Source organism: Semicossyphus pulcher, unplaced genomic scaffold (genome assembly GCF_022749685.1).
Source record: "Semicossyphus pulcher isolate SPU_LCO1_2020_fin unplaced genomic scaffold, fSemPul1.0.p SCAF_2, whole genome shotgun sequence".
Classification (NCBI taxonomy): domain Eukaryota; kingdom Metazoa; phylum Chordata; class Actinopteri; order Labriformes; family Labridae; genus Semicossyphus; species Semicossyphus pulcher.
Window position 1 is genome coordinate 25,933,482 of NW_027211693.1, and position 131,776 is coordinate 26,065,257.

General features: G+C 43.0%; 1 protein-coding gene across 3 annotated transcripts; it reads left to right on the top strand.

Moving 5' to 3' along the window:
* Positions 1–4,079: 4,079 nt before the first annotated feature.
* Positions 4,080–90,677, top strand: gria1a (glutamate receptor, ionotropic, AMPA 1a). Of its 3 annotated transcripts, none has more exons than XM_069670304.1 (16): positions 4,080–4,626; positions 4,763–4,897; positions 25,699–25,938; positions 30,561–30,745; positions 35,747–35,800; positions 40,332–40,490; positions 41,081–41,248; positions 42,172–42,276; positions 44,326–44,436; positions 49,020–49,226; positions 49,324–49,769; positions 70,411–70,609; positions 71,670–71,917; positions 76,231–76,345; positions 83,932–84,066; positions 86,022–90,677. In XM_069670304.1, the coding sequence occupies exons 1-16, from the start codon at positions 4,539–4,541 to the stop codon at positions 86,187–86,189; spliced, it is 2,763 nt and encodes a 920-aa protein (XP_069526405.1). In that variant the 5' UTR covers positions 4,080–4,538; the 3' UTR covers positions 86,190–90,677. The 3 variants fall into 3 exon arrangements, with proteins under 3 accessions (XP_069526405.1, XP_069526407.1, XP_069526406.1); XM_069670306.1 differs by lacking the exon at positions 76,231–76,345 and adding an exon at positions 77,086–77,200; XM_069670305.1 differs by having other exon boundaries at positions 83,932–84,221; positions 86,022–86,107.
* The last annotated feature ends 41,099 nt before the right edge of the window (positions 90,678–131,776 follow it).

A 131,776-nucleotide genomic window follows, 5' to 3' on the forward strand; every position in this document is an offset into this window, starting at 1 on the left:
AGGACAGAAAACAATACCACGCTCAATTGATCTACTCTGCCTTTTTTTTTTATACATTTTAACGTTCTTAAAGGCAAATGAACCAGAAAATCTCATATTATTGGTACAATTTCTAATAAAAATCTGAGAGGCTCTCACTTTATCATTCTTTCTGTAGATTAGCTTAGAGAGCAGAGCAGCCGACAGAAGAAACACTCCTGTTTTATTGTTTCCACCAAAAAGAGTATGTAAGATTTAGTATATTTTGTAAACTACTGTCACTACGTATTTGCCAGTCAACTAATTTTAACACAGCAGGAGTGTGTTAGTTGTTGTAAGTGTCTCCAAATAAGGCACATAAGGCTGCTAGCTTATGAGGTTGTTATGGCTAATGTCTTAGCAAACAGTTGCCTACATTCACATCCAGCAGATACAGAGTAAAATTTTCAGTCATGCTAATTACTAAATGACAAATCTATGTCCAATATATTATTAACTATTTAGCTCTGTTTTTGTCTTCTCTAATGCTGAAAAATATCTTTCTCTTAGGTAAATGCTTGACTTCTGCAGCTAACGTTAGCTAGATGCTAACCTCTCCTGCTTGCTGTTTTTAGGTGGGCAGGCAGCTAACGGTTTAGCTAGCTGTTGTAAATAGTGCTACCTTTGGGGGTTGATGAAAGTTTTTATTTTAGAAAATATGGAGAATTTTAAATGACAATAAGTAGCTTTAGGTTGTACTCTTGAAGATCTCAGTTTCTGTTCTCTTTAGCGGCACATAGGGTGATAAACGCTAATTGCAGGAGCACACTTCCCAGATATCCAGACAGTGTTGCATGTGTGACGTCCACGGTTGGCTCCTGTTGTAACTCTTGATTTTCCTTGCTGATGGTCGCTTTTCTTTTTAGACTGTTTGCTTCATCTGAGCGTCAAATTTGTTACTTTTTCTTTGGATTTTCACTTATTTTTGAAGTTGTATCTGTAGTCATCCATCTTATCTTTGTTTGTTCAGTCATAGTAGATTACTGTTTACTCGCACCACTTGCAGAGACCAGAAAAGCAGCCGCTTAGCTCCGCCTACCCTCTCTGGCAGACCAACCACTGCTGGGTGATGGAGAACGCGTCACTAACTGTGCGCCGCTTGTGATTTTTTGTGTCGCCACAGACACCCAGTCTGTAATACCTCAAATGCAAAGGCTTTCCTCAGTGGGCCATAGGCTCAGTCACCATGTGTTACCTCATTCTGTGATAGATAGTGACTTAACAGACATTTACTTAAATGAAAATCTTCAAGATCATTACTTTAAAGGCTAAAAAAACTTTGAAATGCTACAAATCTTTGCTCAGATGCTATGTTTCAGCAATATAAGCAGCCTTGAGTGGTTTTAATAAGGTTGATCATTTGAGTTGATAGTGTTGTCTCACAAATATGACTAAATAGGCCATATCATCCAGCCGCACCATCCCTGCCAGTGTTTTTGTTCTTACTCTGCGGTCCCTGTGGGTACCTGACAGGTTGACGTTTTTTTGCTACTCCACATCGACTCCTCGGCCTGTTTGACATATTTTGTTTCTCTGTCACCTCTGCAGCAACATACTTTTTATAGTTTGCCTCCAGCAGTGTGACGTACGCAAGTACTCGACAACAAGTGCAGTGGCTCAATTATAGCAAAAACATGCTTTTTATTTTTTTCCTCCTTGTTCAAACTGGAGTGGAAGCAGCAGATCTTGACGGATTAGCCTCATTAAACTCTTCACATTGACTTCTATTAAAAACCACCAGACAGACAGTCGCATTATATGATCTATGATGAAGACTCCTTAAGGAACCAAGGTGTAGGCCTATTTCCTTCTTTCTGTTACGCAGTGTCTGCTGTGTGTGATGATATTTTTAACCGAGAACTGATTGTTATTCCACTGCTTAGCACCACAGAATATTTAGCCATCGTTACCAACGTTATTCTAAGATCTATTTGCATTAATCTGGATTCTTAAAAAACGATTGCATGGCACTCATTACACATGGGGCACAGCCAGCAAACATGCACAAAGCACACCCAAACACTGAAATAAACACTATGAAACCGTCTGGAAAATATGCTTTAATGAACACAGAGGAGAAAATGCCCAAAGACGTGAGAAAAAAACTCCAGTGTTGTAATGAAAGCCGCTCCGACCATTTATGTTTGAGCTAAACCCTCATCATTTTGAACAAAGGCGAGGAAAATTGACCATTCTGCCTGCTTTTATAGAACATCCATCATTCATAAATTAGATAACCTTTTACTTCCTGCAAGTGTGTAAAGCGCTGCAGTAAGAGTCATAGTTTCTATCAGAAATGCTTCAGCTAAATTAGAAACAGTGCAAATCTAATTCAGCATAAGCTACTAATCTTGTAAATTTCATTTTCTGGGTGAAATTAGTTAAAGTCGTGCCGTCGTGTTGTGGAAACAATAAGAAGGGAAAGTGATTTTAACTACAAAAAAAAAAAGGACCCTGCCTTGGTCCGATAAGTGAGCTCATCCTTAATCCTAATTGTGTCAAAGGCAGGATTTACCACTTCATTTTCCAAACAAGCACCGGGGCATCGCACCACACTGAGGTCTGCAATCAATCTCATGTGAATATCACCAGTGCCGGTTAATTTAGCAGTGTGTACAAAAGCACAGGGCTTGTACCTTTTCTTCAGGAAATAATTGGCTGTAGCTGTCTGTAAATACACGGTTTAAATCATAACCCTCCTTATCAGCCGCTCGCCAGTCCTGCTCTGTGTGAGGGAGGGGGAGCGTGCAAAGCAAAAGTCCTCTTTCACATTCTGAATTATATTATATTAAACCGAGAAAGTTTAAAGGATAAATCCTGGTATTATAAAGCCCATTTTCCAGAGTGTACTTACCCATTGTTAAACTTCTAAAACTTCTTTAAAATGTCCTTTAATTTCAAATCCAAAACACATTCTCGAGGTGGCAAACAAAGTAAAGTAATCCTTTACTGACTTATCCATTTTGTCTCAAGACCTCTAATCATCCTCTTCACAATGAGCAACCATCCATTCATCCTTTATCGCAGGGGGAGCCTACCCCAGCCGTCATTGGGCGAGAGGCGGGGTACACCCTTGATTGATTGCGAGTCAATCACAGGGAATGACACATAGACTTACATCACTCATACTTACACCTACGGACAAGAGTCACCAATGAACCTAACAAGCATGTCTTTGGACTGTGGGAGGAAGCCGGAGTACCCAGCAGGGAGAACATGCAAACTCCACTTGAACTAGGAACCTTCTAGCTGTGAGGCATTTGCGCTAACCACTGCACCAGCCCACTGATCAACAACATCAAACACAATATATAACCTAGATACACAATTTTATGCAGCCTAACCTGTTCCCACAATCCTCTCTTTGTGATTCTGTGTTGTTCCAATGCTGTCAGAACACATGATGTATTCATGTCACCAAGCACTGTTTTTGGACTGTTTTTATTGACTATAAATAACACATGAAACCATTTACATCAAAGTTTTCCAATTCAACAGCATGAGGATGGTGCCTTCAGAAATTCTACTTGGTTCTCTTTGGAGTGGTGCTGGTGGAGTTTGACCAGTTGCCTTTGAATTGTCCGTGTTTAAATTTGCTTTATTTTATCTTCTAAGACGTAAAAACGTTTATTCTTTAGTCTCATATTTTTTTATTTTAGCGTTAAACTTGTTCCAGCTTTGCTAATGTGGTCACGGTTACTGTTGCAAGAACATCTTTGCAATTGTTTTGAAAACTACAAAAAAAAACTACTCACTACAAAATAAAAGCACGTTATGAATAAGTTGTACGGACACGAGCTACTTTTTGCAGTGCAGGAAAATGAATGGATATTCATGGAATCCTGTGCGTCTCCTGAGGGACCTGTGGGTGCGCTCTGAGGGTGTACACTGCAAAAAATACTCATCCCGCGAGTCATTTGGTGAAGCAGTGCGCGTGAAAATGTTCCATTTCTCAGAGATGAACACTTCCCTCAGTTTAGATTTTAAAATGTCACTTCTTTTCTGTATAAAACAGCTTTTTTTTAAAAAGAAATGTTTGACATTTATCGATAGATCTTTTCTTTTGTGAGCGATCTGCTGTATTCTGCCTTGTTGCGTTTTGGCATTTTTGTAATAACTGAAATTTGCCTGCAAATAGAAAACAAGAGAAATCATCACGCCGCATGGTGGGGGGGAAACAAGGAGAAGGAGAAATGAGAAACAAATAAATAAATTGAGATTGAGAATCAACAGCTTTCCGAGACGGGCATATTTTTTGCAGTGCGGCTAATGCTGAAGTCATTCTCCCTCTCATACAACAGCAGCCAAGGACACGAGAGCATCAGCAGAGAGAGGGGAAAGAGGAGAGAGAAAGGTGCCTCCTCTCGCCATTGCGATCACTGTCTCGCTGCTGAGCCGATGCTGGTGTAAAAGCTGCTCTAACAGGAGGCGAAAGGAGAAGCGGGGAATTTAACTTCACACACGGACAAACCTATGTTTGGATTTCGGCTCTTTTTCCCTTCGCCAATGCAAAAGGAAATATGCAGCGAAGCTTCACCATCCTCTACACCAGTTTACTGGGGATGTGCTTGGGTTCAAGCTCAAGTTTTCCAAGTAACATCAATATAGGTGAGAATTGCGCACACGCACCAGACCCTTTGTTTCTTTTTGCAAGTTGTATCTTTTTTTATTTGAGTGTTTCTCCTGATTTACCCTCGGGTCCGCTGTGTCCAACATTAACTCCTGATTCTTTGCTGCTCAACAGGAGGATTGTTCCCAACAGAATCGCACGAATATGAGGTTTTTCGTTTCGCCCTCTCTCACCACCAGGACATCCCCAAACTGGTGCCGCAGGTGGATATGGTCAAAATGGGGAACAGCTTCTCCATGACATATGCCTGTAAGTAATATCACGATGGAAGCAGATTATAATTGCTGGCATTTCCCGTCTTCTGTCTGTTCAGCCTGTTTTCACTCCCCCTCAATCTGTTTATCCACTTCGCAAAGCGCCAAGAACTCCATGCGTATACCGTTAAAACCTGAGCAGGCTGTAATCGCATTTATGATGAGCCTACTGAAAAGACTCCCGTGTGTTGGTCGGTTATTTTAACTGTTGCGTGGGATCGCGAAAGACTTATTTTCTCTGCTTTCCTCTGCATGATTGCAGCGTGATTTTGCGCTCCGGGGAAGCCACGGGGCTTTTCAAATCAGCCTCTGCAGCGGCAGTGATGATCCCACAGTCATATAACATCAGGTTTACAGCTATATGAATTATAAAACGGATGCACAGATTCTGCTTTTTCATAAGGAGGTGGAAACAAAGAGCCAGAGCGCAGATCAGGGCTCTGAATCGATGGGAACAAAGAGGGGAAAAAAGGCTCTAAATGCATTTTAAATTAGCCACAGATCACAATCCGATTATCATTTCTGGCAGAACACACATTTATAAAACCCTCCCGCCCTGCAAGCTTTGCACACACAATACATATTTCAACTTTTAGATCTGATCTGCAGTAATGTAGCCTTTTCTTATATTAAACAGGCTGCTGAGTGTCTTTAATGAATGTATGTGGAAGTTTTAGATTCAAATGTATTAGTTCACTTCAATATTTATGGTCAACAAGGGCTTTAAAAAAAATCAGCATTTTAAATCCTTGGTCAGAGAAGTTGGATTGCCATCCTCCTGTGGGGGATAATGCGTGCCATTATGCCAGCCAAACAATTACTCCATGATAGCTCTACAAAAGAAATGACACTCTGGATTGTTTCTTCTTTGTTAAGCGATGCACTTATCCCTCCTTTGTATTCTGACAAGATTTTGTGGCCACTGAGACTTTTTAGCTGCATTTTTTCCCCCATTTCATCTCCTCTCCTCTGACAGAGACTGTCGTCCACTCACATTTGCTAAAGTGAAGTCAAACACTTCCAGGAGAAACCCTTTGAAAACTCTGCCTTCCTGTTTGTCTGCCTGTTGGGGGCATTGCCTCACTGGAAGACATTTGATTACGTCTTTCAGACGTCAGTTGTTGTATTTCCGATTTGAAGCATGTCTGGAATTTACAAACTGGTCTTTCTTCCATTTCAACTGCTGGGTGCTGCCACAAACCAGCCGCAGCTCACAGAATAAAGAATGGAGTTGAAAAAACACAATTACAAACATTACGATAGTCTAACTGAAATGGTGTGAGGAGCGGACCCTCCTTCACCGCTGGCGCCTCAGCAGTCCACACAGTCCACTTGTTGATTGCTGTATAGTTCTACCCAAAAGAACAGATACATCTATTATCCCAGCATATTCAGCCTTAAGTACAGATAGTAGTAAGGAAGTATCTACACAGTGGACACATTATAAGTTACAAATAAACTGACAACTTAGCCTTTTAACATTAAAATACTTCATAATCACTCACTACTGGATAATTAGCACTAATGGAACCCGTAAAATATTGTAATGCAATAAATTAAATGCTGCGTTTGTTCAACCACACTTGAGCTAAATAGATAAAGTGAAGTAGTATCAGCATTACTAGCAAGTGATGTGATGTAGTACGTGGTGTTCTTTCTTCCACATCACCATAATCCTCGTGATTTGTCTGATCCTGGAATTCAAGCGACACCTACTGATAGCACGTCTCTGACTAAAAATAAAGTTAAGACAGTAATGAAGTCAAACCACAGCTTAACCTGGCGCATGGGAAGACTAAGCTCTGTCTTCAGTACTGGATTTATTTGATGCCAGATAAAGCGGCACAAAGTTCTAGCTGTGGAAGTGACGGCTGCTTTTTTTGGTGCAACCCTTGATCTTGCTGCGAGAAATGGGATTTTAATCCCTCCTTCGGGGCTCTACGCAACCAGGTGAGCAGCAGAGCGCTCTCTGACATGTTGCAAAAGACATGAATGTCCTGCTTGTTCCAGCTCCTGTCCATGTGTGGGCTTGTATAGCAACGGGAAGGTTGTATAATCTTGAGCTCAGGTAACTCTGCTCTCCAGGAGTCAGGAAGCTCGCCAAAGTCTTGTAGATACTAAGCATGGTGACCACAGTGTCACCAATGTTGCACTGTTTGTAACATATCCATTTGGCATTCCTAATTGAAGTGTGGATACATAGGGGTCTTGATGGTCATGATTGATCCAATTTTCACTGCTGGCTGATCCGTCGAATGCAAGAAGGTGGCCGGGGACAGACAGGTTATTGCTCACCCGCTGTCATGGGTCAAAGCCTCCAGTGACCAGGAGACTGTGAAGATTCCTCACCAAGGCTTCAGCCACCCCCTTCCGCCCCAAAAACTCTGGAGCCCGTTGTTCACATTAAAAGGACTTCCCACCAAATCACAAACGTGCATATGTTGCAGAGCATGGGCTTCTAGTTGTCCCAAATGGAAGAACCTTGCCAGTCGTGCATACTGGGTGGATTTTCCTTCTGGAGACCACTCTAGAAGGTGAGGCTCATCCTTAGGGAGAAGTCTCAACCAGAGAAACACGATTCGTTTGTCACTGGAGAGGGCCACCTTCTGTTAGCAACTAAAGTAAGCAGTTCAGGTTATTTTCCCTGGTACTGTTCAATACTGCTTTTTCTTTTTATTGTGTTGACTGCTCAACCTCTTCAGCCTGCATCTTAAAGATGGAAGACGAGTCTTCTACCGTCCTAATCTCTGCCCCATATGCCTCAACTTGGATGGGGTTTCAGACCAACTTCCCCTCTCATCTCTTGAAACGGGGCAGTTGGGGCCTTGGAAAATAATTAATATCTCAATATTATAAGATGTTCCATCATCTACTCTAACTGTCTGAGCCTCAAGGAGGATGAAAAGATTGTCCTGTCTGGACCTTGCTATAACCTTGGGGTTTTGATAGGGAAGTAAATCACCATAGCTTCTTGATGCAGTAATGCATCTGAGCTGAGGGAAAGGGAAATGTAGTGAAAATACAGGCCTGGACATTGTGACTTAATAGCTCCATATTTTACTGACATGAGTGATACGATCTTGGCAATTTTTAGCTTGCTTAACAAAGAGACCTATGAGCCACGGCCCTATGAACATCTGGAAGACTTCAGCATTATCACTGAAAATGTTCAGTCCATCCATGAGCTACGTGATATGAGTCATGATAAGTTTGTGCAGTGGAGTGCTATCCAAACTGTTTCAACAGAAGCTCTGGTAATCAAGTTCCCTTTAACAGGTTGAGTATTTGATAGGAGCTATTTAGAGAGAAGAAAATAATCTGGTGTCTGAGATGGTCCTATGCTCAAAAGGCTACCTTTTTCCAGGGATGTCACAAGTTGGTCAATCATGGTGCCTATATCCTGAAGTGGGATGGGTCAGGAGGAGGGGGGTGGGTGCAATAATGACTTAGTCCAAGTGTAAACCCAATGGACAAAAATATTACACACAACTTAAAGGGCTAACATTGGAAGGCTTCATTATCACTACTGCAAATTTTAGGTCCATCCATGAAGTCCAGAATTTGTGCCATGGCTTATCGGTTTGGAGGGTGAAACTGTTCAGTGGTCTGGCTGGCTTTTCAGAAGATCGGGTAATTGAGTGCTCCTCAAAATGAAGGGTATTTCATAAGAGCTATTCTGAAAGAGGAAAACCACCTGGTGCCTGGATGAACTATATTTCATGGTATTGTTGAAACTTGAGTCCTGTCTGTGGGAATGGGACTCGTATGCTGACGTGATCATCTCTCCAATGTGATGCTTTAAAGATAGACTGATAACTGGCTCAGACAGGCTGGTCTTAACCACCTTAATGTTATTGCATTGATCTACATGCTCTTCACTCCAAGACATCACCATTAACGACCAACTAAGTGCTCGAACTACAGATTGGATGTGAGTCTGTAGGACCTCATTAGGTTCCAGGTGTTAAATCATGACAGGGCTGATGACGCACCTTGCACTTTGATTGTTGTTCTCTTTGCGTCGTCCTCCCCCCAGCCCTCTGTAGTGTGTGAAGCCCTGGCTTTGAAAGTAAAACCTGGGGTGGCTTTAACTCTGGTTCTATCTCTATTGTTACCCTCAGCAGCTCATCATCTCTGCTTACAACGGTTTGCTCCATTTTCAATCCATTTCTCTGAATGCCAGAAGGACTGTAGGACTGTAGTTGAATCTCTTGTCGCCAGTCGTCAGATTGCATGATGATCTACAGATGTTTCTTCTTGGCTGAAGGCTCTTCTGTAGACTCGTCTTGATTATGCTGGTTACTAGAGATCCTCTTTATGGTGGCAACCCCCAGTGTCTGGGTTAAAGGCCCAGTTGGAAGAAAGTCTTAGGAACGAACTCTCTGATCCTAAAACTTTTCACTATGTTGACTAGCGACAGATGTTTAGTCAGGGATCAGGCATGAGGTTGTTTTCTGGCGTATTTATTAAATACTGTTACTATGCCAGTCAACACACACCTGTCTATTGTTTGTTAATTTATCGTTCTATGAAAAACAACTGACAAGAAAATTAGTTTACCAAGCACATACAGCTTAAAGTAAAGAGACAAATAATGCCAAATAAGCACATCTCCATATCCGCCACCGAGGTTTAATGTAATGTGGTTGTAGCAGCTCTTATGAGATTCAGTTATGAGTTTAAAATTGGATTTGAAATAAAGCATTATGTGCTACAGCACTCACGTAGATTTATAGACGTTCAGTGCTGGCTGCTGCCGCATGTTGAACACACTCACTAAAAGGAAATTTACTGTTGTTTGTCAGAGTAAAGCCCGAATATCCCTGCACTTTCATATGATATTGTATAAATCTCCTACCTGTCCATAAAAACACAGACTTTATGAAGTCATCCTGTGTAGATTTGGCTTTATATGGTGTGTCATTTTGCAGAGAAGTCTTTAAAAACACAATAAGAGCTGCGAAAGACCCCAAGCAGTACCCACCTCCCCCCGCCCGTCCGAGCCATTTGAGCTCGTCAGAGCTGTGTAATGAAATGTAAACACACCCGGGATGCCCTCATTAATGAGATGGTTCTGTGCTCGGAAGGGAATTTTATGTGAATATGAGGGTCAGGCGACCTTTTCCAGGGATGTCGCAAGTGGATCAAACACGGTGCCTGTGTCCCAAAGTAGGATGGGGGAGGAGGGGGTCTGCAATGATGTCTTAATCACAGTGTAAACCCAACAGAGGAAAGCATCACACACATATCGGCTTTCTAAGAACATTTTGGCAAATTGGTCTCAAATGGTACCTGCTTTTATCTCTTTAGATCCTTGGCGAAATAAAGGATTTAAATATCCACAAAGGTAAAATATCCTTTGATGAAATATTTCTGCCTGAAACTGATTACTTGATCAAGGATCACTGCCAACATTCAGAGCTTAAATAGGAACAGTCACTATCAGCAACACAAGAAATCCAGATTTTCCTTCCATCCAGTCGCCCCTTTCAGCCATCAAATGTGACATCTTTTCTTCGTAGTGTCACGCCTATCACTGCAGTCCCTGACTACGATGGTGGGCTGTGGTACAAGCATGTCAGAAAAATTCACAGCAGCAGGAGACGGCAAAAATGAAAGTGACACCTCTTCCTGCTGTGTGTCACTCGTTCTGAAAGAATATTTGGATGTGGAGGCTATAGAGACGTGCTTGTAAGAAAAAGAAGGGCTTCGGGGCCTGTTTATAATGAGTCAGATGAGAAAAGCAGCCTATTCCTGGGCTTGTGCGGAGGAGTGCGAGCGTGTGTACATCTGGGTGCCCGTTCTGGCATCTGTGTAGGATGTCATGAGTGAGTGGCGGTTCACCTCTGTAAGCGCGTGTGAGTGAGGGAGCGTGCCCGGGGGGCTCTTGGGGTCCACGAGTGTGAAAAGCAGCGTGTGAATGGGCCCTTGTGCACAGGGATGAATGGAGCTCCGGATGAGGGTGATACTCATCAGCTGGCTCTTATGACTTGCCACTTCCTTCAGGAGCAAGACCTCCCACTGCAAATACACACACATACAGAAAAACACACACACATACGCAGGCGCATACACACTTGACGCCACCTGCGTAAAGAGCGGTGGAAAAGGGGCGAGAGGTTGGGTTGAGCAGAGCAAAAGTGAAAGAGGAACAAAGAGAGAGGAGAAACATAACGCATAGAAATAATGAACGGCAAAGTGATTCATTTTATGTCCCAGCGTTGGAGTCATCAGGGTAGAAATGACGGCATAATGTGGTTCAGGATACTGGAGCTAATTTGCATTTTTCTGTCTTCCTTACTTTCACATCCAAAAAGCAAGTCATTAAGGGCTGGAACATCTGTATTTTTAGCATGTATTTTACAGACCGTTGCTCTTTCGCTATACAGGCCTTTGTTTTTGTATTCTCAGTCAAAGCACTTCCTCGACCGGCTCATTTTACATGTTTCCAGTGGTTAAAAATAACTGCCGGGGAAGCGGTGTGTACATGGAGAATATTAGTCACTGTTCCCCTCAGTTAGATATCACATTACCATAATCTGCTATTGACTTGGTTTATAATAAGGACGTCACTGAATCGCTAGCTTCATGTCAAATCCCCTGCAGGCTCGCGCCTATATTATCTACTTCTCTCTTTGATATCCTACATGTGTGCGCGGATGTTTAGGCTAAGCTTTGGCTATTTTTGGTTAAAGAAAAACCTGCCTGCAGAAAATCACACCTAGCAACAACATCAAGTTTGAATGACATGTAAGCTTCATGAGTCACATTTGATTCTGTGTCCGCTTCAGCCGTTCTGATAACAAACCTTTCATTAAGGCTAATTAGCGTTCAAGGGAGAGACGATTTGTGTTGTCACTGCGATGCAGGCGGAAGCATTTTCCCAGGTCTCTGAAGGGCGGTTAAGGAGGACTGGAAGAGGATCTTTGAGGCAGCCGTGATCAATGAGCTGAGTACCACACAGAGGCCTTCTGAGGTAATCATTAGACACAGATGAGAGGAGGGGGGCTGCTTCCGTCCGGGCGGGCCTAGAGGATAGATATGAGTAACTGTAACAGCTAGAGGTCAAGCCAAGGGGTGGTTGAATGTTGCAGTTAAATCAGGACTTGGATTGTTGGCAATAGATTATAATATCAGTGATGCCGGTGATACTCACTGTCTATAATTAGTGTAAAGCAGGGGTCTCCAACAGGTAGCTCGCAGCCTGGATTTTAGTAGCTCGCCAAGAGGTTCAAAGACTCAAAAATGCACTTTGAAAGCCTCTTCCCACTTCAATTCCATCAAAGACACAGATGTCCCGCCCCCTGCAATACAAAATAATATGAGAAGCCTATCAGTCAATAAACAACGGGGTTGCTCCTCGCAAGTTTGTCAACATCTGAACCTAACCAATCACAGCAATGCTGCAGCAACCTCCATCAACAGGTCGGGTCAGTTATGCTGTACGCTAGTTGAGCTAAAGTGAGGAGTTCGGTGCTATTAGCCTGTTTAGCCACGTTTATGATGGACGATAAAGGTGGTCACACCAAGATAAAGCAGAAAACATTATATTTCCACGGGGAGTGGGAAAGCAAGTTTTTATTCACAAGTGTGTGTGCGTCATCTGTGGTACCATCGTTTCAGTTGACAAAAGAATCAACATGGAGCGCCACCAGCAATTACAAAAAAGGTTGGAGACCCCTGCTGTAAACATTCAAGTTATAACTGTGTTTTATAGTTATGGATGTATTTATAGTTATACATAAAAAACAGATGGTGAAAAACTGTTTGCTTCAGTTTTTAGTCTTTGAGTGTAATGTTACAAACAGCTATAAACACTGATAGTTTCAATCGCTCCTCAGAAGGAAACATCAGGTCAGACAGCAATGGAAGGGTTTGAAATGGAAGTCATTTTGTATTTGTATTGACTTCTTAGTCATAGTTAACGAAAAACATTGTTGAACTTTTACTGGCGGAGGCTTAAATAGAGGTCAGCGATTGGCAGAGAAAATATATTCAGACTTGTCCAGTTGTGACTCAACATTCAGGCCCGGTAAAAAATAAGAGACCACTGCAGAAATATGTTTTTCTCTGGTTCTTCTATTTATAGGTGTGTTTCTGTTTTATTGGATACAACATTTCTCTTCCAAATAAAATGTTCTCATTCAGGTTTTTATTTGCAGAAAATTTAAATAACAATGGATAGATAACAAAAAGATGCAAAAACAGTTGCAGAGCTGAAATAATGCAAAGAAAACAAGTTCATTTTCATTTTTAACAACAGAATACTCATGTTTTAACTTACTTATCTATATTTGATGGATTAACCTGATTTTTAATTACAGCTTTCATGCATCTTGGAAGACTTTCACGTTGCTGTTGGGTGACGTTGGGCCACTCTTGGCGCAAACGATTCAAGCAGCTCATCTTTGTTTGATGGCCTGTGAGCATCCATCTTCCTCTTGATCACATTCAGCAGGTGTTCAATGGGCTTCAGATCAGGACTGGGCTGACAAGCATGACATGTAGAGAGAGATGCTGACTCAAGCAACATTTGGAGTGGTGTCTTCCTTTTTTTTCCGGAGCTGTATGATCATAATTCCAGGTTATTTCAACACGTTTGTAAAACTGTCCATCGTTCTTATCAGCATCATGCTCACCAAGTTAATTACTGCATCAATGCATCATTTCTAAACAGACATCAGATGTGGAAGAAGTTATTCAGTCATTTAGATCAGTGGTGCCAAAACAATGTGTACTTTTGTAATTAACTGACTAGAGAGATCAGAACATTTTACATTTGGAAAGGGAGGAAAAATTATACTGATGCCAATATTTGATAAAAACTCAGGAGAGTTCACAATTTTTAACAAAATAAAATGGGAAAAAAACATCAATCAAATTATCTTTTGTCCACAGACATTTCAAAATATTCCAAAATAATTCAACACATTCATTCCTCTGATCTTTACAAACAATTATGATTGTCCTTTTAATTCAGTCCAAGAAAAGGAAGAAAAAGTAATTTGTCCTGCCTCACTAGTAAGAGTTTGGTGATTGCTTTCTCTTTCAGTTCCCTTGCAGAGCGGCTCCTGGCTCAACAGTTCAGTTAGCTCGCCATTAATCTCCCATCAAAAGGAGAAAAAAAACAAGGCCAGAACTTGAAGCCACTGCTTCCGTATGTTGTTATCTTATGACCAGGCACTTTTCACCATATACGTGCAAACTACTTATAAGGGGAGGAGCTCTAATTGTCTGTTAATAGTAGCTTTAGATCAAACTGGAGGCGTGTCTGACCTCACCTGAAATCATCCTTACATTCTCATTGCATTGATGTAAATCAGTGACGCTGTGTGCCCCAGTCACAGCAGCTACTTTAATGCATTCACAATAATAAAAAATAAAAGTGTGCAGGACTAAAAAAAAATGTAACTATCCATAAACATGAAAAAACTCTTATGTTACTCCTATGTCATGGCTCCTCGTGTGTCAGTCTATTGCAACATTCACCTGCCTTAAGTTTTCCTCACCAGGGTTTGTTGCTCTGACTACTAAATAGGAATCTGTGGGAGCATGTGAGGCTGCTTTGTGAAGTTCTCTGCTCACACACACACACATCACACACATCACACACAATAGCTGCAAGAGACAGAGCTGGAGCAGATGCATTTAATGTATTATTCAATGCAACACATCCAAAGCTATCACTCCATGGAGTTATAAGCATAAATATGTAATAATAACCCTGCAGAAAAAAAGACAATTGAACTGATTCAACTGTTAACGACTGTAATGCTTGAAACAAAAACACTCCCCTCGCTATAGGAAGACAGTTAAAAAGAAATACCGTCTTCTTTCTTATTCTTACTCTCTCTTTTTGCTCCACTTTTCCAGTGGCAAACACCAGCCCGAAAAGAGTCTCAGCTGGGATGTAAGTGCTAAAAGGAAGGGGGGGTTGTGGGGTGGAGGTTGAGCTGCATTTTCAGACCCGGTGGCTGGTGTCAGCGAGGCTCTTGGGTGTTGTATTTCACTGTGTAGCTACTGTGTCAGTCATTGAGCTACAACTGTGCTGACTGACTTCCACAGTTCATGCATGTTCAGAGGGATTACCGAGCATTCAGTGTGTTGTCGAAAAAAGAGGCGGACGAATAGCAGATCGCCGCTCCCTCCTGACTGTTCGGAACATGACAGTTATTTGTCGAGGAGAAACAAAGAGAATGGGGGAGTCGGAGAGAAAGAAAAGAAACTGACGGTTGTTCTCTTGGGCTAGAGTCTGGCAGGTGCTGGTTTGATGAATGAGAGGGCTTGGATTTTCTTGCTCCGAAGCGCCAGGGATAGAGAATGGCCCATAGCAATCAATGTAGATCAGCCAAAACTGCTCCCAGAGTAGCAGAGTGATAGAGTGTGGAGCAGGAGGGGGGATGGAGTGTTTCACTGTGAGGTGTGAGGAGAAAAGGGAGATGGGATGTATACGGAAGAGAGACTTATGAATGAGAAGCTGTCATTTAATCTCCGTTTCCTCTCCATGACAATTTTCAAAATAAAAGTAACCCCAGTGGCCATTTGAGAATACAACAGTCTTTGTCTCGCATAAACACACACATCACTGATAACTGCGTCCACTCTGTTTCTATTTGCTCCCCTCATTGTCTTTCTAAGCCCTCTCCGAATCCTCCTCTGTATTCATACAGGCTCACCAAGTATTTAAAACAAATCTGCTGTCCCTGGAGGTAATGGCAGCTGGGACGTGGAGGTCTGAGCCTAGACGTGTGGGGCTGGCAATTAGAAAACAATGCGTTCGGGGGGAAGAGGACCAGGATTGGTGCTGCGGGGTGGAGGTGACGAGCGCCGGATGACGGCAGCTGTCACGTTTTGTTTTTTTCCCCAGCAAAGACAGCAGCGGAGTCCCTCTTTTGTCGTACAGCACATCTCAGGAGCTTCTGTGTACTTTAATGAGGAACAAAGTCTACAAGCATATTAACCACTTTGACATAGTGTAACTGTTCTAACAGTGACAGCACAAGACTGCTGCTGTCATCTCCACGGCGCAGATGCTCTCAGTACTAAATATCTGTCTCAACATCAGGCCTGCAACAGTTGCTTAAAGCCAAAGTGATCACAATAACAAACAAAAAAACACAAATAGATAACAAGGGGACATCAATATAATAGATTCTACGAGGCAATATAAATGTGTCTACCACCACAGATTTTGCCATACAGTTTAGCCTCTCACTTTTATCTGTGGGTGTATAAGACTCTTGTGACTAATGTTATAAATCTGTGAGTGGGACTACAACCAGATGATGTTGGATTTATGGTGTGCTGCTAAACCCCGCCCCCCTTATTTACTGCTGCTACGCCTGTCGGGCTTTCTGTTTGTGCACGGCTCAGCAGTTTACAATTATAATGGTGGCAGAGGTGCTGCTTGATATTCTTGTAATTTGTTTTAAACATTAAGCGTAAAAATCCCGCCTTGAACTGGCAGTGTAAAAGGGGCAAATGTGTCCTTCATATTTCGATAGCATATTCTGCTGTCGCTAGCTAACTAGATAATCGCCATTAGCTCTCTGAGAGTTGGTATGTTTCAAGCCCGACATGTTCTGAAATGAGAACCCTGAAACAGATCTCAAACTTAGCTAACGATATGTAATTAGGTTCAAAGAGTAATCCTCTATAGTATTCTTAGCATCTCTGTTAGCATTGCAAATGTTTGCACTTCACCATAGCAGATAAACACACTGTTTAATTCCATCCTTGTACACTTGCTCTCGTGTCTTTAGTTCTGAAAACACAGAAAGAAATGTCAAAATGTTTCAGACATTTTAGTCCCATGCACACACGTTCAACATGTAAAGAGATCCAAGCATGGACAGGCCTGCTGAGCCTTGAGCTGCTAAGCTATGACTGGACATTTGCTGACTGGAGGAGGGGTTTGCAGGAATTTAAAGTTGTAATCTTGAAGATCTCCGTTTGTTCTCTTTGGCGGCACCTATGGTGATTAACGGTAATTGCGGGAGCACACTTCCCAGATGTACAGACAGTGTTGCACGTTTGGCTCCGGTTGTAACTCTTGATTTTCCTCGCTGACGGTCGCTTTCCTTTTTAGACTGTTTGCCTTCATTTGAGCGTCGAATTTGTTTCTTTTTCTTTGGATTTTCACTTATTTTTGAAGTTGTATCTGTAGTCATTGATCTTTTCTTTGTTTGTTCAAACCATAGTAGATTACTGTTTACTCGCAACACTTGCAGACACCAGAAAAGCAGCCGGTTAGCTCCGCCTACCCTCTCTGGCAGACCAACCACTGCTGGCTGATGGAAAACGTGTCACTAACTGGGCGCCGCTTGTAATTGTTTCTGCTAAGGTCGCCACAGACACCCAGTCTGTAATACTACAAATGCAAAGACTTTCATCAGTGGGCCGTAAGCTCAATCACCATTGTGTTACCTCATGCGGCGATACATAGTGACTAAACAGACATTAATTTACATGAAAATCTTCAAGATTATGACTTTAAATAATCAATTTACTCCATTAAGACTTTACTATCACAATATATGTTAAATAATACATAGAGGATTGTATCCATAACGACCGCCTCTCTCTGTTCATAGTACTGTGATTGCGGCTGCTTTTAAGATGCAGTTAATTGATAATATTCGACAGAATTAATTGACAACAATAACTAACTTTTAAGTCAATAATCAAGCAAAACTGACAGATTTAAACTTGAAACATTATAATATGCTGCTTGTATTCATAGACGTCACCTCAAAGGATCATCATGGGAATTATAGTTGGATTTTTTTACTATTCTAATACGATAAAAAATAACAAACAATCATCAGTGACGATCTGTGTTGCTTGCAGCTCTATTGAGTTGTAAGAAAATGGATGCAACATTTTCTGCTACTCAGACATTCAGTTCAGGTCCATTACAAACACTTCATTTCCCAGTGGCTCGACTAGAATTTGCTGAAGACAATTGCTAATTTATACAGCGGCTCCTAATGAATTAGCATGCAGGCTGTGTGTTTACCTCTTCTTGCTCCGCATATCCACCTCCATCACTTCTTCTGTCAGAGAAATGAAAGTGTGAGAGCGGGACCTTCCCTCTGCACCTGTCGACACTGATAAGCAGATGGGGAGATAATTGCGAAGGGATGACGGTTAAGGAGATAATTGGAGTTTCCATACCCCCCGATAGGAGCTGGTCTGGGCTGGGTTTCTGACCCGCTGCCCAGGTAAGCATTTATTCAGCGGGCGGCGGGGCTCCGCTGCAAACCAGATTGGGAATGTGGCGAGAAACAGTGAGGAGGAGAGACAATAGCCTAGCGTGACGGGGTTAGAGAGTGAGACACGGGAAGGGAGAGATATGTTCGGAGCCGAGGGGAGTGCTCTCACACCCTCGATTACCCATTTAATGAGGCGACGCGCTGCCATTGTTTTATTACTTAGAGGAAATAGGAGGAATCTAGATTTCGCCGTGTGGTCCCCGTGTTTCCCACCGCTCGGCTGGCATCTGTTCTCTTTGTTCGCAGCAGTCTCCCTATCATCTCCTCTCAGAGACGCTAATGTTTCTGATTCTTCTCCTCTCAGACAACCGGCTTTGCCTTCTGTCTCACTTTCATTTTTTTCGAGACACGCTTGCTTTTTGGCTTATCCTTATTAACCTTCCATTACCCCCTTTTCAACTAATGTAATCTCCCATGAGTATCCGACGCTGCCTGACATTAATCTAAGATGTGTTTGGCTGGTCAGCTGCTCTGATCGCTGCTATTCCCACCAGCGGAAGCTCCAGAGAATAACGTCTTCCTGTCTGCCGTCTCTCTTTATTTTCTTCATTTTTCTCCAGCTCACCTCCTCATCTGTCTTTTCCTCCTTTCTCTCTTTGGTCTTTCTTTTTTGCCACACACACTGGTAACAGCGGTGACATAAACACAGTTTTATTGCTCCTGCACAGGCGGTAAATCTCCCTTAAGCTTGAGGAGCTAAAGCTGTTTATACCCAGGAACAGCGAGTGCACCTCTCTGGAGCGCAACACTCCATGGGGAATATGGGTACCCAGAGAGGTAAGAAAGCACTGAGGCAAAGCCCACGTCCTCCCAAAAAATGCTCTTGACTCAGTATTACGGCACATGCATGGATGAAATTATCTCTTTTGTCAGTAAATTGAGACGTTATCACTGAATGAATCATCTTCTGCAGAGCAGTCGTTTGCAGGAGATCCCACAGATCCTCCTCTGTCATTTCTGCAGACATTCATGCAGATCCACGGTGGAGCTGCTTTTCAGTCCCCAGGGTCCCTGTCCTCTGAATAGTAGGGGATTGATTGCACTGTGTGAGTCATGCTGTGCTGGAGGCCTCGCGGAGTAGGCCACCCCCGCCCATCACCTGAGGGAATCTTCACAAGCACAAGTTGTGTGTGAGGCGCTCTCATGTCACAACCAGCGAGACTTTTTTCATTGAGGTTGCAGCGAGTGCGTGCCCCCTTATACTCATGTATATGCGTGAATATCGATATCGGCTCTTGAGCCCAGCCTCTCATTAACAGAGCTGATTGGCTTTGCAGAAGATGGATGGGACCAGAGGGACCACAACATGCTCTCTGTTTTTATTACACACATCATCTGACAGTTATTAGCCATGGGTGGCTGAGTGGAGGATGATTGTGTGCGTATTCCAGTGTCTGGTGTCAGATGTGTTTATCTCCCCTCAAAGTGCTCTGCGGTTGATTGAGTGACCCTTCACCCTTGTGGAGATGGTGTATATTACTGCTTAATGGGACAGCAACCTCCCGCTCCTGTCATCGCTCTCATCTTTCAAAAGGAGACCTTAAACTGAATACAGGAAAGATACTATAGCATACCCTGTAGGTGTGAGGAAGTAAAGGAACTGCACTGCAGTCAAAATAAAAACCTGTCTTCATACATACAGTCCTATCTAATATATACCTATATAGTATATACCTATATCGTATATGGTCTATCAACTGGAAGGTTGGCTCGATCCCCAATTGGTGCAGTCTACATGTCGAAGTGTCCTTGGGCAACACCATAGACTGTATAAAAAGATGGACAATATGGCAGCTCCCTAAAAGTGAAGCCAAAATATCTCTATCGCCCCCTGCTGACTGGCTGCAGTAAAGGTCATAATGCCCGCCACCTCCATGTTAACAGATGGGACATGAGTCAAACTATAAAATCAAAATACACGTCAAATACATTTTTTTTTCTTGTTAAATTGTTAGTTCTTATCATGCTTATTTATGTCCAAGTGTTTATGACAAGTTTAGTTTTAAATAGTTATTTGAGGCTATAAAAAGGGGGTGTTACATCATGATTGACAGCTCTGTTGACAAATCCGACTCCTGCAGCCGATCTGTTGCGGATTAGCAGAGAGGAGGAACGGTGAGAGGAGACGTAACTAAAACAATCACTACAGTCATTGAAGTTTCTATAATGTGACATGTAGTGTAAAAAGTGCATTTTTATATATATAATGTATTTATATCAATACATCCATTACAAAGCTGACAGTAAAGAGATCAGAGGAAATGAAGAGAGACTGAGATGGGGACTGAAATGCAACAAAGGTCCCCAAATAGACAGTGCTTAACCCAAAGGCCCACACCTGCAATCTGAGCTGTCAGGTCCTCCACAAATCAAGTTCGACTTCATTTGAGATGAAATTCAAATTATTCTAATGAATTCAAAAGCCCTCCTTTGTAGAGTCCAGCCTGTTCAAGAGTTCAAGACAGGACTGTTGCGCCTGTATTACGCAGGCAGTGGAGGTGGTGACAGAGGCTTTGTCAGTGTGACAGTGCTACCGTTGGCAGCGTAACGGTGGAGCTTTATTATAGCTCTGATGCAGAACCTCTGTGTAAAAAGGGGCTTGGATAGCTGCTTTTTTACAAAGTCCGCCAAATCTTTGTAAGGTACCTTTTTCCATTTGCGGTGAAGAACCCAAAACACTTGCACACGTGGCTTCTCAGATGCTTGATAAAAGACACTTCAGGCTGGCTTTGCTAGCTTGGCTGGACTTTTATCTATAAAGTGACACCCGCTAATCTGCAATTGCTGATAGAAGCATCCATAACCCTTTTTGGCAGCCCAGGGATGAGTGTAAGAGTAATTGATAGAAGATAAATGGGAATCAGCAACTTTTTTTAAAACCTACCACCAGTGCAGTGTAAACATGCTGACAAGGACTAACAATGCCAACATGTTGATGTTAAGCAGGCATAATGTTTACCATGTTTTGCATCTCTGTAAACATCTGCTTACGAGCACATTCAGGGTAATAGATGTGCAGAGGTTAGTTCAGGATAAGTGTACATTGTTGACCCACCATTGGTGCTACAGGAGAAGTCAGATGATCACCAGTCAGCTTCATCATCTGGACACCCTAAAGTGCAAAAGAAATGTAATGGCAGTCTGTGTGACAGTGGAGTTGTTGTAATGGTTCAGTCTGGATCAAAATGTTGGACTAACCGACGGACCCAGCCAATCCAAAGAGGCCCCATACAATCTTCCAGCTTCTCCAATGTGGTTTACAGAATGATTAACCATTACCTTTAAGATTGTGGTCGGAAAAAATGACCCATAGTTATTTTTTATATAGTATAAAAATAAGATTAAGTGTGAGAAATAATGCGTAGTTGCAGCCCTATACTATAGAGTTGCGGTTTTCCTATCTGTGTCCCATTTTACTCCCAGTTCTGATTGCCAAAGAAACAGATTTTACCTCCCTGAGCATCAGTCTGACATCCACTGTGTTGTGGTGTAGAGGTGACATTGGATGGACAACATAAACCAGGGCACAGTAGCAGGATTGAAACTCACTCTATGAAGGTGCTGTGTGACTTTGGGAATCAATCTGGCCGGGTTATTCTGCGGTGGAGAAAAGTGGGGCTTGGTTTTAGCCACTCACTCTTCCATTTCATGGTCTTTGTTCATCGAGGCCTAAAGGAAAAGAAAACATCATTTCATACCTTTGGAAAAAGAAACGATTTCATCTGAGCTGCACAGCAAAAAATACGCAGAATAAAACAGTATAACGTTGATGTTTGAATAAGAATTGCAACTTCATGGGATGGCCTATTTCTGTGGAGTCATGTCACCTGACATGTCAGCCCTCAGTAGTGGGGCTGTATTAAAAAAAGACCTTTATGGATGGCTGAACAAGAACCCTACAATCAGCACGCTCCCTCCAGTTGAACCCGGCTTCCTGCTGCTGTGAAATTCCCTCTGTACTGCTGACCTTAATGTTGCACAGGATAATGGCATGCAAGTCCTAGGGGAAGAACATAGTAGAAACCCTGCGTTCCTCCTCCCGCACTGTGTATTTGTGGAGGCATATAATGTAAATAACATCCATATTAAATTTGCGGTTTGCATGCGGTTGCTGTAAACCCATGAGTCCATGTGTACATGTGTTTACAGAGACAACACTCTCAGAACACCTGCCTCTTATTGATTCCTGCAAACCTGTTTCTGGCTCCCCCAAAAAATACATTTTGGAAATTGTTTTGCGACACCACTCGGTACATTTCAATTCAACAGTATTGATTTCTTTTTTTTTTTGACATATCAAGCAATGTGGAGATATTGAAAAAAGCATCACATACACACACAGGAAGGAGCTGCTCTGTAATACCACGGTCCTACAGTCAGTGTAGTGAGCAGCTCCAGTGGAGCGGCTGGGAGGCAGGTAAATGCACAAGGGCACCTTGAAACCTTTGACAGAGGCAGCGTACCAATATATCTGGTAAAAATTGACATGTATTGACATATTGCTCTGGAAGATTTTAAAGGTATTTTTGAATCCTGTTTCCTTTTAATCTTAACGTCTGTGAAAAAAGGCTAAAAGCAGGCTAAAACCTTACATTAACACATTGCTAATTCAAACACACATCTGTCCTGGTAACTTGTATAGCTTCATTATAAAGACAAACCCAGAATTCATTTCTAAGAGTAAAAAAAACAACGGTCAGGTAGCGTTCTGTGAATTTGTAGTGGGCTTAAAACATTCATGTGCGCTATAAAGGATGCAGCATTGCTTACCAACCCTCAGCAGCCCTCCCATCATCCGCAACTTCACATGCAGGAACAACTGTCACAAACACGCCCTCTTTGTGCAGCCGGCACAGACACGTCTGTCATTTGATATTTGGCTCATGCTAAGCAGAGGAACAGCTGCAGGGCACGGGAAACAGAGAACAGGGAAGACAGAAACTGCATGAGTTGTTCCTGACAGCTCCTCCTGTTGTGCGAGTATCTGTCCCTTCAGGATTGGAGTTTTTCGCTCTTTTTCCTGCAGCCCAAAACTCTTTGGCCACACCGAATGCAAATACGTATGCAAATGGGTTGTTCATTCATCGGGAAAGTTTTTTAGAAAAAAGGTGAAAATTTAAAGTCAGGAGACGTTCCAGTGAAGCTTTCCAGCGTCATCTGTATGCATGCTGAAGACTTCTGCTGGCTTTTGGAAACGATTATGGCTTGTTTGAGTGTAAATAAAAATGTGATGCGGTGGAAATGTGCTGCAAATGCTCCATTATTTCCAGGAACTATCTAAGGATTTCGCAAAGCCAAGGCAGTTTTGCAAATTTGCTAATTCCTTGAGGAGAGACCTAATTATGACAAAATGTCCAAACACTCACAATTCCCTCTTCATCTTCCAAAAGTCCTTTAGAAGCTCTGAGCGACTGTAATCCCTGCCAGAGAAACAGACCGCAGCTGTAACCGCGGTGAGGAGACACGCCGTGCCAGGGTGGACAGGTGTTGCCGGGGTCTTCGAGATCACTTCTAGGTCTCTCGGCTCAGCCTCCGACGTCGTTACACATGTGGAGCGGCGCTAACAAGCCGCTCGCTCACAAACACCCTCGAACGCGCCGCTTCTCTTTGCTGCTATCTGACCAAGACCAGAGTCCGCTGAGTTACACTAACGCTCTGTGTCATGCTCTTGTCGAATTAGGCGAAGGCATGCTTCTCTTGCCAGCTCGGAGCAGGAGGTCCGTGCCACATGGCTGCATGTTTTGTTTTTTTTGTTTGCTTTTTTCGGACAGACATTACTGCAGGTATGAGCAGTGAGTCATATTCAGTGAAACACGGTTACCTGCTGTAGGGTAGAGTAATGGGACACTGCACAAAAAGTCAAACAAGCTCTCATTACCTTTTATCCAGGCAGAACATGGAGGCCACAGCCAAAATTGGTCCTAGAAAATTGTAAGGGGAAATATAATGTGTGCTAGAGGAAAGCAATAGCAGAGCGAGTGTCGATTTAATAGCGAGAGCGTGTGCAGACCATGAAGGAAAGATAGTTCTGTTACTGAGTCGGTGTGGCGAGGCTCAAAATGTCTATTTCAGGGCTTGCTTTAAGTAGGGTGAGTCACCAGGCTTTTGGAGCACTAGAGACTGCATGTGTGTGTGTGCGCTCATGTGTGTGCACACGTATTTATATGTGATACCGCTGAATTCGCCTCTCGCTCCTTTTCTCGCTCTCCCTATATCTCCGTCACACACGCGCGCAAACACACACACGTGCCTGCCCGGAGGGTGCAGGTCTGTGACAGGTTAGGCGTTTTGGGTACCGGCCATCCTCGCTCTGTCTTTCCCTCAGCCCCGCAGCAGCGAGTTGGCCCTCGCGCGGGGACAGGCAGCGACTTCAATCTGTTTGGTAAATACTGCGATAAGTAAGGCCCACCCATCGCCACGGCAGAAAATAGCCCAGGCCAGACCTGCGAGTGCAAAGATAGCACGCCATGCTGAAAAGACAGAGAGGACATACCTTCCAAAGAGGAGATCATAAATGAGCTATTTAAAGACATTAGAGGGAGTGAGGGGAGACTGATTGACATGCAGACAATGGAAGAAAGAGAAATGCAGAGACGGAGGGAGAAAAGAAAATGAGAGATGGAAGCCGCCTCCTGCTGTCAGTAAAATGTCAATGGAACCCCGGGGATGCATTGATTAACCTCTCTACTCCTAATCTGCGTTCACCTCCTCCACCTCTCACTGCAGGCAAACACACACGCTGCTGCTACACAGATGGACAAACAAGTCAGCTCCGCATAAACATGCGACTAAGTAGCTGAATGGACGAGGCCATTTGAGCTAGTTTTAAATTACAATTCCAATGAAGATTTTTCTACTCTCTCTCTGTCTCTCTTCAGATTTTTTTGTATCGGAGTGAATGAATAAATGTAGATGGTAGAAAACAATCTTAAATCCTTTTTTAGTGCCACCCGACTGACTTCAAATCAATGTAATTCAATATAGGGCCTCCACTGATGACTACTTCCACCTTTCATTCAGCTAATGATTATTTTCTCTATTCAATGATTAGTTGTTTCTTCTGTAACGCACAGAAAAATTGTAAAATTGATCTTTTTGGTTTGACAGGAAGTCCAACTCTAAGTAATATTCGATCTACTATAATGGCAGAAATGGAAAGCTTCCCAACTCTTCACATTGCAGAAGCTGGAACTGACCGTCTTGTCAATACTTTGACTAATCATTGCACCATTATTTCAATATGTCTTTGTCTCGTCTGAATAAGGAAATCTATGGGACATCATTTAAAGTTCAATCGCTACAAGCCTACATAAAGTCTAGGTGTCATGTAACAGGCAAACAAATCCTACAGTTTCTTGTACTAGATTTGGTGTGCGCCAAAGTAGCAAGTACTGACTCGATGGGGAGTTTTTATTCCTATAATTTGGCCCACACGTGGAGTTTTTCGTGGTTGAATTAAAAAAATTCACGACTCTATAATTACTCTCGGGACTAACCCGTCTCCTCTTTTCTGTCCCGACAGTTTGCTCCCAGTTCTCCAAAGGTGTGTACGCCATCATCGGCCTCTATGACAGGAAGACGGTCAACATGCTCATGTCCTTCTGCGGGGCGCTGCATGTCTGCTTCGTCACGCCGTCCTTCCCCATCGAGACGGCCAACCAGTTTGTGATCCAGCTGAGGCCCGAGCTGCAGGACGCTCTGGTGGGAGTGATCGACCACTACGGATGGACCAAATTTGTCTACATGTACAGCTCTGACTCCGGTAGGACCCTTATTCACTTTTTATTCAATTTCACATAAAACATATTTTTTACACCTTAATATCTGATAAAGACATGTCTTCTTAGCCTTGCTGCATCATTATAAAAAGATGTGACCGTATACATGTAGGTTATAAACAGATGCGTTGTTGATGTTTTATCATCCCCATTGTCTCGGAATAACCATTAGGAAAAAGCATTTCCACCAAACGACGTGCCCATGAAGACGGTCCGCGTCGTTAAAGAAAACACCATTAGCCGTCTTCATATTGCCATGGCGACAGCAATAGGGTCAATCACAGCCATTGTACAATGAGCAGCATCATTTATTTTAGACCAGCGTCTTTTGTACAGACGGAGAACACAGAAAAGAAACATTGACCTGCGCTGAACAGCAGATAAATCACACAATGGGACAAAAGATTAAGCTTTTCATTGAGCGGTCGTCAGCAGTAACCCGTGTCGCTACAGTGCCTTTGTCAGTATCGTGTCAAAAGAAGAAGGAAACAACAAGGAGAAGTGCTGTAGCGTTCAATTTAAACATCTCAACAACCCTCCTGCAGAGGCAGACAGAAATAAAGCAGCACACACCTGTCAGCCTCCTGCCTCCTCCTCTTCCTCTCCTCGCTAGCCAATCAGGTAAAACCTTCCCATAATGCTGTGCCATCTGTCCCAGGTGTTGGGGGTTTTAGAGCATGAAGGGTGTATTTTGTGTATGTGTGCTTATTTAGCGTATGCTAATTTGCATACAGTATGAGGGCAACTTTTATCTTCTCTTGTTTTTGACTTGTGTGAGACGTAAGCGGGGTTAAGTCAGCTTTAAAAGACAGATGCCGTCATGTCACTCTGCAGAGCACGCTATCGAGCAGTGACAGGGAGATTTCACAGTGGACTCCTGCTGTATTGATGCATGAAGGCCTCGGCTCCACACACGTCCCACAGATTTTTTTTATCTTCTGTGATCCCTTCATTATCCACTCGCAAAACCTATCGGCTAGTGTTTGTGTGTTTGTGTGCAGGGTCACCCCTGTGTGATTGAGTGGTGGGATGGAGCCATTGGAAACCGTATCAGTAGTCCTCTGTTGCCTGGATACAACGCCGTAGTCACCCTTCCTACCGGGTTATTTTAAGCCCTTAAGAAAAATCATATTTATTTGTGAGGCATTTGTCTGGTGTGTGTGTGTATGGTTGTTATCTTATTCCAACTTTTCTTATTTTTTAAGCCCTAAAATTGAAAAGGGAAAAAGTTTTCTTATTTCTCATCATTTATGCTGCATTTGTATCATAAATATTTCACATTTTCCAACTATTTTTATCCATTATCTGATGTGGTCAAGGACAACCATTTGCAGTTTTCACTTTCAGCATTTCAGATTTTTATTTTCCTTTTTCTCTTAACATACAACATGTCTTGCTGTCTTACCACGCAGCTTCAGCAAAAAAAAGTACGTCTCATTTTTATTTTAAAAAGCCGGGAAAGAACGGCAAAACAAATTTGATAGCCCATTAAACCTATCATAAACAATATTCAGGAAATGGTTTCCCCAGAGTGTTATTTCTCATGCTCGATTGCCTGGTGCCCAGGTCCCCGTGTATTGCCTCCGGCCAGGAGGAAGATGCTTATGACAGCCAGATTCCATTATGATATTATTCTCTTCCAAGATGCCTTTGGAGGACCTGTTCTTACCTTGGCCAGTCTCACGCGCCTCCCTGTCAGGCTGGCTCTGATTTATAGGGGTGCATCAGCCACACATCTACATTTAAAGGGAGAGAGGATATTCAATGTAAACACAGTGAGGCAGAAAGTGGAGAAAGCAGGAAGGGAATGATTAATAGATGGAAGATAAATGATGTTTTGCATTACTGATGATACTAAGATCATACAAACTTTCATTAACGTACATAACACTCTGTACATGAAAATGATTTTCAAGCACCAATCTCAGAACCCATCGGCTACAGTCTGAGACGATATAACCTCTGGGGACGTGCTCGAGAACGTTGGGCGTGTCAGGTTTAGCCAGCACTGTGCTGCATTGTTTACAGTCCATGCTCGTTTGTTGAACGGAGGTCGAACATTTCTGATGCATTCGAGGAAGACGGGAAATCTAATCGCTGAGTGGCTTTCATGACACAGTGTCAAAGGAATTTTTCTCAAGTTGAATTTTAGATGTAGAGCGGATTGTTAGCTGAACTTGCTGCAGGTGTCTGTTTATAGAGATTAATAAGAAGCTAAATGTGTCATGAGTTATTGTAGTTTAGTTTTTTTGGTTTGTATTTCGTTATTTAGGTTTTTCCTGTTTTTGTATTGCTTTGACACCTTGTGATGATTCCTGCCTTTGTGTGTTTTCCCGCTTGCTTGATTATGTGCCCTGCCCTCATTGTTCTCACCTGCCTCTTGATTGTCTCACCTGTGTCTTATTAGCGTCACCTCCCAAGTTTATTTCGTCTCTGTGCTCCCCTGTGTCAGTGCCAGTTCATTGTTCGCCGTTTGTCTTTGTCGTGAATAATCGTCGTTCACAGTGAAACCTTTGGATGTCCTGTTTCCTCGTGGCTGTTTGTGTTTCCTCCCTTTGTTGGATTTTCAATCGGAGCTTTTCGTTGGATTTGTTTTACCGAGACTCTTAAACAGTAAGCCTTTGTTTGTTGCCTTTTTTGTTTAAATAAATATCTCCAAGTCTGCACTGCAAACGTGAAAAACTCATTGTCAGACGACCGCTGATGGGAGCTGGGATGTGATTATGGTGGATAATGCGTTCTGCCTGCTTTTGCTCTCCACACAGATTGTTTTTCCTGCATGTGCCGCAGCCTGCTGATACGTGATTGGTCAATATTACTGGGACTACAAGCGTAGTACAGACACAAACCAGAAGACTTGTCATACTTAAAATCCACATCCCTGCCTACAGATTCTACACTTCCATGTAGAATCTGTAAATAGAGGTTTGCACTAGCACTAATGTTTGGCTGTCTTGACTGCTCCCCAGCTGTATGGCAAAGTGCTTGAACATAATGTTAATAATGCAAAGGGAGATAAATATATGAACACAGAATATTTTAAAGGAAAAAAGATAATCAATAATATAAAAAGATTCAAATAATTTAACTGTTTTATTGGGACAGAGCCTCCTTCTCAGTCTGCTTGGTGCTGTCCATGGTGCTGAAACCCTCACTGACTCCAGGGCTGGACTCCATTCAAAGACAGTTGCCCACTTCTTCAGTCAGGACCCACTGGCTTCATTCACAGCCATGATAAAGTGCCTCCTCTGTTCCCATGCCGATCATCAGTAACACTGCTACAAGCTTTAGCACCAAGGACGACAATTATTCACTCATGAACAACAGTGGATGGAAAAAGACACCAGGCCATACATTACCATGTTCCTCTCTGGTGATATTTCACCGTTTTTGAGATGCCTAATTTATTTACATGTACTGTTCTGTGGTCATATGTGGAGGTGAAACACCATCCATCTTTGTGTTTCTTAATGACCTGGTGTCAAACAGGCAGCGTGAATTGCCTGGAGAGCAGCTGGTGTGCATTGTAATAAGGCCAAGCAATCATATTTCAGAGGCAGCGACCGCGTGCATCTCTCATTCTTCTTTTGACAGTCTGTGTTGTTGTTGTTGTTCTTCAGCATAAGCCATTATAAAATTTACTCAATATGCAGAAAGCCTGCATGAACATGAACAAACAAACATGGAGGAGGATATGCAAAACTCATCGCGTATACAGGCCTACGGTGGCTTTAACAGTGTTTGGCAGCTTAGTGGAACAAGCACAGCTACATCATGTATTAGTTTACATTTCTAGATTTTGTAATTGCTATAATTCATTTTGGGTAATGGCTGCCAGTCTGCTGCGGGGGAAATTACTTTATTTACTCGGTGGAACAACTGTGACTGCCAGCTTGAGAGGAATCTGATTGGTCTACTGCCAGCAGCAAAAGAGTACAACAGTGAGTCAGACTGTAAATCAGAGCTCAAGATCAATGTGTTCTCTAATCGCCTTTTATTTCCTGTCTTAGCATGAGCCTTTAGCTCATTGGCTGCTCTGCCCCAGTCCTTATGATGCTAAAGTATCTCAGCAGCATATCAGTGACAGTGTAATTGAGTAACGGATCCTGTAATTGGTGCTTGGAGGACGTAAAGCTGGCTGTGAGCGTGCAGTCTGCAATGATGCACGGGCTGATTATTTGTTAGCGTGAAAGTGGTGATAATTTAGCCCGGCGCTGTACGACTTGGAAAAGCACACCTGTACGTGTCAATGTGCTTAATGGACTGTCCCGCTTGTTGTACTTCATCACCAGAGCTACAGGGGAGATTCTGATGGATAAACTTATCCAGAGCCGTTTGCTTTTCTGCACGGCTGATGTTTTTTTCCCGAGATGTTAATTCATCTTTCAGCTCATGATGCAGCTTCACCCAGTATAAGATTAACATGCACATAATTTATGTCTCAGGCTGCCTAATAAAATATAGACACTTACGTGCTGCTCAAATAGTAATTCATCACTCCATTCATCCTTACTTCTGCTATAAGTGCCCCTGCAGAGACTCAGCTCCCGCAGTTTCTCATTTCTTACTTCCTGAAAGTTTTACCTCCCTCTGCTTTTCCCTCCAGGCCTCTCGGTGCTGCAGAAGGTTCTGGACACAGCAGCGGAGAGGAACTGGCTGGTGACGTCCGTCAATGTGGAGACCATGACGGAGGCCTCTTTCTTGAAAGTGTTCCAGGATTTGGACAAGAGAAAGGAGGGCCAGATTATCATCGATTGTGAGACTGAGAGGCTCACTGGCATCCTCAAAAAGGTAAAAAGCTTCTCTGTGTTTTTGCGATGAAAGAGGATTATGTAATTTTGTTGCAAGATATCATGCAATCTCAGCTGAAAGAATGCAACCTCATAACAAATCAAACTTATAAGCTGCGCCTTTGCTCCAAATTATATCACATTTTCCTTTTGGACTTATAATTAATGAGTAATTAGCTTGCATGTAAAGGTTAAAGGACTTCTTCAGAGACACACATTTAAAAAACACACACTTCAGAACTGGGCTGTGCATAATCAGATGAACAAAGGAGGGAGGCATACAGGGGATAGAGAGATAGCAATGAATAGTGGGGGTTGGTTGGTGGTCTGCTGTGGGGGCTTAGTCTCCTGCAGCATCAAGGACAGAAGAGATAAATAACACAGCATTTGTAATGGAGTCGGCAGTTCTCCTGTGATAGGATCATCGCTTACTCACCTCTGTACTGTGTAAAGGAAAATGTTCCTGGCATTACAGTCGACTGTTAGCTAAACCCCTCACCCAAACACAGATTGCCCAATCACGGCTTAGCAACTGTGCATGACAGGTCTGTCAGGCTTTGGATTTAACTGTGTGTTGAAGTCGTGTACATAGGGCTGCAGTAAGAGTCATCTTCAGCATTCATTTAGTTTGGATGGTGGTGTTTTATTTTCAGTCTTTGAAGAACAAAGAAAAGAAGAGGAAAGGCGTCAGAAATTAAAAGTAGGCTGCAGTCTTTAGCATGCCTGCTAGCTAGCTTCCTGCAGAACCAACAAAGCAATACTTCCAAGTCATAGAAACATCATATAGACTAACTGCATTAGTTTTGGGGGTTAAAGGTAACATTACACAGACTCATTATGGGTTCATCCACTGTGTTTAAGCCACTGCTCGATCCTGTTGGGGTTTAGAACAATGCTAGAAACTCTGTCCGGCTAGCAATCCTAGCCAGACCTGTTACCAAAGAGCTAGCATACAATAATGAATTGTATGACCTCAAACAAAAGACTTTTAAATTGAAAAAAATAAAACCTACTGTACAAAAAAAGCAGTAATAAAAAGTATTAATAAAAGATCTTATATTTCTCCTGTTGATATTTATAATCGTAGGACTAATTAGCACTACACAAGCAATTCACAGCAACTATACAGCAATTCATCAAGCTTACGTATGCCTGGGACGTGAAGCTATAGCCTCCATATGCATGATATTTCACATGGAAATGGCAAATGGAGTGTACTTATATAGCGCTTTCCTAGTCTTCTGACCATTCAAAGAGCTTTTATACTACATGTCATATTAACCCATTCACGCACACATTCACACACTGATGGCAAAGGCCTAAGGCCCTGTGTTGACACAAAATCATTTTCTGGCAGAAAAGCGTGAGCAGGGCGTGAGGATGAAGCACTCTGTTCGGTGAGAGACAGGTTTTGTTTCTATGACAACGATATAAAAGCACAACACATACCAGCAACATTTAGTGTCCGACTGATCTGCTCCCACAAGTTGCTCCTCCATGTTTGGTGATAACCAGGGCGACGAGTTGCGCCCCATCTGATTGGTTGCCTGAAAAAAGCGGCGGTGACGACACCAGCGCCTTTCTGAAAAGTTCAGAGATTTTCAACTTGAAGCACTCGGAGCGAACGCACATAAAAGAGCGCTCTGCTGCACTTTTTCTCTAGGCAGCCGCATGCTGTCCGTCCTCATTGGGAACAATTGAAAGAAGAAGTTGGCGCTCAGAAACACCACACACACACACGCTGTGGACACGGGGCTTAAGTGCCAATCTCCAGTCAGATCTATACATTCATACCTGATGGCTAGACCTTCGGGAGCAATTTGGGGGTCAGTGTCTTGCCAAGGACACTTCGACATGTGACTGTAGCAGTCAGGGATCGAACCTTCCGATTGAAAGACGACCGTCTCTACCACTGAGCCACAGCCGCCCATGTAGCCCGGAGCTGCCTTTTTTCATTATTTAGGAAAAGTCAGATAGAAACAAAACCTGCAAGGAAAAGCTGTGATTTCAGTGGAAATGCAGGAAATGAAAAACCTGTCTATGTGTACCTCAGTTTAAAATAAAAAACCTAATATTTCAAAATATATAAAAGAAGATTAAGTGTTTAATCTGCTTGTGTTGTAGCCTTTGGACATTTTTACTGCGGATATTTTGGTATGTCATGCAAGGAAAGTAGAGGTAAAATGTGTGTCATTCAAAAGCAGAATTCTTAACAGGCATAGCAACAAAAATTAATGTGGGTGTTTATACACCTGAACCCTTTCATCAGTGCAGGTTATGGGGTCCTCGGGAATATCCACACATGTTTTATTTGTATTTTTTCCATGCTGATGTCATCATCAATCATCTGTGTGATTTACGATTCTTCTGTCAGTCTTCTAAACATTTTTTCTTTTTCAGCACATTGTTGTTTGTATGAAAGAAAAGCCCACAGACACATGCACTTTAATGATGTTCATACTACACACAAACAGACAGCCCCCATCTGTAAGCCGTGGCTCCTCTGTGTGAATGTTATTGATGGCCCCGTGTCTACAGTTAAGGTTATTGCATCAGTTCTCACCAGTTTACAGGAGCTGAGCCAGAGAATTTCTCCATTCAGACGGCCACCATCAATCATCTGCATCTGCTCCCTGCCTCCACGCTGCCCCGCATGTGCACCCAAACAAAAGCGACACACACACCTCTGTCTCTTCTGCCCTTTAAACCCAGCCATGTGTTCATCTCATTCATCTCGTACAGTACACAGATTCTACTACGATATATAACGTCACCGACAATATCCCGAGGGTGACTTCTTGTGTAAGCTGAATATTGATGTACACTCTGGGGAACACTCATCGCGGCAGAAGATCTACCTCAAGTGTTTTTTTTTTCTGACAGAGAGACAAAAAGTGACCCGCTCTCTCGGGCCTGAACTCTGAGTGACTCTTCAAATCTGCATGCATTATTAAAAGCCGACTCTCATCCAAAACATTTCCATTTGACGGTCCACTGTGGCAGAACTGTGTGTGTTTCCCCAGCGTGTCGAGTGTATTGGTGTCAGCGCTGGTGTGCGTCTCCCCTCCCTCCCCTCTAGTTTTTTCCTTGCCCGGGGCTTGGCTGCGGGGGCCGCCTTGTGCTGGGGTCACCATTAATAACAAATGCCACCTTCTGTCATGACCTACAGCGTCATTAGACACACACGCGTAACCCACAAACAAATGAGCGCACCCCCACGAAGTCTACGCGAGGGAAAAACGCTCAGAGAGAGGAGGAGGAGTGAAAAATGTGCGAGGTCATGCGTAGTGCCTGAGCGGACCGTTGAATGAGCCTCTTCTCTGCTGTGCCAAAGGCTATTAATTGGACGGAGCATGGCTTTGAATAAGTGCTGCCCACTCTGCCTTATTTTATGTGACTGCTGGGGATGCTGCGATGAAACATACATTTGTTTTACAATGCAGCTCTTGGAAGTGGCGAACTAGACATTCGCCACCATTACGACACCTTTAAAATGTTGGAAAAAGTGGCGTCAACATGCCCATTTCATGTATAAATAAACCCGCTCTGGCACTACACTACACCTCCACCACTGTAATGTTCAAACAGCCCTGACCCTCGCTGCTCAGCCGACCTGTGACGCCTGCAGGTAAAGAATGACAGCAGCACCAGCAGTAGAGAGATGGAGCGTAGGCGTGAAAGAGAGAGAGACGGGGGGGCCTTGTGCACAGTTCAGCACTTACAGACCTCATTATTTGATGGTATTGTTAGACCACGGTGGAGTGGAGCGGTGGAGTTCCAGGAGGCTGGATAAGTTGTTTAAATATTAGATCAAAGATCAAATTACAGCTCTCAGGGGAATAATGTTGAAAATGGACGTAAAGGGAGAAAGAGGAGGAGGAGGAGGGGGAGAGGGAATGTAGTGCAATGTTTCAAATTAATGAGTCACTGCAACTCTGAGTATAAAGTTCAGACTTTGAACAGTTGTTTTTTCATTATAAAGAATCAAAAGTCCAGTTTATTTATATCTACACCTCTTATTAAGCTTTTATTCTCATTTAATCAGCAATCTATCCCTCCATAATCTGGTGAAAAGAGACTGATCGGTCTCTTTTCTGCTGCGTCGCCGCCTGTCGTCACAAACGCACCGGATACCTGTTCTTCTTCCCCTCGGATTCGAAGAAGCTCTCTCACATCGCTGACCTTGCCAGTGTTGCTGCATCTTGCACGAAACAAAGAACAAATTGTTGTTCTTCTGTAATTATGCAACAGCGGCCGGAACTTCAATGTGCGTCATAGCATCGCGCCGGAAAGGGGGCGGAGATTAGCGCGCAACCCGGGTTTGTGTACCCATCGATGCCGATCGGAGCCGAGGCGATTATTACCCGGGTCTACTGCAGAGTCATTTGACCCGGGTCTGAATGCCGATTTTAACATTTCCCTTTAAGCAAAAAAGCCGGGTGTTAGCGGGTTTTTTGACCACACATGCACGTGAAGAACATGCAAACCTTTCTTTCTTTGGTCTTCTCTGTTTTAAGGGAGCTAATCATCTGTAACATGAATGCAATCAATTGTGGGCTTTTATTTTGTCGACAGTATGTTGTTGTTTTTAACGAAAAGGGGCATTTCAACTCATCATTGTGTCTAACTGACTCCACAACTATTATTTTCTTAAAGCTACTGAGTCGTATATTATAGTGTAGCAGTCAGTAATTGATGGCTGGTAATAAAAGTGTTGATATGTCGACTTTTAACACAGCTCCTGCAGCTGGTCTTTGTTCAGGTTCTGGCCTTTTATCACATTTACCGTCAAGTGTTGAGTGCCTTATTTCTTATCGACCTACTTTGTGTCTGTCCTGCACAAGGTCAAGCACTGAACACTTACCAGGCAGGCTGCTGAGAGACTGTCAAAACATCTCTGTCAGATGTGAACACACACACACAAACACACACATAAAGCAACCTTCTGTTTGTGTATCACAGGTGTTTTATTCTCCATCTCCCCTGTGTCCTTGTGTTTCAGATTGTCGAACAAGGCAAGAATGCAAAGAGCTACCACTACATCCTGGCTAACCTGGTAAGGGATCTGTGTAATATCACTGCATTTTCATCCATTTAGATTCTTTTGGATTTTTTTTGCCCGCATACTTTTCACACCTCGATTCAATTTGCATCGCTATTAAATTTGGCTTTTAACAGGATTCCAGACCTTCAGCTCTTTATTGCCGCTTTAATAGACTTGCATGTGCCGAATAATTTAGCCTAAAACTATCTGCTTTTATGTCTTTTATGTTCTCTCATCCCATTCCCCTCTCTAGCGACATCATATATTAGCTCGCTGTACTGTCAAACCTGCAGACATAACAGCAGCACAGCGTCAGACTAGCAGTAAAAAACTGGCATCCTGTGACTCTCTGTCAAATCTCTGCCGACTGACAGTGACAGAAGAAGGTCAAGCGGCCAATGTATGCATGCTTATGTGCATTAGCTCTTTTTGTCTGCTGCCATTTTCTCACTGATAGCGGTTTGTAGCACCTCAGCACTGCTCAGACCCGCTAAATGCGACCAAATGAAGAGAGAATTGACAGGAGCAGAAGCTGTGGTAATAACAGCATTAATATGCAGCTGCTGGCTTGAACAATTTCTCACTGCTGATTGGCTCAATCTCTCTTGTCTCGCCAGTTTGCCAGATTTAATTTGAAATGATAAGGCTCGGACGGTAACAACAGCTGATAGGCAAAGTGGTCATTTATTACGGGCCCATTAAAGGTTTGAACAAAAATTACTTTTTCTGTGTCCTTGTACACTTTTGGAAATTTACTCATTTGCTAAAATGTGTGTACATGTGCAGATGTGTGTGCGTGAAAAACAACAGATAGCGCGATACTGAAAAAGAGGAAGGAATTTCAGTCACTTCTTGTCAGAAATACCCCCTCGTCCTCCATGTCCAGTGTTAGCAAAGGCTGGTTTCTATAGTAACCTCTTCAGCTCACTGCACTGCATTAGCTCATACATGGAGCAGAAAAAAGACATAACTCTGTGTGTTCAGCTGAGAAATATGGACAACTGGTAACACACACACAGATACATTAGGGAGATGGAAAACACTGCTCCTTTTTTTGCCTGCATTTGTCAACTAAAGTTTAAAGATACATCTTGAACTTTTTCATGTAAATAAATGTCTGTATCTATCGCCAAATGATGCAACGCAATGGTGATTGAGCCTGTGGCCCACTGATGAAAGCCTTTGCATTTTATAGTATTATCATGGCGCCCAGTTAGTGACGCGTTCTCCATCACCCAGCAGAGGTTGGTCTGCCAGAGAGGGTAGGCGGAGCTAAGCAGCTGCTTTTCCAACCGTAGGCGTCTGGTTATCTGGGACGAATGCGCCTGCATTTGCCTTTTATCGCCATGAGGTGCCGCCAAACAGGACGAAACTGAGAACTTTGAGATATATCTTTAACCTAGCTTTCATTTTCTACACTCCCGATCCTGCGCAAAATTCATCAACAATCTGATTTCTAAGGTATTTAAAGGTGACACGTTTTAGCTATGTTATCGATCTTCTATTATTCTAATGTGTTTTTGAATCACGTTTCATAAATTGTATACATTCGGAGCCTCTCCTTCCTCCTGAAACGACCGAGCCGTTTTGCCAGTCAAAGGTCAGACCTCAGCCATGATTGGCTGACAGTATTTGAAGTGACCGTGTAGCCCCTCTGTGGCCACACTGCACTGTCACTCCAAAGTTGTAGAAATCATGGCCGCTCTGGGATCGGTTATTTGGCCTTATATGTACGAGCCAGAATCGCCAGGAGGTATCGGAATGGTAAGCTGAATGACGATGTCGATTTCAGCAAAGCAAGGTTCTACGTAGAAACTTGCAGCTGTTCTGAACGGCCCATTTCAGAGGCGACCTTTTTGAAAATGTGATCCTGGAAAAACACTTTTCACTGTGAACAATAAACACCCAAAAATGTGAAACCCGTGCAAAATATGAGACTTTCCATTTAAAAGATATGCCCCCTTTAAAAGCCAGCTACTTGAATTTAAGGTGCTTTGTCTTTACTGTATGGGAATGAGGATCAGAGACAGTAAACAAGTGAGAGTTTGAGATATGGCCAAGAGAGAGCGAAAGCTTCTAACGACATGAAAGGAACATCAGAGCAGAGAAGACAGATGGATACGAAGGTGTGTGTTGCGAGACAAATGCCTGGCGAGCGGGAGACACTCCAGAGAGGCACCTTTTCTCCTCATCAGTCAAAAGTTTGCTCTTAAATCTTTGACAAATCACAGACAAATCTTCTCTGCTGCTCTGTCTCTACTCCCACCCATTCCCACTTGTCTGCCTCTTCTTCTCCCTGTGCTGACAGGCAGCCTGCTGAGAGACTGAATCTGTCTCTCCCACTCGCTGCTGCTCTCCGTCTCTGAAAAACAGCCTTCTCCATATAATAGTCAGGGGGGAAAAAATACAAGTAGTAGATACCATTACAGTAAATCGCTTCTTTCTTCATTCTACTCTGCCTCAGGCATCCCTTGCATTGTTCACAGTGGCCCATGAGGTTTTGATCCTGCCTTTGTTAACAATAGCCTATGAGGGCTCAGTCTATCAGAGATTAGCTTCGGACGGCTCCCGCCATGAAATGAGTTTTTTAGTTTCTTTCTCACTTCTCTGGCCCCTCGGGAGCGACAGGGATGAGATCTGCACAATGGGAAAGCCTCTGTAAGTGAAAAAGAAGGATTTGTCATTTTCATTATGCTATTAACCCTTGCACTTTTGATGGTACAGTTTAAAACAGTGACTTAAAAGTAATGTGTTCTGCACAATTACCCTGTAATGCAGGGCGTCCACCAGATCCAACCTTTTTCAGCTTGTGCCCCCTGGAAACAAACAACTGCCTGCAACCTTGTCACAAGATGCATTTAATGACCAGTTCAACCAAAAGTTGTTTTTTTAACTTGAGTTAAATGTATCAATCAAGTCAAGTCACAAGAAATATTTCAAAGCTATATCTTTCTAAATAAACACAATTTGGCACAGCATGAATGTGTTTTTGTTTTTTTTCTCACTAACAAGGTTTTTTGTGATGGCAGCGCCCATGACCTCTATTTCAGAGCGCTTCTCAATGCCGCTTACTGTTGCTAGGTTACGAAAGTTGTCTGTCGGCACCTTGGTAGTGACGGTTTAGTCTGTTTTAAATTGCTTTGTATGCTTAAAGGGCCAGTTGGCTGATTTTCAACCTCAGTCCTATCATGCCAGGGAGCTTGCTGAACTACACTTCCTCAATCTAGGACGCCCGCCTCTGATGTCATGTCTCTTTCAAAAATCGTCAGGTTTGAAATGTAGACTGCAGACCTGAAGATTTTTTAGACAATCCAACGGTATGTTGTCATATGTCGGATTCTGTACAGCTCTGAGCCATTGGCTGCAACTAAACGGTAGTATTTCACTCCAGCGTCTCTCGCTGGGCCGTTCCTTTCAGAGGGAGGGGCGCAATGCATGCTGGGTGTTGTAGGAATGTAGAATGGGCGAAACCACAAACTGTTTGTACAACTTTCTCCACAGCTATGGCACCAATTTAAAATATTATTGCTTCTATCGATTACAGAGAACACCAGCTTTGACTGGCAGTGGGTTTTTCCGGGGGAGAGTTGCTCCTTTAATAATTGCTTTTATTCAAGTACTGAGCGCTGAAAACACTGAATTTTATTGGTTATGTATAGAAAATAGGCACTGCCGTTAGTAGACACAGGCTCTTGACCTCTAGTGGTTCACAACTTGTTAAAATCTGAGGCGTCACACGATGATGAGATGGATCAGAAAAAAAATTAAACCAATTTCTGTCACACAAAATTATCCTACTTCTTAACTTTTTAAACTTTTTTCTGACTTTTCATGTTTTTTGCTCAAACACCAGATACGCTGACCTCCTCAGGCCTCTGAAAATCCTTCAGATAAAAGAATCTCTGAAGAAATAATCACTCTACGGACTTTTGAACTTCTCACAGCTGAAGTCCACTCTGAGGCCTAACCTGTGATGAGGGGTTAGAAGTAGGTATTGATTTTATTTATGGGCTCAGAAGCCAAAAAAGGTTCTAAACCACTGAAGTCGTGACCCCTCCGGTTTGTCTTGTGACACCTTGTGGAGGTGGTGACCCTCAGGTTGGGATCCCCTGCAGTAGACAGCCGCAGGTCGGCCTGTCACAGATGAGTTTTGGAATCCGCATGCCAACAGGCTCCTTGTGCAGGAACAACCTCCCTTTGCTCCTGACGTCGTCTGAGGTTTCATTGATGCTTTCAAGAACACATTTGAGCAAGTGAAGAAGCAGGATTGATGCTTCGGCTCACATCAAGATACAAATCATTCACACTAAATACGAGACGTCTGCCGCTGAAAAAGCATCTAGAAAGGATGCTTAAAAGGAATTCCTCTCTTTCTTTTGGTACTGTTCCAGGGCTTTCAGTAAACCCGTCTGTACTGCTGTGCAGTCGATGTGTATCCATTTACTGTGCACATAAGAAATCAATTTTTTTTACTTATATATGTGTCTCTTTTTCTACCTGAGTGTCTCAGTTCAGCTTTCTTCCTGTCCGCTTCCTGTCTCAGGGTTTCCTGGACATTGACCTGACAGACCTGAGGAAAGGAGGGGCCAACATCACCGGCTTCCAGCTCGTCAACAACTCCGAGCCCAGCGTCAGCCGCGTCGTTCAGCAGTGGCTCGAGTTTGACAACAAAGACTCCAAAGTGCCCAAGAGTGGACTCAAAGTACGACTACTATTATCCTCTTCTTTTATTTCCCCTCGTCTATCATAAAGCATAAACAGTAAGGATACATTAAGCTTCCTCTGTCGTGTTTAGAGTAAAATAAATAAAACCATGATGGTTATTTTTGTAGGAGTTGTGGTTACAGGTTTAAAGCGAGCGGTTCTGGTTACAACAGCCAGGTTTTTATTTCCCCTGTTATTTTTAGTTTGTTTGTGACTGTCAGCAGAATATTGCAAAAAGTTATGAAGTTTCTTTTCAATCTGGTGGACAGATGAGCCCTGATCCTGCCTGAGATTGGTTATTTAAATCCAGGATTCTGCTTTTAAATGATTATTGATTTTTAGCCCTACAACTGTCAAACCAGCGGAGATACATTATAGATCTGAAAAAGGGACATAAAATTAACATGAAATGTAAGTAATAGAAATGATATCCTTGGGAGGAAAAGCAAAGCTGAAGGATTCTAAGAAGATATCGTTGTTGCATTCTGAAATTCATAGAAATGCTTTCACTGCTGCTCAAGCCAGGACCGTTATCGGTTTCCATTACCGAGTTTGCTTCTGCTTTAATCGTCTGCTCTCTCTCTGTAGTACACGGGCGCTCTAACCTATGACGGGGTGAAAGTCATGTCAACGGCCTTCCAGAATCTGAGGAGACAGAGGATAGACATATCTCGCAGGGGCAACGCCGGGGAATGTCTTGCCAACCCACCAGCTCCCTGGGGACAGGGCATAGACATCCAGAGAGCCTTACAGCAGGTCTGCGCACATACATGCCCACACATGCACGCACACAAACATGCAAGTTCCTGAGTGGCACATTGGCTAAGCGCTCCTGAGCTGGGGCTGGCTGAACAAATTAGGTCTCATTCTGTCGTGTAAAGTTCACATTAAGTCATAGGAGAGCTCTCCAGTATCAAATGTGACATCGTGGCTAGTAAACAAACCTGCGGGCAATAACACTCAGCCGTGATCATCATGGAATATGACATCAGCAATTGAGTTTAGAAATGTAATATTTGGCCTGGAAATGCAAATGTCGCACTGGCTGGCACACAGACACTCACGCACAGAGCACCCTGTATATCGAGGAACAAGGATTTTATTTCATTATATTTAATATACCCCAAAAAAAGGACCTGCAGAAACAATTTTCAATTAAAAACACTAAAAAAGTCAAACATGTTATTTATTTACTCTAAAATACAATTTCCATTAACTATGGAGGTGTAATAAATGTTTGCGAGGGCATATTGATAATTGCATGTAAGAGTGTGCGTGCGTGTGTGTGTGTGTGTGTGTGTGTGTGTGTGTGTGTGTGTGCAGCCCGAGGCTCTGTCTGCAGAGTGGCCTGCTCCGAGTCAATCCAGCCATCTGCCTGCGGATAGACAGGAGATTGAAGCCGCGCTCGCTCAATTAACTCCATCACACGGCCAGGACAAACACGCCGCACTGTACACACACACACACACCGTCTGTCATTCACTCCTGTAGGGACCCGGGTATAAACGAGTGCTATACAAACACAGCTATGCTTTGCATGCATCGCGTGTAAGCAGGACATGCAAATGAAGAAAACGGACAGTATGATTATCATCCTTCACGGCAGCCATTATTTACCCATCTGCCAGGAAGGTCAGACGCTGTGAGTTACTTATTCAGTGTCTGTGATTCTGTTACAGGTCCGTATAGATGGATTGACAGGCCACATTCAGTTCAATGAGAAAGGCCGCAGAACAAACTACACTGTGAGCGTAATGGAACTGGCCCCCTCTGGACCCAAGAAGGTAAGCCTGAGCCTGAGGCTCCAATTTAAGATATTTATTCTTGCTCAAGGACCCTTTTCAAAAAGTGTGCTTGATAGCTTATTTTGTAGTAACCTTGTGGCTCATTTGAGGCCCTGACACAGCGTTCAATGAAAGGTGTGAGCCAGTTTATCCAACTTCTACACTTGAAAATGCCATAAAGAGACTACTTAGGAGTAAAAAAGTTCTTCATTGAGACACATTTATCAAGAAAAGTACTCACGGCATACAGTGAAGTGAACAAGTAACCTTTAAGAGCTGCTCTCAAGTGATCACATGATTCATCACAGGTACGCTTTGAGCAGGAAAAGCCAAATGGAGACAAGCAGTTATCAAACAGCTGCCTCTGTACTCATTTATTAAGACATTTTACTCAGTGATGCTTCATTACAAAAGCATGTGTAATTTTTAATTTCCGAAAAAGATCACTCTCTTTTCTTGAAATCCCAAATATTTCCAGTAGCCATGTGAAAGTAGCAATAGTGTGATATTGTTTTTATACAACAGTTATACAAGCCATGGTAAAAAGAAGTATTACTACTAACAACAGACTACATTTTTCTCCAACAACTCAACTAGACTGTTGTTGCCAAGCAACCCAAACATTCTCCTGCACTCTGTAGCTGTGTCCCAATCAAGGGGCTACCATATTTGAAGGCCGATTGCGTCACAGAAGCGTGTCATCTTTAAAATAACTTACTCGACGTTAGTTATGCTTGCTTGTAAGCCCGCTAGCTTCGGCTAGCGGCATTTGGTGACACAAGGGTAGACCAGACCGTTTGGTGACACAAGGGTAGACCAGACCGCCTCATTTCAATTTGGCTTTAATGGTCTACGCAAGCTATGAATGGAGCATCCTCTTTGGACCGCCTCCTTGGAAGGCTGCAGCCCGTGGATTGGGACACAGCTTGTGTCTCCAGGTTACCACAGATCAGCAGTTTTTTATCACATACATTTATCTGTATGTTTTAATTTATCATCAACCAGTTAAATACGAGTCTGCTGTGTGATTCAGAGGTACCAGCTTGATCAATGTAGACAATGTAGAGGAGGAGTGATACAAGCTGTGTCCCAATCCAGGGGCTACATTCTTCGAAAGGCCGTATTTAAAGGCTGATTACAACCTCTTTTTCCCGGGCCACGAGAGATCCATCGGGTGCATCCTCCATGGCCCAACATATCACGAGATTCATTGTGCGCCAATTCAAATGAGATGGCAGACTCTTGCGCAGCCGAGGAATACACTTTTAGATGTAAAGTTTTTGGTTTCAATTCAATCGAATAGCGAGAGTTACACATGTTTAAAGAAGAACAAAAGGACCGTTGAAACAAATTATCTTTAAAATAAGAGGTTAAGTTATGTGACGTTAGTTATGATAGCTAGTTAGCCCACCAGCTCCCTGTTGCTAGGCGACAGGAGCGGCGTTTGGTGACGCAAGGGTAAGGGCGGGAACAGCTGGTGACGCAAAAAAGAAATCCTCCCTTGACCAGACCGTCTCATTTCAGTTCGACCTTAACGGTCTTAACTCCTCCTCCGGAGACCGTGTCCTTCGAAGGCTGCAGCCCCTGAATTGAGACACAGCTTCAGACTGAAACGTTCCAGTGAAGTTGTTCTCTATATCAGCACTCATGGAATGCCTCTTGTCCAATCAGATTACTGTGTCAGTATTGATGTAAGGCTGAAATATTAAGAAGGAATTATTTAAGCTGTTGGTGAACAGGGTGCATCAGAGAAAATGTGTTTGCAGTCCTCATTAATGAAACAAGACTTCTTTTTCATAATTACCGAGAATATTTTATAAAGTTGCTTCAAAACACGTCTCAGAGCATGTGTGCCCTCCTCTCTCTTTGTACTGTAAACACAATGAATCTACCCTTAAAAAAAGAGTGTATTTTTTAGTCACACAAAGTTTGATGAATAGCTTTTTCTTAAGTATGCAAGTAGGAGTATGAATGAGTCATTTCCATTGTTTACCTCTTTCAGCAGTGTGATAAATACAAGCTCTGGTTTGTAACATCTTCTCGTCTCAGGTCGGCTACTGGAACGAAGACGAGAAGTACGTGACCACGGCCAGCTTCATGAGAAGCAGCAACGAGACTTACGGCCTGCAGAACCGAACGTACATCGTCACCACTATCTTGGTAAGTAAAACAAGTGGTCGAGGGAGGCGGGGGAGGATGGGAGAGAGTGAGATAGAGAAAGGCGAGGTAACACTTTTCATTTTATTTCGTGATAGAGTTCCTAAAAGTTAAGGCCCCTGGAGGAATTCAGCAGATATCTGTGATTGTATCTGCCTTCCTTCCTTCCTTTCTTTCCAGCTGATAACTTCCCTCTGTCTGACCTGTGCCTGCACACAATCACAACCAGTCACTTTATTTGTTTTGTGTTGTATTACCTCTGTTTTGGTCTTTCTCTCATTGTGTTGTTACTTGTCTTTGTTAATTTATTTGTCTTTCTTCTCTGTGTTTGTGGAGGACTCCACTTTAAATATAAATAAAGCTTCCCTTACTTACTTACTCAGTCATTCCACATTATGCAAGTCGGTACACAGTGCCTAATAGCTCCAGACACCGGCGTCCTTCATTTCTCCGTCCCCTATGTTCTCCATTTGGCTCACATGGCACCATCCTGCTGTTCAAAACACCTCACCAGGTTGTGTTAAGTGCCCTGGCCTACATAACAGAGACGGAGCAGCAGCAGTCTGTGAAGGTTTTAAAATAGGGTACCAAAATTCAATCTGTCCAGCTATTGTGTCACCCGGGTTACCATGACATCTCCTGAGGGGGAAAAGAGCACCATAGCTGGAAATGCCTGGCTGATAAACAGGAGAGGCTGATAAGGATGGTCATACTGTATATCTGTGCAGGCACAGGATGTTCCCAGTGTCTGCATCTTGTTGAAATTTTAATATCAAAGAATACTCCACATGTGTGCAGATGCCTGGAGCCCAGCACTGGTTCTTTTTGTACTCCTGGTACAAGTGGGAATGTCTCTTATCTTCTGGGAATCGCTGCTCCCGTGTTATTCTGTTGGACTTTGAGCAAATGTGCAGGAGCTATCCAACATACCCAATAAATAAAATAAAAAGCTCATATTTGAAATCCCGCTTCGGATCGAGCAGGGCAATGTGAGGGCAGATGATCTCCACTGCTATGGGGAAAAGGAAATCAACCACATGTGTACTTTCCTCAAATAAATTCACAGCACACCAGATCACTGCTGGGTGGAGGAGAGAGACAATGTAGAGTAATAGATATGAAGAGCACAGATGCACTCCAATGTTTGCTATCTATTTATAGGGGTGACTTTCCAGTCAGGGACAGCGTAGCCTCAGCAGGAAACAGCTGAACTCAACAATATACGTATAGTGACATTACAAATGTGAATCATCAGGTAACGCTGCATTCATGTCATATCAAACAATCTGTAAGTGCAGGCACACGAGTTGGGAATTCACATCAGTCTCACATTTCTACATATGGTAAATTTCCTAAGCAAATGTTTTTACCTCGCCTGACATCACCAGACGAATCTGCAAATGGAAATTTACCTGTAACCTCTCAGTTACTTCAGGCTTTATCAATGAGTGCTGACCAAATGCCTCTGCATGCTACAACCAATCAGAGCAGGTAGTCTGCTTGGTTAGGTCGCTCGTTCCAACATCTATATAATACGCCTTCTAGTTCAACAATGTAGACATATACATTACATAACATAATTTAGTTGCCAACACTTAACATTTTGTTAATACTGGTGTGATAGTGGCTGAAGAACATCCTACATCAGTGGCAGCCATCTTGGCTCAATGTCGCTCCTCTACAAATTCAAGGAACTAAGCCTGTTCAGTAGTGGATTATCAGTTTGACTTGCTGGATATCTGACTGAGTGGAAAGGGGACCAGACACATCAGCAAGAGTAGGTAGAGTCAACAGGTTGGTCTGGTTCAGTGGCCAGTGGGCCAAAGTATTCCTTAGGAGTCAGCAAATTGGTGCTAAACTAGCTGCAATGGGATTTTTTTCATTAACAATCAACTCAGCTATTTTAAAAGGAGCTACATAGCTTGTACAGTTTATACCTGATATAAATGATTATAAGATAGCAAAGGGGTAGAAATATGTTTGGCAGTTAAACCAGCTAATTTAGGCAACTTTTACATTCTCTTGTGTGAGTACAGGGCTTGCGATGTAGGTTACTTGGTTTGAACAACACTCCAAAAACTTCAAAGTTAAATCCAAAAGGTAACTGGACTTGGTTGAAGTTCTAAAAGACATTTCACCCCTCATCTGAAAGGCTTCTTCAGTTCTGCCATTTGGATTTAGCTTTGAATTACCATGACCTGGATGGCTGAGAACCTTCACAGACAATACCCCCAGACCATTCCAACGTTTGTCCTCCCATTCTGCCAGCATGCATCTCCCTCTAGCAAAAACATTGTAATAGTAGATAAATAGTTGATCAAATCATTTGAAAAGCCAGAACAGAAACACCTGCAACGACTAAATCCAACATGTTTCAATTGTCTACAAAACAAGCAAAAAGCTGAGAGGTCTAAAACAGTCTGCTAAAATGAATAACTAAATGGTTATAATGGATAGTTTCTGCCACTGGAGGTACATTTGAAGACTAACCTGGACATTGACAGTTCAATTGTATGAAAATTGTGTTGTCTTTCTAATCAATAAACAACATAAAAACACTTTTGGAAAAGGACCGGTGGTGTAGAGGAAGTGTTGCTTCTCAGGACTGTGGAGGTACATTAGACAAAAAAAGACCTTTGTGTTGGTCACTAACGTTGAGAAGTCTATCGGCATCTAATTAAAAAACATGTTGAATTTCAACCCAAGGGTTGCTGTCTCCCAAGAGAGTGGACCTAAAATAACTCTGTCTGACATCATCTCCTATCAGTGTCCCCTTTCCTACCAAGATAAATTGGTTCTCTGTCTTGGAACCTAAGAGTAGAGATAAGGTGTGAACACTTATTGGGCTGTGTGGTAGCAGTGGAGTTTTAAGCCTTATAACTTTTGTGCTCCCTGATTGGTTGTTGGAGGGAGTGCGTTGATTTTACACTTTGTGCTTCTCTACAATCCCTGCTGTCCCAGCCTGTGCACACAGACCAGGCCGGGGTTAACAGGAGATCTGGAGGAGTGAAGCAGAACATGTGTAATGGAGCAGTCGAGCTTGTGTCTCCGCGACCGTGGCATTACACTAAAACTAGGCCACCACTGGAATTTGAGGATTTAGTTTTACCATGCTAGGATACGGTTAATGGCGTATTCAATGTGTGTAACCTGTGCAGTTTTTTTAATGCAATGCAAGAGCTAATTATGTTATTTTCAAAATGTCCTCGAGGTCTGTTTAAATTGGTCTCAGAAGAGTAAAATCAAACATTCTAATTTCCATGTATTTAGTTTAATTTTCTGTCGTTGTTTTTGTGGTTGCATTTGTACACATAATGTGTGTTTACAATGTGTTCTTTGGCATGTTTGTGTGTCTGTATGATATTTAACATGGCTGACTGACAGCGGATCTCAGTGGAACAGTTTCGAGGTCAATGAGACTGCATCCTGGAGGACCTTCTGTATGCCATGCCATGTCTCTATGTGCACGCCCGTGCCTGCGTTCAAGCACCCGTGTGTCTATGTGTGTAAAGGGCAAACATGCATACTCACATGTGTATGTGTGTGTGTGTGTGTGTATCTGGCCGAGTGCACATACCCTTTCGTAGCGCTGCACGCCAGACCCTTCTCACCATTGCCTCCCTGGGGTGCCATTTCTGTACCAGTGGGCCTCGGGTTTCCATGTGTAACAATGATCACATTCACCTCAACCGTAAAGGGCAGGAGAACCCAGATAACTGTAACACACAGAGGAACCCCCCTTTCTTTAGACCCTGATGAAATATGAGGGCGGGATTTGCTCAGCTCAGCACAGCCTTAGCTTAAAGCAGGCACACATAACAACTTGTGGGAATTGAGGCTCCCCATTTGCTGCTGGACAATACACACTGAGTTGACTGGAATTCTTTATGAAATACATTTTTGTAAAGCAAAGCGAGGCCCCATGTGTCATGTCGGCTGCAATTTCTCAGGACAACCAATCAGTGTGAGAGGTACAAATGAGGGAACAGCCCGGCTCTGGAGCAGAGGTCAGGGAAGTCTGCTAGCCGCAATGGCTCAAACACACACATAGACACACACATAACCACAGTTACTTCCTCATCTTGGATCTGATGTCCTCTCAGCTTTAATAATGTTAATAACACTCTGTTCAATGTGGCAATGCTGTCTGAATGATCACACTTAGGCACCTTTTGTGTTTAAATTACACACCATACCTACAGAACAGAGCCAAAATAATACCCCGTAATATCATATAATTATCTTTTCTCACCAACCTTTCGCGGCATCAATTGCATTTCAGGCCCAGAAAGATTTTTTTATTCTCCCAAAGCTGTGAACAAGAGGTAAAAATATATGTGATGAATTCCACCGAGGCATAAAATGCAGCCATAACATCCCTTCCCAAGATCTGAACTAGTGATATAAAACTTAACTACATGCTAAAGCTTTATTATGAGCCATAATGCTGTCTTTGACTTAATTAGCTGAACAAACTGTGCTGCTGTAAATGTTACACTATGCTAAGTCACATCAGCAGTGTCAAGAAATGAAGCCGATCAGTGTACATTTTGTTCTCATCATGATCGTTGCCCTCAATCTAACAGGAATCTCCATATGTGATGCTGAAGAAGAACCACGAGCAGCTCACAGGAAACGATAAGTACGAGGGATACATTGTGGAGCTGGCTGCGGAGATAGCCAAACACGTGGGCTACCAGTACAAACTGAAGGTAGTTTCAGACGGAAAATATGGAGCCAAGGATCCTGAAACCAAGATGTGGAACGGCATGGTGGGAGAGCTGGTGTACGGGGTGAGCAGATAGAGTTTTCTTCTGGATGATTTCAAATGAAAGCTGGTATTGTACTCCTGTTTACATGCCTGCCTTCCTCTGTGTCCCTCCCCTTTAGAAAGCAGACGTAGCTGTGGCTCCTCTGACCATCACCCTGGTCCGTGAAGAAGTGATCGACTTCTCCAAGCCCTTCATGTCCCTGGGTATCTCCATCATGATCAAGAAACCCACCAAATCCAAACCCGGCGTGTTTTCATTCCTGGACCCGCTGGCTTACGAGATCTGGATGTGCATCGTGTTTGCCTACATCGGCGTCAGTGTTGTCCTGTTCCTCGTCAGTCGGTTCAGCCCGTATGAGTGGCACGCCGAGGACTACGAGGAGGGAGCTGAGCCGCAGACGCCCACCCAAGCTTCAGCCTCTAATGGGGTGCAGCAGGGCCAGACGCCCACGCAGCAGAACACCAACCAGCAGAGTCAGGAGCAGACCAACGAGTTCGGCATCTTCAACTCCCTTTGGTTTTCGCTGGGGGCCTTCATGCAGCAGGGCTGCGACATCTCACCACGGTAAGAAACTGAGGCAACACATGTTGTAATATTGCATCCACAGTGATTTGAGCGTCTGCTTGTTGTTTGTTGACGCCACCTACATATGATGTATTTCTGTCTGCCACACCAACGCTTAGACAAGCTGTGTTGTGTTCTTTCTCAACTCAGTTGGGCTTTGTTCATTGAGACTTTGTCACTTGTCATCCAGAGTAAGGATGAAAGTTTGATGAAGAGCAGCAGAGGGAGTTTAAGATGTGGTCATGTTGCAGAGTGTTGCATTTTCATTCACCTGTCTCAGTGGTGGTTTATGCATAAACACTATAAACTTTGATGACTTTAAAAACTCTCTGTTGGCAGCTCCTTCCAATGTTTTCAAAATGTCAAATCCAAATCTATCTATGAGCCCGTCTTTCTGTGTGTGGAGGCATCGATCCATGCCTAAAGGTAAATATCAGACCCTTTATGAAGGATCCTTGTGTGAGTATTGAGTGGTATGTGTCGGCTCCCCTCGAGTGCTCTCCTGAGCCATGGTATGAAACCATTCTCAAAAGGTCACCAATTAAAAATCTCATTAAGTGTCTGAAATTAGAGGCTCTGAGGTCGACTTTTTGAGCTTTCCAGAGGGACCAGAGGGAGGAGATGAGGAGATAATGTCAGTAATATCGGTATAAGCTCTGAACCAGCAGAGACAGGTTAGGTCAAAGAGAGACGTGGAGCTTCTTGTCTCTTTAAACTTTAAGCTACATACATAATGTATACGTACAGTATGGTGGTGCACACATGCATAATGCATCTATACTTGAGGAACGGTGCTGTTTGAATGAAGAGGATGATGCTGTTGCTTCAAAGAATAACTGCATGCAGGTTTGGATGAGAGACAGAGAAGTTGCTAATGTTACCATCCCCTCATAATGATGTGCACTCAACCGTACCATTTCAGCAACATCAATGATTAAGTTTGCCATTAAAAATGTGCGGTAAATGTGCCAGAAATTTTGTTGCTGGGAGTTAAATGAAATGATCCACACCACTCTCAAGCCTGTACAGTAGATTTGAAGCTAGAGCCAGGAGAGGGTTAGCTTAAAGTCGAGCTGAAATGAAAAATGTAATTTTAATCCTTTCAGATCACATCCCCGGTAATATTGTGCATCTATTTGACAATATAGGCCAAAAGGAATACAGAAAATCCATCTCTTAGTATTCTTATATCAATATCCGATCATTTTTTCTTCCTGTAAAACAAAAATATCCCGTGTGCTTCCGTAAGCCAGAACCAACCACTTTCAACGAATCAATCTGCAACATTTAGCCGCAGAGCACCAAGAACGCTCGGTCAGTTAGCTAGCTACTGCGCTGTGGAGAACGTCTGTCTACGCCCACTTCTCATCGATCAAATCAAATTCCTCTAATGATGTGTTCCGCCTGCACGTCATGTTTCACTTGGAAATACGTCACGATATGGAAGCGAGATACTCTCGAAATGCTTTCACGTTTCAGCAAGTAAACAGATATACAAAAAAACTTAAGCTAACTGAGTTACAGGTCATATCTTATTTGATTAATGTTCACAAAAATGAAGTGTAAAAACATTAAGCAGTTTTTTGGTAAGAATCAAAACGAACATGCTAAACTTTTGCTTTGCTAACTACTTCCTGTCTGTTATTGATATTTGATGGACAGAAATGAGAATGATTTTAGTCTTCTTATGTCTTATGTCAAACTATTGGTTCATCTTATTAAATTAGATGGTAGCTGCAATCAATCAGACTTTATTTGTGTAACTTACTCATGTATGTACCAAGAAGTAAACAGACCATTACTAAACATGTTAGAGGTGCTTGAGATGTGCTCGGTTGTGCTCACAGGTCTGAAAGTGATATTTAATAATGCATCTCATTTAGCATCTCTCCAGAAACAATGTTCATAACTATTCTAAAGTAAGCAGTCCCTTTTGAAGCACGGAGACATACTTCCAGTGAAAACATCCACATCTGAGACAAACATTTAGGACACTGTGTGATGTGACTGTTGAATCTTTAATGGATTTTTTTTAATGTTTTAAGCAGCAAAAGTGAAGCTTCATGCACCTCCTTTGTGTTGTGGATTAACAAATAAATCACCTGCTCAGCCTGAGCAAATAAAACCACAACTATCTGCATGGCCGGACACGTGTCGAGGTACTGACACCTGCATCATTTCAGCTGAGCAGTGACCAGTATTAAGAGTCGTGTTGTGTTATAGTCTGCTAGCTCCAAATGTGATTATTGGTTTAGACGGCTGTTACTGAGACATAGCCACAGTGCTCAGTCTGCCTTCTTTGATTGGGTTTCTGAAGGTTAAAGAAATTATAGCAATGTGCAACACTCCTTTTTTTATCTTGACTTCCATCTTGTGACATTTAGAAAAAGCGTTTTCACTTTGCTCTTACCTTACACAAATATCAGACGGGAGAAATCTCTGCACCTACAGGCCTGCGTGCTGCACGAAGGTGCTCAGCAGTACACGATGTAGGTACCAGATCCCTACTCCCACTGGCCTTCACCTGACATTTACCGTTTTCTGCCTGGAGACTCGGCTGTGCTTCATGCAGGATGAAGCCCATTGTCCGAGTGTTCTTCCCTTCCAGCCAGAAAATGCATCTGCAATAACTATTGATTTCCTCGTGCGCTTTACTGAGAGAGAGAGAGAATGTCACCATGCATCCGCGCATTGTCCCTTCGCTGTGATTCATCTTTGTATGCATTTTATTTTGTGTGTGTTGCTTTGTGTGTATGTCTCTGTATGTGCGCTTGACCACACAAGCATATTTGCACAGTATTTGCATTTGCTTTGCTTGAGGGAAAACACTCTCTGCTGATGCAAAACCTTTCACCGACAGTCTAAGAGGACAAAACAGATTTTTCTGTACTTGCGGCGCTTCTGTTGATGCCACTTTGACTGCAAATTAACCAGATGTGAGTTATGATTTATTTCATCATCAGTTGCAATAATTGCAACGAGTGTTGGCCTTAAATCACCTGTTGATAAACACTGATGTGACAGAGTAGCAATACAATATTAGCAGGATTTTTACTTCAAGTGTTTTAGGATACAAAACCCACTTGTAGAGCGCACAGACGTGTATTGGTACTCTTCCATGAGCTTATTTAAATAGGTTGAGCTTAGTGATATCATCTTTTAGGGCTCAAATCCTCCTGGGACTTATTCCTTTTTTTTCTCCAATGTCCTTCCAAGGTGACTTTCACTGTCCCTTCTTGTGTCTTCAGTGAGACTCTGGGGTTTGGGAGTGGCAGCATAAAAAGAAAAGCGGTTTATGCTGTGCAGCCGTCCAGGTTGTAGCGATCAGCATGGTGGATTCTGTGCGGTGTCTTGAAAACCAACACAGTGAATGTTTCACCCCAGTGAATGCTGCCCTGAAGGAAACAACTTCCCCTTGAAGATTTGGGTCACCTACTTGCTCTAGTTAGAACAGCGTGAATTCACACACGGTGGTGCATGTTGATGTATCTCCTAAAGCGTAACAAGTTCCTCTGCTCGATTTAAAAGGACATGTAATAATATATATAGCTCGTGTTCGCCGGATGAAAGAAAATAGTGCTCGTAACCACACATTGTGCTGTGGGGGTTTCACATGAACATGGTGTACTCTTGTGTTTAGGCTGCTGGGATTTAAGAGACTTTTTAACCCAGAAAGGCTTTTGTGACATTTGTGTTCTTGTAAGCACATCAGCATATATTCAGTTTTTATGATATAAGTTAATTAACAACCTGTTTTCGTGTTCTTTATTTGAACAGATTTCCAAGTTGGTAATTTTTTTTTGAGTTTGAGTTTTTTTTAAGAACATATTTTCTTAATATACTCAGGGCAGTTATTATAAAGCAATATGAAGCACCATAAGTACATTTTGAATGTGTTAGGTTTGAGGCCTTTTCCTGTGGTATATTTATTATTTGTTACATTTCTAACTTATAGAGCGAAAGTACACAAAAGCTCAAGCTATTTAAATAAATATGATTTGGGTTATATTTCCAATAACAACAGGCTCAGATAAAATCAGCTGTATGTCACATAGTCTACAGTGGCAGCAGACATTCTGATTATTAATTCAAAGTAGCAGGACAGCTATATTGAAATACACCATTACAGGTTTTGACTTAAGTTAGTTGTTCATATGTCTTGTATGTAAAATCTGAAATGTGGGAGGTAAAAGCTTTGTAATAAAGATAGAACAGTATAGTAAAAATGTGGCCGGCTGTGGCTCAGTGGTAGAGTCGGTCGTCTCTCAACCTTCGGGTTCGATCCCCGACTGCTACAGTCACAGAGCAAGACACTGAACCCCAAATCGCTCCTGAAGGCATAGCCATCGGGTATGAATGGGCATAGGTCTGATTTGATCTTTGCCATCAGTGTGTGTGAATGGGTGAATGTGACATGTAGCGTAAAAGCAGCTTTGAGTGTTCTGAAGACTTGAAAAGCGCTGTATAAATGCAGTCCATTTACCATTTTAAAGTAGAAAATATAAAGTGACATTTTAAGTACAAGTATCTTAAAATTGTATGTTAGTTTTGCCTTTAGGTAAATCATACAACTTTGATGCTTATACTCCAAACTCCTGCACATGTGGGGTGTGAGCTTCAGTGTTAAGCTCAACAATGGGTAAAGTCAGTTGCTGTGTCTGTGTTAGTTTACAAGTAAATACGGCACTTGTTAGGTTGAGTTCTTCTTTGCACACAGGAACAACTAGTAACATTTGGTAGAAATGTTTGAGCTTCCTGATGAAGCTGCCTGTGATGACACCGGTGAAAAGTGCTATCATGAAATATGAAGTAACAATGTGAAAATTGTAATCTAAAATAAAATGTGACATGAAATCAAAAGGGGCGAAAAAATCAAATAAAAAGTTCAGTCAGTATGAAAACATGTCAGAAAAGAATAATACAATTCAGTATAATATATATATTTCTAAAAGAACAATTTATTGTCTCTTGTATCTTAGTTATATATTTAACACTATATGTAATAATTTAAGATTGAACACTTTGTGGCTTCATACTTTCAGCCGCCTACAGTCCATCTTTTTATTATTTTCATAGACTATCAGAAAGCCAAACAAAAAAAGATTTTCTATTTCTGAATTGGGTGACATTTCTGAGCAGGTGCCTGTAAACCGCTCGTCGCTATGCTTTTATAACTCACAGGTGAGAACAGAATGTTCTGGAGCTGCGTTCAGCTCGGAGGTAGGCAGCTCAAAGCACTTCACTCTTTATGCTTCTCCATTTAATCAGAGACAAAAGGCCAAGGAACAACACTGACGATCCACTCTGTCCTGGATTAATCAGGAGGCGTGTTTAATTTCCCTGTCTGCCTGTATCTGTGTGTGTGTGTGTGTGTGTGTGTGTGTGTGTGTGTGTTCTATAAAAAGCAGGCCCTTTCTGCCACTTTCTATGTCTGCTTCCTAACAGCATCTCAGCGTCACTCTGTGCTGTATGTATGTGTGCATACATGTGCTCATATTGCATTTCTACATGTTTGCAGACATGTATTCATACATTGATGCGGCAAGGTATTAATTTTTACAGTATGTAAGCGTTTGTGTGTGTGTGTGTGTGTGTGTGTGTGTGTGTGTGTGTGTGTGTATTAGCCTCCATGCTCCCCCTGCTATTTATTCTCTGAGAGACCTTGTTTACTGTGCTCTTTCTAAATGTCAGCACTGTCAGTCAGGCCCTCCCATAAGCCCCAGTCCGTGCTGTCGGGCCCTCCCTGTGTTTATCTCTGCAGACAGGTGGACTCTGAGTGTGATCCCCCCCCACACCACTCCATCCATCCATCCATTTACTTCCTCTCCAATCACTTCTTTTCAGCCCTCCTCTCATCTGCTCTGCTTCCTGTCCGTTATAGACGTCTCTGCCTCTCCCAGTGGGTGTCTGATTTACCAGTTGGGCGTATTCAGACTCATCTGATTCTTCCGATTTCATTCCCCGCACACCTCCCTGTACCAAACATCTACACACACAGAAACATACATTTAATGTTTTTTTTTTACAGTACTAACAGGACTATTGTCTGACTCTTATACAGTGGTGGTTTTCATGCAGCTTCTGGGATCAGAAACTATGATCACATCCAGACAGATTTTAGGCAACCTAAGTTCACATGCCTTAAAGGTTTTCCGCCGAGGGCTCCAATTGCCCAAGCTTTTTTAATGTTTCAAGAAGAAAGTGTCCCGATCAATTACTGTCTTCATTATACTCCACAGTCTAAAAGGACCGTTGCTGGTGGAAGCACCAATGTGATTCTTGAAACTGCGAAGCAGCTGCAGGGCAAAAGATGGTGTAGATCTAGGTTTGAATGTCTCCGGAAATCTGGCTTAAAAATGCCTTAATGACATCCAGCTGAGTGTAGTATTAAGCATCCTTAAAAAATATGAGTGAAAATTAATGTTTATAACTGTTAGAGAACACTCTCTGAAACTAAAACATTTTGCTGTTTAAACTATTTCTATGTGGGCTTTACCGATCCAATTTTGTCAGTCAAGTTAGAGTGGGGGCTGCACGGTGTTGCACCCAGCAGCTAGAAGGTTCCTGGTTCAAATCCCAGTTCAAACATAGGGGACCTTTCTGTGTGAAATTCACATACGTGGGTTTCCTCAGGGTACTCCGGCTTCCTCCCACAGTCCAAAGACATGCAGGTTCATTTTATTGCCTCTAAAATCTACCGTAGGTGCGAATGTGTGCCTAAAAGGTTGTCGGTCTCATCGGTGCTTTTAGACAGCAGGAACTTTCCCCAGGAACTAGGAACCTTTAGAGGATCTGCGTTTTGATAGCAGGAACCAGTGTCTAAATTTAGTTCCGGGGTAATTGTTTTACCCCCTGAAAAGTCCCTGCTCGGGGGGGTAGTACTTTCCAAAGGTCCAGGAACTTTCAGGGCGGGGCCTGCAGTGCTGATCGTTTCTGATTGGTCGAGTACTCGCAGCATTTTATTTCTCCTGCCATATTTAAAAGACTGCATCTGCAAGCTCACTGTTATCATCATGCTTCAAGATTGACAGTTACTTTTATTGCTTCTCCCTACGTCATTGGCCTGATTTGTATAATCTTCTTGGGACTTTAGGACGCTGTGAAAACGCAGACAACAATGGGCCACAGCAACCATTTAGTTCTTTGAAGAGAAGTTCCTTGTACTTTTGGTCAAAAAGCACCTTATGTGTCAGCCCTGTGATTGACTGGCGATCAGTCCGGGTGCACCCCACCTCTCACCCAATGACAGCTGAGATCGGCTCCAGCCCCCCGCGACCCAAAGCAGTGGAAGCGGTGTAGATAATGGATCGATGGAAGTTAGAGTGCTCCAGCTTAGAGTTGTCTGATACAGAATCAGAGGAGGAAGAAGCCTTGACCTTTAAAAATGATTCATTTTTACTGGTCACTTATTATTGAGTTTCAAAATGCTTTGTTATTCTACTATCAGTTGCAACAGATGCAACGTTAGCTGACATGCTCCCGTTTGTTCTCAAAGCTCTCAAATTCATATATATATATAATAAAGCTATACTAAATGATGGCTCTGATGTGTTGGCCAGGGCTATATTATTACGGGACTTAACTCCCTCCATCGACACTCAACATCCGCACAAGACACTTCATTAACAGTCTGTAATAAACTCTCCCAGCCAAAAATAGACCATGATCAACAGGGGTAAATTAACAAATAGCTGCCATGTGACCAATTTCAGCAAGTTTAACGAAGCCTAAATAACAATATTTCTACATAAGACCCTAAACTACAGAGTTTGAAGGCTGCTGTGGATTCTGGCTTCCAATGGTTTTAAACATCTTTGATTGGATTTACTTCCACAGAGCACCACAAATCATGTCAATGGAGAGCAATAAAAAAACTATCTGTTAGCTGAAAGTAAGAACATAGAAGAAGTAGCAGCATATACATTCAGCAGCACCTGTGTCAAACTCGTGGATGGCTCTTGGCTCTTATTTCCATTTACAGCTCTGCAGGTGCCATCTTGGCAGGAAGAGAACTTGAGTAAAAGGGCGTGGGTTCATGATGTTCCTCCAGTGAATGTGCTTTGAGATGTTTATGTCTGTGCCTGAAGTCTGTGTGTGTGTGTGTGTGTCTGATGGCCCCATGGAGTTGCCTCCCCTCCTCAGCGCCTCTGTTGCTCCCGTTACATGATTGTAGACTGAAATAAATCAGCTCTGCCACTCACACTCTGCCTGCCACAACAGCAATTTCTCAGCCTGGCGGTCAGAATCATTCAATAATGGATCGGGCGTGTGCTGTATAATGGTATCTTGGGAGGGTCAGCATTTCTCAAACTGAGTTTTGTTATCAAATAACAATGTTTGTTGTCTCTTTAAGGCTCTAAATAGGGGAGTGCTAAACACGGTAGCTTCCTTGGACACATGATTAGTTCACATGAGGAGTTCTTAGAGAATCCAAACCGTTTTAGATTTTAGGATGGATATTTAATTGTATCAAGCGAGAATATTGGCTTGAAGCAACACTTTTAAGAGCAGAGGCTGCTTTAGAAAATGTGATGTCAGAGGTTTCCTTGAGCATATCACCATGGAGACCAAACTGTCCAGCTTGCAGGGGCGTGTCCAGTCTTTTTGGACTAGGTTGGCCCAACTGGGACATTCAAGGGTGCGCACACACACACACACACACACACACACGTTCATATAGTATTTTTTTTGCATTTCTGTCTCCAAAAATCACATCTACTTTAACTAATAACATTAAGCTATCACACAGATGTTACCTGTGTACAGAGTGGCAGCGCTGTCGCCTCATGGCTAGAGGGTTCCTAGTTTGAGTCCCTGTTCTGATGTAGAGGGCCTTTCTGTGTGGCATAGGCGATATAAGCGGTCGCCAGCCTGAGCCTCAAACATTTTAATGAAGTCCCGATGTTGAATTCAAGCCTACTGCCAGATTGGCACCTTCACTCCCAACCTTTCTCTCTGCTTCGCTGGCATTAACCACCACTCTGCCACTCTCTCTCTCTAACTTCCTCAACCACTCACTCAGCGCTCCCTTCCTGACTCAGGTTACAAGAGAGGAGAGATGCGTTCAGGCCAAGTTGGAAAAAACTCAAACTCGATCTTTTAATAGAGGGGGAGGGTTAGAGGTTTTGTCGTACATATAATATACGTTCTGTTGTTTAATTAGCTCGCCCTACTTGACTAATCTCACATGTGAGACAGACAGACAACATATAATAGAAAGGGAGAGGAAGAAAGACAGCAGCATGTGATGGAAAGAAAGAGCGAAGAAAGAGGCAATGAAACTCTGTCTTAAAAAGTTTATTGTAAGTGTTAAGTTACAGTAAACTAATGGTAACTCGAAAGTCTATTCAATAAATGTCAAATGATAGCAGTTGAGGTACACATTTCAAAATTTTCAATGATTAAAATGAATGTAAATAAAGACTGCATCAAAATAGAGCTTTTTATAATAAATAATCATTGTGGAGAATCCCCCAGACCCCCCTACTGGTGTATAAGGCCCCACAATGTCCTCATACCCCAACTCATTGTAGTAAGCTTGATCGATCTTTATCGCAATATTAACTCCAATAATCAGGTCTCGCCTGGATAACTGTGTTGCACACTAGCATGCAAAATAAAAATAATATTGTGTGGCAGGAAAAAAATAATATTTTATCATTTGCAGTGGGAGGCGTCAAATTCTAAACTCGCCTAGGGCTTCAATATGGCCGGAGCCAGCCCTGGGTTCATTGGTGACTCTAGGTGTGGGTATGAACATGAAAGGTTTCTGTCTCTACGCGTCAGTCCTGTGATTGACTGGTGATCAGTCCAGGGTGTACCCCGCCTCTCGCCCAGTGACACCTGGGATAGGCTCCAGCTCCCCCCACAACCCTTAACAGGATACACGGTATAGAAAGTGGATGGATGGACAACAGAGTGGCAACATATAAATGATCCATGCTTAATTCTTTAAAGACTCGAAAAGAAGACGTTTGTTCACAGTTTTAAAAACCACTAAAATCATTTTTGCCACATTAAATAGCTGTGTCGCAACACAGCCCAAGGAATCTCTGAACAGGCAAACATATTTAAAGATTTTGGGGAACCTGGGGTGGTCAATCAGAGTTTTATTCCACCACCTGGACATTCCCCTGTCGCTTGCAACCACGTTAGCGCTAGGTGAAATGAAACTTTGCCAAACAAAGTATTACAACAAAACATCAGGAGTGGAAAAGTTTTCTGCCTCAAGTTTCAAGTTGATATTCATGGTGTATTCCAAGGGTGTTGCAGCATGTCTATAAAAAATTGATTAGTTACAGTGAAGTACACAAAGTTATTTTGCTTAAATATGCAAAATCATGCATGTTGCCGACTTAACTTGGCATCGCCACTGCTGCTACTATTTAAATCCTTTTTATTTTGCAGATTGTGTTTGTGTTTATTTCAGGACGCTCGCCTTGTTGCACAGCAGTTTGCTCTCTTCCTTCTACCCTCACAAGGCAACTTTACTGCAAATATCTGATGTCATGCATCTGTAATGCAGCCTAAACATTCGCATTAGAAAGTCAATACAACTGTAAACACAACCATTACTTTGTATGATCAAATTTAATTGGTTCTTCGACCTTCAGGGAGGGACTGAGTGAATTCCTCTCATTAAGGCATGTATTGACCTTGCACAGGGATCAATCGCGCATCACTTTGCGTTATTGTTGCCATTTTCATCATTAACAGAGAGAAATCAGATCGTGTTACACACCACTGAGTTACATAATTGTGGTGAGTTGCTGCCAAAGCAGTTGGGGAAGACTTGGTAGGAAGGAATGATTTATTCATACAGAGAGACGGTTCAGTTTAGTTCACAGCATCGCCTGTTTTATTTATCTGCAAATTGCATCAAGGCAACTTTTGATCATACATGCATGCACACACACTAACAGGAACTAGTGAGGCACACACACACACACACACACACACACACACACACACACACTCCCCCAGAGAATCTCACTGGGGTATCACACTTTGTACACAGACAAAGACACCAGCCCCTCAGAGGCGTATCCTCTGTCAAAGCTGCATTTAAATCAGAGCCGCACAGAGGCGCACATATGTTTCCTGTAGCAGAGAGAGGGGTTTCACTATAATCAAGCTGTGACAGAATATGAATGTCTTTCCTGCAACCATGAATTATACACCAGCCCCGGGGCCACATGGGAAATCTACCTGGACTAAAGTAAACATTGCCATTAGTTTGACAGCAAAGATGCACACTGTGATGCTTAGAGGCTTATCTGTCAGCCGTGCGTCCGCAGGGCCTGTAAATTGAAAGAAGCCCTAATGAGAGCTTTCACTTTGTGATGGCAATTTCATCCCACTATATGGCTGCATGCCCTTATAGAGAGAGAGAGAGAGACAGAGAGAGGGAGAGGAGGAGGATGGAGATGACTAAAGTCTCTCTCGGCTCAGCTGCACTGTTTGGAGTGCAGAGAGTGCTGCCATGGCAACCGTAAAGAGACAGATTTTTCTATCGGAGCCGAGCAGCTTCACATCAAGAGTGTGTGAAACTGCATGTGAGCGCACATGCATGTTGTGTTTTTGTGTTATCATAAAGCAATATTTAAGGTGCCATAAGTCCGTTTGTGTGTGTGTGCTGCTGGTATTGATCTGCAGTGAGCAGCTGTGATGGATCTGTGTTTGGACTCCTGTTTTCTTGCTGGAGTGACTAAGAGGCTGTGCGTATGTGTGTGGGCGCGTAGCAAGCGTTCTCACAGCTCGCCAGCACTGACTTATCTCAGGTTACACGAGGCGAAGACTGCATCCGTGATATCATTCAGCAAACCTGCATGTACAAGCACAGATACAATGATTACAGTTAGGTCTCGATCACATCGATTCCTCTGCACCAAACCTCAGCTGGAGGCTAACTTGTTGTGTTTTCATGCAGCACCGCTCACTACAGCCATATGCTGCAAAACAGCTGCTTAACTCTGCTGCATCTTAATGAAACAAGCATGCATTAACAATATCAGAGTGTTAATTTTCAAATGCACTGGAAACAGTGTTATTACCAGCTTTTGGTGTGGTTGCTGCAGGCTTGAACAGCATTTTCATAATGTTCTCTTCTGAACATGGTAATACTGCCCTTTACAGGAAGAGAGAGAGAGAGAGGAGGGGGAGAGATGCTTTAATAAATCATTATCTTTTTGCTCCCTGCTTTTAGCTTGCATGTTCGTCTGGCCTCGAAGATGAAAGCGCTCTGAAAATATACAATCTAACAACCGTGAGCCTCTCAAAACAAAAGCACAAGCAAACAGAAATCAGAAGTAAAGCCGACACTTTGCAGTGACATTAGCCATCACACATGCTCATCCCCCAGAGCCTCATTTAGCAATATCGAGACGGAGGGAGAAAGAATGAAGTGGTGGGAAGCTACCAACATTTAGATAAGTGCATTTTCAAAATGTGTCTGCTGTTCTCTGTGGCCAGGTGTGCGCTGAAAGTATTGTGTGCCGCACATCAAACCAATTTGCCGTCTCCGCTCAGAGCTTAGTTCAATTTTGAAGCCGCAGCGGAGGACCACAATTGCCCTTTAGCGTGCGGCTTCAGGAGCCACAGTGACCTATATCGTGGCAGAGTAACATAAAAAGGTAATCAGGTTTATAAATACTTTATTCTGGTTAATTATCTCGACATGCCCACATTATAATGCATGTTTTTAACAGGCTGTTTGGTGCTGAGGAGGCTGCGGGGAATCTGGAGCTTAATAAAACTTTTATCAAGTCATAACGTTTACAAGCGGCTAAGGTACAGTTGAGGAAACGGTGATTAACTAATGCTCTGTTATATAAGCTGCTGAATCAGGAAATACAGCTCTGATGTATGGGCAGAATATGAGGACAATATTTTAGTAGTTTTATTGATATAAAAGTGCATGTAAAATCAATTATTAAAGATATTTTAGCTTTGATTTCTTCCAAACTTTAGGAAGCAGCAACGTTCTCTGCCTGCACTGCTTCATGAACACATCAGATAAGATCATTTAACTTGTTTACTTCAGTTATCAGAGCCTGTTTTTGCATCTTTAGATACTTCTGCAGAGATTACAGACACTGCAAGGATAACTTAAAGGGCCATTTCGCCGATTTTCAACCTCAGTCCTGTCATGTTATTATGGGGAGCTAATGCCATTATGGTAGGAATAAATGCAATTCCACTATGTGCCTTTAGAGGACGCTATCCGCTTCTCCAATGGGCCCTGGAAAACCTCTGCCTATGTAAAATGCATCATTTGGCGGAGGCCAGGGAGCTCGCTAAACTACACTTCCTCAATCTAGAACGCCCGCCTCCGAAAGAAAACACAGACCGTAAAATGAAATAATTTGTTCCGTGAGGTGCCTTGAAACGCTGCCGGCTCTCCTGTTTTCCTTCCTAGACATTCCACATTTATAACTGAGTCATGTCTCATTCAAAATCGTCAGGTTTGAAATGTAGACTGAAGTACCGAAGATTTTTATGATGATCCGCCGGTATATTCTAGTCATATTTTGGATTCTGTACCGCTCTGAGCCGTTGCCTGCAGCAAAACGGTAGTATTTCACTCCAGCGTACCTCGCTGGGCCAGTCCTTTCAGAGTGAGGGGCACAATGCATGCTGGGAGTTGTAGGAATGTAGATTGGGCGAAAAACAAGAGCTGTTTGTACAACTTTCTCCACAGCTATGGCGCCAATTTCAAATATTATTGCTTCTATCGATTACAGAGAACACCAGCTTTGACTGACAGTGACTTTTTCCAGGGGCGAATTGCTCCTTTAAGGTGTTGCACTAGATTTGGACTTTTAATTTGAAAGAATAACAGATGTTCCCAGCACTGCAGGTTGAGGATATTTCATGTATTTATTCTGTAAACCTCCCTTAAAGTCTTTGTTTGAGGGCACATTACACACAGTCTCACTTCGTCTTATTTGCGGTCTTGTTGTTGCTGATCTCTGAAGTGTTCATGATATAAATAATTCTCTGGTGTTATGTTTTATTTCTTCGTAGCTCTGTCATCATTATCACATCTAGTGAGCTGTGGTTGCTGAGGAAGTTTCCTGCAATTCAGCGCAGCAGTTGAGCTAATTAGTCAGCATATATTCACAGACACATCAGACTCTGTTATCACGCTGAGTCTATACCTCTCTGTCTGCTCTGTAGGTTGTTCTTATTCTAAGCATATCTCCAGCCTCTGTCGCTCTCATTGTCCTTTCCACTGACTGGCAGGAAACAAGTCTACATGTCTACATCCACATGCAGACATATTGACACTCTGGACGCACAGCTGCCTCGCTCATGTTGAAGAAGCAGAAAAAGCAGTGTAGCAGAAAACTCCTTATCCATCCCTGATTTGTCTTAGAATCACACCATAATTAGAGACCATTTTCTTTCTCATTTAAACCTCTGTAATTCCTAATCCATTGTAATGTGGCCATTACTGGCTCATTTTTTACACTTGCTAAAGTCATTAGTCATTGCTAATTAGCATATCGAATAGAGGAGGCCAGCCAGGGGAATTCTAATGAGGCTTTAGTGCTACAGCAGATTCTCAGGGAGCTGTGGGTGGAGATCTTGTAATAGAGATCTGGATCTGACATACTGTGGAGAGGTGGTCCAATTTGTTTTGCTGTCCATCAAAGCTGACCACCACAGGCACAGGATGCAGTGATTATGTGTTGGGAAGCATATAGAACTAAGGTTTTATATACTGTACCGTGTACCGTGACTTATTACAGCTGCTGTTACATGTTTTTATATAATCTTTGTGTCAAATGACTACGTGTATGTGACAGTCACCTGACTCAGCAGTTTCCCTCAGTTCTCCACAGCCTTGCAGTGCTTTTCATCTTGTTATTTTGTTTTTTCATTTCACAACTTGACCGTTTTTTTTCTGTGCCGCTGCTGCTTTTCATCCAAAAGGTTGACAGACAAAGAATTTGACTTGATTTGAGCTGGTGAACATAGTGGAGCATTTAGCAGCTAAAGATATTTCCCACAGTAGGAAGTGCAGACCGAATGCAGAGCCAGAAGAGTAGTGTAACTGTTGCTTCATAATTGGTGGTTGTGTTAATTAGCAGGTGTTTGCTAACACTTTTGCACTATACGAGAGAGGGCAAGCTCAATTGTGGTAGCAGTAGCTTGCCGTGGCACATGTAGTAGCTACCGGAAGCCATAAAATAGTTCATAAAATAAACTACTGCAGGTGCACGATCAGAGGTGATGATTTTTTCACTTTTATATGAACAAAAAACAATGTTTTAAACAAGATGTTGTGTTTTCTAACTTTGGTGAAAAGCTCTTGCTAAAATGGCTAGAATTGTTAACAGCTCAACCTTTATAGATTACATAAGGCGTCTGAAATTTTAAATTATTTAACAGATTTGGTACTAGATCTAAATTTCACAACATACTTCCAAGTCCAAACCCTGATGTGAACTAATTTTTACATAATCCTTTGACAAAAACAGATAATTTTTTTAAGAACGTATATTCAATAAAATGTCAGTTACATGTTCCCAGAGCCGAGGATGTAACGCTGTCCCTGGTAAACTGAATAACACCGGGTTGTCTTAGCATTAACTGTAACATTGATATACTTAATTAAGCCCTTTTCCCACTGGTTAAAAAACCCACTAACACCCGCTAACGCCCGGCTTTTTTACTTAATGGGAAAGGTTACAATCGGCATTCAGACCTGGGTCAAATGACTCTGCAGTTGACCCGGGTAATTATCACCTCGGCTCCGATCAGCAATGATGGGAACACAATACCCATGTCGACACGCTAATCTTTCGCGTGATGCTATGCCTCGTCTGTAACTTCTGCGACTCGAGCAGCGCTCGAACATCATTCCAAATTTGTCTGCGCCGAGTTACAACGTAACATCTTCACTGTTTACTAACCCTGTCCCCGGCGGGTTTGTGATACAGCAGAAAAGAGACTGACAGGAGTATACTCCACTGGCAATGGGAAAAGAGACAATCAGCATCTATAAGCTGGTCTGAAAAAGCCGCGTCAATGTGCTAATTTTTGTGGGAAAGGGGTTTAATATATACTTTCAGGATGTGGATTAAGCAAGAAATTGGGGACAACTTCTGCTGTGAGTCTTAATGAAAAATAACCTTACGTGCAGAGTGCGACATGTTAAATAGTAACCTTTCTAATGATGAGAATACAACAATAATATATAATTGTAGTTACCATTAATATTCAATTAAGGCAATCTACATATCAATCTACTCATATGTATCAGACTCCTCCATACATCCCCGCTGCAGAGCTGGAGGTTTTGCTGCTCCCATTACCGTTCCATTTCCGCGTAATGCAATAAAAGATTCCGAGTGAATAATTGATTAATCATTGCCTTAACAAGACTATGAAATTACAGAGCTACTTGGAAGATTTCCTGTACTGTAATAAGACAGCTTAGTTAATGTTCCACCGCGGCACCAAGGTTGGCTGCTGTGCAATAATGTATGAGGAGCGGAAAGGAGGCTCAAAGGAAACGAGTTCAAAAGGAAACAAACAGAGACAAACAGGTCTGTGTTTGCCAGTCGCTCCGCTCAACCAGGGAGGAGGAATGCTGCGGGAGAACCAACACACACCCACACACACATACAAACATCTCACACACACACACACACGCAGCCTTCTCTTTCTCCTCTGTCACACTGCAAATGGTGACCCGGTTGTTCTCTTGAACAGACGCACATTTTCCTCAGGAGGAAAGTATGCTATGAGTGTGTGTGTGCGTTTTTGTGTGTGCATGCATACTTGAATGCATCAGTGTCAGTGCCAAGGTGTAGGCCATTGTTGTCTTGGCCCAAAACAAGCCCCTGTCAGCCCCCCCAGCACAAGAAGAGACAGGCGGGCAGCACAGCGGAGACGCAGAAAGGATGGAGGGGAAAAGAGAGGAGAAAGAGAGCGAGGGGGAAAAAAACAGGACGATTGAAGGGGAAGGATTAGACAGCTGTTTACTGCCATCTCTGGAGGCCAGCAGCAGTCAAAGCTAAGGAGTTTGTCAGCCTCTGGTGGTACTATCCAGTTTACTTTTCATCTCAGCCATTCCCCCCCTCGTCTTTCGCCCTCTCCATCTCGCTCTCAGCGCATGTACTGATGTTTCATCCAACATGTAACACTTCCTCTCTTTCCCCAAGATCTTTAGGTATTTCTTTGGGTGTCGGGGTGCTCCTCGATTCACTGAAATACAAACAAGAGGGCTAAAAGTAAGAAGCAAGATTGTGATATATATTTTTTAAAGATGTTTTTGGCCTTTGCCTTTATTCAGTAGGACAGTGGATAGAGTCACGGGCAGGGAGAGTGGGGATAACATGCGGCAAAGGGCCGAGGGTCGGAGCTGAGCCATGGGCCGCTGCGTCAAGGGCTGGGCCTCCGTACGTGGAGTGCATGCCTTAACTGCTAAGCTAAACCGGCACCCTGAGGATTGTAATAATTCTTGCAGAGCTGAAAATTGCTTCAAAGTTCTTATTGACAGGTATTAATGAACTCTGACTGTGAAAGAAAAAGATCACACCATGGCACACTGTGGATCACTTGCGCTCACTTTATACACATGTCCTCAGCTCTCAAACCTTCCTCAGGTAAATGAAATGAGATACAATCATGATTTTTCAGTCAAATAAAAGCCGGCCAAGTCTCTATTTTTGCCAAATGAGTTAAGCCGTTGCACTTGCAGTATTCTTCCTAGTGTCGAGACGACATTCTCCGTAATACTCGGTTTCCCAGCACACAGCAGTGGGAGCTCTGCCAGAGGGAGTAGGCGGGCGTAGAGTATTCTTTCCTCCGTGTTTGCTGAGCAGAGAGAAATGGTTACTATAGTCACAGAAAGAAGAAGAGTGACTATCAAAAGAAAAAGAAGAACAGACTAAAGTGAGATTTTTGAGATTGCTTCATTTTCTGAAAAGATAGTCTCAATGATCTCTTCTCCCTCATTGTGATGCTTTCGTATTGTGTTAGACGAGATGAATGTTTTTGTTTTGCTGTGGTAGGAGAGGATTTTGTGAGATCTCATTCTCGACACAAACTACACAGGCAACTACTTTGACTACTAAATGGTTTAGTTTTTCTTTTTCCAAAGCAACAATTCAAATTAAAGCAGCTTAAATGTTAGTTTGCTGCTGTTAATGGCTGGTATTAGTACATTCATATTTGGGGGTGTTAACTGTTGGTCAGGCAAATCAAGCTACCTTAATATGTTGGACTTGTTTTTTTAACATTTTACATGACTGATCTAGGCTGCACAGTGGCGTCTCACAGCAAGACTGTTCCTGGTTCGAATCCTGGTACGGACGTATGGAGCCTTTCTGTGTGGAGTTTGCATGTTCTTCCCGTGCGTGCGTGGGTTCTCTCCGGGTACTCCAGCAGATATGTGACCTTGTGTGGTAATAGTATCTGGTTGTAAATGGAATGAACCTATGAAATGATATGTACATGTTTATCTCAGAACGTGTACTTCTTTTGTTTATAATTTGAATATTTAATTTAGGGTTTTCCTAAAGCAAATAGCGCTTATCGACTTAGATTTGCTGATATGAGGTGGTGCTAGCATATGATTGGAAGGTTTTACTTGGGCTATGTCTACATTTGGTAACAGGTCTGGGGATGAAGAAAGCACAAAGTCACAAGTTTATGTGATCCACAGTGAGCAGAATTTTATGGATCTATGTCGAACAGAGCTGAAATAAGAGCTTCAACCACAGACTGCTTAAAAACAGCTCCCCAAAGTGAAGCCAAACAATCTTGATCAGGTCATAAAGCCCGCCTCCTCCATGTTAACAGATGGGACGAGTACATCTATAAAGCCAAAATACAAAGGAAATAAATGCTGATTGACGTCCAAGTGTTCATTTTAGGTTTATTTTTAATTAGTTATTTGATGCTGTAAAAATGGATGATTGACAGCTCTGTCGACAAATACAACTCCTGCAGTTGTTTGGACCCTGGCTCTGGAGAAGCAACTTACCATATATCACCAAAAACATGGTTTATTAACAATAAAACAGACAAAGCAAAAGACAATGGTGGCTGATGCCATGCGGCTGATCTTGGCTGCAGTGAGAGGGAGGAGCTTGGCCAAGTCCCTTATAAGCCAGCCCACAGGTGCCAGTAATCAGGAGCTGATGAGTATGGAAGTCAAAGGAAGCCTCAAAGAAAACACATTTAGCTTTGTGCATAACACAGTGTTCTGTTCCAGGGTGGCAGAGTAGAGAAAATGTAACTAACACTAACACTACAGTCATTGAAGCTTCCATATCTGTTAATATCTGCTTCAGACCAACACAAGAAGCTGCTCTGCTGTTTAAGTTAAATGTGAGTGTTGGCTAGCGGAAGGGGCGGGACATCAATACCGCGGCTCCACCAGCCTTTGGCCTCAAATGTGCAAGATGGCAACGCACGCTTTAGGGGATATTCTGGCTTAATTTTTCTACAACACAAGGAGGTTGAGATGCATAGCCCATCTTTATATACAGTAGCTGGATTCAACGCAGGAGAATCCACCACTTGCTTGTGAATCGTTTGCTGCAGCACTTAAACCTGCGCTGAGATTTAGAAGAACATGTTGCTTCTCTCTCTGCACAGAAAAAGCTCAACCTTCCCCACACCTTTTTGAGCAGTGATCAGCGAACAAGTGCGAAAACACACACACACACACACACACACACACACACACAAACACACCCTGCAGACATCTCTGCGCTCTCCCGACTGATTTTTCAAAGGCTCTGCATCTCGTCTGTGTTTGCTCTCCACTCACTCCTCTTTCATCATCCGCCCGTCATCTGGAAAGCATCTTAAATGATTATGTTTTAGCTTCTCCCCCCTTTTTTTTCCCTCAATTCTTAATCTGTCCTTCATGTTCACGCTCCATTTGGCTTGACGGCACAAAGGTGAATCATGAAAGCCTTTTTTTGTTTCAGATTTGTGTCATTTTCATTGCGTAAGCTCTGCCTCTGTGTGCCTCCGCGCTTGTCGGGGACGCGATATGTAAGGCAACATGATTTCTGCTGTTGCTGTTCAAGCTGGCTTCTCTTGAGGTGAAGAGACAGACAGACAGAGAGGGAGACAGAGAGAGATGGGGATTTGACTCTGGGGATTTTGCTCACAAATCATCCACTTTTTTTTTTTTTTAATTGCAATTAAAGCAGTGGCTAAGTGTTCTCCTCTGCCTATTAATCCCCAACAATTAATGTGCGTGGTTCCATAAAACATATTGGCAACTTTCTTAAAGTGAGATTAATTTGGCAGGCAGGAAGCTGAGTGGGCCTTTGTGGAGCTGGTTATCTTTCCTTAGCACATTGGGCTAAGCTCTCCAAGCCTGGTGGAACGGAGAGAAGAGTGTGTGAGTGCAGAGGGAGTGTGATGCAATGTAGGTCATTTGGATGGTGTGAACATCTGAACGTTTTAAGATTTCTCTTCTTGATTGTGTGAAAAAAAAAAATTGGCCGGGAAGAAGAAGGAATGATGCTATTTATTTTTCAACGCCGCTACATGAATGTCTGATTGATTCTGCGGAAAGAAACGACAATTATGAAATCAAGATTCACATGCTGTAGATTTTATGTCGACATTTTTGACTGATCAAAGTTCCTTCTGTGTTTTCTAGCTCTCTGTCTGGCCGCATCGTTGGAGGCGTGTGGTGGTTCTTCACCCTCATCATCATCTCATCCTATACTGCCAACCTGGCTGCCTTCCTGACAGTGGAGAGGATGGTGTCTCCTATAGAGAGTGCCGAGGATTTGGCAAAGCAGACCGAGATCGCCTATGGGACACTGGACGCCGGCTCCACCAAAGAATTCTTCAGGGTGAGAATCAAAGACATTTATGTGAACATCGCTGACAGTGCTGACCTTTGTGACAAATACGTTGCTTTTCCTGCAGCTGGTTCAAAACCAAATCAATGCATTTCACCAGTTGAACGCTTTTAATGTGAAGCAGCAGCAGTATGGGTCATTGAGTTTGCATTATAGGTAACTTGATGCAGCTGTATTACAGTGAACAATAAACAGTGAAGCTGATATCTGACAGATGCAATTACAAACAGTTTCCAGTGAATCCCTGATGAGTTTCATGAAATGATGGACGACACCACTGAAAATGAAAACTTCTGTACAGAGAGCTAATTACAGAATGTAAACACATTAAATGACAATATTGATGAGAAAACATCAACTGCAAAAAATCTAAAAGAGGATTAAAGAGGGGGTATTATGCTCTTTCACATTTTAGACATATACAGTGTTACCATGATAGATGTCCACACTAAACCTGGGTCAGATCTGTAGGTTAAAGTATGTTGGAGTAATCCCCTGTTAAAAAAGTCTCCAGACGCTTCACTTTGTGATGTCACAGAGTGGAGGAACTCTATATTTGGGCATCTGCCGAGACACAGCAGAACTTCCTGGCACAGGTCAAGTACACGCCCACCCAGCAGCCTAGTCTGCCTCAGACTAAGTTGTTTCATTCCAACACTTTATTCAATGGCTCTGCTCGTCAGGTTGTTTAAGAATGTCTTGGATAAAGTGTTTCTTTGGCTGTGAAGGACAGACATCAACGTTTGCTTTTCCAAAGAACAAGAGCAGCAGACGTTCATCTCAAATCGAAAAAGTGAAGTTTACTCTTTGCCGACAACTCTTGCCACAAGGTAGGAGGCGTACCTCAAACAGTTCTGCCCCTCAGCAGGCGCCGGAGACCTGGCCATTCAGAAAAAAGAGGGCTTGTAGGGGCGGGGTTTCTTAAAAACGTTTCATAAATGTAATGAAAAGATGAACTTTAATGTAGCACCATAAAGTTTTAAAATGCTAAATAAAGCATTTCACTGACATTGGCTTTCTCTGTCTTCTTCTCTTTCTTGTTGGCCTGCAGAGGTCTAAGATCGCCGTCTTTGAGAAGATGTGGTCCTACATGAAGGCGGCCGACCCGTCCGTGTTTGTCAAGACCACGGACGAGGGCGTGATGAGAGTCAGGAAGTCCAAGGGCAAGTACGCCTACCTGCTGGAGTCCACGATGAACGAGTACATCGAGCAGAGGAAACCCTGTGACACTATGAAGGTGGGAGGAAACCTGGACTCTAAAGGTTACGGCATCGCCACACCCAAGGGCTCCCCTCTCAGGTAAAGCCCTGCTGCTGCAGTGCAGCTGGATAAAAGCCTCTAATGGCTTTTACTGGAGCACGTGCAGGAGCATCATCCGTCACCTGTTGATTTGTCCATCAACCTCAGTTCATATTCGTCATAATTAGACTCTTTTTTTGTGAAATTTCATGCATTCAAATATTTTTTCTCCTCTTTTTTATTCATAATTACGCATGTTAGTATTTTCTTTTTGTTCTACATACTAGCAGGCGTGGCATTACTTCTTCTACATTACTTTATTAACCTCTTTTCTTCTTTCGTTCAGAGTTTGCACTCTGTCACAAACACATTAACATCTTGATCATGCCTCATTTTCATCACAGAAGGCCATCTTTGTTTGTAACTGCATATGCATGTATGCAGATAGCCCATTTAAAGCTGACTTGTGAGCACTAACAGAAGTGTAAAGTAGAAATATGAGATTCCCCATCCTCTTGAAGCAACACTTGTCTTCCTGCCGGCTGCTAATTACATTCTAAACCTGCTTCATGAACATTTGCTGAGGCTGGTCTCAGGCGGTCCGCTTTGAAACTGAAGCATCCCCTCAAACACACAAAACACTCATACAGAATGTAAATGTACCTCTTAGAAACCAACAGAGCCCTCCAAGCAGGGTTACAGCTTAAAAGAGAGCACATCCCATACGGCTACTTTTCCACTTCCGCCAGGGCTCACACCTTGAATGTGAAATCAGCAGAGTTGAATCTTTCTTTGCCACATTCAATGTGATAAGTGATGTAAGGAATGATAATTCATACTTTTCTGCCGTCGATGTCCAAGAGCAGCAGCTGTCTCTTCACATCACATTAACACCTTAACTAACTTCCCATTCATATTTCTCATGCGACGACAGAGAGAGCGCAGGAGCTGGTGGCATCTGAAGCTTTTAATCTGTCTCTAATAGGCCTCATTCATTTTAATGAAAGGAGCCATATGGGGAGATTTCATTCAAACTCGCTGAGGATTCATTCGGGGTTCCACCTTGGTTGACAGCCAAAGGTCAGAACACGCTGACTGGAAATGTTGCCTGTGTCTAACTCAGAGGCTCCTATTAGTTTACAAATTGGATTTTATACAGCGAAAATGCTGTTTTTAGTGACAAGACAAGCGATTAAACTAATCTTTCCCCAAGTCAGACAGTAAAATTGCTCCAAACCTACAAATTAGCATTCAGATGTCACTGTTTAACAGCTGAGGATGGCCCCATTATCTCTCTCTGTCTGTGTGTTAATTATAAGCAGAGTGATGTATGTTATTCTCAAGTTGCCATTCACAGATGTCTGATACCGAGGTTCATTAACAGGTAACGAAAATTCATGACTGGAGCTGTTGTATTTTAGATGAAGATGTTAAATAGAAATAATTGGGCTGCTCACCTGGAATCCGACATCAGTGAATATCCCGTAAATTCAAAGAGTTGTGTTCAATTATACCTGCCGTGATTTGTGAACAGAGTACTGAGGGATAGGGATGCACAGATTTCAGCTTACCAGTCTGATACGTCCTCACAATTCTGGCTTGTACATATAAGGCCGAAGAACCGATCCTAGAGCAGCCATGTTTTCTACAACTTTGGAGTGACAGTGCAGTGCGGCCGCTCCCCCAAGACTTTACCAACGTGATTCAAAAACCCTTGAGAAAAATAGAACAGTGAAATCATTATTCTGAAAGTTCACATGAAGCTGTAACTGTAAAACATAACTTCTTAATAAGTGGACAGGTTCGAACACCATCATGCTTTGAGGACTGCGCGAACCTGAATCATGCTGCTGTAGTTGTATTGTGTCGTTAATGCATTTAACTTGTTACTCATTGCTTCTTCGATATGCTATTAGTGTGGCTCGAGGGAATAACGATGTCAGTCCGCCACTTTCCCCCAGACTGAAATATTGCAACAATGATTTAATTGCCCTGACACTCGTGGTCTTTAGAGAGATTCCTGCTGATTTAGTTCATTCCCTGATCTTCCCTCTAGTGCCATTAGTGCTAATTAGTAAACGTTAGCATGCGGACATGCTAAACTGTGATTGTGAACACGGTTAACATTATTCCTGCTTAACATCAGCATGTTAGCGTGTGTGCTCATCTTCACTCAGACGTAGCAGACTCTTCTTGTTTCTGCAGTCTGGATTGAGGACAGACACACCATCACATTTATCTCTTCTGATGTAAAATGCCATCTTTACCATAAAATTGCTGATGTTGTGTGCATATACAGACTATACAAACACAACACAAAAGGGCCACTTTGTCCATGCAGTATTTCCAAGCTACTTAAGAAAAAACAAAACAGGCTTTATGAAATCACATCAATTTTTGGTTACGTTAGATGAAAGGGAACGACACTGTTTACACCATTAGGTCCAGAGTAAAAGCTCACAGCCGTCTTTGTGCTTAAATGCTTCTTTTGTAAGTGAAGGTAAACAGTTGTAGTTTAATGAAAAGTTAAGTTTAAAGCAGCCGAGGAACAAAGCAAATAAACTTTAAAAAGTATTTAGTGTGAAACCAGGGGCCTGTACTACGAAGTGAGTTCAACACACCCAGGGTATCTTCTCCTGATCTGGCTTCATTAAGGCAATCACGCTAAGCAGTTAGATATGAAGAAGTTACAGTAACGAATGCTTACTTTTATATCTTATAAGTACAAAAGTACTTCAGGCTTTAGTTCTCTTATCAGTCTCTGTTGTATATCAGTAAAGCACGATGAATATCTTTCATGAATATATTTAAAAATCAGACGATTAAGCAGAAGTGTTTAACCGGTCTCTCTCCCTCCTCCCTCTCGCGATCAGCACAGAGCTCCTGAATAAAGAGACCTGATTGGTCAGAAGGTAGTAGTACAGGTTGATCTCTTATCTCCAACATCAGCACAAGTTACCATGATGATCTAGCCCAGTAAGAAGTGAACCACCTTCGCAGTACTGAAAACCCGGAGTAACCCTGAAGTTACCTCGATAACCACAAATCATGCTTCGTAGTGCTTTTAGCTTATTTATTATTTAGATCTGTATCAGGGCCCAGATCTGTGCCGGATTGGATGTATGAAAATACATATGAATTTTAATACTCATATTGCATTGCAGGTATAATTGAAAGCAGCACTTTGAAAAATGAATACTTAAATTTCTCTTCACTTTCCAGGATGTGCGGACTGTGTTCAACCTACACTGTGAAATGTTCTCTTTATATTCTGTTCTCCCTCCTTCATTCCTAACATGTATGATGTCCTGCCACCCCATGCCTGCCTCACTTTTTACCCCATCCCACCGAACACACGACACAGTAGCCTCCCTGACTTCCACTCACCTCGAAACACCTGACCAAACTAACCAGCGCCCTGCAGGTCTGCGGACCCTCCATGCCCACTCACTTTGACTTCTTTCTTTTCCTGAGAAAGAATTCAGAGGTTTTACCAGCTCAGTGGAGACATGTGTTCCCTACAGCTGTGTTGTGCCCTTAAGGTTGGGGATAAAGACTCGTCTGCAGCTGCTGGTGAGAGAGGCAGCAAACTAAATAGATGCCGCACAAAAGAATAGACACTGATTTGAAGGAAGAGATGATCTGATGAAGGCTGTAATCTGAACTTCTTTTATGCTTATTCTGATTGCAGGATTCTGCCTTTCTGTTATTTGTGGGTGCAGAGAGTCTTTGTCCACGGCCAGTCAGCTATAGGAAATACACACGTACACTCGCCAGAGAGAGAGAGCAGAACCTCTGGAGATGCTTTGGGTTCAAACAGACCCATGGTCAGGACTCCGTCTAAAGTTGGTCACATGGTTTCCTTTCAGCCAGTTTAACAAATGAACTTGTTTTGGAAGTGAAACTGACAGTTTAAACATTCAAAGCCTCTGTCTGCATTCGTCTCCGCTGATATAAATTAATCAACACAGGCCTCTATTCACTAGGATGCCGTTATGGGTTGAATATTGATAGGTTAGTTACCATAGCAATCTGTATGCTGCTGCCACCGAAAGGAAATTACCATCCGTAGACAGACTTCCGCATCCAAGGCATCTCCATTTATAGAGTCTGCTCTGCTCTCCTTCTGAAGACGCTGCCTGGTAAAACCTGACTCTGCTACTGTATGGGCGCTCAGCTTCACAGCCCATCGCAGATATATTGCTTACATGTGCATCAAAAGCCAGCTCTCCTGCTTCATGTCAGTAGTTTCAAGCAGGAGTTTGTAATCTTAAATCACTGTTATGTCATAATCACCACCACCATGCGACCAATCTCTTATATCTGTCCCGTAGAGTGTCTCCTAATGGTTATCATTTCATATTATTTTCAAGAAACCCAGTAAACCTGGCAGTGTTAAAACTGAACGAGCAGGGCCTCTTGGACAAATTGAAAAACAAGTGGTGGTACGACAAGGGAGAGTGCGGCAGCGGGGGCGGGGACTCCAAGGTCAGAGCCAGTTTGATAAACCCTGCGGGTAACCCACCACCACTGGGAGTGGGGGTGTGTTGGGACGGGGGTAACCGGCAGGCCCACACTGCACTACCACTCTGGCAACACTTAATCTCTCTGCGGTGTGGCTGAGAGCACTGGAAAAGTGCAGGGGACGGGGGAGCAGGTTGTTTATTTGACCTGCGGTGGCTGAATTCGAAACCCAAAGAGGGGGATTTTTTTGTACCCTCTCCTCTTCTTGAACAAAATGAACAGCCATGTTTTTGAATCGATAAATGCAAAGTAATTAAAGCAGCAGAGTCCCTCGTGCTCAATAATATTTGAAGATGCATCCATTAAGTGGCTTTGGGATTTGTTCAGTTTAGTTGTTACCTTTGGCGATTTACTTTTGACAAAAGATTTAATTGAAACATCCGTGTTGCATAAGAGAGGATAAGCAGTGTGCCGGTTGCCCAAAGTGATATAGTAATACACATCTACCGCGTTAGAGAGCAAGTCAACCAAGCTAGATGGAGTATTAATGCATATCACTTTGACTCTGATGCTTATAATGATGTTTATGCTGTATCTAAATGTGTTTGTGTGTGTGCGTACGTGTGGTGTGTGTGATACGTTTTTTTGACCTTTAAGCAAGCTCAAGCATTAACGTCTGTATTTGCTGCTCTGTGTTTCTGAATTAATAACATAAAATAACATGGTATAATATGTTATTTATGTTATTTCTTTATGGTTGGAAGAATCCCAGTAAATCTAGCGGTGTTGAAACTCAATGAGCAAGCCGTCTTAGACAAACTGAAAAACAAATGGTGGTACGATAAAGGGGAGTGTGGCAGCAAGGACTCCGGAAGAAAGGTTAGTCTCCATCCCAAACGTGTAACCTCACAGCACCTCCCAGCACAACCCCGTCCTGATCCTAGACCAGCCCCAAGTCCAGCCCTCTGCCTCTATCACACTGAACAGTACCCCCCATGTGGTTCTACCAGTACTACTGGATTGGCCCGAACATAAGACCACCGTTGACTTTACAACACATGATTTCACGCAGACTTTTAAGGAGCAACTTGCAGGTTGGAGACCCCAGTGAATCCGGAAATTCATCTAGTAATTATATTTTCATCAGAATATATGAATTAATACACAACAGCGGCTTCTGGAGTTATTATTTTTTACATTTTCTTATATTTCCGCATCAAAAGTCTGCCGATTATTAACGGGTCTAACATTAATAAATATGGCCAAAAAAAATCTAAATGCCAGTCTTGTCATTGAAGATGAAGAAATTAATTCATACGACGGACCACAAGCTTGTAATTATGAGCCTGTTAGGCGTCACAGAGACCAGGGACAGGCCAGGATGAGGAGAAATAACGGCCACAGGAGAGACATTGAGTTGTAGGGCGTTGAGATCCAGTGGAGAACTGGGCAGGTGTTGTGATGAGTGACTGGCGTTAGCCAGCAATATCTAGCGATATCGAACTCTGTGCTCACATCACAACAACATAAAGTTTATCACATACCAAAGGCAATAACAAATCATGAGACAGAGAGGGAGAGAGAGTGATGACAGTTTCCACTTTGCAATGCAATGTTAGACTACGGGAATAATATCTACATGATACGATACGACCGCTCAGACTCATTAACACCTACTTCTGAATGTTGAGCTAAGGCAGAGTCAGACAAGGCGAGTCCCTCTTGTTATATAATTTGACGCGATGTTGAAAAAAAAAAGACGTTTTTAACTGCCACTTTTCCCTCTAAATGTGTGCCCTTGTGTCTTGTAAAAAAAGACCACAGCCATTTTCAGACAAGGCTGAGTATTGATGTATTAAAAAAATGTACCTGCAAGTTGCTCTTGAAGGATGAGAATCACTTAATGTTCTATAACGGCAGATACACTTTATCAAGACACTATTACTGCTCCTATCACAGTAGTTATATCAGAAAGCACATACAAAAATTAACAGTGTTACATCACATTTTTTTTATATTTACTCTCATTGTGGGTGAGCCTTGTGTGCTCTGGATGAGTTTAAAAAATAATACCACCTGACACATGACTTTTCTGCTGTAACATTAGCATGAGGCAGCAAAAAACAGCTAAAGGTTAGCGTGAGCTTATGTAACTTTTCCTTTGCAGCAACTGTGGCCTCAATTGTCCATTCAAAGACCATTGTAAATGCTAGAGCATAACGTAACAGTAGTAGAAATGGAGAAGGGTCATAAAGTCCACAAAATGAGTCAGGGATGTTTTACAGCAGTATAGTACTTGGGTTTGCTAGCAGTAGCTAACATTAGCTTCCAAAAGCTACTGGTTATGTGGAAGTAATGCTGTTGCAGGACATCCCCTAAGTGTATTTAACCGACCAATTGACTTTCATAAGGGACAATGTGTTTTGTTTTCTCTTTCAAAACGTACTTCTTTTAAAACCAGCTTAAAGGGGATAATTAGAAAAATGGCCCACCAAGCAACACTAAAACAAGCCAGCTTAATGTAGCTTAGCCTATTCTCTAGCGCACAGGTCGTCACAAATTTCACAGAGAATAGCTGTTTCTAGTCTGCTGCTATAGTCTTTAATGTGATACAAACTCTTTTTAAACCTTCACATGAAACATTGTCTTATATTCGGGCCAGTACTCTGGTGGTACTCTGGTGTCTATTTGTTCCCACTGATGAGCTTGTGTTGTCAGATGTTCATTACCACTGTGTACATAAATATTGTGTGGTGGATTAGTAAGGATTGTTACAATGTTTTGTTGTACATAATAGTGACTACAGTTACCCTCTAGGAGGGATAAATCCTGCCTCTGAAAATAGATTGCCCATACCTCCAAATGTACACAGACACACACTCAGACGTGTACACATGGATGAAGTGTGATGATAACCTTGAGTTTGTACTGTAGATTAAATATGAATCACTCTCACAGCAATGTGTTACCATAAAACTCTCTCCCAAGGAGAACGTTGGGAAAATAGAAACACAGAAGGATACAAAGGAGGCAGATGATGACATTAGGCCTTTGAACCTTGTTCAAACATGTTGAGGGGGGGTAACCTTTGCATCCTTGCTCTTATAAGGATTCTGCCCCAACTCTCAATCGTATAAATGTACAGATGCAAACTCAATCTGCTAGATAAACCCCTGAGTCACACCAAGTCTGTGCTTGCATGAATTTGCATTTAATGGAACCACTTTTTAGGAAGTAGACTTCTTCTCCCTGACAGAGAAGCTTTCACTCTTTAGTTGTACGTGTTGGAAATCACAGCTGGCGTTGCGATCCTGTCACTACACATGTCAAAAAATCTTCCTCTCTCATGCCGATACTTTAAAACTTGAGAGCAAGAGTGTCAAACCATGTGCTATGAAGGACTCACATATCACAAACAAAAATTTTCTGAGAGCACAATTTTAGCTAAACACTCATGGAAGTCCCACCATCATTGGTATGTGAAGAAAACCTTTGCAGGGCTCATGAGTCTACATTAAAGTGAAGTTTACTTTGAAATATATATTGTTAAAAAGGTAATGGGGAACTAGAACCCTCATATATGTGTACTACTCATATCTGTATGCTAACTTTGTAGCTCTTTCTAGAAGCTAGTCAGCTTAGCTTAGCATAAAGACTAAAACTTGGAGACAGCTAGCCTGGTCCCTTCCAAAGTGACAAAATCAACCTACCAGCACCTTTTTTTAAATTTCAGTTTTTGTAAACAAATAGTCATGTATTTAACTGTTAGCAGTTTCGCCCTGTTCCCAGTCTTTATGCTAACATAAGCTAGCTGGCTGCTTATTTTTAGCTTCATAATTAGGCCTACAGTTTTGACACGGTTGTCAATCTTCTCCTCTAACCTTCTGCAAGAAGCAAATAAGCTCTTCTTTTAAGATTTGAGGGCTCACTATATGTGAATATCTTGTGCTTTTTAGCTCTTGAAAACCACTCCAACTGGACACTCTAAGTATTTGCTAGCTGGACTAAGACACTAGTTTCATTTTTCTTTGGGTTTAATTGTATTTTGGAATTGGTCTGGCAAAGCTCTGTAAACTCTCAGTCTTCATGAGCACATAGTTTGACACACATTCCAGTTAATAACTTATTTCCATGGAATTATTTAAATGAATGACAGGTTACCCTATGAAGTGAACTAAACAAATGCAAGCCTGAATGTCAGTAGTGGCTAAAGATCAGTTGGGCAGATATACTGAGTTAACTGTAAGCTCAAATGCGAGGCATAATAAAGCTTAAATCCTAACAGAGATATACGAAGTCTTCCATGTGGCACTAAATCTCTTTAAGTGACTCAAAGGTATTCCCCAAACAGATCCACATGAAATAACATCCTCATTAGACCCAATTGTTCCATGAGAGCCCTTAAAGTTGACTGACTCAATTTTATAATGATTAATTTCTTGACAGAATATAAATAGGCATAAATATAAATAGGCACCGCTGCCGTAGAGATTAATGACCCATGATATAGAGCAATGTCAAGCTAAATAGTTGTTTGTGCTGTTGCTGCATGGATGCATGTGTTGTGGTGTGTTTGTGCTCTTTACCTGTCCCTCTCTCCTGTAAGAAATGTAATGTTGAGAAGTTATGTGTATGGGTTTATTGATATTTTGAATTCAAAAGGTCTATATAGGCATTGTGTAAAAAAAAGTTGTAAAAGTATTTTTTTTTAAAGGGATAGTTTGGATTTTTTGAAGTGGGGTTGTATGAGGTACTTATCGTAACTCTACTACGTACAGTAGATAACAGTCAGCACGGTCCCTGTTGGGAGAAGCCAGCCGGAGTTCCTACATGGAAGTTAAGCTAAGCACTGCTGCAGACAGGGACAGGGGTACCCCATAACTTTAGCCACTTAAAAGAGTCCTACATATAAACCACATTTCAGTTTAAGTGTACGCTGCATTTTTGATTTTTTCCTTACTTCACATTGGCGTTAGACAGCCCTTTCCCTCGGCACTAGAGACTTTAAGCAGCGACTGTTGAAGGGACAGTTATGGCGTTTGAAAAATTCCTCTTTGCACACTTCCTGTCGTTGTAAGCAGGTAATTATAAATGTTTTATCATATTTGACACCCCATAAAGTAATGTACACTCTTGTTAAGATTTTAAGAGACATTGTAGCTGTTTTCGTAATAAGCAGAAGTAGCCGTTGTTACAAATCGTTGCTTAGTGACATTAGATTTCTACCACCTAGACAAACCATTGGAATGCTTCATGGATGCTGTAGCCGTCCCTCAGCCGTTGCTGCTTTAAGTCCCTACTATGTTTTACTCTGCACAATGGCCCTGTATACCTACACATGCAGCGTGCAGTATCATAACAGCTGTTCGGGTCCGTGGTTAGCAGCTGAGACAGCAAAGATGAGAAAATACAATATTTTAGAAACAACGAAATGCCGCTCACTCATACAACACCACTTAAAAAAATAACAAATATCCCTTTAATATATGGGGCCTGTCTCACAAAAAAAGTTCAATACAGTCTGTTCTTCTTATAAATTACTGGTTTTACTAATTTAATCAAACATAAGTGACTGGACAACTATTCTCAGAAAGCTGGGAACCAACCAGTCAACTGCAATACAGTTTTAAGAGCATTGAATTTAATAAGAGAAATAGATTAAACAGTTGATCCGGGCTGGGTAGTTTTACCTCACACATGCACAAAGGTTATGTGAAGTGGAGTTTAAAAATACACAATGTTAGGACACAACTAGAGTATAAAAATATACCAACAGTACACAGACAATCATTGTTATTAGATTATAATAATATGCTAAGCAAGATTTATTCCAGGAAGAGCAAATATAACAAAAAGGGAAAATTAAAGTGTAACATTAATGTTGCCTCTATTTATGCAGAGGAGCAGTCCAGGGCTATGATTTGTGAAATGAAAAAGGACCCGATAAAGCCCTGTGACCAAACAGTGGCCTGCATAAATCACTAGGAGCTAATTTCAGTGTGCAGACATTCTTCCTTTTTTAAATTAAAAACTCTGATCAGTGGCCGTTATTAGGGCGCAGTCGGTCTTATTTATGCCAATGTCATCATGAAGTCGGCTCATGTCTTCTGCTCCTGCAGTGATGGAATATGAGTCCAGCAGTCTATGTTTAACTGAAAGAATTTCAATTACATTAATATGCAATAGTAGGTTTTATTATTGGCTATTCATACCACCCACTGTCCTTGCTGTTTGGTGAGTAGCCCTGGTTTGTAGCCAGATTGGAACGATAGGTGTACTACTTATTATTTATGATATATTTTTTATCAATGGACTTGCTAATGCTAAGTGATGTTCTTTTCCCTTTCCTACTACATTTCCCACCACCTACTTACTGTTTTATAGCCAGGCTGGAACACGTATCTGTAGCATGTATCAGAAATAATTAATTATCTGAGGAGGAATAAAACTAAGACATTGTAGTAATTGCCTGGGGTTTGTTAGGTTAACATGAATGCACTATTTAGCCTCTTCTTTGATCCAATAAGGATGTTGGCACAATTATTCTTAGACTACAGTTCCAATGGTAAGCCTGGACAAACTTTTCCAGGTTGAGTTTGTATCATTATAAACTAGCTTGAACTATTTTTGTTTGAAGATATAATCTCAGGGATTTTCATAAATAAATGTCTGTTAAGTCACTATCTATTGCTATCGCCGAATGAGGTAACACAATGGTGATTGCGCCTATGGCCCACTGATGAAAGCCTTTGCATTTGCAGTATTACAGACTGGGTGTCTGTGGCGACTTTCGCGGAAAAAATCCCAAGCGGCGCCCAGTTAGTGACGCGTTTTCCATCAGCCAGCAGTGGTTGGTCTGCCAGAGAGGGTAGGCGGAGCTAAGCGGCTGCTTTTCCGGTCCGCTGTTGTGAGTAAACAGTAATCTACTATGGCTGAAAGAAAAGATGGATGACTACAGATACAACTTCAAAAATAAGTGAAAATCCAAAGAAAAAGAAACAAATTCGACACTCAGATGAAGCAAACAGTCTAAAAAGGAAAGCGACCGTCAGCGAGGAAAATCAAGAGTTACAACCGGAGCCAACCTTGGACGTCACACATGCGACACTGTCTGGATATCTGGGAAGTGTGCTCCCGCAATTAGTTTGTCGCCATAGGTGCCGCCAAAGAGAACGAAACTGAGATCTACGAGATTACAACTTTAACTAAAAAGTTAGATCTTTAGTTATCCAGCTAATCTAATAAATCCTGACTTTGTGAGACAGGCCTCTAAAATGTATGTTTGTTTTTGTGTAGCGTGTGTGTCTCTCTTGTCCCCTAGTCCTGTACTTAACATGAATGTACTTTGTCTCTCTGTGCTCCTAATTAGCCAGGTTTGTGTGTATGCTGTATGAGTGTTTGAGAGAATGTGTGTGTATCTTTGTTAGTTTGCTTAAAATGCATTTGAGTCCTTGAACTCCAAATACTTGTTTGTGAAACTAATGTTTGTCTATACATTTGTGTGTGTGAATCAGCGTTACTGTCTTCAGGTTTAGGTAATGTGTATAAAGAGTCTGTTTCGATGCCCCTATCACTCCTCACTTCTGCCCTTTATTCCGCCTCCCCCCCAGGACAAGACGAGCGCTCTGAGCCTCAGCAACGTGGCGGGAGTCTTCTACATCCTGATCGGCGGCCTGGGCCTGGCCATGCTGGTGGCGCTGGTGGAGTTCTGCTACAAGTCCAGGACTGAGTCGCGCCGAATGAAGGTGTCCACCGCGCGAGCTGCTGCCGCGTCAGCCGCTCAGGCCTTTCACTGCTCAGCCTTAGACAGTGGTGCTAGCGCCCCCTACACAGAGCTGCAGAGCTACGGCCTGTACGCCAACAACACTGTTAAGATATAAGGGCAGAGCACAGCCACGGGGTAGGAAACGCTGTGATCAATAATGATGATGATGATGATGATGATGACATCCGCCTCCTCACCCCCCCGTCCATCTAACCGTGATCACAGCAGGGCCTCTCACGGCTTCCACCGCAGTGCAAACGCTCTCCTGTACCTCTCTCTACCTCTGCCGCTCACGTCTTTACGTCACTGACCTCTTGCAGTGTTGTTGATCACTTGATTTTAAAATTGCCCTCATGCCTGTTTCTTTAGGATCTTTGAGTTTAAATATGTAGTGCACGAGCTGACGCCAGAGCAGTACATGCAATCATCAACCTTTGTTAGCTGCAAGGTTAGCGTACAGCATTTCACACTAGTTTGGGCTTTAAAGTCTCCAGCTAAAAATGCTCTTACATAATATTTTATTTACTGTGTTAGCTACTTTAAATGCTTAATTGCATTGACTCTAAAGTTTGTCTACCTCAGGTGTAGTTTCAGCTTTGATAAGTGTTCCTTTGGTCCAATTACAACGCTCATTACAGTCATCTCATTCACAAATTAAAAGAAGTTTGACTCTGCAGCCCAGGTATGAAGGCAATTTAAATCACAGTGGTACATCTATCTACCTCTGTCGCTCTGAGCAAACCTCTCCCTGCTCCTTTTTCTCTGTTTGCTGAACTGTCTCGCAAAAGCAGGGCCCATTGTGGTGAACATCCTTTATATGTATACCATAAGGCAGGCCTGGTGCGGCTCACATGTGTTCCATCACTGCTGTAACCTAGACTAGTCTAACTCCAACTTGTTGTATGTTCACTGACAGTAAGGACTTGTTGCTTGTAATACTTCACTGGGAGATGTGAGCTTTCTCCTCCGACAGCGGCAACGTCATAGCAGTTAGTCGTCTGCTGTGCGGATCAATTTACAACAAACAACCTTTGATTCATTCTTCAAACATCAAAGCCTCTCGCTGAGAAGCTCCTTATGTAGACAGCGGAGAAAAAAGAGGCAAAGCAGGGCAAAGACAAGGACTGATCTTCTTCTCGCATCTCTTATGTTTTAATCAGCTGTCGAAGAGACACCTGATCAGTATGCTGATGAGGTTGGCGAGGAGCCTATTAGTCCAGCGGTGCCTTTATGCTGTTTGGCTTGAAAGAAACAACAACTCCGTTCCAATTAGAAGCCGGCATAATTCTCCAATCCCCATGCAGCACTCACCGGTTGCTCCGGATCGTACGCTCTCTTTGCCCAATTTAATCAGATATAGAATAAGGGAGTGCAGGCAGACGTGCTCAAACACACACACACACGTGCATCACGCATCATTAGTGTGGCTTTCGGGGCCCAGTGGATTTTATAGCGCTAGCCTGGAGAATGAAGCCGTTAAACCAACGAGTGAAGCCTCGGCGCCCGTCTTACTGCCCACACTTCGCTCCGCTCCTCCCGTTACAAATTGGGACATTGATGCACATCGGCCAGCACCTCGATTTACCACCCCCGAGTATCACTCAGGCCCGGATAAAGAGGGTGAAAACCAGCACCCTGTGACTCCGAACAGCTCGTTCTGCTCCTGAATCTCTTGGCGTAGCAGCATCACATTCAGATAGAGACGGAAACAGCTGCTTATGCGCATATATTCATGTAATAAAGACCAGAGAAAATGCAGAACATTCTGCAGACTTATTTATTCTCCTCTAGCTGTGAGACCTTTTAAAATTCTGTGCGCTACCAGCTCTAACTGTTGCATAAGCTCTTACTTTCCTGATTAGGATATAATGCATGCAAGACTGAATCCTGCCATGTAGATTGACTGCAATCTGTTTGTTTGTTTGTTTCCGACAGCAATCCATCAACGACGCCATGCACTGCTCCACCCTGACCCGGATGAGCGGCAACGGGAACGGCGGAGAGAACGGACGAATCCTCACCCACGACTTCCCCAAGACCGTTCAGACGCTGCCCTGCATGAGCCACACCGCCAGCATGGGACTGGGAGCCTCCGGCATGTGATCATCACGTGACTGTGCTGGCGGCGAGGAATCGGCAGGGTGGGGCAGAGAGAAGAGCGCATTGACTCTAATGACCTCACAAATCATGGCTGTCCGGTTTGACCCATCTATTCTCCTGGCTGTCGAGGCGCCCGACTTGAACAAGACTTAACTTACTGCCAAAATGCACTCTCGAACCGCTCCTTACAAACTATGAACAGAGACCTGCAACGTTTTTTTAATAAATGGATGTTTGAAAAAGAGATCTCAAAAAAAAAGAAGGGAAATGTGCTGCAATAAAGAAGCCGTCACCGGGGCGTGTTTTTGAATTTTTTACAGTGTTCATTTGTGTGGAAAAAAAGAACTTTATTCTTCAGTGTGACGCCTGCGCTGTGCCATTTCGACGGAGCTGTTGACGTTAGTCTGCGTGTGCAATATCTTCACCTCCACTGCTGACTTTGTACTACCTAGATGCTTCTGACGGCTGAGGGAGCGTGTCTTTGCACAGATGTGGCTGAGGAGGACACGCACTCTGGACTGCTACGATGATTTGATATTGTTTTGGGACATTCCTGCACTCTTTCACTCCCACATTTACACGCCATTTCTGAAGGACAGGGTGCTCTGTGTAGCATAGACCGTTTTTATGATAGAGTTTACACTGTTGTCACGGCGCAGAGAGCTTTGTTAGAAGTTTGATTTCTCCTCGACTGAAGGCTGTTTGAATCGGTGGTTGAACAGGCTACAACAAACATGCATTGCTGCTACACCTCATTTAACACATCATGCCTTGTCTTTGTGCCATATGACCATTCTCACAAACACACACACACACACACAATACACACGTGTTGGCCATTTGTTTGGCCAGCAGATAGATTATTTGAGGACAGATTTACTTTGACCTGTGTGAGAAAGGCGACAGATTCCACACTGACACATTATGTACAGTACTGAGTGACCTTACACTGTATTCTACTGTTGTGACATTCATAGCATATCCATTTATATAAGAGGGAGTCTATTTGCAGCACTTGTTGAAGAACAAAGATTGACAAATATTCCTCGATCTTTCGTTGGAGCTGCTGCTGCAGTGTTCCCTCCCTCCTGTGATGTATTTTCAGCTGTATTCAGTTTTAATGAAATGGGCAGCGCAGCTATTTGCTCTCAATTCATTGAGAGTGACATATCCCCTGCAGATCGTGTGTGGCCTATAAAAGGAAAGTTGGCCTCCTCCCGCCGTTGCTAGCTAGCTGGGGAAGGAGGCGGGGTTGTAACACTCGGTGTGACAGACAGATTCACACTCACTGTTTTCTGGTGTTTATTGGAAGTCAAGGTTACGGTGGTACCTGCGCCGCTCGGGTGTGGAGTTCTCCCTCTCAGATCGTGATAAGAAAGCAGAAATCAGAGAGGCGGGCCCTGGACAGAAGAGGGCAGAGAAAAGTCAGAGTCTGGGTTTGGTATGAAGGCCTTAAAGGAAAGTTCCACCTGAAAACATCTTAATACTGTTCACACAAAATGACTGCTGGTGATGTTCTCTGCATTTCTTGATCTGTGTTGTTGGTTAGTGAGAGATATTTCAATGACTGACACTTAAGAAACTTTGGTTCATAATTGAGAATCAAATTTAATTTAAAGGACGTGATATGTTCTTCATGCTGTCATCAAATCCCATGAAAGAACTGACAACAATGCTTAAGTTCACCCCTTAAAGAGCCCTGAAAAAATCAGCGTCTTAGGCCATGTCCATAATAAACTCCGGCCAGGGTGAAGACTTTCAGAAACTCAGTTTCCACGGAGACGTGTAGACAGGGTGAATGGCGTATTTGGCTGTGCGCCGTTACCTCCTTTGTGAGGCGTCACAAATGAGGCGACGTTCCTTGCAAAATGACGGAGGTGACAAAAACAGTGATGCTTCTAACCTCGCTAACAGGACTTTTACACGTTTACACATATATGTACAGTTACTCGTCCATTGATATATCGTCCCCCTTCTTCGATGCGTCATTGCAGCTCGTCTTCTGGCAATAGATTTTTGATCGGCCGCCATATGCTTCTTCTTCTTTGCATGACCAGGTTATATCGCCGCCTGTTGGTGTGGCATTCTCGTGACAGCGCTTCTGTTGTGTTTTTTTGCGTTTTTGTTTGGACAGGATTTTTTTTTATTACCGTGCCTGTGTGAACAGGGTTTTTTTAAACGAAGGAGGGAAAAACTCTGTTTCGGAAAATACTCGTGTTGTGGTACAGAAGAGCACAGTATCATTTAGCAGTATTTGGCAAATGTGTGATGCCTGTAGTGGGGTTAGTTGCTCATGTTGCAGGCCACTAATGTGTCCCATGCAGTCCAGATAAAAGCCGATTAGCTGAGTATCGGAGTTTGAGCCCTTAATTTATTACACTATTTTGTAGGTAAAAATTGACTATAGTGCAATTTGCAGTGTGTTTTGAGGGACTTGAATATTTTTCAACTCCCTGCCCTGCCTCTAACTTCCTCTATTGCAGCTGAAGGTGTACTTTAAAGAGGGGGTATTATGCTGTTTTAACATTTTAAGACATATGTAATTTTACAATGTTGGAAACGTGGGTGAAGTTTCAAATCTGTAGGTGAAAGTATGTTGGAGTTATCCCCAGACTTCTCAGCTCAGTCTGCAGGCTGCTGTGAATGCCAGGTTTCACACAGTTTTTTCTACACGCTGCACTTTGAGACGTCAACAGGCTTCGGAGAGCTGGCCAATCAGAAGAAAGCAGGCTTGTGTGTTTCAGGTAGAGGCTGTATGAGGGCCTGCACAGAGCACCAGTGTGAGTGTTTTGTAACTGTAAATTATGCTAAACTACTCCACACATATCACAGAGAGAAATATGAGGCTTGAAATGAGTATAATACCCCTTTAAGTATTTAAGCTCATAAATACATGTTATTATTTTTTTAACAGATGGGCACTGAAATTTTAGGAAAACTTCTAAATGAGTGTCGTTCTTAGGGACTATTTTCAGCAGAGGATAAATACAAATCTTGTGCTATGGTGACAATACTTGACCGACAACGTGGGATTGACTAAAAATAAACTACTGGGCCAAAGTTTATGTTAATGAAGGAAAGTATCTGCCAATGCAAAGATGTGGCTCGATTTTTTTATTTTTAAAAGTAGGAAAGTTCAACAACTTTTCAAAGCAGAGGAGAAACCAATAAGTGATTTTCACAAGACATCCTAGCCAGCAGCTATGTATCGGGAACATTCTGTGCCGACTTGCAAAATCATCTTTTCCTCTAAACCATCATTATCAGAGGTAATTCGAGAAAATAGAGGAAATCACCTCAGTCTGAACAGTTGAAGCTGATTTCAGAGAAAGTGGGTGCAGTAGAATGGCGAGTAGAAATCATTGATCTCAACACGCATGTCCTGAAATGCACTGAACATCATCATCATCACATGTCTTATGTGAGAGTCCAAAGGTGTGATTTCACTTTAAGGTGACTGGCAGGTCGCTGCTCGAAATGGGATTTCCGCTGCTGCTGGATGCCAGAGGTCCTCTTTAGATTATGTACCGCACACTCTCTCTGACCTCTCATTTCACAGCAGAGGCCGAGCACCTGAACAAAGGCAGCGCTCCTCCTCTGATTCCACAGCTGGTCGTGTATTATTTTTCTTCTCCTCTTGAGTTTCTGCTTTAAAGAAAATATGGAACCAAATCAAAAGTATGACCTCTCTCTTTCTCTACATCGTCATACGAGCAGGAAAACTGGGCAGTCAGAGTTTACTGAAATCACACATATCTCCACCTATTATGTATATAAAAGGCTTTTCTCTCCCCCAGTGACAATGTTTGTTCTCCTCCCCATCCAGCCTCAGTGTACCTGACTTAGTTACCTACAGCGTGAGTACTTTTCCTTTCTTCCCTCATCTCTGCGTCTTCTTTTGCTGATGCCGTGTTCATTAGGACACAGTGCAGCGCTCTTCAGTGGAGGCTTTACCTTCACACAGATGTTTTATATGCCATAACAGATTTGTAAAAAAAAAAAAGACACTCAATGTTTGTAATATAAAGGCGAGTTGGGGTGCCATGAAAGTGTTATACACTTTGACGAGTGTAAAAAATAAAAACAGACACACAGGTGTTGAATACTTCGTAGACGCTAATGTTGTTTTTGAGTTCATTTTGTTTTATTTTGTAGGATTTCAAAAAGGATTTCCTGTTGGTGTTTTTTAAGTGCTCAGAGTTTAACATCATTTGAATATTTCTTTGTCGCTTTCCTTTCTCACAGTACTTTACGACTGGATTCTGCTCACCAGAAACATCTTTATTGTTGTTTTTTTAAACTAAGAAAGGGTGTTGTTCAGTTTTAAATTCAAACCGATGATGGATAAATGGTTTTTAAGTTTAAAAAAAATATTAAAGAGTATAACTATTAGGAATCAGACTTTTGAGAAATAAACTTTTTTTTCTAACCAAAGTGTCCTGGAAGGAAGTCATCATGCTTTTGTAACCGAATAAAGGAATAAACTATGAATATTTGTTCAGTTTTATTTCCACGGGAGTCATATATCTCGCTCTGTGCCTCGGGCTAAAGGGATATGACTTTAGATATTATAAGCAGTGTGGAATAAGAAAGCGCCGCCTGGGCCACAAAGGGGTGCAGTGATCCAAAAAATAATCTCAGACGCTCTGTCTTGTGTAAAAAATAGAAGCAGAAAAAGCCTCTGTTTCATGAGGTAATTAAAAAGAGTGAACTTGTGGCGATTGAATGTCCTCGTCAGGGTCACAGAGGTTTGGAAGAGCAGGGAATATTTAATAAAGGACCACTTTCAGTCTAATGTATGTGTATCTGTATGTGTTTATGAAACCGTAACATTCATAGATTTCCATTTCCAAACTGTCCAAACTCAAACATTTCACTTGAATTTTTATTTGAAGAGTGACAGAAGAGTCCAGTTTCTACTTTCTGAATTAAGGTCCCTTAACCTTCAAGTGATTCATCCAGGGCCAACATCCGGCCAGAAATGTGTAAACAAGTTTAAAACATTAGCATATTATTACCTTGATCAGTTGATTCAGTGCACATGTTAGCTAACGGTTGTGTACACACAGGTCAACATTAGCATTTATTAAGCGTTTTGGTCACCACCTGAACCTGAAATATCTGTCTCTTTAGTGGCTCAGTGTAGCACTATGTTCACCAGCTAGATGCTAACTTAGGGCCCGATCAGACAGAGTGCGTTTTGCAGGCTGTAAAGCGCACCGTACTGCCGCTGCGCCTTTTTTTTCTACTGTTGTTAAGCCAACCACCGAATCATAGCTGTCATTAACCTAACCATTATATTATCTACTGACAGAAGGCCCGCCTCTCCTTTCATCTGATTGGACAATGATAAAAAAACACCCATGACACTTTTCTGCTTTGAGTTGAAGTTTTTTCAACTCGACGCGCTCAGAGCGTTTCCTCAAAAGCGCAAGGCGCACAGACCGGAAAAATGCGAGGCGCTCTGCAACGCAAAAGCAGCAAGTAAAAAGTCTCTTATTGAAAACAATGACAACAGCCGCCCCCAGCTGCTAAAACACGTTCTGTCTGATCGCACCCCTACTCAGCAGTCACAGTGAACCAATACAAAAATAAAGTCTGGACAATAATGAGCTGAAAAACATTCATCAAAATCATTTTTTGGTTAAAATTAGTTATTAATATAAAATATTGAATAGTTTTTGTGTTTCAGCACACATATTTCTGTGTTCAAATTTATGCAAATTTGCAAAAAATAACTGCAAGAGTGAGCTAGATTTGTGCTTTTACAAAGAGGAGTGCAGCTGTCCCTGCTTTTTTTTTCTTTTTAGCATTTTATGCCTTTATTTAGAGAGAGAGAGAGAGAAGTGGATAGTGTCGGAAACAGGGGATGAGAGAGCAGGGATGTGGTATGTGGCAGGGTGCCAAGGGCGGGAGTCGAGCCCGGGGCCGTCGAGGACTGTGGCCTCTGTATATGACATGAGCGATTTAACCCCTGAGCTAAACAGGAGCCTCAGGTTTATTTTAATTTCTAACCAAATCAAATTAGTGCAACTACAGGTTGGTAGATCTAATTTCTTGAAGACTTTTCTCATACACAAGCTGTTTCTTGCTGTATAGTGGGCCATGCGGATGCGTAGGGCCCCGCAGCCACTAGGAGGCCCCCATTACCCGTCTCTATTACCCGTCTTTATATTATTTATAGCCAGCCAAGCCCCCTCATGTGTTTAGTGAAGCACTTATATGCTTAGAATTATGTGGGATATAAACAAAACTAAGATGCAATGGTAGGTCAGAGTGACTGCCGACAGGTATGATGGGACAGACAAGCGCACGTCAGGTCAGTTGAGGATGATTGAGTCAGATGTGCAGTTACGCGAGTCAGCTGTTCAGTGAATGTGTTCCCGTTATTAGTGGAACCTCTTCCCGGTGCTGTTTAACGCTGCAGCCACACGAACGGTGGACCGTTCACGGAGCAGAGGTGTGACTTTTAGCGACTTCACCTGCTACGCACACACAGCATGAGGTTGTGTGGTAAAAGTGTGATAAAAAGTAGGAGGGGGGTTTTGTTTTGTAAAATAGAAAATAGACTTAAAAGTCCTAAATAATATTCAGTATAATTGCTAATTGTTTATATGTACATGAAAACAGTTGCTGCAATGTCAGTTTTTTCCCAATATGGTGCATCCCTACTGTCAGGGGAGGAATATGTCATCATCTCCTATGTGAAGCCAGATCCTCCATCTGCGAAATTCAGATATCTTGATGCCATTAGAGGACAAGACACGGCTGAGTGAGGCTATTAAAGGGAAAGTCTTAGATTACTTCCCCAAATATTCTTTATTGCTCAGTCCCCTCACAGCTCAAAACAGGGCAGGCTACTCCTCTCACATGACACAAGCTTTTACCTCATCTTCATTCCTGTTGTTCACCACTGACTACAATAGTTTCTTTTTTCTCTGCTAAGATGTGTTCCCTTACATTGTCAATAGAGCAAAAAGAGCTACAATCATGTTTTGATTAGAGTAACCCTTTTCATTTAGTAATACCACCATATAATACTGATACCGCAAAAAGGAAATCTCTCCGGATCATCTTAAAGGGTTTGGAATCCCCCCATCGTACTTTGACAAAATAGGGGCCCCCAAACAGCATATTGCATAGGGCCTCCAAAAAGCTAGAAACGGCCCTGGGCCTTACGGACTTATTATAGTCCTACAATGACCAAAGACACCGGATTGTTTTAAAATCTATTTCTGTTATTGACCTCTGTTGGGGGAATGGTTAGTGGCAGAGGTTAGCTCTGTCACTTCACAGGTAAAAGGTTCCTGGTTCAAATCCCAGTTCAGATGAAGTGGGCCTTTCTGTGTGGAGTGTGCATGCTCTCCCCGTGCATGTGTGGGTTTCGTCCAGGTACTCCGGCTTCCTCCCATAGTCCAAAGACATGCTCGTTAGGTTGCTCTAAATTGCCCATAGGCGTGAGTGTGAGCGTGAAAGATTGTCTGTCTCTGTGTGTCAGCCCTGTGATTGAGTGGTGATCAGTCCAGGGTGTAACCCCGCCTCTCGCCCAATGACAGCTGGGATCAGCGACAGCCCCCCTGCGACCCCGAACAAGATAAGCGGTGTAGATAATGGATGGACTTCTGTTGGGATCTCATAAGAACAACACAAACTTTGTTTAATTTATTTTATTCAGTTAAGCGAGTCATTTATAGATTATTATGTAAATGTAGGATATGTTCAGCATTGTTGTTTGGTGTCTCAGCTCTGTTCTGATCACTCCTCAGTAACAGCAAGCTCAGCACAGCAGGGGCTGGGGACTGATGATAATAAGATGCCCTGTAGAGAAATGTAAACTCGGAGCCTGCAGGTGGATGATTGGGAGGAGGAGGGGCTTATGAAATGCAGTATGACCAGCAGCAGCAGTAATAACACGTGTTAGCAGACCTGTAGCTTTCCTGACGTGAGACGTGCGACATGTCATCCTCACCTATCTGCGTGTTCTCAGATAAACAATTATTTTGCGTTGCTATGTGTTTATTTCCTCCCTGCGTTACATACATTTAGCTTTGAATGTTCCATCTGTGTGCATGAGGGCTGAAACAAAAATAACTTTCATTACCTGGAAGACACATTTCATGCAGCGGTTATTGTTCAGCCCGGAAGAATAATTATTATGATGAAGATGCAAATATAGAATGAGCCATTGTCTGCTGTGTGCATGTATTGGTGTGTGTGTGCCTGTGTGTTACATAGAGATAGCAGGGTGTCATGCTGTGTCACACCCCCATGATTAGTGACATCAACTAGTGGAGAGGCCCTACTCTTTCTCACTCTGACAGCCAGAGGCCTACTGTATAATTAACATCTCTCTTTTCTGTCACTCTCTCTCTCTCTTTCCAGAGCTACATATTTCAACGGGAGTTTTACTTTGTGTTTATGACTTCTCAACCAATCCTCAGGGTTTAAAGCATTACTTTTTTTACATAACATCAGGAATACAGTGCTTACTTCCTGTCCTATAGAGCCTATGCACGTGGCATCAAAGGAGGCGGAAGTCACTACGGTTACACCCACTGAGTGGCAGACAGCATGTACTGAGTGGCAGCGTCAGTGTTCAGCCTGAATGCTGCGACAACACAAAAAAGACTACTACAATGGGAAAGAGCTGTGAGTGTACAAACGGATTCAGCAAGAAGTTGGAGCTATCTATTAATGGACGACTGAAAGCTAAAGAAAAGAGAAGCAAATGATCACTGCAATAGAGAGAAACAGCTGGAATTCAGGCACTGAAAAGTGGATTTATATGTTGGAGTTTTTAGTGAAATCACACCGTAAAGCTCCTGTGAGGAATTTTCGGTTTGTGTTGATTTTGGCGCCCCCTGTGGACAGAGCCGTACCTCTTAACTCTTTGCTGTTCTTGTCCTGTACATGCTGAAGTGGTATTTTTTTAACAAAATATCTCTTTCTACTTTCTTTTTATAGTCATATGTATCACTCACTGTGAATATTTGTCTTTGAAAGGCAGTGTGCAGTTAATTGCTTTGTCTGACACCTACCCCCCCGCCAGCAGTTTCAGGCATTAAAAACAACTATATAGAAATAATAAGTCTTGTCTCTGATGGTCTGGTTTGCTTTTGTAGGTCATATTGAGTAATCAGAATTTATATCAGTCTGTCTCATAACCAGCGAAAAACTCTTTAATTTAAATTTGTAATCTCGAAGTTCTCAGTTTCGTTCTATTTGGCGGCACCTTATTGCGATGAAAGGCAATTGTGGGCGCATACGTCCACGGTCGGCTCTGGTTGTAACTCTTGACTTTCCTGGCTGACGGTCGCTTTCCTTTTTAGACTGTTTGTCTTCATCTGAGCGTCGAGTTTGTTTCTTTTTCTTTGGATTTTCACTTATTTTTGAAGTTGTATCTGTAGTCATCCATCTTTTCTTTGTTTGTTCAGCCATAGTAGATTACTGTTTACTCGCAACACTTGCAGAGATCAGAAAAGCAGCCGCTTAGCTCCGCCTACCCTCTCTGACAGACCAACCACTGCTGGCTGATGGAAAACGCGTCACTAACCTGGCGCCGCTTGTGATTTTTTCCGTGAATGTCGCCACAGACACCCAGTCTGTAATACTGCGAATGCAGAGGCTTTCATCAGAGGGCCATAGGCTCAATCAACGTTATGTTACCTCATTCTGCAATAAATAGTGGCTTAACAGAGATTTATTTACATGAAAAACTTCGAGATTATATCTTGAAGTTATACCGTACTCAATACTAATCATTTAAATACCCAACGTATTTCATTTATATTAAATGTGATTTTAGAGGTTTTTTCAGCATTCATTAAAACCCATCTGATGATGAGCCTCGTGCTCTACAAACTAAAAGATGTTCAGACAGTGTTAGTTATCCAAGACAAACTTAGTTTCCTTTTAATGGGGTACTCCAAAAAGCAAGCATTCAGTTAACCAGACATGTTACGATTAAACTGAAGGCTGGACTTAAGTGCAACACACCAAACACAGGAGCCGGTTTTAAGGTTTTATTGGCCAAAAACTAAGCGGGAAAAGAGGTGGATAATCCAGCTGAAGAGGTGGCGGCAGGCGTGCAGGCAAAAACACTCGGGCTAAAACAGAAACAAAAGTGTAGACTTTCAAAAATGACTTTTTACAGAATAATCAAAACTTGAATTCACTATCCAAGTGGCCGACTCTAACTACCACTGTTGGTGAGCAGACGATCTGGTGAAGAGTGGAAGAAAGGCCAGGGTTTTGAAGCACTGCAGGCTTGATTGTAGATGGGAAGCAGGTGCGCGACAAGGAGGAGGAGGTGAGAGGCTTGACCAGGTAACGAGGAGGCAGGACTGGAGAGTGATGAGCCACGGCTGCCACACAGACAAACACAGACAGACAGGAACAGACCGACACAAGGGGAATGGGGAAACAGTGACAAGACAAATAAAAGGTTCTACAAAATATATAGAATTTGTTTTTTATCAGTAGCATCCTTATGGTAACTGAATCACACTACTAGGTTACTTTTTTATTCCCCTCCGGATGTATGGGTCAAAAAGTAATGATGACATCATGTCTATTTCCTCTGCAGTGATGAAAATAAATAAACTTCTATTTCGGCAACAAATCCCGCCTGAAGTACGACCAATGACTGTATATATAGATGGACGACGCGTCTCCATGTACTCTCATTGTTTGAAATTGAAGCCAAAATAGCCCCCGTAACGGGCGTCCATCTTTTTATGCAGTCTATGAGTATGACCATAAGCCTAGGGTTTTGATTTGTGTACTTCCCTGGCTTTGAAATCACGTATAGATGTCTGACCACATGTTAATGTCAACGGACTACCGTGTTTAGTAAATTGTAGGGATCTCTGTCGAGTGCAACTGCCTGATATTCCTCAGTTGTACTCCAGTTATCATCTAGAGGCAGCCATGTTTGAGGATGTATTGCCACTTATTCCGACTGTTGGGGCGTGAAAGTGACATCAGCGCATGCCCTGTATAGTTCTGATATCTGATTGTAAATGTCCAGGACCACCATGGACTTCATGAGCTTGCGCCTTTGATGAAATATATAATTTCCAAATAAATGTATGTCCCCACATTTTAAGAGCCAAAGTAATCAGTTCTTATCTTAAATTAAATCTGTATGCGTCACCTGTCCTGTCTAATGAGGGCCCGCAAATCACAGCTTTAAAATTAGCATGTCCTTAAAATCTGCAATGTCTTGAGGAGTACAAAAAAACAAAGACCCCCTCAGAAGCAAAATAATGAAATTTCTCAGGAACACCTGCAGGAGTACTAATGATGGTGAAGGCAGAAGAATATTCATGGTGAAGGAGAAATTGTGATGAGAAAATTGTGATGAGAAAACTAAAAGCAAGGATGTGAAGGAAGGGAAAAAACATACGGAGAGATCTCGTTCCAGCCTGGAGAGACATTGAAAGTGAACGCTGGCTAATTGTGTCCAGGTGCAGATTTCTCACACAATCTCTGTCCCTCAGATAGCTGGTGATAAGCAGCAGCATCATACCTACATAAGTGGACACACACGTACGAACTCACACTCATCAGCATTTTCACAGATGCTCTAATAAGGACGGCTGATTAGCAGCAGGGCCAGTTTCCAAGAGACGTAGACAAACACAGGTGTACACTCACAAACACTTCATACCAGATTGGTTTAGCCTTGCGGATGGATTTGTTATAAACAGGGCATGTCTTTTGACATAAAGCACTGCTTAATTAAAAGCTAAACTAAAGGAATTACGATAAATAAAATATTTCTTGTATCAAGTGACTGTTTTCCTAGCCCCCTAGTTAGCCTACTGTTTCTACAAGGTTTTTATTCCTACACGGCACATATGCAGTTTACAATCACAATGATCTGTAGAATGATCAAATGTGTTACTGATTTCAGACAGGCATAAGCAAAAGCACACCTCTCATTTCTAGCTGTCAACCATGATGATGATTTTGCTAGCATAAATGTCATCCGTCACTAGTAAATTGGATCAGCTGTAGCTAGCATGCTGCTCAAGCTAACGTTAGCTTCTTGAGTTGGTTAAAGTTTCTGTCTACACAAGTCAGATAGAAATACTGAGCCAGCTTAGAATATCTTTCGGACTTGTTGATGATAACATCTTAAATACTCACTTGATGGCTACATGAAACCATGCTAAAAGATTGAGGCTATACCTACATGTCCAAGACAAAATGTCAACTCTCTCAAGAGTTGATCTGTGTAGAAACATGGAAATAAAACAAACCGCTTTGTACTTATTAATACGAAAAAATGTTCTCATATCAAGTCAATCCCTTTGGCGTAAAAATAAGCAAGAGGTTGACACTTGATTGTTTGTATTTTCAAAGAGTATCTTTCATTTTTAACATCACAAGACCAAAGGCTTTGGACAGAAGGATTACCAATAATGTTTTCACACACTTTCTTGCATGATAGTTTTGGCTTTTATCAGTGACAGCAATGGACGAAGGCATTATGTTTTCGGGTCATCTGTCTGTCCATCTGTACGTACACTATCTATCTATCCCATTCTTGTGAGTGTCATATCTCAAGCATGCCTGGAAGGAGTATCTTCAAATTTGGCACAAACCTAAACTAGGATTCAAGAATCGACACATTACAATTTGCAGGTCAGTTTTCAAAGATCAAATAATCATGTGAAGAGATAATATTTTTTTACAGTTAGTGACATCAATGTGACATCATAATTCTCTTGAAAAACACTTTTCAGGCTGGGCAACAGTCTCATTCCTGTGAACACATGGAGGATATATCTTCAAATATGGCAAACCACTTGGATCCACTTGGATTCAAGGATGAAACAGTTACCAGATACCTCAGCAATTCCAGGAGAGAATTTCATTATCAATCCAAGAAAGCAACATCATCCGTGATTGATTAGTGTGAGATCTCCTCTCGCTCTACTCCTCATGTACCTGTTTGTTCTGCTGTCATAAGAAGACTCTACTGAGAGTCTAAGCTCTCCAAAAATTATTGTTGTGGACCCATTCTTGTTTATTGTAGGCCTACATATGCCCATTTTTACTGTAATGTATTCTTTCAAATGTTTTAATATATAAATTTGTCCAACATCCACCAACCCTAAGGTAATGTGTTAAGTCTAGTAAATCCTGAAATTAAACATTGAACTAAATCCCAGATCAAACATACGTGAAGGGGGCCCCGAGCACTTTCTTCTGTATTTGTCTCTGGAATTGTTTTTCAAATGTATGTTTTTTGTATCCTGTTCTTGACTTGGTCTGACAATAATGTATATATCTATATATCTATATCTAATTCTATAAATCTTTTACAGAGCCTGTAACTCAAATAAAAACATAGAATAGGAGGCTCACATGGGTACAACGTAATAGTCTAGTAGGAAGATAGGGTGCCCATGCACCCAATGGGTATATTTTTCTTACTTAGGTTTTTGTAATCCTCATGGAGTCTACTGAACAAATTTTGATGTTCCCAACATGAAATATTGGCCCAAGGGTCCATGTCGCAGCCATCTTGGATTTCTAATGAAAATTGAAAAATCTACATAACTTTTGAAGACATCATACAAAGACAAATGACCCAATTTTTCTGTGTAATTTGTACTTTTACGACGGTAATTATCACGACAGAGTGTGACAGACAGTGATGACGACAGTGATGAAGACAGTGATGATGACAGAGATGGCTGACAGAGATGACGACAGTGATGATGACAGAGATGACGACCAAGATGATGACAGAGATGATGACAGTGATGACGACAGTGATGACAACAGAGATGATGACAGAGATGATGACTGAGATGAGGACCAAGATGATGACAGAGATGATGACTGAGATGAGGACCAAGATGATGACAGAGATGATGACAATGATGACAGTGATGACGACAGTGACAACGACAGTGATGTCAGTGATGACGACAATGATGACAAAAATGATGATGACAGAGATGACGACAATGATGACGACAGTGATGATGACAGAGATGATGTAAAAACACACTCTGTAATCAATTCCTTGTATTTTTGCTCTTGTATTTTGGGCCAAAAAAAAATGTATTTGTGGACTGACACGTTAACTATTGACCTGACCTAGACTTTGGCCTGTGCAGAAATCCCAAATCCCAAGCTTGACAGGTCTGCTGTGCCAATTATGGTTGCTTTAGGCTATGAATGGATCCTTCTGCAGACTGTAAAAGTGCTATCTCTTTAGGCTAACAAAAAAACAACAGTAAAACATTTGTAAACATTAATTTTTAGGATGCAGAGTGGATACCTGTGCCTGGGATTAATCTGCACATAGATGCATTGATAATGTCTCTGAGAGCATCAACATGTCAATAACTAGGCTACATTCTTATGAGCTCTCTGTAAATGGACATAGTTGTTTTCCCCGAGTGCTGGTTGAGAATATTAAGTCATTACTCTGGTTGGTTTTACTTTGGTTGAAATATTGTTTTTTTGTTTCATGGTGCAGCTTTCTATTGATTTTTGCTCGCGGCATTTTGTTTTGCTAAATAAGGTCTGTTCCCAAAAGCTCTTATTGTCTTCCCTTGCATTTCAATGATGCTGTGATGAAGAGAGGTGGTCTAACGTTGTTGCTCTGTCTCCTCCTGGCATGTGAGCCATGTTTTTCTAAATGGAGGAGGAAAGGAAATCAATAGTGGTGAAGACGTTGCTGCCAGCTCGTGTTGGAGGGACGCGGTAAAGTCTCGCAGCCATCAGGGAGGAAGAGCTTGTTCCTCTTTGGGACTGCTAGAGTTAACTGCCTCAGTCGTGGAAAAAGGGCAGTGTCACACATACCTTATTGAGGTTTACCCCTCCTCATTATTAATATCTTATAAGTAACTTGTAAATCACATGTCTCTCTGTCTGTCCCTCAATGTGTGTTGTATCCACCCACAAGCAGCTGCAGGCAGCGGCTGCACACATTTCTGTGTAGGAGTTTTATTCTGCTCATATATGAGCAAAGGCATACACACACAGACATGGACATGGATGCACAAAAGCCCAAGCACACACGCTCTCCTCCTACAGAGATGCTGTAAGACTGAAGCCCCCTTCAATAGGATGTAGCACCTCTCGTCTCTCATCCATCCAGCCCTCAGGCTGTCTCTCTCAGTCTGAGTGACTGGCACTCACAGCAGGACGAGATCTAAAGACAGCTTCCAACAACACATTGACGATATGTAGAAATAGCCTCAGGATAGTGTAAGCGCTTGGTTGATTTCCAAAGACATTTCCTGCTTTATATATATGCATGTTTTTTACCACACACACACTGAACAGTTGAAAAATATTTGGACAGCATTAATACTAGTAATCCACTCATCTAAAAGCATGTGTTTCAATTGCTAAAGATGAGACCAAGGCTCAGAAACAAGCAAGAGAAGTTATGAGAGTTCAAGGGAAAACTCGGCATAGCTTCCTTCGGGAAGTATCTGATTATATCTGAGGGTCAAAGACTGACAGTTATTGACTGCAGTAATAATGGCTTTAAGGATACAGCTAAAGAAGTATTACTACCTTGCAGATGGATGCCTTCAACAGCCACCCCAGTTGCTGTTTACATCCATCAGTGTTTCCTACAGAATGTAAATGTGGTCTGGACATAACCAGATGCCGTTGTTCTCTCTTACACCTAACAAAATTAAATTAAATTCCTAAAAGTCCTTCAAGGTGTTGCCCAAGGTGATATTCCCTCTAGGTGTGCCTGAGATATTTCTTTTACAGGTATGGGACAGGAATAATGGTCAGAAAAGTGTTTCTCGAGAAAATCATGATGTCACAGTGAAGTCAACCTTTGACCTTTTTGGTAAAAAAAAAAAAAGTAATAACTTCAACATTTTTTATGGTAAGATGTTCTTTGTAATTGTGTGTTAACCTTTCCTGCTGCAGCGTGCTGACCGTAGTCAGAAGGCACAGGAGAGACTTGTTGTTCTGCTCCAGGGCCGGAGCTGTAGCTAGCTTCTGGACTAACTCCCATCACTTTAACACGCCAACAGAAAGGGAAGGCAGCTTGAGTCTTGAGGAGTCATAGGCTTTATTATTTACACACAGCCTAACTGTATAGCCCTTTCCCACCGGTCAAAAACCTGCTAACACCCGGCTTTTTTGCTTAGTGGGAAATGCTACAATCGGGTCAAATGACTCTACAGTAGACCCGGGTAATTATCGCCTCGGCTCCGATCGGCATTGATGGGAACACAAAACCCGGGTCGACACATTAATCTCCTACCCCTTTCCAGCGCGATGCTATGACGCAACTCCTTGTCATCTCAGCTACAAACTCCGCCCGTCTCCGTCTGAGCAGTGCTCAAACATCGTTCCAAGTTTGATAAACAGATTGGATGAGTAATAGATACAATAAAGACCTAACCACCATAAAATCTTCCCTGTTTACTAACCCTGTTTCGGGCACATTTGTAACGTCAGACGGTGATGCAGCAGAAAAGAGACCGAAAGCAGGATACTCCACTGGCAATGGAAAAAAAGAGACAATCTGCATCTATCTACAACTCGCGTAGCTCATGCATACACACTTCCTTTCCCTCTCAGTCACTCGCTCTACCACACACACTCACGTACTGAGCTATTCCCAAAACAGAGCTACACTTTAAGAATAACAGCATGTATTCTTGAGTCATGGCCAAAAAGTTCATTTAGAGGTCCCAGTGACCTTCAAGTCTAAGTGGACACTTTTGCTAAATTTGAAGAATTCTCTCCAGGTGTTCCTGAAATATTGCGTTCCTAAGAATGGGCAGACTGACGAATGGATATACAGACGGACATATGGACGAAACGACAACCCAACAACATAATGCCTGCGGCCACAGCTGTCAGAGGCACAGAGGTGTAGTAAAACAAGTTCATACAACATGTCTCTTTTTCCTCTTGATATAATGCTAAATAGGTTTGATGACTTGTCCTACATTAATGTATCCATCTAAACTCCAAGCTAAGTACTTTCTCCCTGAATCTATGGTTGCATCATAATCTTGTGGATCTCAGTAGCTAGCAGAGGTTTATTATGAGCCATGATGTGTTTGGATAAAGGTTGGCACAAACATTGTGCTGGTTTGCATTGCTGTCGTTTTTTATATTAAAGGTACAGTCAGAACTCTAACCCCATCTTCATTGTCGTGTTTAAAATCAATCTTACTGCAGAACAGAGCAACAAAACCAAACCAGTACTGCACAGGAGGACAGACACAGACACTATGGCCTTAGGCAGGACAGTCTTAAATATTGCTTTAGCGCTTCAGTGCTCAGTACACACATCAAACTCACATTTTGAAGCTTCACTCATCCCATTAGCTGTTGATTTATAACTGGTAATGCCGTTCTATGGCTCTGTAAATGAAAACGTATGAGGTTATGATGAGTTATTATCCAGTCTGAGCTTTATTGGCCCTCCCTCGTCTCTGTGGTGTTGAGGGTCACCCAGGGACCGTCAGAGAGGGACCGTCAGAGAGGGACAGTCAATCACGATCCGGAGCCTATAAGTCCGACTCTCTGAAGATTAACTGTCCCTGTTTGAGATATGTGCTTCCTCATTGTTGAGGGAACAGAAACGTTGCTCCGCTGCCAGGCCTCCTGAAGTTCAGGGAAAGCTGGCGCCCCGAACCCGACTTCTCCTCCTCTGTTTCCCATCCGTCCATCTCGGTGGACGGAGGCAGACGGCGGCCTTGAAGGGAAGATGGATGGAGGTAGTAAACAGGCGCTGGAGACAGAAGGACCAGGAGAGCGGGAGAGAGAGTGAGAGAGAGATGCATGGCGGCCTACATCGTCTCAGACAGAATGACAGATGAGGGGATTATACTTTCCACAGTGATCAAAGTTAGGGAGCGTCCCTGCACAACCCGGGTGGACTCTGAGCCAATCTCTCTGCTGGGTAGGGTCAAAATACAAGTAGCAGGAAATACCCTCCATTTCAATGTAATATTTCCCTCAATAGGCCACGATTCTCTACTTAAATCTCTTCCCTGCAAAGCAACGCCTTGATTGTCATTTCTATTTGCTGAAAAGAAACTGTTCCCTGACAATGGGGGACATTTTTCATTCGACCAGTCTGCATGCTGGTGCATTTGCTGGAAGCTGTGAGTGGGCAATCTCCTCACTTTTAGCTGTATTTCTGCTCTCATTCTCAGAGTTCACTTGAAAGACACTCCCATCGCTATAGAAACATTCTTAACTCTAAATTTCACTCTCCCGAAGGCCCCATGCATATTTAGTAGGCACACAAATCAAATTTGCCAACACAGCCACATGATCTAAAAATGCATTACTGCAGTAAAAGCACATTTAGAATAATGCATTTATCTGACTGTGTGTGTAATCTGTGTGTGTGAGCGTCTGGAGGGAGCATGCATATATGCATGCGTGCATACATGAGTGCATGCGCAGGTGTATCTGCAGCAGCGTGTGGAGTGTGAAGGTGTGATTTTTGGTAAACACACGCTGTGAAGTAAACCCTGAATAATGGATTCAGCCCCAGTAAGAGTAATCAGTGAACCCTGAGCTCAGCCTATTGAAGTTTAATAACATTCTGAATGTCAGAACACATGACAGCAGAGGAACATAATCCCCTCTCCCTGTAGAGAGAGGCCGCACACTGACTCTCTCTCTCTATCCCACTCCCCGCTCTCTCTCTCTCTGTCACACAGTGTATACACACATCAACACTGGTAAAGCCTTTCAGATTAGCTGCTGTGATTCAAACTGCATTTAAAGAGCAGTAAATAAGGGAGAGTTCCAGTTGAGCAGAGCTCCCACATCCACATCACCTACAGGGTTTTGTCACCGTATCACAGGTTCTCTCTGTTTGATCATCAGAATCAAAGTAACATGCTTCTCACCGTGGCATCTGTTGCTGTTTGTGTGGCTTTTATCAAAGTGAAACACCTTTCTACTGGGAAATTACAACTTAATATAAACCTTAAAATCCAGATCTTAATGACTGAGGCTAAACTAATAATGACAGAAATAAAAACATATGGGTACGAAGTAGATTTGGGAAAAGGTGATGAAGAAGAAACTGAATTTAACATTAGTTCAGACACCTCTTGAACTCTCACCTCCTCGCACACATACAAGGCAAACACATAATAACATTCACACTCTTCATCCCACACAAGCTGTTCACACAAAGCGTTATTGGAATGGCTGTCTGTCTTGCAAGTCCAAAACTGCAGAGCGCAGACTCAGGTGAATCGGTTGAAGAGGATTTAATGCAGTAGAGGTTACAGACTGGTTATAGTGAGGTGAAGGCTGAGTGGGGACACGAGAGGTGGGCAGGCGGTGAGAGGCTGTGTGGAGGAACCGGCGGTTAGAGAGCTGAAAACAGGCTGGTGGCAGAGGTTGACTAGCAGCAGGTAATGTGGGGTACACATTACAAGATAATCAAGATGATTTTTGGCCTGATTCCCTCCCTCCGACAAAGGTAAGCAAAGTCCAGATTTTATTGCCAGATTTTCAGGTAGGTATAAGAGTGATTTTACTTCCCCCGATCTGCTCGGAAGAACGTTGTGGCCGCATCGATTTCAGTCATAAATATTACAATCTTACAATTTCATTTAGCAGACGCTTTTTTCCAAAGCGACGTACATCTGAGAGTCAATACAACACAAGCAACGATCAAGGCAGGAGGGAACGAAGTCAGTAAGTGCAGAAAAACAGCTTCAAGTGCAATCGGACACTGGCAGTGCACAGGGCGTAAAGAAGCCGTTATTTTATAGTATAATCATCAACATCAACAAGGTCAATATGCAACAAGGTCATGAATATCCTAATCAACAATAAACAGCTGTTTCTTAAAGGTGGAAAGGGACTCTGCGGACCGATTGGAGTTTGGTAGCTCGTTTCCACCACCTGGGGACTACAGAGGAGAAGAGTCTAGTTAGCGACTTAGGGCCCTGTTGTGATGGGAGTACCGGGCGCCTTTCATTAGCGGAGCGTAGTGGGTGGGACGGAGTGTAGACCTGGTTGAGGTCGTTCAGGTAGGAAGGAGCCGTTTTTGTTGCTGTTTTGTAAGCAAGCAACAGGGTTTTGAATTTGATGCGATCGGTGACTGGGAGCCAGTGGAGAGATACATGTTCAATATTTAGGATCCGATATCCTGTTGTGTGGGGGGAACCCCGAGGACAGCCGAGCACGCACTCTGTGGATTGTCACGTGGAACGAAACAATAGCCAAGTGGGAAGCTAACTCAAGAAGGGAGCACAACAACCGCAGCCGTGGCAGCAAAAACAACCACAAAGTATAAAGTAAGATGGACATCAGACATTTTCAGTAAAAAGTAGTCCAAACACTTTCATCACCAATTCTTCCTGCCCATCGTCCGCAGTGTTGGTTTAGTCTAAAATCACGTGTGACCACGAGAGATTTTGCGAGATGCGAGTGGGGGCTGTTGGTGAATAGAATCTGTGAGTGTGTGGTGTGTTGTTTCGGTCATATCGTCGCTCTGCACACACTTCAGGAACGCTCACATTTTCAACATCTGTTAAGATTTTATCAATCTTTCAGGGTGGGTAACACAAGGAAACACTTCATTAGCACACAAAATAAAAGCTGGCCTTACCGCATAAATAGACTGAAGTGTTTTGCGATGAATGACTGGAGGACCAGGGTATTTATGCACTGCAAGCTGATGACATGATGAGAAGCAGGTGAGCAGGTAGGTGCAGTCAGGTGGTGGAGATAAGTGGAGCAGCTGAGGAGGATAGCCACGCCCAGAGACAAACCACAGAGACAGACAAAAGGAAACACAAGGGGAGGAACACAGGAGAAACACAGGTGAAGGGTCAAAACCTCTGTAGCAAAGACCGAGGCCTGGTGAGAGGGTTTCTTTCCTCTAAAAAGGACAACTTCACAGTCTGAATCTCTTACTGTTACATCAATTTTTCCACTCTTTGCCTTTACCGCTATAAGTACCACAATTTCATCTCATGTCGGGGAAATCATCATCCCTAATTTACAGGCTCTTTTGGCGTATAATTCACATAATGAGAGCTTGTGAAATTGCACTGCGCAGCATAAGTCTGCTTTCACTGTGCTAGTGTGCCACTCACTCCAAGCTCATTCTCAGCACTGCAGATTATTAAAGGACGGAGGCGGGATGTGGAATTCTTGATATAGCATTAGGCTAAATAAGTTCACAGGGTACATGTATGTGGAAGAAGTTGCTAACTCTGTGACGCATTTTAGCATCTTTTAGCTCATTTTTCTTTCAGCTTTATTCAGTTAAAATCTGTGAACAGCAGGAAGACAAAGACAGTTAGCTCCCTTACATTCTGGAGCATTTAGCAGCTAAGGAGCTAAGCACCATAGTTTTCCTCAGGAGTTGGTGGAGAACAAAAACAGAGCTAAAAGGAGAGTGCATGTTGTATTTACATTCATCAGATGTCCAGAGAGAGAAGTCTGCATGATTGGTAATGTTGCTCTGTATCAGCTAGGTGTTGAAGTAAGCTTCTTTTTTTCTAACAAGTTTGCCATATACATTTTTTAAGGTGATCATTTTTATTTCTTGCAGACCCAAACTGCAGAGCACCAACTCAGACCTGTGAATCAGTTGAAGAGGATTTAATGCAGCAGAGGTTACAGACTGGCTATACTGAGGTGAAGGCTGAGTGAGGACACAAGGGGTGGGCAGGCTGTGAGAGGCTGTTACAGATGCAGATTCTCTCTTTTCCAATTGCCAGTGGAGTATATTCCTTTCGGTCCCATTTCTGCTGTGTCACCGTCTGACGTCACAAACACGCCGGTGACAGGGTTAGTGACAGTGAAGACTTTACAGTGGTTAGGTCTTTATTATATCTATTACTCATTCAGTCTGTTTATCAAACTCGGCGCCAACAGATTTGCTTGATGTTCGAGTGCTGTTCGGACGGAGATGGACGGAATTTGTAGCTGAGATGACGAGGAGTCGCAGAAGCTACCGACAGAGCATAGCATCACACCAGAAAGGGGAAGGAGATTAGTGTGTCGACACAGGTTTTGTGTTCCCATCAATGCCGATCGGAGCTGAGGCGATGATTACCCGGGTCTACTGCAGAGCCATTTGACCCGGGTCTGAATGCCGATTGTAGCCTTTACCATTAAGCAGAAAAGCCAGGTGTCTTTTAAACAGTGGGAAAGCAGCTTACGTGGAGGAACTGGTGGTTGGAGAGCTGAAGATAACAGGCTGGTGGCAGAGGTTGCCTTGACTCTAGAGCACAGGAGAAATCAGGTTGGCAGCAGGTAATGCGGGGTACACACGACAAGGTAATCAAGCTGATTTTGGGCTCCTGATTTTTTGAAGGTTCTAAAGATTTTCTTGCTAGGTTTTCCTGTGGTGTGAGGTGTGTTAAGAGTGATTTTACTTCCCCCCGATCTACACTTCCCCCGAAGAACGGAAAAACATCGTGGCCACCATCCATCCACCATGTCCCAGCTGTCACTGGGCAAAGTACACCCTGGACTGGTTGCCACATAGAGCCACATAGGTCGCTGACACATAGAGACAGACAACCTTTTCGCAATCACACCAACACCTATGGCAATTTAGCCTTACCTTACAAGCATGTCTTTGGACTGTGGGAGGAATGCAAACTCTGTCTTGCCCAAACCGGGGTTTGGACCTGTGACCTTCTAGCTGTGAGGCAACAGCGCTAACCACTGCACCACCCTGCAGCTGGAGGACTGCAGTGAACGCACTCTGTCGATGTGATAGGGAACGAAACAATAGCGAATTGGGAGGCGAGCTGACTAAAGATGGAGGCACAACAACCGCAGCCATGGCGGCAAAAGCAAACGCAAAGCATAAAGTAAGATGGACATCACGGTGCCAGTTTAGCCTGGCTACATGGTGGATCAACAAGTTCACCATATCAACTTTAAAAGATAATTATTTCAGTCTGACCAGCTTGTTTCTGCGGCTCAAAGTAGCCAAAAACAATTACTTTGTGAAAGCCATGCCTGCCTCGTGTAAAATGTGCACATGATCTGTCCCATAACGGATAAACCTTTGAATCCTTCAGGTACTTACAAACTACCTCACAGTGTGTTGTCTGTGCTTATGCGTATGTAAGGCTAAAAAGCAAATGCCACATTAACATGTGGCATTTACAGGTAACCTAAATGAAAAGCACAGTGATATTTATCCCACTCACACTGCTGATTTCCATAATGCACCTCAGAGCCAGGAGTTGATTGTTGATATTAAAAAGGCAACGCAGGAAGTCAGGAACAGTGAAATCATGACGGCTAATGATGCTGCCTGTTTTTGAATGCCTCATTATCATGAGTTTGCATTAATTCAGTCCTTGAATGCATCTCTATCTCTCTCCATCTCCCTCTCTCTCTCAGTCTGTCTGTGCCCCCTCACTCTCTCACATCGATCTCGTCTTCTCTCCACACTTCCTCCGTCTTCCCGTTTTCTCACTGTCCCTTTCTAATCTGTTAAACCGCACATTTGGCTCGTGACAGAGAGCGATGAGAGGAAATGTCACATTTCACTGCAAGCAGCGGACCATCACACTGGAATGTCAATTGGCCGACCGGTGTCGGGGCGGAGGGATGGAGAGATGGAGGGATGAATGGGCGAAGGAGTGGAGGCCGACAGGAGCGGCCCCGGCTCCATTGTGTGTTTTTTAAAGACATGGCGTTTTTTGATGATTATTCTAATCCCACCGAGGACCTCTCAGCCTGAACTCAGTGCCTTATCTCCCCTCCGCAGTCTTTCTCTCATTAAAACACAATCACAGGCCACCAACTCTAATAAACCTTCAACTTCCTCTTTGAAAGAGGGCGAGGAGGGGGGGGTGGAAATGCAGATTACAGTAGGTCTGTCTGCTGGTCCGTCTGTACGTGACGTGGGGAACAGGAATGCTGCTCAAATCACTTCTAGGGCAAAAAGGCCATTTAAAATCATTGGGTTTGGTGGGTTTCTTTAAATCCACATAGAAAAAGGTCACTCTTTAATAAAGGCAACAGGGATTACAGAGGGCTTCTTGGGATTTCGGCTGTATGCACCTAGATTGTTTTTGGTTGCCTAGACGTGACTTTGAGCGGACTCCTGAAGTCACTGCTTTTGGGGAAAGTTGAGCAAACATCAAACCAAACACTGGCAGACGTTGGTGATGCGGCCTACAATCCTTTTGACTGCCATATTCCACAACTGTTCAATCATGAGCTCCAGTGAACTGTTCACAGACAGATCTACATTTATTCTTTGTACATTTTTCAATAAATACTTAACCTGTCACCCACATAAATAACCAGAGAAAAGCCCAACTAATGATAACTCTCGGACATTCAAGCGATGTGTCAAACTGAAGTCCGGTCAAGAAGTAAGGAATCTGAAGAAACTGGTGGTTTTGTCATGAATCAAACAAGCACATGAAAAATAAAGCATTTTACCGATGTTAAAATGAAATATCATTATCACTGGGACAAGCATGACGTGTATTCAGATGCCTTACTTTAGAAAAAATACCCTCACAACAGTAGGCTACCTTTTCTCTGTTAATAGCAAAGTATCTTGATTAAAAGCAATTCAAATTTAAGGTTCACGTAAACGTGGCCTCGATTGCTCGGTCATGTCGATTTGCCCTGTATAACATCAGAAAGATCAGACCCTACCTTTCAGAGCATGCAACACAACAGCTGGTACAGGCTCTCGTGATATCACACATTGATTACTGCAACTCCCTACTGGCAGGCCGTCTACATGCACATTCAAACCTCTGCAGATGATCCAAAACGCAGCAGCGCGACTGGTCTTCAACCAACCCAAAACAGCCAATGTCTACACTCCCTCCCGCCCACTACACTCTGCCAATGAAAGGCGCCTGGTACTCCCATCACAACAGGGCCCTAAGTCGCTAACTAGACTCTTCTACACAGAGTGCGTGAGCGTATTGCGTCAGGTGAGCGTATTGCGTATTGCGTCATTTCCTGTTTTCTCGCTGCTACTGTGTTGTTCTGTGCTGTTTGTAGCTGCTGCTAAAGCTCGAGCTAAATCGATTAATCTGCTGTAGTTATCATCACTGTGGTTATTCAGCTGCTGTGTACTTAAACAGACACTAGTTTTCATCAAGCACTCTCGTTGTTGCATTAGCGTCATATCTGCTAAACCCTTAACTTTATACTCGCTTAGCCGTTAGCTTAGCAGCTAGCTTAATCAATTGAAATGTCTTCTCCTTCTCCCTCCTGCTCTCCTGATCTGCCCTGTTCGGTGTGTCAGATGTTTAGCTCTACCTCGACCTCCTTTACGGATAAGGGTACTTGTATGAAATGTAGTATTTTTGGAGCTATGGAGGCGAGGATCACGGAATTAGAGACGCGGCTCCGCACCTTGGAAAACCAAGCATCGCTAGCTGCTGTAATCAGCAGCAAGCCCCCAGGGCCAGTAGCCGGTGCGGGCCGACCTAGCGTAGCTTCTCCCCCTGCAACTCCCGAGCAGCCGGGATGCAGTGGCTGGGTTACTCTCAGAGGGAAGCATAGCCGCAAGACGAAGCACACGGTTCACCACCAACCACTTCACGTTTCGAACAAGTTTTCCCCACTCAGCGACACACCCGCTGAGAAACCAACTCTGGTTATTGGCAGCTCCATAGTCAGAAACGTGAAGTTAGCGAAGCCAGCGGCCATAGTGAAATGTATTCCTGGGGCCAGAGCGGGCGACATCGAGTCAAATTTAAAACTGCTGACAAAGGATAATCGTAAATTGGATAAGATTGTAATTCATGTCGGCATTAATGACTCCCGGTTACGTCAATCGGAAGTCACTAAAATTAATGTTGAGTTGGTGTGTGCATTTGCAAAGACAATGTCGGACTCCGTAGTTTTCTCTGGACCCCTGCCCAATCTGACGAGTGATGACATGTATAGCCGCATGTCATCATTCAACCGCTGGCTGTCGAGGTGGTGCCCAGCAAACGATGTGGGCTTCATAGATAACTGGCAGACATTCTGGGGAAAGCCTGGTCTTATCGGAAGAGACGGCATTCATCCCACTTTGGATGGTGCAGCTCTTTTGTCTCGTAATATGGCTAAGTTTGTTAGTCGTAAAACCTGACAAACCAGAGTTGAGACCAGGAGGCAGAGCTGTAGTCCTACACACTCCTCTGAGCTTCCCTGTGAGCAGTTTCCCAGCCACAATGTTAATGTTATAGAGACTGTGTCTGCCCCCCAACCCAGGCCTTTTATTACAGTTAATTCAAACTCAAATAAAAAAGGAGTAAATCAAAAAAATTTAATAAAAATTAAAACAACAACCAACGTTATGCCAAAAAATATGAGAATTAAATGTGGTCTGTTAAATATCAGATCCCTGTCATCTAAAGCTCTATTAGTGAACGATCTGATATCAGATTATCATATTGATTTACTCTCTTTAACTGAGACTTGGCTGTGTCAGGAAGAATATGGCAGCTTAAATGAATCCACTCCTCCCAGTCATCTTAATACTCATACTCCTCAAGACACTGGTCGAGGTGGTGGAGTGGCAGCTATTTTCAGTTCTAGTCTTCTAATCAACCCTCGACCAAAACTTAGTTTCAGCTCTTTTGAAAGCCTTGTTCTGAGTTTTTCACACCCGGCTTGGAAAACTTTACAGCCTGTTTTATTTGTGATAGTATACCGCCCTCCTGGCGCATACTCTGATTTTCTAACTGAATTCTCAGAGTTTTTATCAGATTTAGTCCTGAGTTCAGATAAAATAATTATTGTAGGGGACTTCAATATTCATGTAGATGTTGATAATGATAGTCTTAGCATGGCATTTATGTCCCTTTTGGACTCTATTGGTTTCACTCAAAATGTAAACCAGCCTACTCACCACTTTAACCACACCCTCGACCTTGTTCTAGCTTATGGCCTTGAAACCGAAAACTTAATTGTCTTCCCACAAAATCCTCTTTTATCAGATGACTATTTAGTAACATTCGATGTCCTATTAACCGACTACTCTCCAGTTAACAAAAATGTACTCACAAGATGTTTGTCTGATAGGACTGTAGCTAAATTTAAGGAAACAATTCCAGCTGCTTTTAATTCTTTACCACATCTGTTTACTACAGAAAGCTATTATGCTAATGTTAGTCCCTCTCAGCTTGATCAGTTTGTTGATAGTACTGCAGGTTTGCTGAGAAGTACTCTAGACTCAATTGCCCCCTTAAAAAAGAAGATTATTAAACGACAGAGGCTAGCTCCATGGTATGACTCAGAAACTCATAACTAGAAGCAAATGTCGCGTAAATTTGAAAGAATGTGGCGATCCACCAAAACAGAAGAGTCTCGTTTACTCTGGCAAAATAGTCTTAATAAATACAGGAAGGCCCTACGGCATGCTCGAGGTGTCTACTACTCCTCCCTCATAGAAGAACATAAAAACAATCCCAGGTACCTTTTCAGCACTGTAGCCAGGCTGACAGAGAGTCACAGCTCCACTGAGCCAAGTATTCCTATAGGCCCCAGCGGGATGATTTTATGAGCTTCTTTAATGACAAAATCCTAAAGATTAGAGACTCTGTAACCTCCTGCCGTTAACTGGTGCAGATGTATCTTTGGAAACTGCTCAAAAACCTGATGTTTACCTTGACTGTTTTTCTCCAATTGACCTTCCTGAGCTAAATTCTCTGATATCTTCGTCTAAACCATCAACCTGTCTTTTAGACCCGATTCCAACCAAGCTGCTTAAGGAAGTCTTTCCCTCAATTAGCACTTCTTTACTAGATATGATCAATATGTCTTTATCGACGGGCTATGTACCCCAGTCTTTTAAACTAGCTGTAATTAAGCCACTTCTTAAAAAGCCTACCCTAGATTCAGGCACCTTAGCTAACTATAGACCTATATCTAACCTTCCTTTTATCTCAAAGATCCTTGAGAAAGCAGTCGCTAATCAATTATGTGACTTTCTTCATAACAACAGTTTATTTGAGGACTTTCAGTCAGGATTTAGAGTCCACCATAGCACTGAGACAGCCCTTGTGCGAGTTTCAAATGATCTACTTACTGCTTCAGACAGAGGACTTCTCTCTGTACTCGTCCTGTTAGATCTTAGTGCCGCTTTCGACACGATAGACCATCACATCCTGTTACAGAGATTAGAACATTTAATTGGCATTACAGGATCTGCACTAAGTTGGTTTAAATCTTATCTATCAGATCGATCTCAGTTTGTTAATGTTCATGATGTGTCCTCTATGCAAACCAAAGTTAGTCATGGAGTTCCACAAGGTTCTGTGCTCGGACCGATTCTTTTTACCTTATATATGCTTCCTCTGGGTAATATCATGAGGAAACACTCCATTAATTTTCATTGTTATGCAGATGATACTCAATTATACTTATCTATGAAGCCAGACGAAACCAATCAGCTATCTAAACTAGAAGCATGCCTTAAGGACATAAAGATCTGGATGACTAGAAACTTTCTGCTACTTAATTCAGACAAAACTGAAGTTATTGTGCTCGGCCCAAAACACCTTAGAGACTCTTTCTCTAATGATATAGCTGCCCTAGATGGCATCAGCCTGGCATCCAGCACTACTGTTAGGAATCTGGGAGTTCTATTTGATCAGGATATGTCCTTCATCTCCCACATAAAACAAATATCAAGGACAGCCTTCTTTCATCTTCGCAACATAGCAAAAATCAGACACATCTTGTCTCAAAACGATGCAGAAAAACTAGTCCATGCATTCGTTACTTCCAGGTTGGATTATTGTAACTCGTTACTATCAGGCTGCCCTAATAAGTCACTAAAAGCTCTTCAGCTGGTACAAAATGCTGCAGCACGTGTGCTGACAAGAACTAGGAAGAGAGAGCACATCTCTCCTGTATTAGCCTCTCTGCACTGGCTTCCTGTAAAATCTAGAATAGAATTTAAAATCCTTCTTCTTACTTACAAAGCTCTTAATGGTCAGGCACCATCATATCTTAAAGAGCTCATAGTGCCATATTACCCCTCTAGAACATTGCGCTCCCAGGATGCAGGCCTGCTTGTGGTACCTAAAGTCTCTAAGAGTAGTGTTGGAGGTAGAGCCTTCAATTACCAGGCCCCCCCCCCTCCTCTGGAACAATCTACCAGTCAAGGTCCGGGAGGCAGACACCCTTTCTTCTTTTAAGAGTAGACTTAAAACTTTCCTCTTTGATAAAGCTTATAGTTAGGGCTGGCTCAGGCTTGGACTAGCCCATAGTTATGCTGCTATAGGTTTAGACTGCCGGGGGGATCTGACACACCAAGCTTCTCTCTCTCTCTATCTCTGACTCTCTGACTCTCTCTCTCTCTCTCTCTTCCTCTCTCTCTGACTCTCTCTCTCTCTCTGTCATATTAATGCAGCTCATTAACTCTGTATCTTCTGGTCCCATTAACATTACTAACCACATATCTTCCCGGGAGTTCTTGTGCTCCCTTGTCTTGAAGGTTCCTGAGGATCGTTGCTGCAGACCACCTGCTGCTGTGGACCTGCTCGACTGCAACAACTACTAACATCAGCCTTCCCCATAGTATCATTATTGTTGCTGCTAATGCTAATAGTAGACCTGTTGACTTCAACTGTTACAATTACGATTACCTCAGCCTTTATCATTACTCTGCTTCTCTCGCTAATTTATTTATTTATTTAGCCAATCTTCACCCTAGTCTACCACTATTATTGGCATTGTAACCATAAGTATGTGTCTGTTGTTGTTCATGTAACAAGGACATATGTTGTTGTGGTAACAAGAACATATGTTGTTGTTGCTCTCTTTGCCTGTCTCTATCCTGCATCTCCTTCTATCCCATTTTCGGCCCATCCAGTCGAGGCAGATGGCTGTTCAACATGAGTCTGGTTCTGCTCGAGGTTTCTGCCTGTTAAAAGGAAGTTTTTCCTTGCCAATGTGCCGAATTGCTAAGTGCTACTCATGGTGGATTCATGTTGGGCCTCTCTTTAAATAACTTAACAAAGAGTCGGTCTAGACCTGCTCTTTCTGTAAAGTGTCTCGAGATAACCCTGGTTATGATTTGGCGCTATACAAATAAAAATTTGATTGGTTCTCCTCAGTAGTCTCCTGGTGGTGGAACGAGCTACCAAACTCCTATGGTCCGCAGAGTCCCTTTTCTACCCTCCTGTCGTGTTCGGGTCAAATCTGTAACATAGTTACACTAACTCTTAGTTTGTTTTTTCTTATTTGGTTCATGTCTTATCACTAACTCTCCTGTCATTTCAGATCCTGCCTTTCTTCCCTGCCATGCAATCATCTCATTTCCCTCACCTGGTTTTCCCCGCCCATTTTCTCACCTGCAGTCCATTTGGTCATTAGTCCCTCAGTATATATTCTAGTCATTTTCACTTGATCCCTGCCAGATTGTCTTGTGTGTATTTTTGCCAAGCTTTCCAGTATTTTCTATTCTGCCTTCTAGTGCGGACCCTGTTTTTGCCTTATTGGACTTCGGATACCTGCCTGCCCCTTGTCGGATTTGTTTGCCTGATTGACTGATCTCCCGGTTTTGACTCTGCCTGTTTTTTGGACTGAATAAACGGATCTTCCCTTTCAACCTGCCTGCCTGATTGTCGTGCTTTTGGGTTCTCCTTTTCCAGCACCAGTGAGCGTGACAGAACAATCTGGCCACTATGAACCCAGCCGACGCTGACTCAATCCGCAATGAGTTGAGAGCACAGGCAAGCGCTCTTCAGCGCCACGACGAACAATTTACCTCTGTTTCAGACGGTCTGCAGGAGATGGCGGCTCGTCATGAGAGGAGCATGAGCAGCATTCAGGAACATCTCCAAAGGCTCTCTCTGTCGGAACGTGGTCTGAACCCTGCATCGTCTGTCAGCCCTCCTGTCCAGACTCCTCCGGTGTCGGATGCTCGTTTACCTCCTCCGGAACGTTACTCCGGAGCTCCGGGTTCCTGCCGGCCGTTCCTTGTGCAATGTTCCCTTGTCTTTGAACTCCAGCCTTCCGCCTTTTCCACAGAAAGGTCCAGGGTAGCGTATATTGTCTCTCTGCTTACCGGCAGAGCTAGAGACTGGGGAACCGCAGAGTGGGAGAAGCAATCCGCCATCTGCTCATCTGTCAAGCTGTTCTCCGACGAGCTGCGGAAAGTTTTCGACCATGTCACACCAGGAAGAGAGGTCGCTCGGGGTTTGTTTAACCTGACGCAGGGAGGCAGGTCTGTGTCCGATTACTCTATCGAGTTCCGTACTGTAGCAGCCGAAAGTAACTGGAACGCTGCCTCGCTCTTCGATGCTTTCTACAACGGCCTCTCAGACGACATCAAAGACGAGCTGGCGGCCCATGATCTTCCTGCTGATTTGGACGCACTTGTCTCTCTCTCTATCCGCATAGACGGTCGTCTGCGGGAGCGGCGGAGGGAGAGAGTTCGGTCCGCTGCTTCACCTGCGCGATTCAACCAGCCATCCCACCCTCCGGGGCTTCCTTCTGAGCAGCACATGAACGCTCCGTGTGACGCTTCTGAGCCGATGCAGCTGGGCAGGACACGGCTGTCTACAGCAGAACGACAGCGCCGCCTACGGGAGAACAGGTGTCTGTACTGTGGTCAGGACGGCCATTTCGCCTCTTCTTGTCCAGTAAAAGACATGGCTCACCAGTCATCCAGAGGGCGCTGGTGAGCCGGATTATGAACTCTGAAACGCCCTCTCGGTCTTTGGTTCAGGTAAAGCTTTTCTGTTCGGGGAATTATCAGACTGTCTCAGCCCTCATTGACTCTGGTGCGGATGAAAGCCTGTTGGACATAACTCTTGCCTCCCAGCTGGGTCTTGGTCAGGTGGTCCTGGAGGAGCCTATCGACGCCTCAGCCTTGGATGGTCGTCTCCTTTTCCGGGTTACTCATCGATCTACTCCCCTTCAAATGACCATTTCAGGTAATCACACTGAGACTCTTTCTTTTCACCTGATCAATGCTCCACAACAATCTGTCATTTTGGGGTTTCCGTGGCTTAGGAGACATAATCCACACATTGACTGGCCTTCAGGGACTATACTGCAGTGGAGTAATCATTGTCACGCTATTTGTTTGAAGTCTGCCCTGTCATCTGCTTCTGGTTTGACTGTCCCCTCTGAGTTTCCAGACCTGTCACAAGTTCCTAAGGATTACCTGGATCTGAAGGAGGTTTTTAACAAGGCCCGGGCCACCTCTTTGCCACCGCATCGCCCTTATGATTGTGCCATTGACCTCCTCCCAGGTACATTCCCCCCTAGAGGGAAACTCTTCTCCTTATCAGTCCCTGAGACTAAGACTATGGAAAAGTACATCAATGACTCCCTGGTGGCAGGGATCATACGACCATCATCATCTCCCGCTGGAGCAGGATTTTTTTTTGTGGACAAAAAGGACAAGACCTTGCGACCTTGCATTGACTTTAGGGGACTTAATGACATTACCATAAAAAACAGGTACCCTCTTCCATTAATTTCCTCTGCTTTTGAACGGCTACAAGGGGCTACCATTTTCTCCAAACTTGACCTCCGCAACGCTTATCACTTGGTGAGAATCAGGGAGGGTGATGAGTGGAAGACGGCCTTTAATACTCCTAGTGGTCATTATGAATATTTGGTCATGCCGTTTGGTCTCACTAATGCCCCTGCAGTCTTCCAGGGATTAGTGAATGATGTTCTGCGGGATCTGCTCAATGTGTCTGTTTTCGTGTATCTGGATGACATTCTCATTTTTTCTAAGTCCAGGCAGGAGCATGTGGTGCATGTACGTCAAGTCCTCCAGAGGCTCTTGGAGAACCAGCTCTTTGTTAAAGCGGAGAAGTGTGAGTTTCACGCTTCAGAGGTATCCTTCCTGGGTTTCATCATCAACGCTGGCAACATCCGGATGGACCCGGTCAAAACCAAAGCAGTCACTGACTGGCCAACTCCATCCACACGCAAGGAGCTTCAACGCTTCCTGGGATTTGCCAACTTCTATCGAAGGTTCATTCGAAACTACAGTTCAGTGGCAGCTCCCCTCACTGCTCTCACCTCCCTCAGTGAGCCCTTCCGGTGGTCCTCCGTGGCTGAAGCGGCTTTTGGTGAGTTGAAGTCACACTTCACCTCTGCTCCTATTCTCATCTTCCCAGATCCTGCTCGCCAGTTTGTCGTGGAGGTGGATGCCTCAGACACCGGTGTCGGGGCAGTTCTTTCTCAGCGGTCGGCTGAGGACCAGAAAGTCCACCCATGTGCTTTCTTCTCCCGGAAACTGGACCCAGCGGAGAGGAATTATGACATTGGGAACCGGGAGCTGTTGGCAGTCAAGCTTGCACTGGAGGAATGGAGACACTGGTTGGAGGGGGCGGAGCAACCATTTGTGGTTTGGACTGACCACAAAAACCTTGAATACATCCGATCGGCCAAGAGACTGAACTCTCGTCAAGCTAGGTGGGCTCTCTTCTTCAACCGTTTTGACTTCTCTCTCTCATACAGACCAGGTTTCAAAAATGTCAAGCCCGATGCTCTGTCCCGTCAGTTCCAGTCAGAGGATTCCCCATCCCAGCCTGAAGGTATCCTCTCCTCTGCATGCGTCATCGGAGCGGTAACCTGGGAGGTGGAGAATAAGGTAAAACGCTCCCACACTGAACACCCTGCTCCTAGTGCTTGTCCAGAGAACCGATTGTTTGTTCCAGACAGTCTCCGTTCTGAGGTCCTCCAGTGGGGGCACTCTTCTCGTCTGGCTTGCCATCCTGGGGTGAGACGCACTTTAGCCCTGCTTCGACAGCGCTTCTGGTGGTCTTCCATGGAAAGGGACTCCAGGGAATTTGTTGCTGCCTGCCATGTTTGTTCTCAACATAAGAGCTCTCACCAAGCTCCATCCGGTCTCCTTCATCCGCTGCCAGTTCCTCGCCGTCCCTGGTCTCACATTGCTTTGGACTTTGTCACCGGCCTACCACCTTCAAACGGTAACACAGTTATACTCACTGTTATTGATCGCTTTTCCAAAGCGGCCATGCTCATTCCCTTACCCAAATTACCCACTGCCAAGGAAATGGCTGAAGTTTTGTTGCAACATGTGTTCCGGCTGCATGGTCTCCCATCTGATGTGGTCTCTGACCGGGGACCACAATTCACCTCTCACTTTTGGTCCGAGTTTTGCAGGACGCTGGGGGCTACTGTCAGTTTGTCATCTGGTTTCCACCCACAATCCAACGGTCAAGCAGAACGCATGAATCAAGAGATGGAGACAGCACTGCGCTGCCTTACTTCCCGCAACCCCTCCTCCTGGTCTGAGCAGCTCCTATGGATTGAGTACGCTCATAATACCCTGCCCAGTTCAGCCACTGGTCTTTCACCCTTCCAATGCTCCCGGGGGTACCAACCACCGCTCTTTCCAGAACAGGAACGTGAAGCCAGCGTTCCCTCAGTTCAGGCGTACGTCCGACGGTGTCGGCGCACTTGGATGCAGGCCCGCTCCACACTCCTGCGCTCTTCCGACCGTTACCAACGATCGGCCAATCGTCATCGCAATCCTGCACCCCGGTACTCCCCAGGACAATGCGTCTGGCTGTCAACACGGGATCTTCCCCTCAGAGTGGACTCCAAGAAGTTGGCTCCCCGTTTTGTGGGCCCGTTCCCGATCTCTAAAATAATCAATCCTGTGGCTGTCCGTCTTCGCCTTCCATCATCCATGAGGATTAACCCAACATTCCATGTTTCCAAGGTCAAACCTGTCAATGAGAGTCCACTTCTGCCCCCCTCCAAACCCCCACCACCCCCCCGGCTTATTGATGGGGCACCTGCGTACACTGTCCGTCGTCTCCTCAAATCCAGGCGACGTGGTAGGGGAGTGCAGTATCTGGTTGATTGGGAGGGTTACGGCCCAGAAGAACGCTCGTGGGTCCCCACTCGCAGCATCCTGGACCCAGCTCTCATCACAGACTTCCACCTGGCTCATCCTGATCAACCGGGTGGGACGGCAGGAGCCGTCCCTAGAGGGGGGGGTTCTGTAACATAGTTACACTAACTCTTAGTTTGTTTTTTCTTATTTGGTTCATGTCTTATCACTAACTCTCCTGTCATTTCAGATCCTGCCTTTCTTCCCTGCCATGCAATCATCTCATTTCCCTCACCTGGTTTTCCCCGCCCATTTTCTCACCTGCAGTCCATTTGGTCATTAGTCCCTCAGTATATATTCTAGTCATTTTCACTTGATCCCTGCCAGATTGTCTTGTGTGTATTTTTGCCAAGCTTTCCAGTATTTTCTATTCTGCCTTCTAGTGCGGACCCTGTTTTTGCCTTATTGGACTTCGGATACCTGCCTGCCCCTTGTCGGATTTGTTTGCCTGATTGACTGATCTCCCGGTTTTGACTCTGCCTGTTTTTTGGACTGAATAAACGGATCTTCCCTTTCAACCTGCCTGCCTGATTGTCGTGCTTTTGGGTTCTCCTTTTCCAGCACCAGTGAGCGTGACAAAATCTGACCGATTTACAACTTTCATCAGTCATAAATATTGTGTTTTACATTTGATTGCCTCAAGGCCTTATGATATCCTCCACACGAAGCATTTGAACATATAAAACTGATGAACACCACTTTTTGAGTAGTTTAGTCAACTTTGTAACACTTGTGGTGTTCCCAGTCAAAAATGACCTGAAATTAATGCATAACACTAGATTATGTTCATCCATCAGATGGAAAACATCCCCATTCACACCCACACACCCACACAAGGACAACACATTTCAGACTGAACAATTTTTGAACCAGATGAAGAGGAGATTGAAGTTGAAGCCGAGCGAGAGGAGGATGTCTCAGAAATGAAAGACAACATTGACAGATTTTGGAATACATTTTCAATGTCTATTCTTTGTATATTCACTGTAGTTATTCATGTCAACCACTGGTCTGAGACATTGTTTACAGCTTAGAAAGATATTAAATAAAATTTGGTGATGATTAATGGCTCTTGTGTTAATGTAAGATCAGTTAAAACAGACAGATTGGGAACACCAAAGTCAGGGGGGAGAAACGAACACAACAGGAGGGTTAAGAAGAAGCTAAAGACCCAGCTCATTCATGAACACCTCTGCACTTAATGATGTAATTGAGGATGTTGTTTATGTTGATTAGGATATTCATGATGAGGATGATGATGACTATATTGACCTCTTATATATACATAAAAAATCTGCTATTATCTCTCAGATGTACATTCTGCTAAATGAAATTGTAACATTGTAAAATGGCAAATGGTAATTGGACTGCACCCCTCGATCCCACAGGATCCGTCTCTGGCACGTTCCGTCTGCGCCACGTTTCTGGTCCGTCAACGGCGCGAGCCCTCGCCCACAGGAAGCGTGTCTGGTCCGCAGCGCAGCAGAGCGCTGGCCCAAGCAGCTGGATTTGCGACATCACAAGATCGCGGGAGAACTACATTATCGCGCAAGTATTGAGTAATCACGCGATTACATCAATGTTAGCGGAGCAACACACAAACTACAGTTCAGTTTGCACATCCGAGGTTGATTATCTGCTCATTTGGAAATCATTTCGTGATTTTTGTGCTTCTACCATGGCTGAGTGCACTACTTAATTAAAGTTCTTTTTTCGAGATTTCAGTGAGTTGATCTTAAAATAAACAGAAAAAAACGGTCTGTCCCGGTCTGAACATGGTGTTTTATTTTGAAATGGCCGGATGCTGTATGCTGCTTTCGTGTGTGACTTCCTGTTTGGAATGATCTGCTCTGTTCAGCTTGATGCGTGTTTGAAGCAGCCTCCATCAAAAATAGACCCAACGCGTATCTTTAGCGGAGCAGAGCGGACGCACCAGAGACGGACCGTGGCACGTGCTGTGGAATCACTATCATTGACTTGAATGGGCGAGATCGACTCCGAAAGGACGCGGCGCACACGGAACGCGCCCGAGACGGATCCTGTGGAATTGAAGGGTAAGCTCCGTCCAACCACTCAAGGTGCTTTACGCTACATTACTTCTACTACTACAGCGTTCACCCTTTCACACAAACATGTATACATTAATGACACTATGCAAGCAGCAAGCAAGCAACTAGTGGTTTAGTATCATGTAGGCAGGAAGAGCTGGGGATCGAACCACCAACCTTCTGGTTAGAGGGCCCACTCTGCCTCTGAGCCACAGTGGCCTGAAAATGAGCACATTTGTGTTGCTGTTACAGATGTATTGACATGTGGGCAGGAATGTTGCCAAGGTGAAGGCCGATCGTACAGAATGTAGTGCAGCAAAAATCACCCTCACAAAAATGTGCGCTACGCTCATAGCAGCCAGTATAAAGGTCTAGCTCTGGTGTACTACACGTTGGGTTGTAATTAAAACTTGCCTGTAAGTGATCCCCCCAAAGAACCCAAGGCACATCAAAGTGTTTAGGAGGTTTTGCTCAGAGTTGCAGTTGCTCCGTGTGAACTTTCTCTGCTGGCCAAAATAATGATAAACAAAACTACTTTTCCTAACTCGTGAAAATATAGATAATGATTCAGCGGAAATGCAGAAACTTGATGATGCCATTTTTTTTGACTGATACGAGGTCTCTGCAATGCAGCAAACACTTTTTAAGCATTTCCTTCCCTTCCCCTTTTGTTCCACGTCTTCTCCAGCTCTTTCTTCCTCCTCCTGAAATCAACAAGTCTTCTTATCACCATGCCCAAATTATATCCGACAGAAAGTTGCAAATCAATAAAGACTGTCTGCTACCCTTTTCAAAGTGCAGATGATCTACGTTTGAGTTGTGTAATGTCCTATTTATCATCTACTGTAACCTTGTAATGATATTTATCTCCAGTGCAGCTCCTCATCGCGCCCTCCCCGATAAATTTAGCCGAGGAGGTACGCCACTTTGGATTTAATTGCTTAGGTGAACTATGGTGGAATTATTGAAGTTCTATTGCTTGTGTTGTTGTCTGAAAGTCATCTTCTCCCTCTCCCTCAGGTCACAGCCTCTGCACGCGTGTCAGAGATTCAGCACTGCGTCCGGGCCAACTTAAAGATGTAAGGAGAGGAATTTATGGAAATAATATGCATTAAAAAAGATGAGAGAGGAGCCAAAGTCAGAGCAGGCAGCTGTCATTGGTAGTGATTCAGAGGTCTATGAGGCCTCTCACTTTGTTCCTAAATTATTCATGCAATCTGTCAATGCTGCTGTCTAGGCAGACTCCTCTCCCCATGTGTTCTATGACGACAGAAATCCTGCGCTATGTTCGCCGCTATCTGCTGCAAATCCCTCACGGGAGACACACCGAACTCACAAAGCTCCTGCACATGCTAGTGTGTGCGTTTGTGTATATGAGCGTCAGTGTCTCCTCTTTTGTTGTTTCTCTCACTTTCGAGTCATTTTGCCGTCTTTGCTGTGTGCTTTTAAGTCTTTGTGAGTGTCACACTCCTCTGTAAGTGTTCCCTCATCCAAAACAAAGAAAGTACACACAGCGGCAAATGAATATTCAGGCACAAATGTGCACGCACACGCACAGCATGCTAACAAACACACAAAAAAGACGGACAGAGTGCTTCCTCTTCCTCTCTTATCCCAGTGAGTTTCACTTCTCTTTGTGGGGGAATATAAAAGACAGATTATTCCTCAGATGTTGGAAAGCATGTATTATTGAAGCTCTCCCTCAGATAGCCTCATAAAGTTCCCTCCACCACGTGACAAAACTCTTAATATGAATAACAATGAGTGAAAGATAAACTTCCTGGTATGAACATGCTCACAGTGAGTGCACAGCTGTCTCCTGTCTGGACGTGTAGATCTAAGTAGCTCATGCAGCCCTTTAACTTTGTGCCTGCTGTGTTTTAGAGTGGGACCATACAGCTGTAACTGAGACAGATGTGGCCGTGTGTCCTGGTGATCCAGGCCACTGTCACTCAGCATTAGGGTGGCTTGTGTCTCATCTATCGAGCGTGGTCACAGGGTTTGTTTTGTCATGTCGACTCTTGAGTCTTAACAGAAAGTCATGACTTGATTGAGCTAGTTCTGGCCTCATATTGGAGCCTTTTTAGCACTCTTAACCAAGGGGCTACCTCAAGGGCTGATTAATGAAGACAACGCAGAAATGCCAAAAACTGCAGTTCCTCAAATGGCCACTTGAGGCTGACTTCAAAAGCGAGTCAGTGCCCATAATGCCCCATGTTAAAATGAACAGCACAATTAAACATGTTTGCAGCTTGGTACAAAAACGGTTTTGGCTCCTGTAGCTTTTTTCTCTATCCATTACATCTGTATGGTGGGTGAATGTTTATATAATTTATCTGTTTACATTATAATGAGGCTTTAATGTATCCATAATAAGGGGTGTGGTCACTCTGATACCCCTTTCCCACCGAAATTAGCGCACTGACACAAGTTTTTCAGACCCGGGAAGACCCGCTAATAGATACCTCTTTTTTCCCAGTGCCAGTGGAGTGTACACGCCTGTCGGTCTCTTTTCTGCTGCGTCACCGTCTGACGTCACAAACGTGCCGAGTCAGGGTTAGTAAACAGTGAAGATGTCAAGGTGGTTAGGTCTTTATAGTGTCTATTACTCATTTAGTCTGTGTATCAAACTCAGGGAAGACAAATTTGGAACGATGTTCAAGCGCTGCTTGGACGGGCGGAATTTGTAGCTGAGATGACAAGGAGTTGCAGGAGTTACCGACGGAGCATAGCATCACACCGGAGAGGGGTGATTATAACTTTTCCCATTAATCATAAAAGCTGGGCGTTAGCGGGTTTTTTGACCAGTGGGAAAGCGGCTTGAGTGACCAGCTGCTTGCTATGTGTCACCTCAGCTAATTAAAGCCAATGAATTTATACCTCTCAGCCATGTTTGTGTTGTTTGAGCCTTTTGGAGATTTCTTTCATGCATATATCAGACAAATATTATGGCTTGTTGTGCAGTTAATTGTTCTAACTGGCCGTCCAAGAAGTCTAAGCTCCTGCTTCTTCAGTGAGTGTTATATTCTATGTATGTTTGTGCTGATAAGTACCAGAAATATAGACTCTCATTCTGCGGGTTACCCTGCATTAAACAATCTAATTAGCCGTCTAATGAATAAGCCTTAAGATAACTTATGCCTTACTAAACCTTGCTGCTGCCCAGCTACACCCTCATGTCCAAATATGTCACTTCAAAAAACAAACAAAACGATGGCAATAATGCAGAACATGAGGCTTCAAAACGACAGTTCACAAACCAATAGGTGACGTCACCATGGCTATGTCCACTTTTTAAACAGTCAATGTTCTAACAAGTGGAAATATAGATAAATGAGTCTCATTAAGAGCACTTAGTGCCTGTTAGGGACATGGGAGGACTGTTTGTTTCTAATGATGCTGGCATCAAGTGTTTGTTCAGCAGCTTTAGGGAGGCTCCTGGAAGATATGTGCCGGTTACACTTACTCACATGCGCAGGCACACACACTGATGGATTTATGCAGATGTAGAGACAGACAGTTGTGTATTTTTATGCTCACACACACACCTTTAAATATTGTCCTTGAGTACACATGATATCTGTGTCCAACCGTGATGTAATTAGGAAATGCCCAGTGAGCAGATAATGTTATGGTAACCAAGGCCAACTGCTTTGCTTCCATGACAACCAAACATCAAAATCTGAAACAGTCGCTGTGCTCAGTGATGCTGAGATGCTTCAAATCAGAGTCAGTCACTGTGCTGATGGAGCTCATCGTTCATATTTCAGAAAAAAAACCCCTCTTATTTTCTTTCTTTTTTCATCTGCATCACATCTAACTTTTCACTTCTCCCTGTTGCTCTTTATTGTTCCTTTGTTACAGGACTTAGTGTAATGATAAGACCCGCAGGCTGAACAGTAAATACGATCTCACACACAGCTTTGGCTTCTGCTGTTACTATTCAGACGCAGCCTTATCTTCCACACACACCTTTACTCTGCAACAAACTTAAATCCCCACAATCACCCGAGGCGAGTCACGCTCTCCTGTGAGAACGCTATGATGACTCGCCGCTGGGAAAATAATGACCACTAGGTGATGAGATGAAATGGACTGATATTACAGTATTTACTGAAATGTGAGTATTTGTCAAATTGAACTGGCCTCTGAATCACTCTGTCCTCTTATCTCCTTTTCCTCCCTCAATCCCCTCGCCACACTTCCTCTGCGTCATCTCACTGTTCTCCAGCTACATATTTCCTTCTTTCATCATCTTTATCACGATCTCGTTTCTATCTCATTTTTTTGAAAGTAGTCGATATGATCTTTCACATTGTTTTTCATCACTCAAGTTGTCATTATCTCCCCCATATTTCTTCTGCTTCCTGTCATAAAAGCAAAAAATATCTGCAACTTCTCTGCAATTTGCTGAACTTTTTGAGAACCTGGTCTGACTTGTTCTTTGTGGTCTCACAGATGTCAGAGCGAATTCAATATGTGTTTGAAAACAACACCGCTAGCAAATTTAAAGATACCTAGCCTACCTACTCCAAGTCGTGGTCTGTTGGTTTAATATAACACGTTGACATACAGTTTTCCCTTTAAGCAGTCCATTTTATTTTATGTAATTTTATTTTAGCCACATGAGGGCGCAGAAGATGTTGTAAACCTAATCACTTAGGAAGTTGATATGGCTAACATGTTAGCAAACAATTGCCTTTTTACCATCTAGCAGTCATGAGGCTACAACCTTAGCATTCACTTGGAGTTGTGTTTTCAGCCACTGGATAGTTTAAAGTCCACTTTTAACACTCCTTTTGGTTTGTTTTGGTTTCCACCAACTCCTGAGAGAAATATCGGCCTATTTAGCTGCTGCGCCACTAAGCTAGCCGCTAGCTTTGTTTTGCTGAATTTCAGTTCAGGTCAAGTAGCTAGCGTTGCTCCCCCTTGGATATTTTACATGAAAAACAATTGTCAGATGGTCAGAAAACAATGCTGATGTTCATTTGTTGACATTGAACCAAAAAAGTAGGTGTTAGTCGTCAAACCAAAAAAAATGTCTAAATGATGCTAAATCACCTTAGCTAGCTAAGTGGCACCGTAGATTGGGCAGTAACTCTAGTTTTAATGTTAGAAGGATAACCTCATCATATGACAGTATTTTCTATATGAGCCAGTTCCAATTCTTCATAGATTAATATGATGTATGATGTTTACGCTAATGTAAAAAATAATTAACTGTACAAGCCTCCATTAAGAGTAGATCGTCTATTGTAGATGTCCATCATCTTGGCTGCGAAGTCAGCCTGAATTATTTGGCATCTTTTGGAACTAAAGCTTCTCCTCTTAAATTTAAAGTAACTGAACAATGTTTGCCTGCAGGGCATGAGTTTGTAATGACTCGTTCTAGTGGGGTCACTATTGGGTCAGTGATGTTTAATATGAGAGTGATATGCCTGGCAGATAGAGGACATTGATCATTATAGGCATTTCAAGCAAAAACACCCTTTTCACCATCACCTGGCACTAATGCTGTCTTCTTCTTTTGTTATCTAATTGCAGTTAGCAAACAGCTGTCAGGTGCACTACAGCCACCGTCTGGCGGTAGTACTGCATTACAACCAGGCACTGGTAAAAACAATGGGGAAAATATAAACTCATCAAAAAAAGTTTTGAATATGGTGTTTGGTTGATCATATCTCTGTTGTCACGTTATCATTGGCATTGAATCTGGTGGATTCTCATTGGAAAGCTTGTTCATTTTCCTTTTCAACCATGTCCCATTTGTAAGGATCATGCATTTGTGGAATGACCAGTACATCTGAGAAGTGGGTGATGTCCCAAGGAAAATGTGTCAAATTTCCCTCCCATTGAAAAACAGTTTAGACTGTTCTCCTGTTGGTATTGACCCTATTGTTTTGTGTTGTTTGGGAGATTGGATGATTCAACTCTATCAGTAACAAGAAGTGGGTAGGAAAATTATATGCATCCACAACAGCCTGGCACCTCCTCCTCATGCATGATCCTTACAAATGGGATATGGTTGGAAAGGGAAATGAGCAAGCTTTCCAATGATACCAGATTCATTGCTAATGATAAGTGAAAACAGAGATATGATTGACCAAACACCATATTCCAAACTTTAAGTTTATTTTTGAGATGAGATAATAGTTGCATGAACTTTCAATTTTTTAATAAATTAATGACTGTTCGAATATTCGTAAATCACGACTCATCCTTAATAGTCACAGTTGAAGAAAACAGTGGAAAGAGATTATCAATCAATTAATTTTTATATCAAATCACAGCAATAGTGTACTATTATTTACAGGGACCAAACTTCAATCACCGTGAGCGAGCACTTGGCAACAGTGTCATGGAAATAGTTCCTTTTAACAGGCAGAAACCTCGAGCAGGACCAGACTCACTGGTGGACAGCCATCTTTTTTTAAACCCATGAATTAGATTTAGCATCCTATCTGGTCTGGGACACATGAAACACGTTCAAAGATGTATTGTTTGCACAAAGATGGAGAATCAAGATGGCACACATCACACACACTCACCTTGCTTTTTAAAACATCACCTCCCATCATTACATGTGGCTCTTTGTCTCTCTCTGTCCTTCAGATACGCAAAATGTACATAAGCAGCACAGCATGCGCACAGACTACTTTATACTACTGTGCAGACCCTACAAAAGCAGCCCCACAGCCAGGTGTGTGTCAGCAGGTGGTTACTCTACGAGTCAGTGAGCCACTTGCATGACATCAAGTCTCCTGCCGTGCCCCCCGCTTCCTGTTTCTCCTGTCCTTCATCTCCCAGCAGGCGATCCCGATCTGCTTCATTTCCTTTTTCCTTTTTTTTTTTTCTATTGCTATAAGAGGACATCACCATGTTTTGTTTTTCTCCCTTAAACTCACTCAATCTGCTCCTGTGATGCATCAGAGACTTCTTTGTAGTGGGGCAAAGAGATATCTCATCCATCTTTTTTTTGTGTCATGTTCAACTGTCTATCACGCAACATGGAGGGTCAAAATCTTTTGTTCGCCTCGAAAATCATAAGTTTAAAGCTTGAATCATCAAGTGTCTTCTCTGGGAGGAGACGGGAAAGGATTTAGAAGAACAAAGGGAAGACTTTTGTTGGTTAATCCTGCGTCTCTTGCTGGGCCGGGTTTCTTTTTCTTTCTGGATGTCTCTATTTCTTTCTATCTGAGTATGTGTCCCACGGTGCTGACAGAGGTAGGTGGCCAATATGTTTACCTTGGCTCTCAGAGGCACTGTCACACAAGTGAGGAGGTACTTGTGGGTTTATCATCGTGTTGACACTCAAGGGGATTATACAAAGACAGAAACAAGCGAGGTTTATCAGCTTCACGCCCATAGGAGAACACACACAGAAAAATATTACAGAGCAGAGGGGCACTGAGCAGTGCAGAAAACATGCACACACACACACACACACACACACACACACACACACACACACACACACACACACATAGAGAGACTTGAGCTCTCTCGCCTTCACTCAGCTTCAATTCACCACACTTATATCTGCATGAATTAGCTCCCTGCGCGTTGTCTTTCAGGCTGTGTTAAGTAAACAAAGTGCTTTTCACTTCAAAGACAAAGTTTCTCAAATTCCTAATTAATTATCCGACTCTTGACATTGAGCGTTGACAGGCCCGGTTTTGTTCCTTTTACAACAGAGCTGCATTCCTCCTCCGATGCTCTCTGTCTTGCTCTTAGTCTATTTTAGTGGAGGCCCCGTTGAGTTGTTCCATAATTATGAGGGATAATTATTAAGGATTAACTGATACTCATTTGTATTAATGTGCTTTTCAGGACTGACACATTCATGTCTATTCATATTTATGTGCTTGACCTCTGACCTTGACCTTTACCTGACACAAATTCTAACTTTAATTCCAAACCTCCAACTCTAAACTAGCCAAAATACCCTCTCTGCAGAGGATTTCCTTCATCTCTCTATCCCTATGTGAGGAAATGTGGGTCTCTTAACAGCACAAACACAAGAACGCACACACATGCAAACACGCACACACACACACACACACACACACACAGCCACAGCCGGTTCCCCCTTTGCGATAACTCCTACAAAACGCCTGTCATCCTTACTCAGTCATACACAAGCAGGGAGTCAGCGCAAGCCGATGGATCAATTTAGTACAGAAAAGCTGTGGCATTCTTCAAATGTAATGGGCTTTGATGTAGACGCTGAGCTGCATTACAGAACCCCGCTGAAGCCACTGAAACCTCTTTTCATCTGCCTGCTTCCTATGCAGAGGACGCTGGCAGGAAACGTGCCTCACTTCTGCTACGCTCTTTTTTTTTCTTCTCTTCCCTTGCATAGAAGAGAGCAGTTCATGTTGCACACCTACACTCACACAACATCTTTCACTGGTGCTAATTTATGCACACTTCAGCTGCATGGGAAATAACTACTTCCTTCCAGCATGTTTCAGATGATTGGTTCTCCCCGCCAAGCAGACAAAATGTTACTTTTGACCCTTTTTGTGACAGCAAATAGCTCATTTTTTGCCTTTATGAAAAGGAAAAAGCTCCAAAAAACACTTATGAGATTTCTCCTTCGTAGGAAGTATGAATGCATCTGTGGAACAGCGTACCATCCTTGCACGGCTACAGACTGCCCCCTGGTGGAGAGTTTGTTCGTTGCATGTGTTTGTAGTGTGATGTTT

Excerpts from the sequence above, each read along its gene's own strand:
- gria1a (XM_069670304.1), top strand. The coding sequence starts at position 4,539 with ATGCAGCGAAGCTTCACCATCCTCTACACCAGTTTACTGGGGATGTGC. Across the intron at positions 41,249-42,171 it reads TCCAGAGAGCCTTACAGCAG|GTCCGTATAGATGGATTGAC; the intron begins GTCTGCGCACAT and ends ATTCTGTTACAG. Across the intron at positions 84,067-86,021 it reads CTGAGTCGCGCCGAATGAAG|CAATCCATCAACGACGCCAT; the intron begins GTGTCCACCGCG and ends TGTTTCCGACAG.